This window comes from Heteronotia binoei, chromosome 17 (assembly GCF_032191835.1).
Source record: "Heteronotia binoei isolate CCM8104 ecotype False Entrance Well chromosome 17, APGP_CSIRO_Hbin_v1, whole genome shotgun sequence".
In the NCBI taxonomy this organism is placed as follows: domain Eukaryota; kingdom Metazoa; phylum Chordata; class Lepidosauria; order Squamata; family Gekkonidae; genus Heteronotia; species Heteronotia binoei.
The window spans coordinates 30,603,506-30,725,401 of record NC_083239.1 but is presented as its reverse complement, the minus strand read 5'-3'; the positions used below and the strand labels follow the sequence as shown (position 1 = coordinate 30,725,401).

At 43.8% G+C, this 121,896-nt stretch overlaps 2 protein-coding genes across 2 annotated transcripts; both read right to left on the bottom strand.

Annotated features, from left to right (window-relative positions):
• Positions 1–2,597: 2,597 nt before the first annotated feature.
• On the bottom strand, positions 2,598–69,077 carry LUZP1 (leucine zipper protein 1). The gene is made up of 3 exons (XM_060257963.1): positions 68,962–69,077; positions 11,733–14,986; positions 2,598–2,770 (listed from the first exon to the last, which is right to left on the bottom strand). The coding sequence occupies exons 2-3, from the start codon at positions 14,928–14,930 to the stop codon at positions 2,600–2,602; spliced, it is 3,369 nt and encodes a 1,122-aa protein (XP_060113946.1). The 5' UTR covers positions 14,931–14,986; positions 68,962–69,077; the 3' UTR covers positions 2,598–2,599.
• Positions 69,078–84,449: 15,372 nt separating this feature from the next.
• On the bottom strand, positions 84,450–85,614 carry HTR1D (5-hydroxytryptamine receptor 1D). The gene has a single exon (XM_060258002.1). It carries the CDS (start codon positions 85,612–85,614, stop codon positions 84,520–84,522), a length of 1,095 nt encoding a protein of 364 aa, XP_060113985.1. The 3' UTR covers positions 84,450–84,519.
• Between the last annotated feature and the right edge of the window lie 36,282 nt (positions 85,615–121,896).

Here is a 121,896-nt window from a genome sequence, read left to right as displayed (position 1 = left end):
CGAAGGCCGGGCAGAGAGCAACCGATGTGCACCTGGAGGAGTCTCTGCTGGTCCCTTTGCGCAAGCGAGTGAAGAGTGAGGTAGCCGAAACGAAGGAATGTCTGTCCGTCCCCACAACATGAGGGGCTGAACAAAGGAGACTCCCCCGCAGCACATTGTGCCCGACTGAGGCCTTGGGCTCCGAGTTCAAGTAATGCAATAAAAGCCCCTGGGGAGGGGGGGGGGGTTAGCAAAGCCTTTCTAGAGAAGGGACAAGGGCCTGCTGGGGTGGGGGGTTTTCTTGCTCTTCCTCTTCTAGGGCCTCACGGAGTCCAGCCGCAACAAGCCCCCTCTGGATCCTGTTGGCCTTCCAGGCTCAGCAGCCAAAGCGTGTGGAGCAGCTGATGCTCATATGCGCTAAAGACTCGAGCCATGGGCAAGCCCCGGAGCAAGAGCTGCTGTCTCAGCAACCGAGCTGGGCGAGAAGTACTGCTTGGCTGTGGGGAGTCAGGCAAGAGTTCTTTACGATGGGCCAAGTCCCTGTAGTGTGGGCAGGCAGGCGAGGAGGTGCAGCATCGGTGAAAGCAACAGCCTTCAAGCGTGGTCCCTTGTGCTATGCAACTAGGCCCCTCCCCCTGGCCCCTTCTTGCCAGGAGAAAAGCCATTACCTCTGGAGCTGGCACGTAGGTGCCTTCTTCAGCTGACCCTGCAGGCTGAGGTGGGAGCAGAGTCCATCTGTCCATCTCTGCATTGCCCTTTACTTCTAGCATTGTGCAGATTCTGGGCTTCTCAAGGTCCAACGTGGATTGGCTTTGCTGTCCTTGCTGTTCATGAGAGCTCTGAGTGGAGCCGGTGCTTCTCCGGGGAACGCTGCAGCGGAGTGTGGAGGCTGGGGCCACAAGCAGGCACTGGCCAAGGATTCTCATCGTTCAAGCTCAATAAGATTGTGGAGTGGGGGTTCCCCTGAGCAAAGTCTCTGCAATGTCCCCCCCTCCCTAGCGGGAAAAGGAAAATGCAAAGCTACTGTTTAAAAAAACAAAAACACATCCACCCAAGGCCCAGGACGAAAAAAGCCTTGAGAGCTGAAACCATTAAAAGTCTGTACATGTCCCAGTAATGGGCTGGCTGCACGGAAGGCCAGTGTAGAGAGCGGAGGGAGGTCATGCAGCTGGAGCTGAAAAGACACAAGGAGAAAAGCAAAACACTTAGGAGCGCTCCTGCTAAACCAGCCCCAAGGCCTTTCCAGCCCACCATGCTGTTTCCAACATGGGACAGCCACGCAGACCTAGGAGGCTCTATCTTGCTGTTGAGGCCAAGTGCCATTTGTGGCAACTACAGTCCATGAATTTGTTGGATCCCCTTTTTTCAAGAGCCAGCGCTTGTAGCTCCATCTTGCGGCAGTGAGTTCCACACACAAATGAAGCCCAATGGCCACCTTCTGCATTTTCATCGTTAACTGCTCCACCAAGTAATCAACTGATCAAAGGATCAAGCCCTCCCTTTGCCTGATGGCAGACTAGAAGAGTCTTTAGATCGGGGAAGTCAAACTCATTTGTTATGAGGGCTGGATCTGACATAAATGAGACCATGCTGGGCTGGGCCATGTGTGTATCTACTTAAGATTAGGTAGCAGAGATATAAACTTTTTAAAGAACACAAACACAACTGAAGATTTTTTTAAAAAAACTTAAAATAAAACATGCTTAAAACATCAGCACTTTTGGTCTTAAAGTTGCTTTCTTTGTATTTCTCCCATGGGATCCAGGGAACTGACCAAAGGAAGCTCAGGCTCTTTCCCTCCCTCCCCAGGGTACCAGGAGGGGGAGGAGCCTCAGCCAATGGAGAAAATACAGGTTTTGCTCTGCAGCTTCTGTGCTATTGAGCAAGCCTTGCAAGGCAAGCTGTGATGCAGAAGGAAGCAAAAGAGGGAGAAGGAAGCAGACAAGAGCCAGTTGCTCCGGGGCCTGATAGGAGCTCTCTGGGGGGCTGATTCGGCCCTCAGGCCACATGCTTGACAACCCTGCTTTAGATGCTCTTATGCACAGATGTAGCCATGACACATTTACTGTGTGAACTGTCAGTTGTGGCTGGCTCCACCCATCATCTTTTCCCCCTTTCCTTTCATTGCTGGGAGCAAGGCTGGAGAGAAATGGGTTTACCAAATCAAACTGACAACCAAAGGGGCATGCATTATTTTCCTATTTGTACCTGCACTCTGGTGCCCATCTACACCCACTCTGCACTCTTTCATCATCTCTCACCAGCAACCATCCAGTCGATAAGTGTGGAAGCTGCACTGCATGGCTACCTACTCCCTTCAGTTCTAGCGGTCGTATGCCTCTTCGGAGCAGTGGCTGGGCAAAAGCTGTTGCAGGCTTTCTGTCTGTGAGTTTCCTAGAGACAGCTGGTTGGCCACTACACGGGTGGAATGCTGGACTAGATGAGCCATGGGTCTGACCCAGCAGGACCCTTCTTGTGTTCTTATGCACAATGCAGTGAGCAGTTTCCTGGTGTGGCTTAAGGACTGTGGGCCTGCTCTTTGGGATCTCCAGGAGAGACTCAAACAAGAGCAGCAATTCTGATCAAGGCGACAGAGGCGTACCTACCTGGCCCAGTTGGTTCAGTTGTTTTTAGACCAACGTAGCCGCTCCTCGGTCTTGCTGGCCGGCAGCAGCTGACGGGGCTCCAGCTTGGTTTCTGGCCTCTTCCGTGGCATTTCAGTCCAGGAGAGCTGCTCCGAGGAGCCAAACTGCTTTCTTCGGGAGCTGGGAACAAAACCTTTGTTCTCCTCCTGCACCAAGACCGGGAGAAAGACAGGGTGCTTAATAGGCCAGAAGTCAGCTGGGAAACTCATAGAAACCATTCCGCCCCCACAAGAGACTTCCATGTGACCTGTTAGTTCACTGCAAAAACCACTGATCCTGTCTCCTTCCCATGAGTTTAGAAACAATGCCAACATTCGGTTTCGGAGGACAGCCACGTTGCTTCCCAGTAGAACAGCTAGACTTGAGTCCAGGTGCACCTTAGAGGCCCTGACCAGGATAGCCCAGGCTAGCCCAATCTCATCAGATCTTGGCAGCTGAGAAGGGTCGGCCCTAGTTAGTACTTGGGATGTGAGATCTCCAAGAGAGTCCAGGCAGGCAATGGCACAGTCAGCTCTGACTTGCCTTGAAAACCCCACAGGGCTGCCATTGGTCAGCTCTGACTTCACAGCAAAAAAGGAGGAAGGGTGCCTTCAAGGCGAATGTGATTTTCAGGGTCTGACAAAGAGACCCTTGACTCTGGGAATCCTTAGATCCCCAAATTCTGGTCAGTCTCTAAGGTAATACTGGACTCAAATCTAGTTCAAAGTTAAAATTTAATGGAAGCCGCTAGTCCCGCACTTCCCAAAGAACAGGGATGTCAACCTAATAAAGCGCCTGTACAGGTTCGAGGGCTCTATAGAGTGAGAAGAGACCTCCCCTCTCTGTTGCTTCTGTGTTTAAAAGCAGAGCCATTTCAAGGCACAGTTGCCGCTCAGAACGGATGGTTCTGAAACCAGTTTTGTTTTTAATCTCAGTCTCAAATGTAGGCTTTGCTTCAGAGTAAGCCTCCAAGTGCCCCCACGGGCTCACCCATCAGGACAGCTGTTCCTTAGAACTGAGCATATTCCGCATGGCCAAAGTCAAACCACTCTAGGAGCTCAAAGATGCAGTTTGCTCCTCAGCTTCCAGGCCGTGTGGCTACTTTACAAGCAAGGAGCAGAGACCACACGTCTGAGAGAATCTGGCGAGCGCCAGGCTAAGCACAGTCAATCAGGTTAGACTCATATTCTCTCCCTCCAAAGACACCTGCTCTTGCTTCAATGGTAATGGGATGAATGTTTTTCCCCCTTTCTTTCAAGGCCTATGGTTCAGAGGGGGAGCACCTGGGAGGTAAGCGGAAGCTCGCTGGCCTCTCATCTCAGACAAGAGGTGTTGGGGAGATTCCTTTCTCTACCTGAGTCCCTTGAGAGCTACTGCCAGTCAGAGTGCACAGCCTGGGCTCAGTGAATCAATGATCTGACTCATAAGGTCGATGACTGCATTTACTCTTCCACATCCTTAGGAACCTAAGTGTGCTTTCTCTGTGCCAAATCCAGGTCTAGCCAACTCATGTATAAAAAGAGACTTCAAACGTCCCCAGTGTTTTAGAACAAAAAAAAGGGCAAACGAGTGGAGCTCTAAACCCTCTCCCCAGTCGCAGATTTTCCCCTCCTCATTGGTGCTTTTCTCCTCAGCCAAACGCTGATGCCAAAAATGAACCTGCCTGGGAGAAAAATGTCACGGGAGGAGGTCTCCGTGACTGGGGGACAGCATGGTTTAAACAACTGGCTATCACCACTGAAGCATCCAGCAGGGCCCTATGTCTTCCAAATACCCTCTTATTTGGCTGAGATCTACTAAAGACCTCAAGCTGCCTAAGAAGCCACCTTCCCTCTAAAGTGGCTGTGTTCCTGGCACCACCATCATTAGGGCTTTTTAATGATGAAAAACAAGAGAGAGAGAGAAAAGAGAAGGGGGAAATGACTTTAAAAATGGGTCCCACATTACAGAGTTGGATCCTGAGTTTGAGTTAAGATGGATCCTCAGTTTGAAAAGGCTGACAACCCAACAGGCCCTGCAAAGTAGGGTCATCAAGTATCCCCATTTGGGCGGCTAAGTATGGACTTCCTGCAAAGAAGTTTGCACTTGCATGCTGCCACCAGCAGAGGGAGCTACGCCACTATGCCAGAGTAACTGCAGGAATCCCAGCCCAGCTGAATCCAACCCCCAAAATATTCCAAAAATAATTCCATATGTTTTTGTCAAAATCACAAGATTTAACACTCAGGCACTCTCTCTCTGCTCTTTAATTGCCATCATCTGGTTTCTGTCGGGCTTTAATGTTTGTTTTTCCTCTGCCTTCAGGAAAGCGCATCTTTCAATCCTATCGCTGGATTTTATTATTTTACAAAGGAGGCAGCTTCCCCACCGATCCCTGGTTCCACTTCTAGCATTCCCCTGCTTCACCCAGAGGACAGCTGGAGGGGGGGGGGAGTGCTTTCCTCACATGTGGAGGGTATGCTTCCCTGGAGAGACCACCTCAGCTTTTTAAGCACTCAGACACACCAAGGCCTTTGGCTTTATAGCCAGGTAGCATCCATATGGACATAGCAGCAGTTCTCCAGGGTCTCAGGTAGAAGAAAGCTGTCTTCCTCAGCACCAGCTGCCTGAAATCCTTTTAACAAGTAGAGATGCTAGGGACTGAAGAAGCCCCTCCCTATATGACTAGATGACCCTGGAGGGGGTGGGACTAGATGACCCTGGAGATCCCTTCCAACTCTATCATTCTATACTACAGAGGTCAATTTCCCTGGAGAAAGTGGCTGCTTTGGAGGATGCAATTATATACCATTGAACTTTCTCCCTTCTCCAAATCCTGCCCTTCCCAGGCTCTACCCCCAAATCTCCAGGAATTTTCCAACCCAAAGTTCAAACCCTAACGTCATCCCTTTTAGTGTATGTATGTAGGATGGCATTGGGAGATACCCACAAAGTCAAAAAGTCCCTGCAAATAACGTCAGCGGCCGGGGGGGGGGGGAAGAGTTAAAAACCCTAGCAGGGAATCAAAGGGGCATGGGGGGCATCAGCTGACACTGTGATGTCACTTCTGGGTTTTCCCTCTAGGGAAATGTCATGCCCCTCTAGGTATTGGCTGAAACTCTACAGTAAAATCGATGTTTCCAGAGATTCCTAGAGAGGACTGATGTCACTTCCAGGGAAAACCTCCACCTGCAGTCTGTGTTGCACATTCTCTTCATGTGGGAACCGGGCCTTGCCTCAACGCTGGCCTGATAAATGTGCATTGTAGGTGTGTCATGCTTTTTTGTTGACGATGCTGGTGTATCATGTTGATGTATCATGCTTTTTTGTGACCTCCATATGCTTTTTTGTGGCCAGACGAGGCAAAGCTGATAAACAAGTCCCACTAGGTGGCGCTCAGCCTATGTAACCAAACAGTCTGAGAACACCCTCGCCCTAGAAAAAATGGCCATCTCAGGGCCATTGCAGGTATTATTTAGAAGTTTTAGACTCCTGCAGAACAGAGAAACAGCATTCCAGAGTGAGCTAGATACAATGGGGTAAAGAGGTCCCCACTGCTGTAAAGAAAACGGTTATGTATCAGGCATATGATTATGTCATACACAAGCACTCTGATTAAACGGATTTTGGTCAAATGAGTTTTGGAGAACAATTTTGAGCAGGTCTACTCAGAATCTGACTCAGGTCTATTCCATTGTTACTCCTGAGAAAACATTCTTAGGATTGGTCTGTTAGTGAGTTAATTGACTGAATTTGCATATGTCGTGGTCAATCGACCAGCTAAAACAAGACCACATCAAATGACTGGATAGATCAGGAGTCCCCAACCTTTCTGAGACTGTGGGCACATGTGGAATTCTGATGCAGAATAGTGGGCATAACCACAAAATAGCTGCCACAAGAGGTGGAGCCAACCACAGTCAGGAAAGCCCAAGTGCAGGGGAGAAGAGGGGTAACTAAAAAAAAAATACACTGGACAAGAAGTAATAAAACCAACACTGCAGTGGCAACTGCCACTGAAACAATGTTATTTTAATCTGCAGTCCATCAAATCTCCAGTGGCAGATAGAAGCTCCTATTGGGCAAGAGCTCCAAGGTGCTGGTGGGCGCCCTGGCACATCACACTGAGGCCCATGGGTCAAATGCTGACAAGATTGTTAAAGCCATATTCAAACAATGAAAAAGACGCGTCAATAGAGAGGTCTGACACTTCGAGGACAAAAATTAGTTGAGTGTTATTCTGTAACAATGAAATGCATTTTGGGAGGGGAGAAAATGAACTCTGAAACCAGAGTTGTATGAACTCATCGTTGAACAGCTGCTCTCTGAAAGTTTAAAATTAAAAACAGAAATAAAGCAAAATAACAGCAGTTCTGGAAACAGGCTGTTTTTAAAAGTGGATGTGCTTTTTAATCAGGCCGATTCTTCCCACTTGGACAATTATAGGAAGGGGCCAGTAGATCCTCTGTGCTACTAAGTTTGCCCCCAGAGTGCTGCAGGATCCGGGGCCAACAGCCCTCATCCCTGCCAGTGCTCATAATTAGGGATGAGCACGAGCCAAAATTTGGGCTGAACTTGGGTTGGGTCGGAGATCCAGAATCAATGTTCAGGGAAGATACATTCCCCAACTATTTACTGGACTTTTCAGCCTAACAGCTGAGCAATGCAGGGTCCACCACTTGGCTGCTAAGTTTAAATGGCTGGTAGTCATCTAACCCTTCAGTTTTGTTCCCCACTGTTTCAAAGGTAGGGAGACAATTTGAAGGGTTAAATGATTTGCAGCCATTTAAACCTAACAGCTGAACAGTGGACCTGCTCAGTTGTTAGGTTTTCCAGGCAATCCCTGCCCCCTTTATTCCAGAGAAGCAAGCAGAGGCCAGAAGAAAGAGGAAAAGGGTCCTTTCCCAGATAACACCCCCCCCCTCATTTTCTGCTGGCCAAGGCAAGCTGCGGCCTGGAGAAAGGCGGAAGGGAAGCTTTTCTAGGGGGAACAATCTGGGACTGACATACCTGCGGGACCGCTTTTCCCCATATGTGCCCCAGAGATTGATTGCTTCGCAGCATCTCCTGACTGACCCTGTGGAAATCTGGGCCCTACCTGAATTAATGCCATATCGTAGGGCTTGCAAGACGGAGCTATTCCACCAGGCCTTCAGTTGAGGCAATGGACATCCTTATTTCCAACTGCTTGGCCTCCCTTACTTGTCATGATGCTATTTTATTTTAATCTTATCTTAATTTATTATTCCATCTCTGGGCTTACTGTTGTATTGATATACATAACGTGCCCAACTGGAAACTGCCGCCTGTGACATATATGTTGCTTGTTCTATTGTATCCTATGGTTTTAGCTTGTAGTTTTTAATTGTTTTAACTTTTGTTGTTATCTGCCCTGAGCCCACTCATGGGAAAGGGCAGAATATAAATTAACAAAAATAAATAAAATTAAAATTAAACAACTTGCCAGGAGTAGTTTGGTTCATATGGGGCCAGCTCAGCTCAGGGTTCAGTTTGTGGGCCACCTGGACTTCAAACCACTTTTTAAAAGGTTCATGTCCATCTCTACTCACAGTTGACAGCAGCATAAGAGGCACACTGCCATCTTGCCACTGTGGAATATCTGATGATAGTCACCCAATGGATCGAGGGTCGATCCTAAGCTGCATATAAGGAAAGCTCAAAAAGCACAATCTCTTCGAGATGATGCACGCGCACTATGCAATAGGCATTGTCTTAGAAGAGACATTCCCTTCATCTGTCACACACAAGGGACTGCCTCTTCTAAGGCAGCACTGGCCATCTGCAATCTTATTCAATAATTGCACTGAAATAATTTTTAAAATCTGCTGCTGCATTTGGAGGGGTACCCTTTTGAAGCTCATCACCATACATATAACAGCAATATAAAATAAATAAGTGCAGGGGCCACAAGATTTGTGGGGGAGGGTACTCTCCTCTCCTTCCCATCACCGAGCCTGGCAGGGTTTCAGGCCCCACCGCTCTGAGTCTGGAGTGACTCCTGGCATCTGCTGTCGCCAGCTCTGAAGAAGAAAGAGGCTTCTGAGAGATAATTTAAGCCCTCTGATGTGTTTTTTAAAGATTTCAGATTTTTCTGCAAATGGGGGGTCCCCCAAGTTTGCATCAGCGTGGCCCCAATCTGAGGATCGGGTATGTGCAGATGGGGCCACATGTCACTATTAGATTTGCAAGGAGAAGGGAAGATGACTCCCCCTATGTCCTTGCATGGTCTCTGTGGCTCCTGCTCAAAAACGGCTTTTCTCCTGTTTCTTGTACATCCTTAAGACTCTGAATGAGCTCCCTCCTTCTCCAAGACCGATTTCCCACTCACCTTACGCCGCTCTCACACTCCTCAGCGGGGCTTCTGTCTGATTTGACACTATCTGCTCCGGGGCTGCAACTAGCTTTGCCTTTTTCGCACAGCAAATAGAAACCTCTAAAAACCAGCTTCTGTTTGCTGCGCAAAAAAGGCGAAGCTAGTTGCAGCCCTGGGGCAGATAGTATGAAATCGGATAGAAGCCCCACTGAGAAGAGAAGCGTGAGAGCAGCATAAGGCAAATGGGAAATCAGTCCAAGTCTCCCACTTGGAGCAGGGGACTTCAGAAGAAACTGAGTATATGTACTCCAGATTAGAATTAGATTGTTTACACAGATTTAATCTGGACAGGTGCTAACAAGGGTGGTTATAGCTGTTGTCCACCTCTAGATCCACATTCCTAAGGGTGCAAAGAGAGAGATAACAGAACATAGTTATGTCCATTTTTAGAGTATGTAACTGGCAGCGTACCTGACTGAACATGCTGGAATACTGCAAGCACACATCCGGGCTCCAGTAATTTTATACTATTTAACAGTGTCTGACATGTACACAAATATGTGTCTCACAAGGAATTACTACTATGGCAGCTTTGTTCAGTCCACAATGTTTACTTGCCCACAAGGAAAACGTTACCAGCCAACCAGATGACACACTGTTTGCAGTGCATCAGCTGAAGAAAGGGGGCAGGAAGGAGATTATAGAAGCTTCCTTGCCTAGCTTGCCTCGAAGCAATTAACATCTGCCCCAGATGAACATGCTGGGGGCTATTTATAGGCCAGCACCACTGGGAGGGACAGAATACACTGGAAATCCTCACTGGAAGTGTAAGCCTACGAGTGCCTGGAAGAGGCTATCAGCACAAGCCCAGTCAACATCCTGTTCCTAACTGGCATCCTGTAGTTAACTTGGATTAAGTCTCTGCAGTTGCTGCTGACATTATTGAGTTGATACTGAACTGGATGGTCCAGGCTACTGCCACCTTGTCAGATCTCAGAAACTAAGCAGGGTCGGCTCTGGTTAGTAATTGGAGGGGAGACTGCCAAGAAAGTCCCAGGGTCAACGGGAAACCATCTTTGTTCACCCTCTTCACTTGAAAACCCTAAAGGGTTGCCTTAAGTCAATTGCGACTTGGTGGTACTTTCCACCATCTCTTCTGTTTTGGTGGTCACGCTGGTGCCAAAGGGATATTGTGGTTATGCCCCTCCTCTGAGGCCAACCTCGCCACATGCCATCACTTGCCCACAATCTCATATGCGGCAGCTGTACTGCTTGGTACAAAAAGGCCAATGATAGAAAGTAACTTCTCATTGCTGCTTGTTCCCCACCAACAAGAAAGCATTTTGAGTTGCCATGTGAAGGCATTGCTCGAAGGAAATAAGCTTCCTGCATGCGATGCTATTTGCGCAATGGAAAGAACCGTCTAGGACAGTCGCTGGATATTTATAGTGCTAGGTAGATGTCAGAGCTGGTCTGAGAAAAATACGCATATCCTGCCTCACTGCATTGTAGATGTAAGGTGTTAAATATAGGAAAGGTACATTTCTGCCAGGCAGGCTTACAAACAGGTCTCTGTGCCTCTTGAGTCATCTCAACAACACAAGCTAACTCTCATTAGATTACAGTGAGTCAACGTGGCATAGCACTTAGAGAACAGGACGAGGATTGGGGAGACCTAGTTCGAATTCCTAGTTTACCATGGAAGTTTGCTGGGTGACCCTGGGCCAGTCCCATTGTCTCAGTCTAGCCTACCTCACAGCACAGTTGTGTGGATAAAATGGGAGAAAAGTGGGGTATAAATATACAAATAAAACACACTGCTACTCAGAATTTAGCAGTGCAACATGGGCAGTTATTGATAACTGACGAGGTCAACTCATTATTGTTTCAATGCACTATTGCAAATACAGCAACTGGGCAAAACAGGGGGCTGGAGAATTCAGGTACCTTCCAGTCACACCAGCAAACAGACCACTCTCGCCTATGGTGAATTAAGAACTGCTTCTAGCTGACCAAGCATGGAAGTGATACAAAAGCATATTCTTTCTGAATGTTCTTGAAATTCATACATTTTCTTACAATTCTTACTTTGCTGAGCTGCATCCCAAATTTCCTAATTACCTGAATTAGCCCCCTCCTCTCTTTGCCCACCAACTACAGATCTCCTGACTTAGGCGCCACATGTGAGTGTAGAGAGCAAAAAAAGCCACATGCACGTAAAACTCAATGTGGATCATATTCCATGCTTTATGTAGGATGGCAATGCGCAATCCAGATGTATATTTTATGTGTGTCCATCTATTTTAATATTACACCCACATTTGGTCTTCTGATGGTAATGTGGATGGATCAGGTGCGTTGAATGCGCCAACAGGAATGCAACCTGGGTGGGGAATAATCTGATACAATCGTAGTACTGACAGGAGATGAGAAATAGCTTTCCTAATGCCCTCTTTTCTTTATTTATATCGGTGGGGGCACTGCCATCAGGTTGCAGCTAACTCATGGATACTCCCGGTGGGGTTTTCAAGGCAAAATAAAAAGAGAAGTGGTTTGCCGTTGCCCACCTCTACATAGTAACCCTGGACTTCCTTGACTATCTTCCATCTTAGCACTACCCAGGGCTCACTCTGCTTATCTTCTGTGATCTGACAAGATCAGGCCAGCTTGGGCCATCCAGCTCAGGGCTATTTGTATTAGAGGTGATTCAAAAAACAAAGGTTCCTCCCACCCACCCCTTCCCATCTGATTTTAAAAAAATCAACCTTTTTCTAAGAGCTCCTGCTTTAAAATAAAAGAGCATTGAGCATACTTACTGGTAACACTGTGCAATTCCAAGAAGATGCTGCCGTGGTGTCATTGACGCAGCTCCCCTGGCTAAGCATCTCAGATGCACTTAAGCTACTTTTGGTCCTTCTGGAGTCTAATTCTGGAGTGTTCCAAGAATTTATAGTGGCACTGGCTCTTCTGGAATTCTGCTCAATTGCATATATGCGTGCACTAGTCCCTTCAGGCTTGGGAAAGTCCGTAGATGACCTATATGGGTTCCTAGACGTTGCATTTTCAACTGCTTTGGGCACCGAGTCTTCAGAAGACTGCAAACCTCGCCTCGTTCTCCATCCGCTTCTCACCGTGACATGTCTTGTCTCTAGTGAGTTGGTTTCAGAAGAGCCATGGCTCTTCCAGCCGATTGTCTCCCCAGGCGATTCACTGTTCTTTTCGGCAGATTCGGACGGCTTTATCAAGATGCTGCTTTTTGAAATGACCGTTTCAACCCCACTACGCAAAGCAGAGTCCCCGTTTTTGTCAGCCTCCAATAACTTCAGAGTGATATTGCTCTTGTTAATGGATATCTCGTAAGGAGAGCTGGCTGCATTTGCACCCGATGAGAGATCATTCGACGTAACTCTGATATGCTGAGGTTCCTTCATGGCTTCATTGGTGCTGGCCCTTTGAGAAACTGGCTCAGATGGGTAAATGGTGATACTGCTGGTCATTTTTTGGGACACGGTTTTAACGGCGGGTGGTTGTTTTTCAGGGTTCCCTTCTGTCCCTGGCCCCACCCCGCCCATGATTTCTTTCACATCCTTCTCCACAATCACAGGCTTGATGACAGCTTTGGACCTCAGAGCTTCCCTTGGGCTGAATGGCCTCCTGGAGTTTAATCCCATGATGGCAGCTGCAGAAGAGGTTCTGGGTGACGTTCTGCCAAGTTCCTCATGACAAGGATTTTTGTCATTTTCAAAGGGCAATGTTTGAACAGCTCCCCCGGAGCTTGAGAACTCTCTGGAAATGGGGTCCCTTTTTACCCCTAAAACAGAAGTTGCAGCACTGGTTGAGTTTTTCCCTGTCTCTTCATCTGTGCAGAATTTTTCATGACCACGGGATCTGATAGCTTTGGCTTTCGCAGAAGTGGGTTTCAGGCCAACATTGTTAGAATCTTCTACTGAATTAGTGGTCTGGTTGATTTCTTCCTTAGGCGGAGGTGGCGCAGACTGCAAGAGATCTTCCTGACTTCTTGAGACGAGCCAAGACTTTGATAAAGGCAAGGGCTTTGCATTTTCATGCGGAGGGTCTGTCAACTGTCTTTCTTGGGAGTTAACACCCTTTATGGAGCTTTCTTCCAAAAGCTGCCTCCGAGATGAGACCAAGGTTGGCGCCTCTGTCCTAGGGCTGGTGGGTTCAGCAGCTAGTGTTTCTGAAGACAGGGGGCGTCTGTAGGACGAACTGGCTCCACTGGATGGCCCATGATTTGTTTTTGAGATGCGCACTTCTGCTGACTCTGTGAGACTGGTCTTAATTCCCTTTTCTGATGGAGATACAGCAGTTTCTGCTTTCCTTTGCTTTTCTTCAAGTGCACTGGACCGGCACTGATGAGCATCATTAAACGGCTGGGTTGCTCTTTCGCCTTTACTTCTCAACACTCCCTCATTCTTGGGCTTCGAGGAGGCCTTCCAGGATTTGTGCTCCTGTGCTGCAGGAGGGTAACGGCTAAGCACAGATGGCTGCTCTCTTGATTTCTTCACTTCTACTGGTGGGGCACTGTTATCTTTTGATGAGGAGACATGCACACCCACAGACAATTTGTCTTGCTTTGCATCGGTTGCTAAAGCATCCAGTAATGCTGATGTACTAGCAGCCTTGGCTGTTCTCCTGCTGTTCAGATTTGGACTTGGAATCCGCTTGGTACTTTGAGCACCACTTTCGCTATTGAGCGAAAATTCTCTGTTTCGTATTCTCTCCCGCCTGTGCTGAGGGGAAAGCTCTCGAGACTTATGCTTTGAAATGGCTGACTCAGCTGTGACTGCCCGGTGTTTCGGTCTGTCGTGTTTCACTCGATTAGATAAGTTAATTTCCTCGGCTTCTGCTTCACCATTCTCCAGTTCCTTTTGCTTTTTCATCTGCATTTTTATTTCTTCTAGCTGACCAGTGAGGAGTTTGTTTTTATTCTGTTCGCTCAGGTAGCTGTCTTGTAAATCATTGTTTTTTGCTCTCAAGGTTTTAAGTTCTTCTTCCAAAGTCTCAAAATGTTTGATTTGAGTTTTCAGCTTCTCAATCTCTTGGTTGAGGTCCTTCACTTTGTTGTCTTCTTGGTTTTTATTCTTCTGATTTTCCGATTTGTTTCGTGTTTCGTTTTCCACAAGTTTGAGGTAATCCAAACTCCCCTTTCTTCTTGTTTCTTTCGAAGACAATGCAGAAGTTGTCAAGTCAGCATCAATCCTCAGGTCATTCCTCTCAAGAATACTGTTGGACGACCTTTCCAGCAAGTTCGATGTGTTTCGGGTTTGATCTGCCCTGTTCAATTTATTATTTTGCTCTAGCTTTTGGGTTAGCTCTTGTATTATTCTTTCATTTTGTTTCTCCCTTTCGCTGAAGTGTTTCTTTTCACTAACAAAGATAAGAGCTAATGATTTCAGTTTTTCAAGTTCACTCACTAAACTCTGCTCAGTTTTATCTAGCTGGTCTTCAGATTGTTCCAGCTCTTTTACTTTCCCCCGAAGAACTTCCAGTTCTGTTGAAATTTTCTTGGTCAGGTTCTTTTCCTCATTGAGACTGAGGCACAGCTGGGTACAGTCATTTTTGCTCCGGCTGAAGGCCTCCTCCAGTTTCTCCAGCTCTGCCATTCGTTTCTGAAGCCGCTCAATTTCAGATTTCAGCTCTCGAGTGAGGCTCTCCTCCTCCTCAAGTTTCTCCTTCATCAGCCGGCAAAGCTCTTCTGCTTTTCTGATTTCCTCATCCTTGCCTTCAATTTTCAGGACTCTTTTCCGCAGGGCTTCCACATCAGCCAGCATGCTTGAGTTGCTGCCCTCTGCCTGAATGACTTTGTCCTGCAGGTCAAGAAGCTCATCTTCGGCTTTCTGGAGGTTTTTGGTCGCTTCCTCCAGCTCATCTAGGCGACGGCTGAGACTTTGCAACTTGAAACGTAAATGGCGATTTGAGGTCTCCTTATAAGCCGAATAGTCTGCCATAGTGGTGCTTGGTTGTTTTTTCCCAGACGGAAGTGAGGCAATCATTTAAACTCTTATCTTCCTCCTTGCTTCATGAAGCTGCTTGGTAAAACAGCTGGCACCTGAAAAGAGAAAGCAGAAAGTGAGCATGACAGAAAGAGAAGGCTTCTCTCCTATTACCTTTTCTTTTTGTAAGCTGAAATTTAAATTGCTCTACCTGGAAGCATAAAGCAATCTTGTTAGAAACATCCAAAACCTTCTCTTGCTAAGAAGATCTTACAACAGGTGGGAAAGTATGACTTTTCATTCAGCAGAAATTACAACCCTAACAAGTCAGGAAGGGAACAGCCTTGCAGCAAAGGTCAGCGGAGGGAACACTCGGAAGTCATTCTGTGTCCCAAGAAATAAACAGAAAGAAAAGTGTGGTGTGGTAGTTAGAGTAACACACTAGGCCTAGAAAGACCTGAATTCAAAACCCTGCTCAGTCATGAAACTCACTATATGGCTTTGGTCAAGTCAGACTTTCTCAATCTAAGCTACCACAGACGGGAAATGCAGGAAGGAAGCACCATGCACAATGCCCTGAGCTCTCTGGAGGATAAAAACGTAATGCAGTAGACAAAGAGAGAGTGTCAAATATTTGGCTTATGTGCCAGTTTAAGTATTTTAAAGTTGCGTTCAACCTCAAATACGTTCAGAGCCACCAAAAATTTCCAGACTGTACTCTTTGACCTGACAAAAGCTCACCAGGCTCAGTCTACCCAGATTTGTCCTGGCCACATCCCCCTTAACCAACTCTGGTTTGGCCGCTAACCAGGTACTTAAATGTATGTGTTGCTTTCTGACTGGCTTTAGCATATTTTTAAAGCACAGAACATATATGAGTGGGGGGGACGGGATGGAGGAGAAAGGTGGTGTGGAGGAGAAAACAAGGGAATCCTGCTGCTCTCAATGCGGCACAAAAAAGGAATAAGTAATAAGGGGAATAGGTAAGGTCAGCAGACACAAAATAGGTGGAAGTATGTGTGAGTTTTTTGCGGGCAGACCTTTCGCTTCATCTTCAGCAAAATGTGTGTCAAAAATTATATCTACAGAGGATCAGATATCTTTAATATCTCTAGGCTCTGCTGCTGCAATTGCTCTCCCTTCTAGTTTGTTCAGGCAACCTCCAAGCCAGCAAGTGAGATGCACCAGTCAGAATGTCAGACTGGGAACTGGGAGGCCCCAATTCCAATCCCACTCTGCCAAGGAAGCTTACTGGGTAATCTTGGGCCAGTCACTTGCTTCCAGCCTAACCTAGCTCACAGGGCCACTAGAAGGATAAAAGAAGGGGAGAATGTTATATACTGCTTTGGGTCCTCACTGGGGAGAGAAGGGGGGTACTTATGAAGCTGATAAATAAATCAAAACACTCTTCATGGGACTGTTAATCAACTTTTCTCCCAAAATACTACAACTCCAGGGAGTCCAATGAAGCTGGTGGGCAGGACAGGCAAAAAGAAATACTTCTTTACACAGTGTGAGATTAAAAGGTAGAATTTGTTGCCAGAGGATGTAGGCATAGACAGCTTTAAAAATGGTTAGACCAATTCATGGAGGAGAGAACTATCAGTGGCTACTAACCATGGTGACTGAAGGGAATCTTCACGTTCAGAGGCAGTAAACCTGAATACCAGAGCAACATCAGGGGAAGGCCTCTCTACCCTGTTGTTGGACCTCCAGAGGGATTGGTCAGCCACTGTGTGAGACAGGATGCTGGACTAGCTGGCCCACTGATCTGGTCCAGCAGGGTTCTTCTTATGTTCTCAAATAGTCTCTTTTTATAAAGTTTCATACATTCTCAAGGACAGACAGGGAGAAGGTGATGGCTGATCACTTGGACAAAAGGCCCCCAAACCTTGCTCACAGATTTCCTCATCAGAATCAACACAGAAGAACCAGTGCCTAGGAGGGCACCCTCTGTGGAATAAGTGGGAACAGAAGGACACAGGAAAGTGCACAGAGGATCTAGTAGCCTTGCTATGAAGCCCAACTGGAAATGACTCACTTCCCCATGGCAGAAGGTCATTCAGTCACAACACGGCCACCTGCAGCCTCCAAGCAAGTTCCTTCCTTGAAGAGCTGTCTATGGCCAAATTTTCAAGCAACTGGCAGCCCACAGATGGAAAGGGAGGTGGAGACATGTTGAAGGCAACAGTTTTGAAAGAAAACAAAATGTTCTCAGCTTTGTTCATAATGATCCCCCTTCTGCATCAAAGGGAGGGAAAACTGCGCAAGCCCACACAGGAGGAGACAATGACAAAAACAGCATTTTCTTCTTTTGAGTACATTATAGTGCTGTATCCTCTTTCATTTGTCAGTATGTGTTTCCAATCTTATCCCAATGCCATCTGTTGGCAAAAGCCAAAGTTCTTTGCTGTAATCCCATATCTGCCCTGATCTGGATGGCCCAGAGTGGCCTGATCTCATCAGATCTGGAAAGCTAAGAAGGGCTGGCCTTGGTTAGTACTTGGAGGAGAGACCACTGAGGAAGTCCAGGGTTGTTATGCAGAGGCAGGCAATGGCAAACCATCTCTCTATTTGTCTCTTGCCTTGAAACCCATATAGGGACACCACAAGATGGTTGTGACTTGATGGCCCTTTGCACCATCAGTCCCCTATTTAAAATGAGAATTGCATACAGGGGTACAAAGCAAGTCCCTGCTTACCAAAGGATCACCTCTGCTCTTCTACAAAGATGGGCTGAGTAACATGGAACCACCCAGCCTACTGTAGTAAGGACGTAGTTAGTGATGAGATTATTTTGGATTTTGGGTCCCAAAACTGGGACAAGGAGTATACAGTTTACCTAACATTGGAGGGGAGACCCACGTTCAAAGCTCTACCTCTGTCACAAATCTTTGTATGGTGCTTGTGAGCAAAACATGGGAGTGAAGAACAGCACAGAACTTGAGCTTCCTGAAAGAAAGGTGGCATAAAATGTAACAGACAAGGTTTGCATTCAGGGGCTTCATTCTGCCCACCTCATGTCTGCTGGAGATGACAAGAACTTAAACTTCTCCTCATCGAAGTAGTTCTATATGGCTCTGCTTCAGTTTTAGTTCCAGTGCTAGCAGTTCCAGTTTTAGTTCCAGTGCTGTGGAAAAGATCTTAATTCTGGAAATATGAAGGGATCTGGTGGGGATGTATGATGTATGCTAAGCAGACCTCTGTCTCTCACTTAAGAACATTCATCATAGGATAATGGTCTTTCAGAGTCTCAGTTAAATAAATTGAGAAATCATTATATTTCCCCAGACCAACTGGTTTTATCAAGTCTCAAACAATTCCAATTAAAAGGATTGTTAATGTAATAGCTAAAATGAATAGGGGAGCAACACCTCCCCACACAGCAGCTACTACTGCTGAATGGTCAAAAAGCTTTCAACTGTTTAGAAAGGGGTTTCTTATTTAACATCTTGAGAAGGCTTGCTGTAAACTGGGGGTGGGAGGAGCATTACCTAAATTAAAGGCTGTTTTTGTCAAGACTGATGATAATTGGGCAATAATCAAATAGATAAATCTGATTATTAGACTAACAGAGGTACCTCAGACTGGGTTGTATATTTCCCATTATTTTAATTTGTTCAGAACATTCAGAGACCTGCTCAAGGTGGCTCACAAGACAAAAACAATACAATAATCAAATCAATAAAAGTATTAATAGTCAATGTGTCAGCTCATCATTTCAGCTAAGATGTTGGAATTGTCTATGCAGATGACTGAATCCCAGATGCTTTTCCACTGGAGCAAGAGCCTTTTTGACCTCTAAAAAAGGCTACACCAGGGGCTGAGGGACCCATGGGAGCTACAGTGAGGGGAGAGATCAGGGCCAGATCAACAGGGGAAAGCCCATGCAAAAGGGGAGTGCAAAAGGGGAGCTATTTCTTGATATATTTCAACAGTCCAAACTGACTCTCCACCAGCAACCTCAATTACTTTCTGTTGTTTCTCATTCCTTTACTGTTGGTCAGGACTTTTCATATCAATATTAACCCCAGGAGCATAACTGCTTTAACACATTCCGTTAACAATTTGCATGTCTAAACGAGAGGTCTCCAACCTTTTCTTTAATGAGAACTACTTCTGAGTAATGAAAAATATCCCCAGCCACTCCCCCGTTCCCTGGCGCATCACCAAGTTTTGTTCTGTCCTAGAACAAGAACATGGACGAGAAAGAACACCAGAAATGACTAAGCAGCTCAGAGAAATGTCCTATAAAATAAAAGGTTAAAAAAGGCCTAGAGCAGATTTTTACCACCTTTTCCTGAGTCTTCTAGAGGTCTTCTACTCAACAGTAACCAATAAGCTACACCAGTAGCTATTAGAGACCACTAGTCTAAAAGAAAATATTATATACAAGGATTCTCTTTAACTTTGGGACAGTACCGTGTCTTTTAACATATTACATCTATACCTAATATTTTTTAAAAGTTAACAAAAATATTTTATGAGAGAATCTTTTACAATTGCCCACAGAGCCAGCGTGGTGTAGGGGTCAGAGTGTCATATTAAGAGACTTAGCTGTGAATCCCTACACTCTGCTATGGATACTCTGCTGGGTGGCCTTGAGACCATCACTCATTCTCAGCCCTACCTACCTCACAAGGTTGTTGTGAGGAAAAAAACAGAGAAGAGGAGAACAATGGAAGCTGCTTTGGGTCTTAATCGAAGCAAAAGTCATGGTATAAATAAAGTTAGTCAATAATGATTTTTCCCCCCACATTTCATTATTTTTTCTCCTTTGTGAATAATATTGTGAGCAATGTACACACACCTGGGCCTGGGTCTCTTCAGAATCCCGGGGGTGGGGGGGGGATGAGTATTTATTAAGAATATTTATATCTTACCTTTCTATTTAAGATAAGTCTTTGGTAGCTTAAAAATAGTTTCTAAAGCCACAAAAAAAGGTCGGTATACAACAAATAACCAACAATATCCACTTTAAAAAATCCAAAAAATAGAGAAATTTTAATTTTTAAAAGCCTTCCAGAACAAATGCCACTGCACAGTATCTAAGGAAGGAACAGCCACTGAGAAAGCCATGTTGGTCCTCACACATCAGATCTCCCTGACTGGGGATTTCCATAGTAAAGCTTCCTAGGCCAATCTAAAAAGAGTCTAGCAGGATTAAAATGTTCCTCTAAGTAAAACACACCTCCATGCCCATGGAAATCTAGCACATCAAGGGAAAAATTCCAGACTGCCTTGTCCTTGATATGCTAGTATGACATATAGGGATTTCTGTTTTTACATGAGGAAGCATTCAAATACCAGTCACCTACATTATGAACACAGGGTGATGGAACCCTAGGTAGTATTCAGTGCAGAACATAAAGGCTCAAAGGGGCTTTGAATTGTTTTAGTGAAATTAACTATAAAACATCTTTCCCTGAATAAATGAAGAACATCAGATTTACCCAGTATGGAGTCTGCTTTTGCAAGACCCAAATAGCTGAAGACTCTGATGACAAAGTCAACCAAAGTCTTTAGCCACAGCTATTTTCTCTCTTTCTCTTACACCCTTGATGGGATTCGCAGGAGAAAACAGTCTTCTCCCAAGAAATCAGAGAACACGTCCTTCCCTAGCACTGCTATTCTCAACACACATTAAGCAATGTTTTAAAACCCCAAGAGTTAAGTCCCTATATAACACTAAAATGCATTTCCACTATCACAGCTCAAGGCACAGTGGAGAATCAGCTGGGAAGTCGACAACAGAATGGCAGCCTCACAAATCTGGGGCTTCTTCCTGCTCTTCCTCTTTACAAAGATCAGACAGGAAATTAGTGGGAGACTAGCAAAGGGTACTCAGACATGGAGAATGGGCGATGACTCAGTGTTAGAACACATGTTTGTCATGCTGAAGGTCCCAGGTTCAATCCCCAGCATTTCCAATTAAAAGGACCAGGCAGCAGATGATGAGAAAAACCTCAGCCCGAGACCCTGGAGAGTTGCTGCCAGTCTGAGTAGACAATACTGACTTTGATGGACTGATGCTCTGATTCAGTATAAAGCAGCTTCATGTGTTCATTTTGAAAATCCTGGAACACCTTTCTAGAGATTTTCCACAGAAGATTCTAATGCTGATCCACAGGCAACTGCAAACAGGAGACAGCACAGAGGCTACAGAAAACAGTTCTCTACCTCTTTATTCGACGGCTTCAAATCCAACACAAGAGCCATGTGTAGCATTCAGAGTGTCAGACCAAGATCTGGGAGATCCAGATTCAAACCCTCACTCTGCCATAGAAACTCCCAGGGTGACCTTGGGACAGTGACTCTTTCTGAGGGTGGTTGTGAGGATACAACGGAGAGAGGACCACAGTATCTTGGAGGGAGAGATAAAAATGTCCTAAATTTAGACAAGTCAGATAGATGAAGGGAGAGAATGCAGAACATAGGCCTTGACCTCTGGAGGACATAATGCCATAAAATAAAAACAAAGGCTTTTCCATTCTGAGTTGCTTCTGCCCCTCCAATGTTTCAACCACACAGATATTGACTTTCTGCTCAATTTACAGTTGTCCACAGAAAACTCCTCAAAATCTCACTCAACTCCTTCTTCTGGCATCATTTTTTAAATTATTGACTCTATTTATAAGCTGCCTTTCAGCCACACTGACTCTCAAGGTGAATTCTTTTATTGCAAAATCAAAATTCAGGTCCAAATAGCAATCTAAAAACTGACAGCAAGAAACCTATCCAAACAACAACAGGACAGTGTATAAAAGCAATCCAAATGAGGAAAGCAATCAAATTGTAACATAATTAGTACCTTGCTTAATGGCAAGTGCTCAAAGGCACAGTGGAAAAGGCATATTTTCATTCCCTGTGGAAGGGCAGAAGAGGTTGTGCCTGCCAAACCTCCAGTGGCAAGGAGTTCCATATAACTGGAAGCTTTCACAGAGAATGCCCTTGTTGTGAACAGTGGACAGTACCCAAAGAAGGGCTCCATTAGCAGATCTTAAAAGCTTGGAGATGCTCCTGAGATACTCAGGCCCCAGATCATTAAAAGGTCAAGCCTTACACCTTAAATGGGCATAAAAGCAGGTGGAGGTTTTTCCCATTTAACTGGAGATGCAAGGGATTGAACCTAGGACCTGCTCCATGCCACGCCAATGTTCGACCACTAAGCCATCCCCCCACAGAGCTCTGATTGTCATGGTGTTGTTTTCTGTCATTGCACAACTGAGGACTCAAATCCCTGATAAATGTGGGTTGCTTTTTCTGTAAAGGAGCAGTAAACTCTAGCAACATTCATTCCTAGGAATCTCGAGAGAGCAGCAGCAATGACTAGAATGAAGAACAACACAGAATTTGCTATCGTGAGAACTGCTGCCCCCAATTCAATCCAACTTTCTACCTTGCTGTTCCCCCAGCAGCTCCTGCAAACACAGGGTTAACACATCAGCCAACTGAGACTGGAGCAAGCAAAGGTTTCCTGCTGATTTGCTGACCTTCTAAGGAGGAAAAAAACCCTCACAAGTTTCTTCAGCTATGCACACTGCTGTAGCTATGGCTGGCTGCAGGAAGCACTCATCCAGGTGGACAAGAGAGTGTTGAGAAAGAAGAGCTGGAGTTTCATGGGACCTAGCTGAGAGATATTAATCTAATGAAAGTAAACAGAGGTGTCTCGTCGTGGCTTCTCATGATAGCAACATTTTCCCCTTGCTTAAATTCATTTCTTAGGAAGACTGATGCTCAAATAATGATGACTAGAGCTTTGATTGCACAACCAGCTGTCCTGTGATAACCTCTTGGCCCACTTCAACTTTCAACAGACTTAGAAGGGCACAAAAGGCTATTTCAGTTCAACCCCACATACCAAGATGGGTTGTCTCATACCTCTCAAAAGTAACCCAGGGAGGACAGAGAAGCCATGTTGGATCAAGCCCATCCAGTCCAGCACTGTCTCACACAGTGGCCAAAAAAACCAGATGCCATCAAGAGGTCCATCAGTGGGGTCAGGAACTAGAGGCCCTCCCACTGTGCCCCCCCACAAGCACCAAGAATACAGAGTATCACTGCCCCAGATAGAGAGTTCTATCTATACCCCGTGGCTAATAGCCACTGACGGACCTCTACTCCATATGTTTATCCAATCCCATCTTGAAGCTGTCTATGCCTCCAGCCACCACCACCTCCTGTGGCAGTGAATTCCACATGTTAATCACCCTTTGGGTGAAGAAGATTGCAGCATGACACACACACAAAGCGACCAGAGTGGTGCAGTCACAGTGAATTGCTTAGGATACCTCCAGCCAAAGCCACATCAAATCAAAGCCACACACAGAGAAGATTGTCTACCCAAATCCTTTGTACCTAACCCCACCCAGCAACTGAACATACATTTGGACGCTCCCCTAGTCTGATTCAGATGCAAACACTTCCTTGATCCAAAATTTTATTTATTGTTGCCTCACCTTTCTTCCCAATGAGGACCCAAAGTGGCTTACATCATTAAACTCTCCTCCATGTTATCCTCCCACCAATGGTGATGAGGTAGGTTAGGTTGAGAGAATGTGATGGACACAAGGGCACCCAGAAAGCCTGGCATGGAGGCGGGCAATGGCAAGCCACCTCTGAAGGCCTCTTGCCTTGAAAGCCCCATGGGGTTGCAATAAGTCACCTGTGACTTGACAGAGGAAAAAATGTATTTGTCGTGTGTGTTTGTAGATGATTTAAAAACTTGAACAAGCATAGCAGAAGCGATCACACACTAAACGGCTGGTGTGAAAGTACAAACTAAAAATGCAAGAGTGTAGATGTAGTTGTATAACTTTACAGGACTTCAAGAGAAAGAGAAAGCCAATGAGCCTGTTCCACTAACATGCCTATTCAGTGATCACAGTTCTTAGTTAACTACTTTAGCAACCAATAAGTAGAGTATGTAAAATGTGTCCTGGATGACCATTTGGCTGTATTAGGCACCCAGCTCTGACAAATGACATCTGGAAAGGGCCATATATATCTAGAACACAGGGAGCCACAAAGGTGGGCAGGCAAACTGGAAAGTCCGAAGACAGAGAAGAACACCCTCATCTGCTGCACTCAAAAATCACTTGATTTCTAAGTTTTGTAAAATGGACGGGGGAAAACAGGGATTTTGAGTGTCCTGATTTTACATAGTCCTATCCTTGCAGCAATGAAGCCTATGTGACATGAACTGTCCATGCTCATGTGATGAACAGAATGTTCACAAACATTCCAGACTCAAAAATGATGGACAGAACATTTGCAGTCCTGCTTCTCCAAGGGAAGAAACAGCTATCAGATTGGATGGGAATAAACCCCCATAAATTGCATTCAAGAGATCTCAACCAGTTGTAGATTCTATTGCTGGATCCCATCTAGATCTAGATTCTACTGCTGTTACAGCACTGTGACCTTGTGACCCTGCAAAGAGGGGCAATGAAAGCTGAGAAGAAGAGGGCAAGGCTGTAATTCACACACTGGAGGTGAACAAACCAGCCAACTCCTTGTTCGTGGGCTGCTAGCTTAAAAAAGTTCTCAGTCAGGTTCTAGAACAGGTGAACATTTCAACTATCCTTAACATAAAAACTCAAAAGAAAAAAAATTAAAATGGTTTATAAATCCTAAAACACGTGGTGACAGGAATGTGTCATTTAATTTAAGCTCAGTCTTTCACACCCACCATTGCATAAATCCATCATGGCTTTGGCAGCACAAGACTCAAAAAGTGTATTTTCCCTTGCCTCTCCTCTAAGCCCCCCAGCTTACATTTTTGATGGAACACTGATTTGTATCAAATTACTTCTCCCAAGCTGCCAAAACCAAGATAGTTGTTATGGCACCACTGCCAAACTAATACACAGTGAATTATATTTGTCCAGGCCACCAATGTTCAGGCTGTCTCCTAGATCCAACAGTTTTATATTCATTTGTTTTATGGTGTAATCCATGACATTTTGGCATCATTCAGAATGGAAGTAGTTTCAGAGCTTAGCCATGTTGGTCTGCAGTAGAACAGCTAGATCTGAGTCCAGTAGTAGCACCTTAAGAGTCCAACAAGAGTTTAAAAACATAAGCTTTTGAGAGCTTTCCCGGGAGCTATGACTCTGATCTAACTATTCAGACTGTAAAGCTGCAATCACACACACTAAATAATGCACTTTTAATCCACTTTCAATGCACTTTCTAACTGGATTTTAATGCATGAACTGGCAAAATCCAGATGGAAAGTGCATTATTTAGTGTGTGTGATTGCAGCCTAAGTGTCTCAAACAGGTGCAGGGCAAGGGGAAGAGACTCAGGGGTGGTTGCCACATGCACATTTGTCACAATGGATGCATGTATGAGTGGACTGTCCACAGACATAAGTGCAGACTCACTTAAGAGGGGCTACAGATGTGGCTGAGTGATACAGCATATAATGTGCACGGAGACAGTCTGAAATTCAATCCCAGGCACCTCCATTTAAAAGAATTTCATGCAGCAGAAACTGGGCAGGACCTTTCTCTGCAAGAGACCTTGGAGAGCTGCTGCCAGTCAGAGGAAACAACATGCAGCTCAGTGGTTCACTGGACTAAGGGCAGCTTTGTAGAGTCATCATTCATGCCACTTCACGCTTTTATTTAATGAACTTATTTTTTTTTTCTGTCAAGGCCACTAAGACTTTCAGCTGCCAACTGTCAAATATAGAAAAATCAATTTCAACATAAAAGCAAGAGCTAGATCTGAGTCCAGTAGCAATTTAGAGACAAATACAATTCTGGGGACAAACATTTTCAAGAGTCAAAGCTCCTCTGAAGTATGAATTATATGTTTATCTATATATCTAATTGTGACATGTGGTCCCAATCTGTGGATCGGGGCCACACTGACACTAAACAGATTCCCCTGAAAACTTGGGAGATCCACTAGATTTGCAGAAAAATCTGAGATCTTACAAAAGTACATTGGGGGGTTAAATTCATTCCAAAATTAAAAAAAAAAATAATTCTATGTACCTATGTCCGGCACAGTTGTTGGTGACTGCGGTGGGCCCAGCAAGAAACTTTGGGGGTGGGGAGGAGATGAGATTCCCCCCTGCAAGTCTTGCAGGCTCACACTTGTACAATTATATTTTTCTGTTATCCAACATTTCTTCATACTGTGAGTTCAGGTGATATTTTCAATTTGTCCTTTACAATACACCCTTGCTTTTGATATATCACCTTATACTTGTGTACTTGGTTTCTGTATTTCTTGAGGGTGCTCCTTTTTGTCTTCTCTTCTCAAAAGATTAATTTCATGCAAGTGTCAACGAACTTCCTTCCTTTCTACCCATCAGAAATACTTGATTCTCTACAAATAAGTTCAACCACACTTTCTTGTTTGTACAAGCCCCATCTGCATGATATGCACATAAGAGATTAAGGGCTGCCAAAGCTTCTAAAATAGGAAGCAGAACAAACATTGTCTGTTGCCCACGTCCCTGAGAGGAACTGTAAAGAGTTAACCCAGCCAGCACCAACAAAATCCGGAGGAAGAAGCTTGTCCGCATGAGACACCTTAAACCCCAGACTTTGATTTGTTTAGATTACATCATCATCGCTACAGAACAGTACCTCCACTGGTAGTACTGCTCATTTGCTGAAGGCTAAAAGCCAATTCTGTCATTTCATTTCCCTAACCACAAATATACTCCCACAGAGGGAAAGGCACATACTGTAGAAGAGCATGTACTTATTCAAGGGACGTACCCACTCAACAATCTCTGTCACTGACCTGTGCACACCATGGTGCAGTGGTTATGTCAGAGGAGGGTTTGAGAGACCCAGGTTCGAATGCTCTCTCTACCATAGAAGTTTGCTGGGTGACCTTCAGCCAGCTGCTCTCTCTCAGCCAAGCCTATCTCACAGGGCTGTTGCCAGAATGAAATGCAGAACAATGTTGTAAGCCACTTTGGAACTCCACTGGGGATAAAAGTGGGGTATAAATAACTAAATAAAGACAATCTGGGCATAAGAGAGTCAGGACAGACACACAACTCATTTGTATGTACAGTACACTGAAAGGTGGAGAACATACCATGGAGAAATGGTCTGCAGACATGCCTTGCCTGCTATTGTTATCAATCCCTGCTCAGACCTTCAAAATCCCAAGCACCTGCTCTTTTGAAGTGCAGACAGATTCTAGGGAGAAGCAAAAACTTATTGCTTTTTAAATACTGCTTCAATGTTCAAATCCTTTCATGTTCACCAGCTTGGGGACCCTAATTGGGAGGAAGATGGATAAAAATTGTTTTACATAAATTAATTGTATTTCAGGGTGCTTGAATGCCACCCCAAGAATCATAGGTGGGGACGTGGGGCATAAATGCTTCAATAAAATAACTATGTGCATGTATTTGCTTTAAATCCATTTCAATGGAAACTTGCTGTTTAAAAAAATCAGTTTCTTTCTTCCTTTTCCTTCCTTCTTGAGTGTGTTGCTACTTTGATTAAGAGCCTTCTGGGAGTCGCACTATGAGCCGTTTACGTGCACAGGGGAAAGGGTCGAGTGGCACCCCCGTTCCAGGCCTCCTTTCCCCTCTTGGCCTCTTTGTTCAACCTCCTGGCTTGCTACACCCAGAGACTGGTTGACTCTGGAGCTCAGGACAGGCACAAGGCACAGACAAGTTACGATTGTGTGTCAGGAAACCCTGCCTGTGAGTTAATCAGAAATGACAGATTCCCCACCCGTTTAAGCCAGACATTGACTCACAGCTATGTGCAGCTCGCTTAGGTGAATAGCCGCACATCTGATTTCATTAGAATTGTATTCCAGAAAGGTGGCAGGCCTGAACTATGAGACATCGCAAGGCAGAGGAAACAGCTAGGTCCTCAACACTCACTTGTACAAACTTTCCAGAACTTGATCATTTGCTTCCCAAACGCTACAAACTCTTGATTATTGTCCTTGCGGCATTAGAATTCACTGTCTGGAAAGCAGGACTAGGGTTCTTGCATTTCTGCTTCAGAACGTGCAAGTCCACACTGCAAGTCCACGACAACCGCAACAACAAAGATCTAGGCTACTTTGACACCATTGTTGCTGGGGCCACGTGATAAGAGTGGCAACAAGGCATGTTATCAATGGAGTGGCTCTTTGCTGATGCCACATTGCCAGGGCTTGTGTTCCTTCTGTCTGTTCCTGAGCCAACCAAAACATCTGCAGAACTTGGTATCTGGTATAAGAATTATCTGGAGAAACTCAACCTTGTTTTTGAAGGGGGGGGATTAAAAAATGGGCTGCCAGCCAGGTTTGCAACTACTAATGGCAGGCTCCCAATTTTGTAGCCCCATGCAATATGAACTGGCATGAGTTAAGAATGTTTATAGCCCTCGGAAGGATACAGCTGCTAAAATTCAAGTTATCAGTATTAGTTTCTTTCTTCTCCCTGCCAGCAAGCTGAATGTACTTTACCATGTAAGGTCGAGTATACAGGGCCAATGCAAAGATGCAACAGTGCCACCTTTCCTGGTTCCGCTGCCCTCATTACATCTCTGAACAAATGCGCATTTTATCCAGCTTACTGAAAATTTGTTTCATTAAGCCCCTAGTGAAAGGGAAATGTTCTGTAATTTAATTGTTTTTCAAACTGTCGATGCATCAGAACGAAGTGGGAGTCCAGCAGCATCTTGTGAGCTTTCATGTGCATTCACACTTCCTCAGATATAGTGAAATGAAACTTACCAGTCCAAATATATAAGGCAGAGGTTGAACAGGAAATTAGCATACAATATAATGAGATGTTTTAACAGATGCAAACAGGAATAGCAAGCTAAGTTTCTAAGGTTAACATTGTTTCAATGCAATTCCAGGGGAAAACAGTGAGTCAAATAAATGCGTCACAAATGGACTCCCACTTTGCTCTACTGCTTCAGACCAACACAACTGCCCACTTGGATCTGTCAATGCCTTAATCACACAACTGTTGATGCCCATGTTGTTTCACTGTCCTGGTCTAGGCTGGAGCTGCCATCCCAACAACCATTGAGCCAAAAAGAGCTCCATCCTAGCAAGGCCTAGAATTGAGCAATGAAACTGTTTGTGGACTGTACTACTTAAGGCTGCAGGAGGAGAAGCTGTGTGTTTTTATGCTGTTCCATGCAGTGGGAGAAGAATCCTTACATATGAGAAACTGGTGTGTCAAGGAGACTAGTTCAAATTAACCTCTTTCCTGGTTTTCTTCCTCTATGCAGAAAGTTCTCCCCCACAATGGGGAAGAACACGTCCCCATCTCTAGCATGACGTTACAGTCCAAGACTGTGTTACAGTTTGTGCTAGAGCAAAAGGTTTGGCTGTGTGAGCCACTAGTGCAAACCCCTATTCAGCTATGAGGCTCAACTGGGTAGCCTTCGCCAAATCACTCGCTTTCTCTCTCTTGGCTTAGCCTACCTTACTGGGTCATTGTGAAGATCAAAACAATGAGATAGCTCATGTACACTTCCCTAAACTCTGGAGAGGATTTAAAATATGACTCAAGAATCAAGAGGTGGAGACCAAGAGGCGTATCTCTAATAACCCTGTGACACCTAGTAAATTAAAACACTTATGGCCTACTTTATCTGGGTTTCTCAGCCTTGACTAATCAGGATGGAAGCAAGCGGGGAAGAACAGAAACTTGGGTCTGATGTAGGGCTCCATTCAGTCACCTAAGCAAGTCACTAATGTTTATTAGTCTAGGTTCATTCACAGTACCCATAAGTGAAGTCTCATAAATCAAGGCATTCTTCATATAATCTATGGGAGAGACGGAAGTTCATAATCATCAAGTGTCGTCAGTGAAACTGCTGAAGAAAGGTATTCAGAACAATATTTCCTGATGTCTATTACAAGGTTTGCATGTTTTGCTAAAGCTAAAGCATGAAAACAGTTAGGACCTAGCCATTCAGGCATACTTGAAAACACAGGGCCATGAGATTTTCTTTCTCTTGGGGGGAGGGGAGGAGGTGGCATTGCAAATGACAGGTATATCTACCTCCAGTTGAGTACTGATTTATCTGCCTTCCTTTAAAAAAAATATGAATACACTTATATTCAGCACTTCATCTAAAATGCACTCTCTTTTTATAATGAAAAGCTTATCTGGAGGAAAGGGGGAAACAGGGAGTCATGGAGTCACAGATGCTAGCCTATCAGTACTATGCTCAGCTGGCGCTGGCTTCTGCAGCAGCCTGATAGCACCAGCTATCTCAATTCCGAAGAGAGTAAATCTGTACAAAAAAGTGCACTTCCATAATAGTCCCACTGTTCAAAATATTTGTGCCTGCATGCACAGTGAATTAATCAATATCACTGTGATGTTTACACTGCTCCTTGGGCATGAGTTCTGAAAGAATATTTGATCCGTGGTCTATAGCTAGTGGCGCATCACTTGCAGCACAATTGTTTATGTATTTTATTTTATGTATTTAATCTAATTTACACCTGATCTTCCTCCTCAGTGGTGACCCAAAGTGACTTATGTTATTCTCCTCTCCTCCATTCTATCCTCACAACAACCCTGCAAGGTAATTTAGGGTTTAGAGGCTGTAACAAGCCCAAGGTAATGCAGTGAGCTTCCAAGGCATGAGTGGGAATTCGAACCCAGGCTTCCAAGATACTAGCCTGACACTCTTTACCTACACCACACTGGCTCTCAATTATGGATGAGCCATCGACATTGATCTTAAGGAACTTTGTGGAAATATTTTTTATTTGTGGACTCATACAGGAAAGCTGTTTTGCATAAAGATCAAGAATGATTCTGCTCTGCATTTCCATCTTCCAATTATCCCTTCAGCAAGTACAAGCACATCATCGTGTGTTGAAAGAGAATGTGGACCAAAACTAGAGAGCTGTCACTCTACATTTCAACTGAAGACAGCCTCCAACTGCATAAGAACATAAGAGAAGCCATGTTGGATCAAGCCAATGGCCCATCCAGTCCAACACTCTGTGTCACACAGTAGCCAAAAAAACAGGTGCCATCAGGAGGTCCATCAGTGGGGTCAGGACACGAGAAGCCCTCCCACTGTGCCCCCTCCCCAAGCACCAAAAGCATGATTTGAAACACACCATGAGATTGACAGGGGAAAAGACGATGGACCATTGAACACTTACCAAGAAGGGTCCTTCTCCTCTGAGGAAAAGAGGACATCTGGGTGGGTAATTCCCACCATCCACTCAGAGAAGCAGGAACAACTCCCCCCTCTTTCCTGTCTCTGGTGTGAGAGTCACCCACCCTTCAGTTCTGGCAACTCCAAAAGCAGTTAAGCTACTCTATACTCTACTATTGGATAGAACAGATAACATATAACATTAATGTAAGACAAGAACAGTTAAGTGTAAAACAGCTAAGTCAGGAAGGAATCCTGCAGATAATTGGTTGACTGATTGACTGACTGATTGGCAATGACTTGGGAGGAACAAAATCTCCTCCTTTCCTCAGAGAAGAAGGACACTTCACAGTAAGCATCCAATAGTCCATTCTGAGGTGAAGGACATCTTGGTTGGACCTCCCATAGCAGTGTCCTCATATCTTGTGTGGGTCATCGTCTTCTGTGTCTAGGATATGTGGAAGCACTCTTCTGCCGAAGTCAGCATCAGCCAAATTGTGAGTATTTATCTTGATGCCTTATAAGCGTAGAGATGGATGACCATGATGCCACCTTGCACGCTTCTTCCACTGTGGTATGTCTAGCAAATGCTGCATTGGTTGCCACACTCCTCACTGAATGAGTCATAATTCCATGTGGCATGTTCAACTTGTGGAGCTTGTATGCTTCAGTGATACAAGCCTTGAGAGACCTGCCGAAAGCTGACTTAGACATTTTATTCCCCATGTTCAGTGGGGAAACAGAAATGAACAGGGCATCTGTTTTCCCGATGCGTTCTGTTCTGCATATGAACACCTTCAGGGCTCTCCAGACATACAATGTGTGCCATGTCTTTTCCCTCGGGTGGCTGGAGTTCAGACAGAAAGATGAAAGATTGATTTGTTGAGCTCTATGGAAGGTAGAATTTAAAGGTAAAGATAGTCCCCTGTAAAACTACCAGTCGTTTCTGACTCTGGGGTGACATCGCCTTCAGTCAAAAGGCCAGATCAATTCTCAATGTCATCTTATTCTCATGGAAGATACAGAGCCACAGGAACAGAGTTTTCATTCTCAGCCACTTCAATAGAATCTCTCTGCCTCAAAAGGCAGTTTGGTGAAGGATGAAAGTACAGTATGTAATTTCCAGTTTGGAAATCTATGCATCCATGGAGGATCTTTTAGAGTTGCTCCCTTGATTAAGTGACATATGCGGGGTTGCCTTGACAGACTGATGCCTTCAACTCGGGGTAACACTGTAGATGGAACTGCAGCTTACCATCTAAGCGTTGCAGCTCTCAAACCTCTGTTGATGCCTTCCTGAAGGAAGTTTACAAGTGACTTGAGTTGTGGGTTTAGAGTGTCAACTCTCTTCCTCCTACACCATCAAACGAATGCCCTCCAAGTAGTGTTATATATTCTGCGGGTCGATTGCCTCCTAGAGGCAAGAAGAGTATTTACAACTTCTATGCTGTAACCCAGTCAGAGGAAGTTATCCCATTCAATCTCCAAGCAGTCAAATTTAACTACTCCTGATGTGGGTGCCAGATTGGTCACTATTGCAGCATCTCCATGGATACTGGGAGATCAATCTGTCAACATTTGAAATAGGACCAAGAACCACAGGCAATAAGGCCAAAAGGGAGCCAACTAGGATGATCTCTGCTTGTTGTTACTTGGTATTTTGAATCAGTCTTAGTAGTACTGGGACCAGTGGGAAGGCATATAGTAGACCTTTCAGTCAAGCTTGATGTTAAGGCATCTGTTGGCCTGAGGATGCTGGAACCTGGTGAAGAATCAATCTGTTTGACAGTTCATTCAGGATGCAAAGAGAACCACCAGTGGGGGGCCAAAGTGGATCAAAATTTGGCTGAACAGTTCCTTCTTGAGGGACCATTCTCCCTCTTGGATTGCTTGCCTGCTGAGCCAGTCTGCTTCGGTATTTGCCATTCCCTTGATGTATTCTACCTTAACAGAGGACAGGTTCTTCTCTGTCCAAGTGCTGTGGACCTGGATCCCCAATTTGTTGAGTTACGTTTTTGCAGCTATATTGTCTGTTCTTATCAAAATGTGGGACTAAGCTATTTGATTCCAAAATGGAGAAGAGCTAGACAGATGACTCGAGACTCTACCAGGATGATTGGTAGGATTCCTTCTTTCTTGCTCTACCAACCATGTACTTGTTCCTCATCCAGTGTCTCTCCCCATCCGAACAGATTGGTGTCTATGAATATCTGTTTTACTTCTGGGATCCAATATTTCTTGCCCTGTAGAAGGTTGTCCACCAGGTGAGACTGGACCTCACTCTTAGTTGAATGTGGATTGATTAGTCTTCTTTCCTTAAGAGCTAAACTTGGAAAGGTCTCAAAAGCTGCTGTACATGCCTGGAATGAAATCTTCCCCAATATATTGCATATTTATTTATTTGATTTATATCTCGCCCTCCCCACCGAGGCGGGCTCAGGGCGGCTTACAACATAAAAATATAGAACAATAAAATTAATGAATATTAAAATGCATATTCAATAATTTACAGTAGTTAAAACAATTAAGACAGAAGAAACAGAGACAGTCTATTAATTTGGTGTTAATCTGATGGTGACGGGCTTCCTCCGAAGTTCTTAAATGCCAGTCAGTTGTATGCTAACCAGAAGAGGACAGTCTTGCAGGCCTTGCGGAACTGCCCAAGGTTCCGCAAGGCCCTCACTTCATCCAGTAACTGGTTCCACCAGCAGGGGGCTGTGATTGAAAAAGCCCTATCTCTGGTCGATTTCAGTCGGGCCTCCTTCGGCCCAGGGATTACTTGCAGATTTTGTGATCCAGATCTAAGTACTCTCTGGGGGACATGTGGGGAGAGACAGTCCCTAAGGTAGATAGGTCCTAGGCCATATAGGGCCATATGAGAAACTGATAGACCCATCAATGCTGTGAGGGTGATTAGCAATGAGGATCTGCTCTTTTATTACTGATGCAGCCATATCTTTTGTTTGCTTCACCTTTTCTGTCTGTGAGAAAGTTAGATATGGTGTCTAGGAGAACACCAAGGTGTTCCAACCCGTGTCAGTTCTAGGAAGCTCCTGTAAGGTTCACAAGGAATCCGTGGGCTTGTAAGCACTGGATGGTTTTCTCCATGTCCTCCCTTGACTTGTATCAAGAACTGGACCTGATTAGCAGGTTATCTAGTAAGGGTGGATATGAACTCTATGTTCTCCCCAACAAAGAAGCGCAGAAATTTCTGTTGACCTTGAAAGATTGGTAAGTGAATGTAAGCCTCTGTCAGTTCTAGCAATGTGAGGTACTCTTCCAGTTGAAAGGACCTGGTGATTGACAGTAGGGTCTCCATAGTGAAATGCCTCAATTTCAAAAAATCTATTGAGGTATTTCAGATTGAGAATTGCTCTCCAGCTCCCATTGTTTTTGGGGACCATACAGAAAATAAAGTACACTTCATGCCCCCTTTCTGAGTGAGAGAGAGGCTCTATGGCTTCAATGCTGAGAAGATGTTTGATTGTTTTGATGGTTCTGAGCAGGTTCCTGTGGGCAGGGGATATTATGAATCACTCCAATGGGTATCTTTTGAATTCTATGGTGTATCTCCAGGAGCTACCCTCAGGAGCAGTAACTGCTTGGTCTCTAGTTTAAGGCACAAGACTTTAACAAAACAAAGAGCTAAATCCTTCAGCAGAGGGGCAGGCAGGTTTCCACTGCTGGCTTACCATGCCTCTAAAGGCTCACCAATGCATTGCACAGGAGATCCTGGATTAGATAACATTTTTTTAAAAACCTCTTCAAAATGCAGCTGGTGAGCAAGGGTTAATTCCACCCTAATTTCCCTAGTAATCAACTCCCTTCCAGCTGCTATTAGTGGTGAAAGAGGTGCCATTTTTATATTTACTACATTATTTATAGCCCACCTCGCTCATTTGGATTCCAGGCGGATTACACAAAGCATGTAAATACAATAAACAAATAGGACATTCAATAAACAAGACTGTAGAACAGTGAACATCCTGCATGTAGAACCAACCAGAAGGAGAACTGAAGCAAAGCATAAGTATCAACATGACACATTAAATGAGGCAAAAATAACATAGTAGGATCCAACATACAGAAAATTATACACAGTAGTATAGACCACAGTCCCTAATGATTTGGCCAATTAACTTTGTAACCATTTAGCACAGTGCACCTCTACTGCCTGTGTAGAAAAGTCCTCCTGAATAATTCAGTTTTGCATAGTTCGCAGAAAGCCAGGAGAGCGGAAGCCTTCCTGACCTCCTGTCTTTATTTCCCCTCTTGGGTAAAGGAAACTCAGCAGGGGATTTCTGCCAAGAAAGTGGTGCAGCGAGAGAGACAACGAAAGCCTTAAACATACTGTAGTAAAACTTATCATCTGGTTCTCCATTTCATCAGCCAGCTCCCTCCAGAACACTGCGAGGGGTGGAAGGGAATCTTTTGTGTCATACTTGGTCACTGCTAAAGCGAAGCATTTCTCCCAAAAGATACTAAGACGCTTAAAATCAAAAGCTTACCATGTTATGGATTGGGGTGAGTTCACACATGTGTTCCTGGACTGCAGCTTCAAGCAATAATTGGCACATGTCCAATAGCCATCAAAGACAAAAGGCTGCTCACTTTGCTGCAGACATAATTGGTTTTTTTTCAATGAAGACAGTTGGAATTTCTGGCTGCAATCATCCCCTGATAAGACATTGACAGATGTACACAGAGGTATGAATCAGCCCTTAATTACCAACAATTCAAGCAGTTATTATACGCCAACCATATGGGTGGGTGGAAACTATTCCGGGATTTATGCACAAGTGGTACCTTCCTGCCTCATCTCTGGCCAAGCCGGGCAGGGAAGCAGATCAGGATGTTGAAAGAAATCTGTAGGGGAGGGGCACGCCCATGTGTGATTTGTATAGACAGCTTGTATTTCAGGAGATGGGCCAAGAATACATACCTTATGGACAGAGTTCATTCATGCGTCTTGGTTGCCATTTTTCCTGTGATACCCTACTGGCCAACAATGCAATTCTGGATCAGTGATGAATCACAGAAGTACCATTCACTGCTACAAGTGAATTAACCAATATGCCCTCCATCAATATAGCACAATTCATATCATCATCTACTCAGGCCACATGGGACTATAATCACCAGCAGGCGCTGGTGTTTTCCAAGGACGCATCTATTCTTCCAGGGCCCCCTTGAAAGGGCAGCTCTATGTGGAGGTCAGCTAAAGACTTCCAAAGGAGACTTCTGCAGCTTTATCAGAATACAATTCCCTAGATTCTTTAGGGGATGCCACAACAGTCAACATAAAGTTTACCTGAGGCTACACTGGCCCTGTTCACATGTTACAGTCAACATCCTGCATGTATTTACATAATCTGTTTGCAAGGAAGAACCAATTTAGTGACTGAAGTCAGGAACCAGTACCGAAATAAATGGGGGGTTTCTATTATACTATACTTGTGTTGAATGTAACATGAGAATGAGTCAATGCACAAGTTTAAAAATCAAGGATACATAGCACATAGCCCCAACCTGGATAGCCCAGCCTAGCCTGATCTCACCAGATCTCAGAAGCTAAGCAGAGCCGGCCCTGGTTTATACTTGGATGGAAAACCACTGTGGAAGTCCAGGTTGTTACACAGATGCAGACAACAGCAAATCACCTCTGAATGTTCAAGGCAAAAGATGTATGGGTTCGCCATAAGGCGGCTGCAACCTGACAGTACTTTGCATAGATTTGGTACATGGATTGTACATGAGTTCGCTGTCCAATGTAATGTGAACAAGGCTACTGATGAACAAGCCTTTTGATGAATACATGATGCTGTCCAATACTGAGTCAGACTAATGGTCTTTTCTTGTCAGTTCTGTCTGATCAGCAGCAGCTCTCCAGTTTCTCAAGCAGAGGTCTTCCACATCAGTCCTTGACATAACCTGGGACCTTCTGCACACAACGTAGATGCTCTACCACCGAGTCACAGCCCCTACCCTTTTCCCCACAGGCACAATGAATGATTAGACTGTCCAATTGTTGAGAAGTTCAAGTGTGGCAAAATTTTAACGGCATAAACAAACAAGTCTCAAGAACAGGACCAGCTGCATGCACAGACGTATAATTATTTCAACACACAACTGTAAAGGAAAACACACAAACTCTCCAAACTATTATGGATTCCGCACACACACAGTCAGTTGCCACACCAGAAAATGGTCCCATTATGAAATACAAGAGTTATTTATGTAGATGTTTAATGCCCTACTTTTGGGAATTCCCCAAAACAACCTGCAAAATTTGAGAAATTTTATAGGTCCCATTAAAAGAAATTCAAAACACATTTCAGCTTCCCAAATGGAAACAAAAAAAACCCCAGATGGACTGGAGAGAAGAAACTGGGAGGGGTCAAGAGGAGAACAGATTGGAAACAGGATTTTATGGTATGAACTGAATTAGTCTATGCATCATGACTGATGTGAAGTTGCAACTTTAAACAGCCTCCACACATGAAGGACCAGGGCCCTCACCATTCTCCCATTATGATGACAATTCTAGAACTCAAGGGCATCCAATGAAGCTGACAGGCAGTAGATGCAGGACAGACAAAAGGAAATACTCCTTTACAGAGTGAGGGATTAAAATGTGAAATTCACTGCCAGAGGATATAGTGATGACCACAAGCATAGACAGTGTTAAAAGGGGATTAGACAGATTGACGGAGGAAAGGTCTATCAGTGGTGACTAGAGGGAACTGTCACATTCCGAGGCAGTAAATCTCTGAATACCAGAGCCAAGAGGCACCATCTGGAGAAGGCCTTAGCTTCTATATCCCACCTGTTGGCTCTCCATGGCAAGTGGTTGGCCTGGATAAAACAGGATGCTGGAATAGATGGACCACTGGTCTGATCTAGCAGGGCTCTTCTTATGCTCTTAACCTCCATGCCACTGCCAAGCAGCTCAAGGTCTCTCTGTGTAATGGGACAACCCCAGTGCTGTTTAGCTCTGCTTATGATGACTACCCATGATGAACTGGAATTTTTTTAGCAATCTCACAATGCACTATCTATTGACTTCAAAGGATACCTATCTGCTTAGGATGACATGAAAGAACAGATTTACGACATAGTACCTTTAACATATAGAGTTGTACATAAATATTCTCAATGGCCTCTCCTTAACTGGGGAACTCTCCACTACTACTTTTTTTTAAAGCTATTAGGTAAGAGCTACAATTTAAAAAAAAAAAATCTGGGTCAGAGCATACTGCACAGGTTTTACCAATCACAGCAAGGGTGAGGGGTCTACTACATCCTTTTTTGTCTCTAGCCAATTTAAAATTGAAAATAATATAAGTGTTAATTTCAGTTTGCTCATCCTCTGCACAATAAGCCAGAAAATGGACTGCTCGCTTCTACAATCCAGCGGCCCCCTCATCAAGAATTCCCTTTGTCCACACCAAGGATTCAAGACCCCCCACACAAACACCTTGAGACTGTATTTAACAGGACGATTTTGCAAAACAAAGCACAATTATTGTTCCAACACAAATCATTATTCTCTGGAATGGTAAAAAAGGTCCATAGGTGCTTTCATTTTGTTCTACATTGGTATGTTTCGCTAAGATATCACATGTAACAACAAGTTCACCAAAAATGTCATCAGGTAATCCCCCCCCCCACACACACACACCTTTCAAGATTGCTTTGCACGCTGGCACATGAAGGGGTGGGACCACAAAGAAAGGAGCCAGCAGCTGAAACTGCTGCAGTGGAATCAGGTGACCAAGTTCAGTCTCTGCAGTCACCTCTGCTTAGAAAGTCTCTCTCGCCTCCTCTGATGACACAAGCAGGATGCATTGCTGTTCTCTGGCTTTGGAAATCCAAGGGGTATTAAAAAGCAATGAATGCCACCCATAGTTAGAAAGGAATAAAACCCAGGATGGATCTCATTGTAACATGCAAATTGCAGGCCGCATACACTGCAGCTATGTCTGCTGTCCAGAATGCAAAGTTACAGTACTAGGAATAAGAAAATACTAACCAGGAGAGATGCGCTTTGTGTCCCAAGCCCCTGGCTACAGGCCAGCTGGCATTCTGCCATCCCCTGACTCTGTGTATGTCTGCATGCATTTAAAAATGCATTGGTACATTCATGAGTAAAATAAGAATAAATCCCCAGTGAGAATGGAAAACAGAGCATAGTGTTTATTTATTTACTTAGTTACTTCATACACCAGTTTTCTCCCCAATAGGGATCCAAAGAGGTTTACAACATTCTCCATTTTAAAATGTGGTTTTATTATGTATGTTTAAATTTGTTAGCTGCTTTATGAGGGCCAAAAGGCAGGATGTAAATTTTGTTAAATAAATAAAACTGATCCTTACAACAGCTCTGCAAGGAAAGTTAAGGCCAAGCATGTGTGACAGGCCCAAGCTCACTCAGAAAGTGGGAGGATCTGAACTCGGGTCTCCCAGGCCATAATCTGTCATTCTAACCACTCCATCATGCTGGTTCTGATTAGTGGTTACAATATTGGATCAGGACTGAGGAGACCCAGGTTCCAGTTTATCACTCATCCATAAAAATCCCTGAGAAATCTTAGCCCAAGTCATTCTCAGTGTAACTTGCCTCACAGGATTGTTGTGAAGATGAAACAGAAGTGTAAATAAGCATGTACAAGGCCCTGAGCTCTTTGGATAAGGATAGATGGAACTCAAAAGATGAGCTATGGTGGATAAACGTTTCATAAAACTCCATTTGTTCAAGACGTAGCTGCATCACGAACTGAAGCCAGCTCAGTTTGGCTATCTTGGCTCGCAGTTTTGGAAGTCTGAATCATTACTGTTCTATCAGGGCTCTTAAAAGAGGCCCCAGCACCCTTCCAAGGCCACAGTTGCTAGAATCCTTTGAAGGATGCTGTAACAGGCCTACACCTAATTCGTAGCATGGGTATACCTGAGGGTAAAATAGATCAGTCCAAAAGATGGGAAGAATTGTGTGTGTGTTCTCCATTCTGATATTACATTCAGAACCATTCTTTTGATGGAGGGGCTCAAAAAGAAATTGTCCCAGGTGTATTTGTTTTATGGCTGAGAACATCTCTCCAAGAAAAGATGCCACTGGTCACCTGCAAATATTGCATTCTTCTGCCACTGCTTTGCCTCACTGAGGCAGCTCAAGCCTGCGTGAACCGTGATCATCATTGGAAAGTCAGTTCGTTGCAAACTGGACTTCAAACACTATCTCAGGCTAAAGATCCATGCACAAATGTACATCATTACTTGATGTGGCTTGCAACCCACCTTCTGAGGTGTTACACTTTAATGCAACAATGAGGGAACAGAGAAACCTCTGTAGTCTGTGGTACTTTATTTGTGTAAACTAAGAAAATAGGGAGAGCTTTGCTGGACCAATCTAAAGGTGCACTTTGTCCAGCATCCTGTTTGGCAATAGTTCTCCCCTGAAATTCACCCTCAGCAGCAATGGATACGTTGCTTCCAAACATGGAGGTTCCCTTTAGCCATCATGTCTTAACAGATGGCAGATTGTTGAAGCTGTCCATGCATTTATCTAATTACTTTTAAAAGGCACCTGAGCAATCACCATATTCACCAAGAACCAACATGGTGTAATTGTTAGGGGGTTGGATCTGAGAGACCCAGGTTCGAATCTCCACTCTGCCATGGACACCAACTGGGTGACTTTGGGCCAGTCACATCCTCTCAACCTAACCTACCTCACAGCATTGTTATGCAGATAAAATGGAGGAGACTTATATAAACCAGCTTGGGTCCCTATTCTGTGGAAGTACATTCACTATGCTTTATGCAAAGGAAGAACTTTCGTTTGTCTTCTGCAAATTTTGTGCAAGTCTTCACTTCATGCAGCTGTTGCCAAATGATAGGCACATGTGATTTTTCTGTAGAGTTTGCTGAAGAATTAACTCAACTGCAGTTCCCTAATCTGCAAAAAACAACAGAGAGAGAGGAAACTGTGGTCTCCTTCACAAGGTTGCTGTGAGGATGGATAAGGTGAACACTTTGGATGACACGGTCTAAACGAATCATAGAATCCCTTCAGGCAACACTGGGAACATTGTGTTCTCTGCAGAGTTCTCACAAAGTAACTACTCCCCCACCACCACCACACAAACAGTTGACTGCAGAGGAGTAGTATTTTCAGCAAGCATGTCCAAAGTAGGGAGTTTCTTGCCTGGGTGCGCAGAGCTTTAAACTTGCAGTGAACAATGCAGCCCCCCCACCCCCCCCAAAAAAACTTTACAACAGCAGTGTTTCACCCTACACCAACTTCAGGCAATTCAAGTTAGCATAAGATATATCTAACCTGGCAGCAGGCAGCTCAAAGGACAAAAGACAACTGCTCATCACATACAAAGCTACTTTGTACAAAGTCAAGATTATTTATCCTTCTGGCTCAGTCTGTACTTACTAGACGTGGCTATCAGGGTCCCAGGCAGTCTTTCTCCAACACCTGCTACTTGAGGGCCACACTACACATCATGACTCCCATGCCAGATGCAGGGTCACCATGGGAATTCTATTTAGGTATGTCAAGTGGCCCAATTCAGGCTGGAACTGCAGCACAGGGGGAAGAAGCGCTGCTGCCTTTCTCCTCATACCACTTTCCTAATCCAAAATGACATTATTTGATCCATCGGGGGGGGGGGAGGGGGGCTGACAAGGCAAATATGACAAGGCTCCCTGACAAGGCAAATATGCTACCTCCGGTGCTGTTTTGGGTCAGAAAAAGAGTAGAAGGGTTTAAGAAGAAGACACCCCACACACTCCACAGTCCCAAACAGAACTAGCCTTGTGGGCAGTTCTTGCAATACTCCCTGCTAAGCAATGGAGTCTTGTGAGCAAAAATTCTGCTTTGTGAGCTACTGCATAAATTCGTTTGCTCAGGGGCTATTTTTCCTGAGCTAAGACAAAAATGTGTGAGCTGGAGGCTTAAAAAACTGTGAGGTAGACAAACAATGTGAGCTAGATAAATAATGGAAAATAAAAGGACATTGGACAATTTTTTAATGATTAAGTATTAGAAAAAAGAAGAACATGAATCTAGGCTTATAAGGTTCATATGGTTTAAGGGTACCTTTAAGTGTTAACATTTTAAGTTTATAACATCGGCGGGAGTCAAGTAACGGGGGGAGGGGGATTTAGAAACTAGTATATGGGGAAAATTAAAAAAAGTCATTAATGGGTAATGTTACCATATGTTATTAATAAAATTCTTTAAACAAAAAACAACTGAGCTAGCTCACACTAACTCAGCTTAGAGGGAACACTGGTTCTAAGTAGAGTTTCCCATGGGGAACAGGCAGCTGGGGCCCTGCTGCGAGTCTCCGTGGCAAATGTAACATCTACTTTGGCCCTGAGAGCCTTTTAAGTGGAGGTGCCGGAGACTGTCCCACTTGAGACTTATTGCATTTGCTCTATCACTGCACCACAGACCAAAAGACAGACAGTATTCTGGGGAACCTGTATGCAGAACTATGGTGAATTAACTCAAAGCAACTGCATTATACCTGGTTTGTCATCAGACATCCTGACTCTTCGTAGCTGTTTGCTGGTAAAAACCCCACTTCAACTAAGCAAACAGTGATTTAGTTTGGACAGATGATGCTGAGTAGCTTCAGAAAGTAGGCTAGAGCCAAACAGAAACAGGGTGGAGGCACCCCAGATCATGGAGAGGACTGACTGGCAATCTCCCTTTGACTCCTTTTTCTCATTCAGGCGCTAACATTCTTGTTACCCTAGTTTTTTGACTGAACACCACTGCTGGTTGCCTTCTGTGGCTTACAAGGCCTTACTGTGGCTTATGAGCAGCAAGGAAAGGTGAGATAAGTGTCTTAAGCCAAATTAAGACTCAACTGTTATCAGCATGTTCACCCGTGCTTCAACACAGAAAACCCCCATAAAAGAATCAGAACACTGAAAGAAAAAAACCCAAACCATTTATTTCAGGCACTACTTTCAACTTGCACATAATACCTCACCTGCCATCTCTGCCAGACACACATCACAAAATATGTCCCTAAATTCTAGCAGACCAATGAACATAATACACAAACACAACAAGCCGGCATATACTGAGAATCAGCCCATTGGTCCATCAAGGTCAGTATCATGTACTGACGCAGCAGCTCTCCAAGGTCTCAGGCAGAGGTTTTTCACATCACCTACTAACTGGTCCTTTTAATTGGAGATGTGGGAGATTGAACCTGGGATCTTCTGTATGGAAAGCAGAGACTCTTCTACTGAACTTCAGCCCTGCCCCAAAGATTGTGCCTAATAGGTACATGCCCCCCAAGCCCTCCTTGAGACTTTCCTTCACACAATGGTTAAAAGTCTCAAAGCATCAGAGAGATATCTTTAACCTTTCACCAATCCAGATTTGGTTCACCACTGCCTTCCTCATCCAGTGTAAAATCCCAGGCATCTGTTGGGCAACCCATTCAGATTGATGGGGCTGGGGATCAACAGAGCAATATGTCTCCTCCCTGGTATTCCCATACTGTAGACTTTAGAGCAAGGCATGAGTTACTGGTAGCTCTCCTTCTCCTTTCTTCCATTCCCTGCTCTGGCACAAGACCAAGCTCTGCTAATTAATTCCATTTTATTTTTAGTCATTATGATTTTGCTTAGTTAAACTCCAAATAGCCTGGATCATTACAGGGCACAGGGAATTATGACAGCTATTAACAGCACAATCCTAAATGGAGTTACACCCTTCTAAATCCATTGAACTTAATGGGCTTAGAAGGGTGTAACTCTGCTTGGGACTCTACCGTAAAGCCTAGAGCCTGTCATCTTTAAATGTTGTCTGACTAGACTGTGGGTTGATGGACTGTCATGGTTTGGGCTGACCACTCCTTGGATTTTATACCCTTAAGAATGCATGCAATTATTCCAGAACTCATTTGTGCTATAGGTATGGTCAATTTATATCACCCCTATTTTGAGGGAGCTGTACTGGCTCCCAATTAGAACAAAGTCTGAGTCCAGTAGCACCTTTAAGACCAACAAAGTTTAATTCTAGGTATAAGCTTTCGTGTGCATGCACACTTCTTCAGTTTAGTCTCTGACGTCAATTTAAGGTGTTGGGGTTGTTTTTTGGGGTATTTTTGAATTGTGTGTGAGTGTGTGCACCTGGAAGTCATGGAAACCTCTAGTGACTGACTTCTACTGGGGGCCTGGAGGATACTCAGAAGGTGGCTGAATAAAGCTTGCCCCACCTCTCACATCTGGTATTCCAAGGAGGTCTCCCATCCAAGAACTTGCCAAAGTCAACCCTGCTTGGCTTTCGAGATATGACAAGATCAGGCTTGCCTTGGCTATCTGTACCAGTGCTATAACCTAGTATTTCTGTTACATGAAAAAACTACCATTTTTATTTTTATTTACATTATTTATAGCCCACCTTTCTCACTTGGAAAGTAGCAGGTGTTTCTGGTTTCATCCTGACTTTTTTTTTTGTCACAGCTTAGCTTTCAAGATCTGACAAGATCGAGCTTGTCTGGGTTATCCAGGTCAGGGCAAGGTGTTGGTTTTAACCTATAAAGCCCTTAACGGTCTGGGGCCTTCAAAACACCTCTCCTGGTTAAACCCTCTACATCTCCTCCAGTCAGCAATTCAGGGCATCTTGCAGGCGCCTGACCCGTGGATTGCCCATTTATCTTCCATCAGGGCTGGGGCCTTCTCAGTTGTTGCTTCTGCCTTTGGAACCAGCACCCTGATGAGGCCAGTGCTCTGCCGAATCTTCTTGTGTTCTACAGAGCGTGTATGGCTGCTCTGTTTTGTCAGGCCCCTGGCAAAATTTTGTGGAGTTGTCCATTGTCTATATCTGGTAATTGTTGACTGGATTACTTCTTAGGAATCTGTTCTTACATTACTGTAATTGTACTGTTAGCTGGTTCTACTTTAATGTTTAGATGTATTTTATTTCCAAATGTTATATACTGCTTACCACTGCTTTCGTGCCAATAAAGGTATGAAACTGAAACTACCGCATATACTGCTTCAAGGCCACACAGGAGAGAGGCTACAGTATAAAAATGTAATAAACACATAAATAGGTAACAAAACTGCATGTTCATTTCCATAGATACCTCCATTCATCCCAAAGGATGCAACCTCAAACTTTCTCCACTGTGCAGTAGACAACAAAACTGTTCCATGTGTAAGCAGCTTGAAGACCCAAATCAAGGCACTTGTGAGGGAGTTGAGAAATATTTTGTTTCTGCTGGAGAGAGGGGGGGAAATGCAAGTCTGCCTATAAGAGAGGTGTAGTTCCAAGTGGATAATTAAACTAAAATTTAAACAGATTAATTTAGTGCCAGATTACATTAAAGCGTAACCCTGAAATAGCCTATTAAAATAAGATATATTCAACAGCAAAACTTACTGACTCATATCCTCCATCCAACTTTGAAGAAATCAGGGAGCCCTACCCATGTTAAGTGGCACAATTCAAGCTGCATAAGGCTATGACCTGTCCACTATGGTGCACCTTCAGTAGAGGGAAATTCCTCCTGCAATTAGTGCGAACAGGAACACAGTAAGAATAATACTTAGTGTGAAGAAATGCATTTTTTTCCTTCAGAGATTTACAATGAGCAAACCCTTCACTACGAACTTAAGAGCTTTTTCCCTCTTAAGAGCTTTTTCCCTCTGGGCAGAGAACAGGCAGGAGGAGAAAGTCAGTCAAAGGCTTTCCAGGCTCACCTCTGCTACCTCTTAAGAAATGTTAATAGGTCTAGCTAGAGACAGTAGAAAGGTCCAGTCTCCCCCCCACCCCACTCAAGGAACAGAGATTTGAAGGAACTAAATACTAAAGAGGAAAACATGTCTAGAATTTCCAGGAAAAGCCTCTTTGACCCAGCCTGACCTGGTCAGTGGGTGGGGAAAAGAAAGGCGATACAACTCAAGGGATGAAGGAGGAAACTCTTTCTTTGGTGCTGAGTCCAGGAGAACACAGAGGACTCTTAACTGAGGCAGCCACTGACCATGTGCTTGCCAAACTGAAGAGCTGGAGAGAGCTCCAAGGTAATGCTCACTCTGTTGACATTTTGAAGAACCTATATGTCCTATATTTTGACATCTTATAGGGCATGTGTGAAGAGCCCCATGGCACAGAGTGGTAAAGCTACAGTACCGCAGTCCAAGCTCTCTGCTCATGACCTGAGTTCAATCCCGACGGAAGCTGGGTTCAGGTAGCCAGCTCAAGGTTGACTCAGCCTTCCATTGTTCCGAGGTCAGGAAAATGAGTACCCAGCTTGTTGGAGGGAAAGTGTAGATGACTGGGGAAGACAATGGCAAACCACCCCATAAAAAAATCTACCATGAAAACGTCGTGATGCGACATTACCCCAGAGTCAGAAACGTAAACCTTTACCTTTAGGGCATGTGTAGAGAGAGGGATAGAGGAATTGTGTTTTACCCATCTCTGTTGAATCCCTTGCTCCATCTGGAGCTGTGCTAAAAGTATGCTTGTAGCATTTTCTTTTTAAATAATGACACTTTTGATGCTGGTAGTGGTTCTCTGTGCCACATAGACCTCCACCATCTTGGACATGCTATTTTAAGAGGGGCACCAGGGGAAGGCAGGCAGTTGGCAAGCAGCTATTCCTCCATGGGCACACAAGGCAGTAAACTCTCCCCATGGTAACCAGACCATTTCAGAACATGGAAGTGAAGCTGGAAGTCCTAATTCTCCCAGCAGGCAGTTCCTACAAACAGTAGTTGGTGGTGGTTGGTTACCAAAAAGAGAGAGAAAGGTGGGTATTTGGGTGGTAGGAGAAAGGTGGGTATTTGGCAGGTGTTTCGTCTCCTTAGAGTGCCTTTTTCAGCTGTGACTGATTCATCCAAATTCACCTTCTCCCAGAAAAGAGGGACTTTGTGATTGTTGAATCTTCCTGTACCTTCTACTGTCTTTTTAATCTTTCCATAAGTCTTGCTGTGTTTCTAAGTTGGGAGAAAATAAACAAGAGACTGGTGACACCTGATATATTAAGAAGATTTTTATTGCAGCATCCATTTTTGTGGCCCAGAACACATTTTTTCAGACACATCTGATGGTAATGCCTCCAGTCTATTAATATTTATGCTGGAATTAAAATCTTGTTAGCCTTTTAGGTGCCATTATACCCCCTTTTTTTTTTTAACTATCTTTATAGTATCTTGTAGGAATGCTATTTTGAAGACTGATATTTTGTCATTTCAGTGTAGCGTTTTATTATTTATTTTAAATATTTATACCTTACCCTGCCCTCCAAGGCTTTTGCAACCCATAGAGAGGCTTTCCTCAACCCTGAACTTGTAAAGCCAATTCCAGAACTTTACAATCCAAGGCCCTCATGAGCAGTGAAATTTATCCCGTCGTTACACATTTTATTTACGGTATGTATGTATGTATGTTACCAATAGTCTGCCTTTCTCACTGAGATTCAAGGTGGATTACGCAATGTAAGTCAAAGCAATCAATACAATGATACATCTAATAAGCAATGTAATAGGACTAGGAATCACATGAGAGTGGCTCCAAGCGACCTACAGCAGCTGAGTGATGGGAAACTGGAAAACAGAAAAAAATAACCACTGGTCCTGTCAAATCGGACTTTGGTTTTGGGAGATGACAGCTGGAAATGAGAAGAAGGGGATTTGAAGGGTTAGTTTATCCGGTGTGTGGATAAGTGTAAAAAAAGAACAATATTTGGAAGGTTTATCAAGTGTGTGGATGAGTGTAAAAAAGAACAAGCAAAGTTTCCTTGATCTAGTGTGTAAACTAACAGTGCAATTCTCAACAGAGTTACCCCGTTTTAAGCCCACAGACTGAGAAGTGTTATGGTTCTCTACTTAGGATGGGGCAAACTGCTGCATTTATATGTAATAAATCTGACTAGGGAAGGTTTTTTATTCCTTTCCTTAGCATACACAGTTTAAAATACCACATCTTAGTGATTGTTAATATTTACTTCAGTTCTTTTAAATAAACTTGTTCTCCTTTATTTGAAAAGTAAACCACCTTGCCCCAGTGAATTCAACTCATACTTCAGTTATCAAGCAGGCATGAGTTGGTTTATATTCAGGCCCAGATTCTATCCCTTCAAAACTTATTTCCCACTGAAAATTCCCTAGATAAAGTAGAAAAGGTTGAAACTGTGCCAGAAAATCCTCCAGTGGTATCCAGCACCAGTAAACTGTCATAGTCCTGTATGACATATTGCAGTTATAGCAACAACTGCCAATCAGCCTCCCATCAGTAACTTGAGCAATGAATTAAATTTTCTTCTTCTACCAAAATTAGTTTGCTTTAGTTTAAAAGTTTCTGCTTCTGATTTCCCCAAGACATGCTCTATTATATCATCATCACCTTCCGAAGACATTACACAACACATACCAGGAATATTGTGTTACTCACATTACTATAGTTAGGACTGAAAAGGAATAAACTGAAAAGGGGAAGATCGGGTATCAGAATCAGGGTGAAGTGGAATTTTAAAAAAAAAAATACAGGGCCCAGTCCCTCAGAAATGTCTCCTGCAGAGCTCTCCCTCCAAAACAGATGAAACTAATACAAGAACACAGATCTGTTCTAAAGTGCAAGCTGCAAAGAAGAGCACACAATTTTTATGTTTCACTGGCTGCATTCATGCATCAGGGTAAACATCATTAAACCCCCCATTAGTTGGACAGATGCAGATGGTACCAAACTCTTGCAATCAGTCCTCAGAAAAGGAAAAAACAAATTGTGGCTGTTTGAGTGGAAACACTGGGGATGACAGATTTGGTAGCATCCCTAGTTTTAAGAGAGTCAAGGATAATTTTAACTATGCAGGTGGTTGCCACGGGGGCCTTAATTAAGGGCTTGGTAGCTAAGGGAAGCCATCTCTGAATAGCAGAATTGACAAACTGCTGGTGTACAATAAGTAAGCTGTACTTATTACATTATATCTTTTACAGAGCAAAGTGAATCCTGGTAAAATAGCAGAAACAGAAAACTTGCACAGCTGGTAAGACGCTATGCAGGAAAACCAGAATTAATGGGAAAGGGATACTTTCAGCAGCACAACAAAAAGTTATGAAATAAAGAATGACAAGATGGCTAAGACAGGATTAGTATACACAAAGAAGGAGAGAAGAGATTCCACTGAGGTCATATCTGGAGTTGCAGGGCCAATGCTAGGCTTTCTGGTACCCTAGACGAATAACTCACTAGCACACACACACACACACACATTTTAAAAAAATATAGGAAAAATGAAGAGCGTCAAACTTGAAACTTTTCACATTTTTAATTTACTGATTTTTAATTTTTTAAAAAAATATGTTATTAAAAAATTGTGAGAATAAGCGCTTGCCAGCCACGCCAGGAAGGAGGGTGGTGGGATAGGATGAGGTGGGAGAAAAAGTTGCACATCAGGGAGAGGGGTGTGGCTTGGCTTTGTTGAGGGCAGCTTGATGATGGGAGAAGACAAGATGACAGAGATCTGAGAGGAGCGGAACAGAGCACAGCAGCTCTCATAGCTGAGACAGCTGGAGAAGTTGCTGAGAATTTGAGTTTTGAAAGACTTCATTCTGAGGTTTGTGGGACTGCCTAAAATTCTGAGTTGTGATAGCTGGGGAACTGCTCTTTGTTTGGTTGAGTGGGCTAAAGGTGAAAGAGATTGAGAGTGATTGCTGCTGATTGCTTATGAGTGCCTCTGCTCCACCCTCTTTGCATTTTAAGCTGCGCCTTGCCAAAGGCGCGAGCCTAAGGGCAAGAGCTAAAGGGCACTTGGCCTGTGGCTCTTCGCCTAGGGGCTCTCTAAGGACCAGGAACCCAGATCCCTGATTTCCTTGTTCTCCCAATAAGGTAAGTTGACCCTCTAGAAGGGGAGCCACTTAAACAAACAGCATTTAAAGAGGACTGTATATTTTAATAGATAGAATGCCAGCAGGGGGGTGGGGGCTTTCCAGAGTTTTGCACTGAGTGTCACATGTACGACTATCTGCCCAAAGGACAGAAGTCTTGGGTGTGTGCTCGATGCAAGGAGCTCCTGGTCCTCAGGGAACGAGTTCGTACCCTAGAGGCCGAGGTGACTGCCCTGGGGAAGCAGAGACGGTCAGTTAAGCACTTGGGAAAGACTCTCAGGGGTGTATTAGATGAGCCCCGCTCTGAACGTAGCAGCCCCATTGCTGCCAGAGAGCAAGAGGGTCAAGAGGGAACAGGGCACCGTGCTGAGGATAAGGGGAATGCGCCCTCAGAAGGGACCTCTTCTTCGGTTGGTGAGCGGGAATCCTTTCGCGCCAAGGAACCATCCCTGGGCAGGGGGAGAGGGGGGGGTTGGTAGTTGGTGGTTCGATCCTTAGGCAAGTAAACAGGTGGTGGCGAAACCACGTACTGACCATATGGTGACTTGCCTGCCTGGTGCAAAGGTAGTGGACATTACATGTGTAGTAGATAGGCTGATAGACAGTGCTGGGGAGGAGCCTGTGGTCGTGGTGCATGTTGGCACCAACGATGTGGGGAAATGCAGTCGTGAGGTCCTGGAGGAAAAATTTAGGCTGCTAGGTGGGAGACTTAAGGCCAAGACCTCCAAGGTAGCCTTCTCGGAAGTCCTACCTGTTCCACATGCAGGGCAGGAGAGACAGGCAAAAATTAGAAGTCTCAATGTGTGGATGAGATGATGGTGTAGGGAGGAAGGGTTTAAGTTTGTTAGGCACTGGGATGCTTTCTGGAACAAGCGGGAACTGTACAAAAGAGACGGTCTCCACTTGTCCCCGGATGGAACCAGGCTGCTGGCACTTAAAATCAAAAAGGGGGCAGAGCAGTTTTTAAACTAAATCTTGGGGGAAAGCCGACAGGAGATGAAATGTCTCTGGTTCGGGAGGACTCGTCTCAAAGAGATGAAGGGTTGGCTGCTATTTTTCTACCGGGTAACGGATCAGAGTTGTCCACTGTGATGGTGATAAGCAGTATGGACTGTCTGCCAGAGTCCCGAGGTGGAAGGGGGAAGGTGGTGGGCCTAGCTTGCCTGGGAAATTATAGATGTTTGTATGCAAATGCTAGAAGTGTTCGAAGTAAAATTGGTGAATTGGAATGTTTAGTGTTGGGAGAAAACATAGACATTGTGGGAATTTCAGAAACTTGGTGGAATGAGGAGAATCAGTGGGACACGGTGATTCCTGGATATAAGTTATATCGGAAGGATAGGGAGGGAAGGGTTGAAGGTGGGGTGGCTCTGTATGTCAGAGAGGATATACAATCCTGTAAGACTGAGGTCAGAGAATTAGATTCCCTTTTAGAAATGCTTTGGGTTGAAATAGAGGGCCCAAAAGGAAATTTAACTATGGGAGTTTGTTATCGCCCACCAAATCAAAGGAGAGAGGATGTTTATAATATGATGGAAGGCTTAAAGATAGAGGCTAAACGTAAAAACTGTGTTGTAATAGGTGATTTTAACTACCCGCAGATTGATTGGGTCAATATATGTTCTGGTCGAGAGAAAGAGATTGAGTTTCTTGATGCTCTCAATGACTGTGCTATGGAGCAGATGGTCTCAGAACCTACCAGGGGTGGGGCGATCCTGGATTTGGTCCTAAGTAATGCCCAAGACTTGGTGAGAGATGTAAAAGTGATTGCGCCACTTGGGAGCAGTGACCATAATGTTATTGATTTCACCGTTTGTATAAATAGGGAGTTGTCCAAAAAGACCGCCACAATCACGTTTAACTTTAAAAGGGGTAAATACACTGAGATGAGGAGGCATGTGAGGAGGAAACTGAAAGGAAATATTTATTTATTTATTATTTATTACATTTGACTTATATCCCGCCCTCTCCGCAAGCGGACTCAGGGCGGCTCACAGTATCATTTACACAGTTAAACTAATAAAATATATAAAACCATAATTTACAATTCACAGTTTAAAAACATATTACAATTTTAAAACCATTATATAGTGCTGAATCCATACATTATAAGCGGCATTAAAATTCCAAACAGTGATCACCGGCAATCTGTGTGATGTCCGGTGGCAGCCATCTTTCTATCAAGCATCGAAGGCCTGCTTGAACAACTCGGTCTTACAGGCCCTGCGGAACGCAGACAGATCTCGCAGGGCCCATGCGGCTTCTGGAAGGGCATTTCAAAGCTCTGGTGCTGCCACCGAAAAGGCCCTAGATCTTGTCACGCATAGCCTAGCTTCTTTTGATCTGGGGAAAGGTACATACGGTCAAAACCCTTGGGGAAGCTTGGACGCTATTTAAAACTATAGTCCTAGAAGCTCAGATAAAATACATACCACAAGTTAGGAAAGGCACAAACAGGCATAAGAAAAGGCCTGCATGGTTAACAAACAAAGTAATGGAAGCTGTAAAAGGTAAGAAGGACGCCTTTAAGCGGTGGAAAACCAGTCCAAGTGAGATTAGTCAAAGGGAACACAGTCTGTGGCAAATCAAATGCAAGACTGTGATCAGGCAGGCAAAAAGGGACTATGAGGAGCATATTGCAAAAAACATAAAGACCAACAATAAAAATTTCTTCAAATATATTAGAAGTAGGAAACCAGCCAGGGAGGCAGTGGGGCCCTTGGATGACCATGGGGTAAAAGGATTACTGAAGGAGGATAGGGAAATGGCTGAGAAGCTAACTGAATTTTTTGCCTCCGTCTTCACTGTGGAAGACGAGAACTTTTTGCCTGCCCCAGAACCACTAATTTTGGAAGAGGTGTTGAAAGACCTGAGTCAGATTGAGGTGACAAAAGAGGAGGTCCTACAACTGATAGACAAATTAAAAACTAATAAGTCACCGGGTCCGGATGGCATACATCCGAGAGTTCTGAAAGAACTCAAAGTTGAACTTGTGGATCTTCTAACAAAAATCTGTAATCTTTCATTGAAATCTGCCTCTGTTCCTGAGGACTGGAAGGTGGCAAATGTCACCCCCATCTTTAAAAAGGGTTCCAGAGGAGATCTGCGGGGTGACATGATAGAGGTTTACAAGATAATGCATGGGATGGAGAAAGTAGAGAAAGAAGTACTTTTCTCCCTTTCTCACAATACAAGAACTCGTGGGCATTCGATGAAATTGCTGAGCAGACAGGTTAAAAGGGATAAAAGGAAGTACTTCTTCACCCAAAGGGTGATTAACATGTGGAATTCACTACCACAGGAGGTGGTGGCGGCCACAAGTATAGCCACCTTTAAGAGGGGTTTAGATAAAAATATGGAGCACAGGTCCATCAGTGGCTATTAGCCACAGTGTGTGTGTATATATAAAAATTTTTGCCACTGTGTGACATAGAGTGTTGGACTGGATGGGCCGTTGGCCTGATCCAACATGGCTTCTCTTATGTTCTTCTTATGTTCTTACTTTTCTCCCTTTCTCACAATACAAGAACTCGTGGGCATTCGATGAAATTGCTGAGCAGACAGGTTAAAACGGATAAAAGGAAGTACTTCTTCACCCAAAGGGTGATTAACATGTGGAATTCACTGCCACAGGAGGTGGTGGCGGCCACAAGCATGGCTACCTTTGAGAGGGGGTTAGATAAAAATATGGAGCAGAGGTCCATCAGTGGCTATTAGCCACAGTGTGTGTGTGTGTGTGTGTGTGTGTGTGTGTGTGTGTGTATATATATATATATATATATATATATATATATATATATATATATATATATATATATATATATATATATATATATATATATATATATATATATATATATATATATATATATATATATATATATAAATTTTGGTCACTGTGTGACACAGAGTGTTGGACTGGATGGGCCATTGGCCTGATCCAACATGGCTTCTCTTATGTTCTTATGACAGTGGTCAGGAGCCAGAGTCATGCATCTGGGAGGGGGCACCCAGTGGTGCCCCCAGGCCAGGTGGCACCCTAGGCTACTGCCTACTTTGCCTACTCCCACACACCAGCCCCGTTTGCTGTAGACCTTCAGGCTCCAAATTTGAGATGGGAAAGAGGACAAATGGATAAAATGCTAGGCCAGATTTCAGTTGCCTTAACAAGGAATAAGAACATAAGAGAAGCCATGTTGGATCAGGCCAACGGCCCATCCAGTCCAACACTCTGTGTCACACAGTGGCAAATTTTTTTATATATATATACACACACACTGTGGCTAATAGCCATTGATGGACCTGTGCTCCATATTTTTATCTAAACCCCTCTTGAAGGTGGCTATACTTGTGGCCGCCGCCACCTCCTATGGCAGTGAATTCCACATGTTAATCACCCTTTGGGTGAAGAAGTACTTCCTTTTATCCATTTTAACCTGTCTGCTCAGCAATTTCATCGAATGCCCACGAGTTCTTGTAAGAAAGGGAGAAAAGTACTTCTTTCTCTACTTTCTCCATCCCATGCATTATCTTGTAAACCTCCATCATGTCACCCTGCAGTCGACGTTTCTCCAAGCTAAAGAGTCCCAAGCGTTTCAACCTTTCTTCATAGGGAAAGTGCTCCAGCCCTTTAATAACTCTGCACTGCCTGGAGCAGCGCAACCTAACTATCCTTGGGTGAGTTGAAGAATGAGTTAACTTCAAGGTATCAATTATAGGGCCCGTTTTATTCCAAGGTTTTTATTCCTGACCCTGTCAAGCAATGGAGGAGGTTACAGAAAGTCACAGATGACGCCAAGTTTGCAGGTGTTGTTAACACAGAAAAGGATCAGGAAGGAGTTATACATAACAAACCAGGCAACCTGACAAATGTCACAGGAATGGAATGGAGTGTAAGGTCATGCACTTGGGGATGAATGGCAGATGTTTGCAGGCTGCAGTGAGAAAATAATAGAGGACAACTACAGGACAATTCACACCAAGCCCCTGCGTATATTGTTTACATCTAGGAGAGAACCATGGGTTCACATCTTTCCCTGCAGTCAAAAAGCATAAGATCTAATGTGAGATCCACACATATCTAGTATGTTTATATGTTCACAAGGGCAAATCATCTATCTCCTCCCCTTTTGCAGAGGGATGGATTACAACAGTGGAGCCAACCAGTGTATGTATCCAAGCCTCACATTGTTACATTCTTATGTACAGAATGTGCATAGCCCACAATTCACCATGCCTAAGACACCAGGGCTTTGCCAGAACCAGCCCCATGAGCCACCAATGTGATGTGACTGCAAAAAAGGCAAATGTCATTTCTACAGGCAGCCACCCGCACACTGGTTGAGATTGGCTGCTGAGGCCTCACACTCTGTGCCCTCAGCTGCAGAAGTACCAGAGACTGGGCCTGTTTTGGTTGTAACACCTCAGTTACAGAATTCCCTCCCAACAACATTCAGGCACCAAACAGAAACATTTTGGTTTTGGCATTTTCCCTTGATTCTGTCGCTTTCTCTCCTTGTTCCCCAGGTACGATTATGATGAGCCCAAAATGGAATGCTGCTTCCTCCATCCCACATGGTTTTAACAACTGGCTTTATGCTGGTCTGTGGTTTCTGTCCTCATTTTGGCATATGGTTTTGACAGGCTGTTTGTATGCTAAGGGTTTGTGGGTTTTTTATGCCTAACTACTCGGAAGCATTGCAAAGAAATCAGAGTAGAAACATTTTAAATAATAAAGTTAAAAATCATTGTTTGGGTAGAACATTTTTAGCAGGAATAGGAAAATATTAATACTGTTCAGCATAACCATGAGTAAGAAAATTGGGATGCTGTGTCCAAGTGTGGTCATATGCAACAAAAAAGCCCAACAATGAACAAAATAGAAACACACACCAAAAACAACTGTAACTGCAAAAATGAAGAGTCTGTTTTAGAAGGTACAGATGCTGTTGAAATTTCGCAGTCCTACAGTTTCTGGCACTAAACTCTCCTTCATTTCTGCTTCTGCCTTGAGCAAACTGCCCACGAATCTTCAATTTCATCCAATTTTCCACCCCTACACACCAACCATTTCCCATTAAATGTGCGTCATTTTCTAATGTCACTTTTGAGTCAATGGCACCAAAGAAAGTACCAAATCAGGAATACTGGCAACGACGACAAAGGGAATGAAAGAAAAAATGGTCAGGATGGTAACAGGTCAGAACAAGGAAAAAGAAATTAAATGGGAGATCTTCTTTTGTTCGTATAATAACGCAGATTTAAAGGACTTGACCTATTTGGAAAGAAAAGAAGAAAAGAAAGGAAATAGGATTGTCTGCCTACCAATGCATCCCAGACATAACATAGCATGAGATGAAAAACTATTCAGATTAAAGAGAAACAGGAACACTAGGTACAAGAACTAATGACCATATGTGATTCATTAAGACTGAAGACAATCTTATATTCAGGGGGGGGGGGGCTCACTCATTTCAATTCATTTTGTACATTTAAGAGGTCCTTCCCTCATCCACCCAATCAACTCCAGAGCATCATGAACTGAACCATGAAATTATGATGTTGGAATGATGATTGCAGACTACCCCCTGCTGTGCAGGCCTAGCCTCCAAGAGAAATTATTTTAACCTTCATCAGCATCAACCTGAAAAACGTGCATTTTTCTTAATGCCCAGAGACATTTGTTCATATATTTTACATTATACCCTATCATTTATATCCATTGAGGACCCAAAGAAACTTACATTGTCATTTACATTTATCGTAACCGCAACCCCATGAAGTATGTTGGGCCGAAAATTTGTGAGTGGCTTAAGGTCGCCCAGCAAGCTTCCTTGGAAGAGTGGGGATCTGAACTCAGGTCTCCCATATCTTAGTCCCGCACATAAACACCTCTATTTCTTTCTAAATATTTAATTTATACCCCATCTTCCTCCACGATAGGGATCCAAGGCAGTTTACATAATTCTTCTTTCCTCCATTTTATTCTCACAACAACCCAGTGAAGTAGGTTAGGCTAAGAGTGCGTGACTGGCTCAAGGTCACCCAGCAAACTTCCATGGCAGATTGGGGGATCTGAACTCAGGTATCCCAGATTCTAGTGCTGCACGTACTATTTTTCCTCTGAATATTTATCTATTTAATTTATTTGTGCCCTATCTTTCACACCAATGGGACCCAAAGCAGCTTACATCATTCTTTCATCCATTTTACCTCTATAACAACCCTGTAAGGCAGGCCAGGCTGACAGAGTATGTCCAAGGTCACCCAGCAAGCTTCCATGGCATGAGTGGGAATTCGAACTTGGACCTTCCAGATACTAACTGAACACTTTTAACCACTACATCACTCCTGCTACCCTATCTAGCCTGAAGAGTTCTGAGGATCTGAAAACTTCGCTCACATGCATTTGAATATTTCAGATAATCCTAATAAAGGATATGGCATTACATCTACTTTTGGATTTCTTTCAAGTGAACCAAGCTTGGCTACCTGAAGATTTTCGGCTTGAAAAGCACAATGCTAAAAGCAGTAAAGTATCTAGCAACAACAGCACATGCAGAAAAAACATGCCCAAACAAGCCACAGTGCTTTTCAGCTCTCACCATTCCAAATACCATATGGAGAATGTCTTTAAAAACCATCTCACTGGTTTTCACCTTTGAAGATATTCCCAAAAAAGAATACTGCAGAATAAATGGAATGCACCTGGCCAACACTGCAGTTAAAAGTTCACAACACTCCATAAATTAAGATGGGAGGCCCTGAGTGTGTTACCTCAATAGCTATCGAAATGCCTACCGTTCATTAACTTGTCTACCACCTTATTATTATTACTTCTAATTTGATTACTCTGTTGGTACAGCAGCCAACCTTATACAACCCTCTTAACAGGACTTACCTCCACCTACATGTGCTCAGGACCATGGCCTAAGGGCACGATCCCCAACTTTCCCCTTGCAGATCTACCAGCCGCACCTTTCCAACTCCTAGCCACTCCAGAAAAAGGCAGCCAAGTCCCAGCAATTCCCAGGCATACCTGGGAGCCAGAGAGACTGCAGTAGCTGAACCGCTCCTGGCATTTCTCCATTCCTGGCTGAGAGTGTTTTGCAACTGGTCAGACCAGTCTCAGAACACCTCTAGCCAGGGGACGGAATGCCGTGCTCTCCTGGCCACTGAAGGTCACTGGCCTTCAGATCCCAGGGAGAGCTAGAGCAAGATTCCAGTCCAGTAGCACTTGGAAGACTAGCAAGATTTCCAGGGCATGCACCCTCAAGAATCAGAGCTCCCTTTATCAGCTAACTAACAGGAGAGGAGAGGCCATCTTCACCATAAAGTGCAAGAGTTGGAGTTTGTGCCCCAACACATCATCTGGGAACCCTGTCACTTCACTGATCCTTCCAGACTTACTAACAGATCTCCAAATGTCAGCCATCAAAGAACCTTATACACACCTTTAAAGAGAATCTCCTCTGCTGCTCCCCTCTCTCCTCAGCCAAAACCTTCCATTTATTTAAACCTTCTTCTTCCTAACCCTCCCTTCAGTTTTCAACCCTTTTTTACAGACAACTGTAATTAATTTGCAGTGTTTCACACTATGGTCTTGTGAGCACAAAAAAACCATCATTTAGGCCTTCCATATAAGATGGAGAACAAAGCAAAGTCTACCACCATGGGCAGGGGATAAAAAGAGGGTTTTTAAAGGGGAGTATACAAAACTTATTTTAAAGCGCTTATGTTACAAATGTTGTATTCACCTATTCAAACAAGCAACCTGAAGAGCCCTGCCTAGGTCAGCCTTGTCAGAGCTTGGAAGCTAAGCAGAGTCTGCCATGGTTAGCATTCGGATGGGGGACCACCAAGGAAGACCAAGTTTGTTATGCAGAGAAAGGCATAACAATCCTTGACAATCCTCTGTTCTTAAATTGGCTGTGACTTAATGGTATACAATCATCATCGTAATCCTCCAAATAATGTAGATTAATTGTATCCCAATAAAAAAAACTACTTTAGAGGTGACTTGTTTCAAAAGACTAGTATTCAAATATTTTAGGAGAAAAATCTCAGGTACCTAAGAAACTTTTTAGGGGTTCCTTTCTTCTTCCTGGAAGCAAGCTTGCTTCTCCCAACTAAACTTCTCCCAAAGTCTGTGGATGGTGGAGATCATATTGGATGTGTTAGTATGGTACGGCCTAACATGCCTGGTTAACATCGTCTAAGTATTCTGAGCCTGAGTCCTAAAACATGCCCCAGAATCCTCTGCAACACACAGGCAGATGCCTTAATGTGGAAAAGTACCCCTACAAGGTGGAAAGTTTGCCTGTTATAGGGAAATGATGCTCATTCTGCCTCAAGCCAACTGTCCACACTTCCTTAGGCAGACCCAGTGCATACATTAAGAACAATGCAAATGGCATGCAGCACACATTTTAAAAAGTCCTTGCACCACAACTGCTCTACTTGCATGTGCTGCAGTTCAATATTTGATCAATATTTGATTGGCTCTGAAAAGAGACAGTGAAGGTAACTGGCCAATCAAAATCAAAACCCTGAGCAACCAGACAGCCTTGTCAGGAAAACATCATCTGGGTTTCTTTAAAACTGGCCTAATTTGATTCAGAAGTTTTCACCGGCATCACGCTTATAAACTCTAACTGAAAGCAGAGAGACTAAATATGGACACTTTTCTAATTAGAAGTGCCCAAAGATTTTAGTGTATGCAGAGAGCTTATTAATTGTAAAACTATTTTGAAATATTAAAAAAGTCAGAGCCATACCACAACTTGGGGTCCCCCTCTCACAACTATATAACAAGTATAAAATGCCATTTCAGAACATTTGCGCATGTGTCACTAGACCACACAGATTCTCACACATGAACCTCTACAACAGGGGTGGGGAACCTCTGTCCCGAGGTCACTTGGTGTGGCCCTCAGGAATTGCTGGGCCGAACCAAGCCATGTGGCAGCCTTTCTGGGGCCTGGCTGGCCAGCGAGGATTATGGGGCCCAGCCGTGCTGTGCAGCAGCCTCCCCAGGGCCAGGCAGGGATCACAAGGCCCAGATATACTGTGGGGCAGCCTCCCTGGGGCCTGGCTGGCCAGCCAGGATTGCTGCAGGGTCTGGAAAAGTTAGTGTCACAGTTCAGTTTGCACTTGATCATCCCAGATGGTGTGGCCTAATATGCTAATGAGTGTGTGACTTAATATGCTAATATTAGGGGATGTGGTCTAATATACTACGGATTCCTGCTGGGCTTTTTCTACAAAAAAGCTCTGGACCTATGCATTTGCCTAGGGCAGCGGGCCGGGTGTGTGTGTGTGTGCGCCAGATTAGGCTCTCCCAACATGACTTCAAATAGAAAAACAATTATTTGCATTAATTTTGCTGGTCTGAATCATTCTCCCTCTGCAGAGCACTGTTTTTTAAGTTGATAATTTTTTATGGCCCGCGAATGATGTTATAAATATCCATATGGCCCTTGGCAGAAAACAGGTTCCCTACCCCTGTCTACAATATCTGAAGTCTTCTAACAATGTTGTGCATCAATTTCTACCTTTCATAGAGACAAGACTAGCCTGCAGTAGAAGAAGTGTCTTTTCAATTGTGGTCACAGAGTTATAGAGCATTCTGTGGTGATTCTGTTGCCTCCATCCCTGGTTCCACACACCCCACAAAAAAAAAAAAAATCAACACTTTTTTTTGTTTCAGAATGCTTCTGCTATTGAATAAGGTTCTATTCTGTCACTTTTTCTGATTGCATTTCTCTTTTAATTGAGTTCTGTATGCCATTTTGTGAATTTTCTTTAAACCAGGGACATAAGTGCTGCAATTCATTTTATTTAATATGGCAGAGAACTCTGAGAAAAACATCCTCCCATGCTAATGGTGAACAACTCATTCAAGTGAACCGAAAAGCCATCTGGTACAGTCTTCCCAGAATTAAACAATTTTAGAAACAGATTGTGGGGTGTGTGAGGAGAACAGCTTCATGTTGGAATCCCTTCCTATTTTAAAGCATCAACTTGTAAACTAAGAAGATCTGGAATAAGAATTCCCAGTTTAACCTTCGCTCTGGTATTTTAAGCTGACTAAGCAACTGACATTCAAAGACACAAAACTCTACCTGTGATCAGAAGAGATCAAGAAAGATTTGAAGTTGCCCATTTAAATATACTGTAATAGTAGAAAGATGATAGTAGATAGATGATAGTAGGGCGAGTGGACAGACAGAGTATTGTCTACCCTGAGAAGATGCTGGTCTTCCGCAGAGAAAGGTCTTTTTCCAGTAAGTAAAACCTCACAATTTGCTTTACTTGCCAGGGAATTAACCTGTAGCTTTCCACACACAAAGCAGATGATCTGCCACTGAGTCATTGCTATATACCAAGGTCAGATCATCCATCTAGCTCAGTTCTGGCTATTCTGACCAGCAGTGACTCTCAGGGTCTCAAAAACATGTCCTCTGGCATTTCGCCACAGCCCATCCCAAACAACTGTACTGTGTACCTTTTATGAACATTTGAGCTGCCATTTAAATAGAACTCATTGTGTACTTCCATCTCATAAAATTTACACACAAGAGCTATGAAAATGGAGAAAGCACAGGGTACAGCTGTCCTGGTTGACAAGCATTTGCTGAAAATCTGGGAGCAAGGGTGGTGTAGTGGTTAAAGTGCTGGACCAAATCCCCACTCTTCCGTGGAAGCTTGCTGGATGACCTTAGGGCAGTCACACTCACAGTCCAAACTACTTCACAGGGCTGTTGCAAGGATAAAATGGAGAGGAGGAGAATGACAGAATTCACTTTGGATCCCCATTGTGGAGAAAGGCAAGGTATAAATAAATAAAACGAATAATTGTTGTTTAAACAAATAATGCCAATTTTAAGACTCATAATAGAATGGCTTTTGTTATGAAATCATTGTTACACTGTAGTAGTCACAAGGGTACTACTTTTACTTGTCATCTTCTAAACCCATCTCCTAATTTTTAGGTGCTAAATGGGACCTTTTTTGAGCATCTGAGAGCAACAGTATCTGGGACCTTTCCTCCTGCAGCAAGCAAGATGGGACTTGTCCACTATATCCATGCAAATTGCTAATTATATGAGAATAAAACATGGTGGCTTAGGATGAGTTTCTAATGTGCTTGAACAAGTTGTTTGCTCTTGATGCAAAGATTTATTAAAGAAACAGACTTGCAAATAGCGTGACCATTCACCCCTTAGGTTAGAATGACTAGGATGGCAATTATAAGTGGCAAATGACCAAGGAAGTTCCAAAGAAATATTTGCAGCTTGAGTTGTGATCCCATTACAGATCTATACTTAACCCCTTTGAAACTTCGGTTTGGGGAGAAGGGTATATGTGGGGGGGGGGGACAGATTAGGGGGAAACAAATATATGTAATGCTTGTTTTCTCACAGATTCTAAACTCATTTCACTACTTTAAGAACATAACATGCATCATTTAGAACTTAGCATATGAAAGTTTACTGTTTAGCATATTTATGAGATGCAAATGTATGAAGGCCTTTGTTTTCTACAAGCAAAATTGCAATTTCATCAAACTCAAAAGATTGACACCTGCAAACTGTTGCACCCTATGCTTCCTTAAGCAACTGTATCTTAGTTTTAGCCAACAGAGACATGGGCGGAGATGAAGGTGAAAATCTTGAAAACATGATTTTTTTTTTTAAGTAAGCAAAGGGTTGGATCAAGAATAAACCTTCCACTAATGGGAAGGTCACTGAAACAGATGTTTTGGAGATCATTAATTTAAGGGCAGTCATTTATAGGTGTATTTATAATTTATAGGTGTAATTTCTGCCAACTACCCCTCTCTGCTGAAGACCCCAAGCATCTCCCACATCATTCCTGTTCCCCAGGAGCAGCATTTTAGGAAGACCAATGGGCCGCAGGAGGAAAGAGGAAGAAAAGTTTCGTTCTGCTGATGGAAGAGCGTTCTTAGTGAAAAATTCAGTTTGGGCCTGACCAAAGAAAATTATAGGATTTTGACAGGAAGTCTCATACAGTCACAATAAAACCAGCAGCATATTTGGATACTGCCATTGTCACCCATGCATCTACGAAACTTTGTCCTCCTCCACACACCTCAAAAACCACTTCAAAACATGTCAGATTCATGGCCAGAGTTACACTACTCTTAAAAGACTGCTTTAAGTAAATTTTCCCAGATACATGGTGACTTGGAGAGCACCAAGTATGCTTCCCTGAACTCCCACAGATAACCTTCCTGAAGAAAACTGCTCTTAGACCAGTCTTTCTCCTTTTATGCATGTATCCTAGATGGCCGTACTAACTCCCTCCCACTTCCATCCATATATAGCTACACCTATCCTAGCTTTACACTTCACAGGTATCAACAGAAAAACTAAGTTTCCCCTTCTACAGTCCTTAAATCATGTACTGGTCTCATTAGCATATTTTTTTTCCACTGAACCATCAAGTCCTCACTGAAGGGAACTGGCTCATTTTTGGCATTCTTAATTTCTTTCTTGCCCAAATCTTTGACTTGGGAGAGGCTCACTGTGTGAAAGTTTGAGCACCCAAGCTGTTGTCATATTGACCTCAAAGAACAAAAGACTCCAAACAGGTTCAGTAACCACTAGGATGTAAATTTCTTTTATTAAAACAACTACTTAAATGACCCAAATTTTAATTGTTTAAACATTAACAAGCCAGCACTCTGTCTAATCCACGTGCATGTGCTCACTTATTGCCAGCTCTGCTACAGATTTTTGGTCAAGAAAAAAATTAACACGTCTGTGTGTTCTGCTGTCAGTCTTGCACGTAGACCATTAACAGTAAAGCAACCCTGGAAAACATACATCCTGATAACAGAGATCACCCTGGCATGGCACGAGTAACCCTTGGCCAGTTTCCCAAGCTTTGTAAGGTGTTTAAATGTTTACAACAATGTATAAACTGTAAACAAATCCTTACAGTTTAAACATTTAATGTTTTACATCCCTAACAGAATATCTTGGAACCATAAGATCTGCTGTTACACAGAGCTCTTCACTGTTTTGCCTAGCAAAGAGATCTGTTACTCAAAATGGTACAAATGGGGCACACAGAGGTTCAACCAAGAACTTTCCAGCTGGTTCCAATCCCAAGGGAACTGTACTCCTTCCTTCCTGGGTTCATCAACAACAGAGGCTTTGGGTGAACACCTCATCTTTTTATGCATCTTATCCACTTGCTTCTGCCACCCTTATTTTAATCATGTACAGGAGTGAGCAGAGAAAGAGGAGGCCTTTGCCAGAGTCTCGTGGCTGTCCATGCTGAGAGTGAGGGAGGTTACAGAGCCTTTTGCCTGCGTCTCCACTTATAAGGAAAGGAGTCAGCAAATGCAGCCAATGCAAAGGGATCACATGCTCAAAATGAAACCAATACCAGCATTTCAAGTTCTCTATTGAACATGTGAAGCAATCAAGGCAAAGAAATAGGACAAGGCATCTTAGGCATCTGACAGCAGACAGCTTCCACCATTCTGCGTATGGCAAAGTTCAAGGGGGAAAGCCAAATGACAGTCTTGCTCATCATGCTGGGAGCCAACATAATAGATAGTTTGGGGCTAGGATCTGGGAGATCCAGTTTTGAATCCCCACACTCTACCATGGAAACTTGCTGGGTGGCCTTGGGCCAGTCATACACTCTCAGGCTAACCTACCTCACAGGGCTGTTATGAGGACAAAATGGAGATGGGGAGAATGTTGTAAGTCACTTTGGATCTTCACTGGGGAAACCAGTAGAGTATAAATGAAGTAAATAATTTTTAAATTATTAAAATGTTTAAATTATTTTTTAAAAATTGTCCCACCACAAGCCATTGTTTCAGTCTCTGCTCAGTAAAACAAAAACCACTTGTTAAATATTATTGATTTTTTAACCTCACTTTTACTTCAAAGGAGCTTAACGCAGTGAACATTTTATCCTCATAACAGCCTTGTGGGGTAGATTAGGCCAAGAGACAATGTCCTTAAAGACAGTGTCATGTAGTGGTTAGAATGCTGGACCAGAAACTGGGGGATTCTGGTTCAAATCTTTGTCATGGAAACTTGCTGGGTGTCCTTGGGCAAGTCACACACTCTCAGTCTAACCTAATTCACCAGGTTGTTGTTGTTTTGGGTGCACGTTGGCGAGAAAGGTAGGGTATAAATGAAGTAATGAAGTAAATGAATAAATGAATAACCTGCACATCTCAAGATATTTCCATGAAAGAGTAGGAATTTGAACTAGTCCTAGTCTAGTACTCTAATTACTACATCATACTGGCTCTCCATTAGTTACTGGCCCATATACACAGCATGCACCCAAGAATGCATACATTATCCAGTACCTACTCCATCAGATATGTGGTGAAGCAGCTAGAGTAAGAACAAAAAGTCTGGTTGTTGTGAAGATAAAGCAGAGGGATAAATTCAAATAACTAATTAGCAAATGCTGCTCTTTTCAGAGATTCACTATTCTGGCCCAAGTAAAAAAATCTTAGGGAATTAATAATTAAGGAAAGCAGGAACCCTTGGCCTGCTTTCTCACAAACAATAGCCTGGCTACAGCCAAAGTGCTAAATTCCATAGTGAAAACAAATAAATGTTTCATGAGAAGGTACGCATTGGCTTCTTCTAGTTCCTTCTCAAGATATTCTTGCTAAGTAGTCAGACCCTAAATGAACAAAAATGGACTTCACATGCACACCTGCATGGCAATAATCAAGCATGCCTACGTTCACACCCCAAGCTGCCTCTGTGAGCAAGAAGGATGGTTTCGTTTAGAAAAGCTGGAAAAAAATTCCTCAGAGTAAATTGAGCAAAAGCATCTCTATCCTGGGGGTAAAACCTAATTAAAATAAGTCTGACGTGGAAAAATTCTCTGCTGGTTACTACATTTTAACAGATTCCCTGCCCAACCTGCATGTAACTGCTTTACTCGTGCATTAACCCCATGTGCCTTCTTCCTTTTTTTTTTCCTTTACAAAGTCCCCCACCAGCCCAAATCAACACAGAAGACTGACATATTTAAGGCTGTCAAGAACCACAGTGTCTTGCACAAGCAATAAAAGCACTAGCATTAAATGCAATAAATATTCTTCAAAGCAAAGGCATTTCCCCCCCCTCCACCCACTGCTCCTGCCTGCTCCAAAATAACCTCCTATCAAGTAGCCTAGCTTCTATATTGCAAACATTTGTTCTATTTGAGGTCATCAGGAACTATGTACCTGATAACGCCAAAAGCCCTAATAATGCCAACCTTTATTTATTCTTTCTATTTATTTTACATTTGCAGCAATGGGGGAAGTCGGCTGGGGTAAGTATGGAGTACTAAAGTTGCAATGTGACAACTCTCCAGGCTGAATCTTGCCTCTGCAGTGCATTCAACTAGATCAGGAGTCTTCAGACACCAAACCCACCTTTTATCCCTGCTAAGCATGTGTGACAGCAAATTGGGTGATTTAAGAATCATGCAACAGATCCTTCAAAAAAACTCACAAACCATCAAGAGGAACTCTGTGACCCATCTGAGGGTTGAAGAAACCCAGCTGATGTCAACTATAGTAAGTGACCTTAATCGAATTTCTCTTAGCCTGTCTCTTTCCTGCAATATGAGGATAATAATACTGACCTATCTTACAGGGTTGTTGTAGAATTACAACAAAGAAAATGCATTTGAAGTGCTCTGAAAACTCCAAAAGCACCACACTGAATGTTAAGTGTTGCGATTAGGGCTTGGTTGTCAGTGGCTTCTCCTCCAGAAGAGCCAGTTTCTCCTCTGTCCTTTTCAAAATTTGCAGGCAGAAATGTCTCTGCTCAACTCAAGACAGGCAAGGGTAGAGCTTGCAGGGGCCAGTGTCTTTACCATGCCCAACGATGGCCTGCAGAAAGGAAAGATATTTTTTGTATATACCCCCCCACACACATCATTAGTTGGTCAAGATGGAGCATCCGCTGCTGCTGAGTCTGTCTCCGAAACATTTAAATAGTCAATATGTCCAGCTTGAGCCCAAGTCCATATAACACTCAGTCTCCAGAATCAAGACAGTACCATTTTGTGCCCTTCTCAGAAGTCATGTACCCTATTCAAAGTTTTCCTCAAAATTTGAACCCACTCTAAATCCCAATCTTTTCGTTTTAAAATATCATTTCTGGCAGGTCTTCTAGGGCTTTCAACAACTGGCATGCATTCAAAGGCTGTTATTGGCCTGATGATGCAACCTCCAGGAAAGCCACACCTGCTGAATTCCTACCTGTCACATAGCTGAAGCAACAACAGAACCAAGTACTAGCCACATTGTCCTCCCTCTCCCATAAGGCTCATCACGCAAGCATCATTTTCTTCCCTTGCACATATTCATTTTCAAAACTGGAAAATCAAAATCTGTCCAAGCTTACAAGGCTACTCAGTAAACCAAGAATAAAACCACAATTTGAAGAGCGCCTTGATGACATTTGTCTTTCCAGGAAGTGATGCTCCTATAGATGCTTCCGTAGGATTACTTCCTTTGGATGACAATCACCCTTGACTCCCAAACCAATACATGTTGGAATGCAGTCTCTGAGTCCAGTTATCCAAAGTGAATCTGAGGCTCAGTGAGCCTCCCAAGTAAAGTATTTATAGGACCATGGCCTCCCAAGTCCAATCTTCTGAACATTTACCTGGAACTAAATTCCAAATTCATAAGGCCTTACTCCCCAGTCCATTGGTGCAAAATGTCAGTCTCACCTGCCTGCATGTTTACTCAAGAGCAGTGTTCCCTCTAAGCTGAGTTAGCGTGAGCTAGCTCACAGATTTTTAGCCTCTAGCTCACATATTTTTGTCTTAGCTCAGGAAAAATGGTTCCAGAGCACAATAATTTATGCAGTAGCTAACAACTTTAATGCCTGTAGCTCACAAGGTAGAATTTTTGCTCACAAGACTCTGCAGCTTAGAGGGAACATTGCTCAAGAGCAAAGTTCACCGAGACTTATTCCCAATTCAAATATTTGTAGGACTGCAGTCTTCAAAGCCATTCAATCTTCCACACATTCAATTGGGTGTCAGCAGCACCATCATACCTCAAATGTGGCTTATTTCAAAAGCCAACATATTCAGGATTGGCATTGCAGTGAGTTTCACTGGGGGCTTCCTTCCTAGTATAACTGCCAACCAATAATTTCCAGAAGGCCATTCCATTCCTAAAGGTGCTGGAAAACCGCCTCTCTCGGAGGTGCAGCCCTATGCACACTCACCTGGGGAAATATACTCTGCATCTGACGAAATGAGCCGTGACTCACCCAAGATCATGCTACAAGAAACTGTGTTAGGGTTTGAAGGCACGCCACCGGCCTCCCTGCTCCATAACGCGAGCCGCAGAAATGCCCTCTCTCTAGATTTATAAACCCCTGGGGTGCAAGAGCCCCTGAACACCGAGATGCATTGCTTTCTGAGTGAGACTCGCCCTGGCTGTACCAGCTCTCCCCTCCTACCGCTGCACTATTTCCCAAAAGCCAGGCGGGAGAGCAAGCTTCCTCCGAGGCATTTCCTCTGCAGGAAAGGGCCGGGCCCCGCTCCTCCTGGAGAGGCGAAAACTTCCAAGTTCCGTAGGAGGAGGAGGAGGCTCTCCAAAGCCCCCAGCTCCAGAAGTCCAGGATTTCAGTAGAAAAAAAAGAGAGAGTGGGGGGGGGGGAGTGTTTTTATTTTAATGCCTCCCCAGCTCTCTCTCTCTCTCTCACACACACACCCCTCAACAAAATCCCTAATTAATGGCTTTTCTTTTTTTTCTTCTTCGAGGGGTCTGTCTATACAGACACACCACACACACACACACACAGTGGCAACTTGAACAAAGCGGATGCCTCGAATTCCTTCCCAGCCCCAGCTTGGTTTTTTTGGCAGCCAGAATGAGCCCGAAGGAGGCGGCACTCACACACACACCTAGAGCAAGGCAAGGGCGACCAGGCGACGAGCCCCTCGCCCGCCCCGCTGGGAGGCGACCTGCGGAGGCCCCCGAAGCCGACCCGATTCACCTCCCCCCCCCACACACAAAACCAGACTCCCAAATCCGCCGCCTTATGGGGGCTGCTGAGGAACTCACTCACCGGCCAGGAAAGTCTGCAAGTTTCCGCCGCCGCAGTCGCAGCGCCTCAAGTCCACCCCTGCCGGGGGGCTAAGCGGGGCGGCGGCGGCCGTGGCCCGCTCGGATGGGTGTCCGACCCGAGCGCTGCTATGCTGGGGCTCCTCCTGACAATGAGAGGCGGGGAAGAGCCCCTGGCTGGCGGCTTGACGTCAGGGAAGAAGGGAGGGAAAGGAGGAGGAGGAGGCCGCGCTCTAGGCTCTCCGCTGGCCCGCCTCAGTCAGAGGAGTCCCCGAGCCCAGGCCGCCCTCAGGAGTCGTCGCGCCAAAGAAGGGGCGGCCGGGGTTGGGCCTGGCTGAGGCGAAGGTGGCCACACACACCGGGCTAGGCTGGGAAAGCCCCGCGCGCTCGAGCCTGCCTGAGGGAGGCGCCTCCTCCTTTGGCGGTTGAGCGGTGGAAATGGGGGCTGCGGGGGGGGGGATTCTTATGCCACCGCTTGAATCCAGTTCGAGGCAACGAACGCTACTGTGCGATGAGCAACGTTCCCTCTAAGCTGAGTTAGCGTCAGTTAGCTCACACATTTTTAGCCTGCAGCTCACACATTTTTTTGCCATAGCTCAGGAAGGATGATCCCAGAGCACGTTGATTTGTGCAGTAGCTCGCAACTTTTATGCCAGTAGCTCACAAAGTAGAATTATTGCTCGCAAGACTCTGCAGCTTAGAGGGGGAACATTGGTGATGAGATGTACCACCCCCTACCCACATAAATTTTCTAAAGCAGGGGTGTCGAATGCATTTGTTATGAGGGCCGGATCTGACATCAATGAGACCTTGTTGGGCCGGGCCGTGTGTGTACCTATTTAAGATTAGGTAGCAGAGATGTAAACTTTATAAAGGACACAAACAAATATTTTTTTTCAAACAAAAAAACCCACCTTGAAATAAAACATGCTTAAAACATTAGCATTCGTTGGTATTAAAGGTGCTTTCTTTGTATCTCTCTCATGCGATCCAGGCAACAGGGCAAAGGAAGCTCTGGCTGGGGGGGTGGGGAGATTTGGCAGCACTTGAAGGCAAGGGGGGCAGGTAGGAGAGATGAGTTGTCCAGAAATTCAGCTCCAGAGGGGGTCATATGTAGAAGCAGGATAAAATGGGAGTCGACAGGGCCAACTTAGGCATCCTAAATCCATTGAAATCAATGGGTTCAGAAAGGTCAAAGAGTTCTGCTCAGGATAGTAAATCAGGAATCCAATAAGGTCAAACGGTGTCTTCCTAAAGAGTTTGCATCCTACTAAAAAAGTTGAAGTCAATGGGTTCAAAAGGGTAAGATTCTGCTCAGGATAATAAATCAAGTCCAGTAATGTCAAACTGTGTCATCTTAAAGTAGTTGCATCCTCTCAAATCCATCAAAGTCAATGCGTCCAGGAGGAAACAAAATTTGAGTCTACTGGCACCTTTAAGACCAGCAAAGTTTATTCAGGAGGTAAGGTTCAGGAGGGTAAGATCAGGGCTTTTTTGTAGAAAAAGTCCAACAGGAATTCATTTGCATATTAGGCCACACCTCTGACTTGTTTTACATAGGACTTTTGTAGAAAGAGCCCAGCAGAAACTTATTTGCATGTTAGGCCACACCCCCTGACACAAAGCAAGTGGGTACTGCATTCCTGTGTGTTCCTGCTCAACAAAAGTCCTGGGTAAGATTACTGTGCAGCAGAGTGGTAAAGCTGCAGTACTGCAGTCCTAAACTCTGCTCATGACCTGAGTTCAATCCCAACAGAAGCTGGGTTCAGGTGGCTGGCTCAAGGTTGAGTTAGCCTTCCATCCTTCTGAGGTTGGTAAAATGAGTACCCAGCTTGTTGGGGGGAAAGTGTAGATGACTGGGGAAGGCAATGGCAAACCACCCTGTAAAAAGTCTGCCATGAAAACGTGAAAGCAACATCACCCCAGAGTCGGAAATTACTGGTGCTTGCACAGGGGACTACCTTTACCTTTAAGAGTATGCCTAGGGTTATCAGAAGTCCTCTTTTTAGAGTATATATCCTCTTTTCTTGTGTGTATGTGTCCATCCTTTTATGGGATCTTTTTTTTTTTAATGAGGAAAATGCCCTCTTTTTTGGGTTGGAAGGTTAATATTTCTAGTTAGTAGTAATTATCACAATTTAAATTGTAGGAGTATTTAAAATGAGTTGTGATAGTGATCATTTGTTTGAAGTAATTGGGAAATATATCCTTTCTATACACCTATGCGTCTGAGGAAGTGAGCTTAGTTAGGGGATTCTTATGCTACCACTTCCTAAAGTGTGCTGTTTGAGGCAACAAACACTATTGTGTGATGAGATGTACCAGTTCAGTGGTAGAGAATCCACTGGTAGTAGAGAATATGCATATTAGGCCACACCCCATGACATCACCATTTTACACAGGATTTTTTTTGTAGAAAAAGCCCAGCAAGGACTCAAACCACACCCCCTGACACCAAGCCAGCCAGAACTGTGTTCCGGTGCATAAATACAACAGCCCTGAAACAAGGGTTCAAAAGTGTAAGGTGACGTATGAAGAGAGAAAGAAGTGTCCCTGAGCACTGAACAGAGTTCACTTTCAGGACTTTTATTTAATTTCAAATGTTTTAATTCAAATATTTATGACATGCAGTATAGTTCATCATTGTTCTGAATAAGCAAAAGAAATTAGGTCCAAATTCAGCGAGCTAAATCAGCATTTGAATATGGTATTTTAAAAATTCTTCTTCCAATACTTTTGAATTGCAGCTTAGAGAAATGCCTTTTTAAAAATCTGGCTCATGGAAAGGGAGGCGCAATCTCCCATGGGAGTGTGAATGCAACGTTGCACAATGCACAAGTGCTGCTTCTCACATATTTGCAGAAGTGTGCAGCTGATTAATAGCCAGAATTAACTTTTAAGACCTGGATCTGGAACATTTTATGAATACATTACACAAGGCATGATTCACGCCCTGATTCGAAACCCTTTCTGTCAAACAGTCCTACGCAACCTGTGTAGCGCGATTGCTACTTTCTCATGGTTAGTATCCCACATCACCCTGATAACTTTTGAAGCAGAGAGGGCATGTGGAACAAACAGATTATATGATTGTTTCCATGCTGGCACTGATATTCAGCTATGAGACGGTGCTCTGAAGGGGGGAATGTTACCATGACATGCAGTCTCCCAATTTCAAAATCACCAGTGCATTGGTTTTTAAAAAATTATTTACCGTACTTTATTTATACTCTGCCTTTCTTTCCAGTGGGGACCCAGAGTGGCTTATGACATTCACCTTTCCTCTATTTCATCTCACAACATTGATATGTATGCTTTCATTCTGAACATCTAATTCCTACTCCCCATATGACAATTCTAAGAATTTTGGTATATACTCACTAAATCCTTAGATCCAGAACTGCAATAAGAAAACTGGTAAAGACACTGGATGGTATATTCCAGTATACTCCATGGGCTGTTATAAAATTTCTATTACATACACACAGCTGGTTAGCATGAACCTTTCCTTTGTGAAACAAGCGATAGTTCTGCATGAAATTTTTTTACAACCAAGATCTAATGAGCTATTTTACCTATGCTCAAGAACTTAGGCATTTTGTGGGATTTTCTTTTTCACTAGTTTTTCCTCCAAACACAAACTCCAATTCTCTATCACAGGATGCTTTCACAAACATCCTCCACCCAACCCCAAAATAATTTTTCTGTGGCACATCTAAGATAGAAGTTTAAAGGCTCCTTGGGTAGGCATAGCTAATTTTAGAGTTCTTTGGATCCTAGTACACTCACACATATTCCGTTCCCCACTCTGTTTAAATAATGTCAGCTCAAGGGAAACATAATCAAACCTATTACTCAGCCGTCTATTTTTTATTTGATCTTAAAGATGTCCCCACTGCCATTCTCTAAAACCAAAAAGAAGCCCTTATATACCTGACAATGTCAAACAATCCCTTCTTTTGCAGATGAGTTTGCAAGGTATGAAACTTAGCATCAAATAATGCTTAGATCACTGGACCAGGAAGACCTTTCAAATCCTTATTCTGGACAACTTTGGGCCTTTACTATATCTCAGTTCAACCTACTTCACAGGGTTGTTGTGATGACAGAATGAGAGCGGACATAATAATGCATATGAGCTCCTTGTAATAGATTTGCCAATCTCCAAGTTGTGGCTGGAGATCATCTCCCACTATTACAACTGATCTCCAGGCAACAGAGATAAGTTCACCTGGAGAAAATGGCTGCCTCAGAAGGTAGACTCTATGGCAGGGGTGGCCAACGGTAGCTCTCCAGATGTTTTTTGCCTACAACTGCCATCAGCCCCAGCCAGGCCAATGGCTGGGGCTGATGGCAGTTGTAGGCAAAAAACATCTGGAGAGCTACCGTTGGCCACCCCTGCTGATGGCATTGAAGTCCCTCCCCTCCTCAAACCCCACCCTCCTCAGTCTCCATTCCCAGAGTCTCCAGGTATTTCCCAAACTGGTTGGCAACCCTGCCTTGCAAGCATGGGATCTTATTACATTATTTTCTGCAAAGAAACGAACCTTTTAAGAGGAGAAACACATTCTGAAGTTGCCAAGTAACAATTACGGGCAGCTTAGAACTCTCAATGGAAGTTTCAACTAGCTGATATCCATTCAAAAAGAAATTTCAGGGGAAAATTTTTTTATATTGATCTGAGGCTGCATTTTGCTGAGAGTTTTGAGGTGGATTAGGCCTCGCTGATGCTGGCCCACCTCCTTAGCCCTGGAGAACTTTTTCCTGTTTTGTTCCCCCTTCTTTTATTTGAAAAGGCCTATTTATTCACACACTTCCCGTGTATTCCCTTTCCTTCTTCCATTGGCTTTGATCAGTCAGTGGCTTTTTTTTTCTCACACAGCAGTGGGCAAGAGGGGGGGAGAGCAGGTCACAGAGAAAGAGGTTAGACTTGCAAAGCACTGGCACAGTGGATTTATTTGGCCCCAAACAGAAGGACATTAATGCTTGTCTCGACGCTTCGTTGTGGTTTTACTGATAAATCAATAATCAGTTAATAACCAAAGAAAGGTCTAAAGGGAGTCTCCATTTTCAAGGCGTGCTTTTTACTATCCCCATTGTCTTATTAATGCCATGAATTAATAGGTGGTTTAAGTGACATAAACGTTATCAGAGAAAGGGGGACTTTAATCCCCCCCCTCCAGTGCACTCTAATTTTTAATATGACAATATAAACAAAATGTCAGTTCTGTGCCCAAGGTAAGGCAGGGCAATTGCACATATTTTGCATTCAAATGCTGGCAAATTTCAGACCTGCCATGTGGACGTTTTCTCAGTTTGCTGCTATGAGGCATGTGAATCTATTCTTGCTAGCTCAGCATTCCTCCCCCCCCCTCCCTGTCTTTCCCATTCTGGCATAACCCACCTATAGAGGTTTCTTGGCTGCCATCTTCAGCATTACACACCCCCATTCTTAAATATTCTTTGTAAAGTAAAACACATCAGACCGGAGTCTTTTACCGATGTATCAAGGTTATCCTGGCGGGTACGGCACTTCAGCGTCATTATAGATTTTGTAGTGGTTCCCTCTCCCCCGCCCCCCCCCCCCGGCCATATGATATCATGCATTTTCAAATTTTGAAAATCACCTTGCCGAGCTTGTGCAGGGTTATTTAAGGCCAACTTTTACTCTAGAGTAAACTCGGAGGGCTGTGAACTGAATCCTGCAACCTTCACTAACTACATTGGGTTTACGGAGCTGCGCCTATGGGTGCAGTTATATGGAAATTTACCTAGAAGTAAGTCTCATTCAAATCAGTGCGATTTACTCCCCCATAAATCCTGGGAGTGTGTGCAATGTTGTATTAAATATATGCATAGTGCAATGCCAGGACCAGATCTACATGTTTTTGAGGGGGAGGGGGGCGCAAAATTAAAAAATGATGTCCCCTTATGGGCCCATTCTATCTTATGGGCCCACAGAATACAATGGACTCCAAACCCAATTGGGCACCCCCCCCTGCATCAGCGCCCAGGGCAAGAATCCCCCTCTGTCCCCCCCAAATCCGGCCCTGTGCAATACAGATCCATTGAGAGACTGCCCAGCGAGGCTGAAGGTTACGCTCTTCCACTCTTAAAAAATGTATATTTACTTGCAAGTAAGTCCCATTAAATTTACTTCCAAATAAGTGTGTTGAGCCCCTGAGAACTCTAAACAGATCTGACTCCAATGTCCTGATGAGATTTTTCATGACCCTCACGCTGCCGTAACACAATGCAGTAGCATAAACCTGAACAGAGAGAAATCAGCAGATTTTTTTTTTTTTTACAAGTCAAAGCACATTGAAACTTGACAATAGGAAAAGGAATGAGACAAAAAAAAACCTCAAGAAGAATACCTGGTAGGAAGGAGGGTATAAGAGCCGCGGCTTCAGTCATGCTGGGGCAGGCGGCTGCCTTTGTGAAATGCAGCATTGCACAATTAGCCCGGAATGGAGGCGCTGTGCACACACACTGCAGTGCCAAATCCTGCCAGCAACGATGTGGTTAAATTCTCCTTGGCTGGCTGGATGGTGCTTCTAAAGACTCAGCATAATTTCTGACAGGAGAAAGACAGTCCCTTGGCAGTTCTGCCAGCACTCGGAATCTAGATCTTCTTCCGAATGGACAGGTTAGGGGTGTTAAGTGGGAAAGGCGGGGCTGTTCAACTCATGGATCTCTTCCTAAAGCATCACTGACTACGCTGAAAGGAGCGGGGAGGGGGGGGGGAAGGTAGCTGATGCAAGATGGATGGCTTGCACCATTGCTGAACCGATGCATCACACACACACACACAAATACTTGAATAACAACAGAGGAGTTTGTGATGAGATACGGTTTTGTAGATATTGCCTGCATCCCACGGCCTCTGAGCAGGAAAAACTGATCCCTAGGCAATCATACAGCACTCCCAAAGGAAGGGGAGGGGAAGGGATCGACAAACATCCTCTGTGCTTATTTCATGCCACTGCAGTAAGTCAATTTAGGTAGAATCCACAAACCCGTTGAGCTAGCAGACTGGACTGTAATGCTGTTGGATTTCAGTGGGTAGATTTATACATGTTTCTCACATGGTTTCCCCTCAATATGCACCAACAAGTATGTGGTATAGCACCAGGAATGGGTGGTAACGCTCCATTATAACTCACTGTCAGTGATTCGCATAGCTTTTTGCTGTTGGTGAAGGCCACATAGTCGTGCAAACAGACATGGATTTCAGGGCATGGAATCAAGTCGCATCAAGAAAGAAAAGAGAGTTTTGCAGGTTAAAGCTTTATGGGTTTTGGCTTGTTATATGTCATGCAGATTCCTGAATTGACTAAAATCTGGTATTGTGGGTCAAACGAACCACCACCCATCTTTTTCAGAGAAAAAATGTTCATAGAATCTCAACAACATCATTAACATCCTATAAATACCTCAGTGTGAACAATATAGAACCATCCTCTTAAAAAGAGAGCCAGTTTGGTGTGGAGAGCCAGTTTGGTGTAGTGGTTAAGTGTGCGGACTCTTATCTGGGAGAACCGGGTTTGATTCCCCACTCCTCCACTTGCACCTGCTGGCATGACCTTGGGTCAGCCATAGCTCTGGCAGAGGTTGTCCTTGAAAGGGCAGCTGCTGTGAGAGCCCTCTCCAGCCCCACCCACCTCACAGGGTGTCTGTTGTGGGGGAGGAAGGTAAAGGAGATTGTGAGCCGCTCTGAGACTCTTCAGAGTGGAGGGCGGGATATAAATCCAATATCTTCATCTTCTTCTTAAAAAAAACCCCTATACAATCAAAAGTTAAGGTGACAATCTTGGGCACATTTGATTAGGAGCAAGTCCCATTGAATTCATTGGGATTTCCTTCCAAGTAAGTACACACAGGCTTGGCCTGGGTCTTTCTTAAAATCAAAATTCTTGTTCATTTCCATGGCTTGAATGGTGGAGGATATATATGGGGTCAGGAAAATTGATTGAAATCAAAAGAAGACCCATATCAGCAGCATGTAAATAACAGATATCTGGCAAAATTCACATTGAACTTGTGTATTACAAAAATGCAAGTTTCCTAGAAAGCCTACAGCTGTCTCCTTTCTTGAGTTTTAAGGTGGCAGCTGCAGGGGGAAACACATTTTTTCCCATCAGAGATGAATACAGACATCCTGTTTAACACATTCCTTTGCCGCCCGCTCATTCTAGTGCTAAGTTTGGAAATAACTGGGTGTAAGTTTGCTTTTCTTTGGACATGTGTAACTACACATTGCTAACATGCCCATTTTCCAGCAGAGATGCAGATTCTCTGGAGTTGCTTCAGGGCCATGTGGGGGCTTGCAGTCTAGAAATAGACATATCTTTAGTCAAAAATTCCTCTTTGGCTCTGGCATGCAAGTAAGGCACAGGGATTGTGAAGCCACTTCCTTAAAAAAACCTACAGGCAGAATGGTCTGTAAGTCTCTTTTGATGCGATCTCAATTCCCCGCCCCCCCTTCAGTCAAGTTGATTGGTTTAATCCCCCCCTCTTTTCTTTTGGTAATTGTTCTTGCATTCTTGGTAACATTCTTCCCACACAATTTGTTGAAGAATCGATCTACAAAATTAATGTAGACAGCACCATCTATTGACACATAACCATTATTACATGCATGAACGTTGCCAGCTATTGAATATGCATTTTGGTTTAAATTTGAAGGTGTTCACCCGCATCCAGGGGACCACACCTGTTTTCAGCAGAACTGTCCAAGGCAAAGGAAGATAAAACGGATGTGCATTGAACAGTTAATCTGAAGAAACGAATTGGGGCAGGGATTTCTTTGGTTCCTCCTACATGCTCTTTTTTGTTGTTCAGTCGCACAGTCAAGTCCGACTCTTTGCGACCCCATGGACAAAGTCACACCAGGCCCTCCTGTCTTCCACCATCCTCCAGAGTCTGTTCAAATTCGTGTTTGTTACATCAGTAACGCTGTCCAGCCATCTCATCTTTTGCCATCCCTTCTTCTTTTGCCTATTTTTTCCAGCATCAGGATCTTCTCCAGTGATGCTCTTAACATTTATTAAATATACAGGAGCCACAGATCTCTGGGATATATGTACTGCACTACATATTCTGGTCCCTAATGCATATAAGGTAAGGAAGAGAGCGTGTGTGCCTGTCAGATGTTTGTTGCACCATGTAGGAGAGAATGCTCTGTTCACACACTGCCATGCTGCTGCATCTCTAGACAAAGTCTAATAGCAGGAGTGGCCAAACTGTGGCTCAGGAGTCACATGCAGCTCTTTCACACACATTGCGTGGCTCCCAAAGGTTGAGGAAGAACATAATGCAGTCTTACTCTCGAGGAAGTGGGCTTAGCATCAGGACTTCAGTCAGCTTCTGAGCACTGACCCATAGGTAGGAAACTATTTCCACCATGTGTGAAGTGGGGGAGGGGGAAATAGGCAGACTTGCAAGCTCTTCTTTTCTACCACAGAGGTAACCTGGAGACTTACAGCAGGGAAAGAGAGCACAAGAGCTGAGGGAACCACTGGAAGGAGGGATGGAATTAAAGAGGGTGGTGTAGGGTTCCCCTTAGTTTCATAGCTCTTGTAGGAGCTGTATTTCTAACCTTGGCATGAATACAAAGAGAGATGCATAATGATGCAAACAGTGATTTATATGGTACATGTGTGTTTCCTTCTCCCACTGGTGCCTAAAAATAATTCCCTAACCTTTCCCTATGCTGGTTTTATATGTACTGTTATTCCCAGTATTCTAAAAAGTCTCCTTGTAGCATGGTTGTGTTGTAAAGTGCATACATATGTATTTTAACTTTCTGTGCAAATAAAGTATTAAGAGTTTTAATAAAGACATGTGTGAAATATTTGTTCATGTCTTGTGGCTCTCAAACATCTGACATTTATTCTTCGTGGCTCTTACGTTAAGCAAGTTTGGCCACCCCTTTCCTATAACAATGGTTGCAAACAGAAGGGCCTTATACTTAAATCTGGTGGCTGGTTGGCTGGCTAAGGGTGTCAGAGGTAGGAATAAACAGAGGCTGTCTATGGCCTCTGCTATTGTATTTGCAGATCTTTGGAGTAATTTGGAGGTACAAAAAATGTCAACAGTGGTAGCATAACCAACTCAACCGTTTTCAGCTACCTGTGCAACTCACAAGAGCCATTCATGCATTTCCCATTGAGTGGGTGGGTGGAGACAAACCTCCATCCCATAACCAAAAGACCAGCAGATCTTGCTCACTCTTGGCTGAGAACAAATGAATTAAGCAATCCTTTGTATAATCCATAATGGAATGTTGTTGTTAAAAAACCACACCTCTGTTTTGCGCTAAGTACTGTGCTAATTTTGCCTAAAGAATTCTGTGCAATGTAACTCCAACACTCAGACCATCTCTAAACTATTGTTTGCTGCCATACCAAATATAATCTAATGCCTTCTGTATTTCAGTGGAACTCAGATGACTGAACTGTGGCACCGCTGAACAATAAATCCTTTCCTGTTACTTGCTCAGGCACTATGAGAGAAGAATTTCCTCTACTGATTAATCCTGCCTTCCACTTTTCCTTTCCATATCAGATAAGGGAAACTGGGTCCAATTTGATTTATATTTATTCAAATATTTATACCTTGCTTTTCTCCCCAACAAGGGCCCAAAATGGCTTACATCAGCATTCTCCCCTCCATTTTATTCTCAGGAAAAGAGAAAGTGAACAGCCCAAAGTCACCCAGTGTGAACTTCCATGGCAGACTGGTAAATCAAAGCTAGGTCTCCCAGATCCTAGTCTGATATAACACTGATCACTAAACCCACACTGACTCTTAAACCCTTCTAGAATAACCAAAGGACACCTGACCAGTTTACCACAGCTAAAAGGGTGAGAGGGGATGTAACTGAATTCTCAAAACACTAAAACCAGGGCTTTTTTTGAATAGGAACGCAGTTCCAGCTGGCTTAGTGTCAGGGTGTGTGGCCCAATATGTAAATGAGTCCCTGCTGGGCTTTTTCTACCAAAAACCCCCACACAAAACAATATCAGGGGAATGCCCTAATATGCAAATGAGTTCCTGCTGGACTTTTTCTACCAAAAAAGCCCTGACTAAAACTGAGAGTTGTTTAGCTTAAAAGGGGAAGATGAGACAACAGAAACATATTTCAAACATGTGCATGTGTTCTGCTTTTGTCCTGTGGAAGTGGAGAAATATGTGCTTGATACAGAATTTAGCATCTCAAAAATCTTAGGGTTCTTTTTAAAAAGTTTCTAGCCCTCAAGGCTCTGAAGAAAGCCGTGGCTTATAGAGGACCGAATAAGACTTCCAAAAGAAAGGGTTTCAGAACCTGCAAATATTTTTTTCGTTTCCTAGGACTGGCAGAAGCAGAGAATATGTAAAATAAGCAATTATATATTTTCAGATTTTTGCTCTTGATATTGTTTCCCCTCGATTTTAGTAGAACTTGTTTTAAAGTAACTATTTATGGACTTAGTCTGTAATATTTGTGAGTAGGTTTGCCAGCTTGGGGTTGAGAACCACCCAGCGATTTGAAGGGTGGACAGAGTTGCCAGGTGTGTGTTGGAAAAATACCTGGGAACTTTGGGGGTGGAGCCAGGAGAGGGTGGGGTTTGAGGAGGGGAGGCGCCTCAGCATGGTACAATGCCATAGACTCCACCCTCCAAAGCAGCCATTTTCTGCAGGGGTGAGACAAAAATCAACTGTTCCAAAAAGAACAAAAACCAAGCCTTAGAAAATTTACAAATTTATCAAAAGTTCTCAATACATGCAATAAAAATCATTACAAAGGAAATCCCATACAGTCCACAAAAATCCATTCTGATATGTCAACTCCTGAAGAAATTCGCAACTCCCAATGGGTCAAAAAACCTCCTTCTTCCTTACAACACACAAGGAGTCCAACCAACAACATCAGCTTCTAAGGTAAAAATCACTTCACGTGATTGCTAGCTTGAACCACGTTCCACTATAGATAGCTTTTTTGAAAGCCAAATGATAAACCTGAAAGACACAATATGACAGCAAACAACAACAATTTGTAGGGAGTGTTCAAAAATGTATATTGGATGTTCACGTGAAAACAAGGGTCTTGGAACATATTTCCAGGGTCTGTCATCAAATTTCTGGTGTTCCTCTTTTTCACCATTATGTTGAGACAGGCCATGATACAGAAACATTGAAATTTTTTGTAATTCAGAAAATAGAGTGTTCTGTATAAAGGTGGTAATATTCAACAAACTTTACTCCAGTGTGAAGCTAGGTGGATCCGTCGTTTGAATACAATTGTACCATTTGGTTTAAATCAGTGCAATGAATTGTCATGTTTTATTTAAAAACCATTTAAATACCTGTTGGTTCTGATACTGAAATTATGTATGTTTAGTGGAGGTCCCCTTTAAGTTGTTTGATGGGCAACAGCTGTCATTTGCCTTTTTATAGCAGAAGGTAGGATGCTTTGGTAAGCCGTCTTTAAGAAGAATGGGTGTTGATAAGAGTGCAATAGAATGATACGTTAAGGTATTTGTTTTATCTCATGTATTTTGTTAGAAGGGGTGTTGTTTGTATGTTGTTTGCTGTTTGCTGTCATATTGTGTCTTTCAGATTTATCATTTGGCTTTCAAAAAAGCTATCTATAGCGGAATGTGGTTCAAGCTGGCAATCACGTGAGGTGATTTTTACCTTAGAAGCCGACGTCGTTGGTTGGACTCCTTGTGTGTTGTAAGGAAGAAGGAGGTTTTTTGACCCATTGGGAGTTGCGAATTCCTTCAGGAGTCGACATATCAGAATGGATTTTTGTGGACTGTATGGGATTTCCTTTGTAATGGTTTTTATTGCATGTATTGAGAACTTTTGATAAATTTGTAAATATCCTAAGACTTGGTTTTTGTTTTTTGGCACAGTTGATTTTTGTCTCATTCTCTAACTGTGCAACCACTGCTAGACTTTACCCTTTTTTATTTTCTGCAGGGGAGCTGACCTCTGCCACCTGGAGATCAGTTGTAAAAGCAGGAGATCTCCAGGCCCTACCTGGAGGCTGGCAACCCTAACCTGGGGAGGATGGAGTTTTGGGTGGGGAGTGATCTCAGCAAGGTATAATACCACAGAGTCCACCCTCCAAAGCAGCCGTTTTCTCCAGGGGAACTGATCTCTGCCTTCTGGAGATCAGCTGTAATAGCGGGAGATCTCCAGGTGTCACCTAGCGATTGGCAACCCCATCTATGAGACTAGCCCAGAGTCATTCAAAACACAGCAGCGGCAGAAAGCACTCCCCCTCCATTCTCCCTCAAAATAAATTTTGACAAAGATTTTATTCCTCTGACCTTAGTCATCATTATGAGGGGGGAAAACACAAATCAGAAGCACTTATTTAAAATAATTTCTCATGCTCTTTTATTTTGCTGAGACAGAGTATATGATTTAGATCCGACATGAGAAAACATAGAAAAATAATTCAAAGTGATGCCTTTCTTTGATAAGAAAATCCACAAAATACAGCTCAAGAGAATGTAAAATATTCTTGAGAAATATATGACAGCCTTTTTCACCATCCACCTATACATGGATTTCAGATTTCCTAGGAATAGATTCCGCATGAACTTTTTTTGGATGAGGAACCTGTAGGCCTCTGCTTTGCAACCCCTGCTTTTCACAAAGAATTCCAGTCTGTGTTCTAGGGCAGTGGTCCCCAACCTTTTTGGCATCAGGGACCAGTTTTGTGGAAAACAGTTTTTCCATGGACCAGTGTGGGGGGCGATGGTTTCGGAATGATACAATTGTGCACTTTATTTCTATTATTACATTGCAATATATAATGAAATAATTATACAACTCATGGCCTGGTTGCTAACAGGCCATGGACCAGTACTGGTCCATGGCCCGGGGTTTGGGGACCCCTATTCTAGGGTGACAGGTTGGACCAGGTTCTCGTCCCTCAAAGATGTCTGAGAAAGAGGCTTTATGTGCTGTATTCATTTCAAGGGAAGATAACATTACAACAGACAAGCTACTTTTCTGACACCTGGTTCACCATGATGGATCTTTTAATCAAGTGAACCCCTCAAAAGCTTCCTTATGGTTCTTATTTATTACTTTACAGTAATACAGTAGATTTAAATTAAATTAAATTAAATTATTAATTTAATTTAATTGATTGATTGATTTTAAACTTGTCAGAATTTGAATGCTGGATATAACGTTGTTTTTATATAATGCTGTTAGCCGCCCTGAGCCTGCTCTGGCGGGGAGGGCGGGATACAAATAAAATTATCTAATCTAATCTAAATTATCTAATCTAATCTTACATTCCACATTTGGGTCAAATTATCTCTAAGGTGGTTTACAATATTACAAGATACACAGCTTGAGGTGACTCTTGGCTCCTATCTGATCTCTTAGGGGTTGAGTTGCTAAGAGAGACACTGGAGGGGTGATAAACACCTCCTTCCAAGGGTTGCCGACTCTGGGTGGGGAAATACCTGGAGATTTAGGGGGTGGAACCTGGGGAGGGCAGGATTTGGGGGAGAGAGGGACCTCAGCAGGGTACAATGCCATAAAGTTCACACTCCAAAGCAGCCATTTTCTCCATGGGAACTGATGTCTGTTGACTGGAGATCAGTTGTAATAGCAGGAGATCTCGAGGCCCCATCTGGCAAACTGACTCCCCCCAGCCCTCTGGTTTTAAAGCCAGCACTGCTGCTGTCCATGTAAGCCCCACTGTAAACTCAGAGAAACTAGTTTCTCCAGAAAGCATGTGGCGTTAACCAATCTTAGACCTTTTAGAAAATCATTTCACAGTACAGTTGCAGAATGTGACAATAGTGGAAATTGTCTGGAAATACTTCTGCAAAAAATATATATTGTGCTTAAGGTAAAGACCCTTTCCCTTCATGGCAACCTTTATAAGAACAAACATTTCTTTGTTCAAATAAACTTAGTATTTACACTGCATTTTTCCTACATGTTCAAAATGTCCCACGAAAACCTCGAGAGGCAAACTGATATTACTGTCTCCATGTTATAAGATAGGATACATTAAATAAATTATGTAGAATTAATTGAGGTGTTGCTACTCTCTAACGTACAGTAAAGCAAGAATGGAGAAATTGTGTCATATTGGCATGGAAAATGTCATTCAGGTCACAGCTGACTTATGATGATCCTGAAGGGTTTTCAAGGCAAGAGATGTTCAGAGGTGGTTTGCCATTGCCTGCCTCCGTGTAGTGACCCTGGATTTCCTCAGAGGCCTCCCATCCAAATAATAACCAGGGCCAACACTGACTACCTTCCAAAAGCTGACCAGTTCAAGCTAGCCTAAAAAATCAGGTTCTTTGTTATTTTTCCCCCAATTCCCTTAAATCCTCTCTGGTTTTGTTGATATATGTCAGCGTACAGACTAAAAGTTAGAATGACAACAAAAAACCCCAAGTACAGTGGAAAATGAGAGATTCTTGGCCACAGGTACAATGAGACAACGATTTAGCTCCCACCCTGTAGAAAATTCTGTGTGCAGGGTAGGTCAAAGGTTATGTATCAGCAAGTGGGTCAAAGCCAGACAAGGAGCCTAGGAGCACTTTTTGAATTTTATCATTTTCTGGAAAGCCTGTTTGAATTCATCATTGAAAGCTGTGTATATAACAGGATTGATTAAAGAGTTCAGGTAGCCTAGCCAGGTGGAAAAGTCGAACAGGATGGGGGGAAACCAGCAGGCATCATGACAGAGAGGATGGACCAAAGTCATCACAAAGAATGGCAGCCAGCAGACTATGAATGCCCCTAAAATAATCCCCAGAGTTTTGGTGGCTTTCCTTTCTCTGGCAGCCGAAATCCGTTTCCTCTCTAAGACGCTGTCAGCGACTTTGGTCTTCACATGGTTAATAAACACAGGAGAGCCACTGGAATGGGAATGTCCTTCATGAAGGTTTGAGCTAAGGGAACAGAGGGACGATCCTGCTGATCCAGTGATGAGCTGGGCAGTGGTGAAGCGCTTCCCATAGAGAGATGGAGGCTTGAGGATTCGGGATCGGGCGGCGACATAAATCCTACCATACAGTATAATAAGCAACACTGTTGGGATGTAGAAGGCGCCACAGGTAGAGTAGATTGTGTAGGAAATCTGATCAGTGTTCACGAAGCAAGTGCCGATTTCTTCGTGGGCTTTGGCTTGCCTCCAGAAAAGCGGCGGCATGGAGATGCAAATGGAAATAACCCAAACGATGGCTATCATGAGGGCGGCCCTCCCCGCAGTCCGGCGCTTGGTGTATTCAAGAGCATCCGTGATGGCCCAGTACCTGTCCAAAGCGATCACACAAAGGTGCAAAATGGAAGCGGTGCAGCAGGTGATGTCAGTGAATATCCAGATGTCACACATGATCTGGCCCAAAGTCCATACATGGCTGATGGTATAGGGGATGCTGATTGGCATTACGAGGATAGACACCAAGAGGTCTGTGGCGGCCAAAGAGCCGATGAGATAATTGGCAGGGGTGTGGAGTTTCCTCGTAAGGATAATCGTGATGATGACAAACATATTGGAAAGCATTGTTGCCAGAGTTATCACAGCCAAAATCACAGCCAGCGAAACTTGTAGGCCAAGCTTTTCCCGTTCCTCTGATAGTATGCTGGAATTCAGAGATGTGTTTGATGAACCCAAGGCCATTCTCTGCTGTGTGGAGTTTTCCCTTTCAACTTTACATGCTTTTTGAGAGGGTATCTGAATCTTTACCAAAGCCAGGACTTCTGGGATACAAGCTTGGCAAAGACAGCATTCTTACTGTTAAACAGAAGCCAAGAACAAAAGCATTAAATTAGCATTAACCATGATGCATGTAATAAACTCTAAATTATAATCTGCAAGTATGTATTCACAGACAACATAAACTAATGGGGGACAAGAAAGGTCTACCACCTTTTAACGTCACAATCTAAGAAATATTGACATTTATTTTACCTATGCAAGTGCCATCAAGTTGCAAATGATGCACGGTGATCCCAACAAGGGGCTTTCAGGGTTAAGGGAGAAGCAGAGGTGGTTTGCCATTGTCTTCCTGGTTCCCCATCTAAGTACTGGCTCTGCTTAGCTTCTGAGGTCAGATGAGATCAGGCTATACCATACCATTCCACATATCCCCAACATTTATTTCACTGAATACCAACTGTGGCCTTCAGCTCAGCTGCTGTAAATGCAGGAGGAATTCCTACATTCAGACTACAGAAAAGCTGGAAATGATCTTCTGCCAAAGAAACTTCTGAAATGGCCAATGCTTGAGTAGTCTTCCCATATTAGGCTAACCCGTTGTCACCAATGCATAAAATGGTTTTTAGAGCAAGGAATGCTTTCACTGCACATCCAATTACCATTTCCAGTTTGCAATTAACCACAGCTGATTGTACTTCTGGGTTAATTTGTGCACAGACGGTTTCCTTTCTGTGTCACTTACATACACCACCTTGGTGACTGAACTTCTCCTTCTTTGACTCCTCACAGTGGAACCCTTTTATCCTCCCCAAAGCTGATGGCTTTTCCATATTCTATTGCAGGGCTTTTGACACGAAGATGGACACTCTAAAAGTCAATGCTTTTTTATTTTATTTTCTGGGCATGCATTGTCTTATCAACAAACAAGATCTTCAGATATTAAGCGCTGCCCATGTTATGAATGTGTGCATATCCTAATTCAATAATGAGAAGGGGAAACCCGCACCAACCCAACAGAAGTGATTTATCTGCCTAGTGGTTTAACAAACTATCCCTCCTCCATCCCTTGGGATTCCAGGTTTCAGAGACCAAACAGTAGAGCTTTCCAAGAAAGAAGGACAGTTACAAATGTCACTCAGTCTAGCCAAATATGTCTCCCCAGGCTGACAAAAAGCACAGCTCCCTAGCACAGAAGGGCGTTTGTACAGAAATTTAATAAAAATTCCAAAACAACAAAGTCAAGAAAGGAATGTGGTTTTGCAAAAACATTAAATCGTTTTAAGAACATGCTATTTTCCGTTGCTCGGTATCATAAAACTGTAAGCCCTTCAGGGATGGGGATAAATATTGTTCTTTCTGATATATAATTGTGCAAGTCAAATGTAACCTTCCCAAAGCCCTTGTAACACAGTGGGAATAAATAAATGGGCTGATAAATCCACAGTAAAAAGCTCACACAAACACAGCTTCTCAGGTTGCAGAACACAAAACAACTGCTATCTGTTGAGATGGCAGGACCTCTTCTCCCCACTGTTGTGTGTTCACTTTGGAATGGCATCTGAGCCATCACCTACCACTATTGACGGACAAATGTCTTCAAAGCCTCTCTGAATTCAACTTCTGAAAAATCATTCATTGTGATCGAGCCTTAAGATACACTGTCTGTTTCGATGCCAAAGTAATGGAACTCCAAAGAGGAGAAAGACTTGGTCGTCTGACATAGCTCATGATGCTCAGTTGGATCAACAGGAAGAAATGCAGGATGATAGCTCAGAAGTACCTCATGAGGTGTACTGGAATTGCTGGCATCAAGAAAGCCTCTATCACCAAAGCAAGCAGATGGTTTATTTATAACCTAATAAAATGAAGGTCATCGTGGCTAGTTGCTTCGGGTCCCACCTACGCAATGGTGGACTGGCCATTTAATTTACAGGGAAATTTCCCAGTGGGCTTTTGCTAGAAAATTTTTATGGGTGTGGGGGCAAATGAGTATGGTGATGGTCAGCCCATCATTATTTATCTACTTTATTTATAGACCAATATTCTACTTTGAGACTTGAGGTGTAAAACAAAGTAATTAAATAGAATTAGAGATCTAATAAGTACAGTAGAACTAGAATTGCAATATTCACAACGTTTTCACGGCAGACTTTTTATGGGGTGGTTAGCCATTGCCTTCCCCAGTCATCTACACTTCTCCCCCAGCAAGCTGGGTACTCATTTTACCGACCTCGGAAGGATGGAAGGCCGAGTCAACCTGGAGCTGGCTACCTGAACCCAGCTTCCGTGGGGATTGAACTCAGGTCATTTTTATATATATAAAAATGAAAGGAATACTGTGAGACCATGATCGAACGTAAAACAAACAGGTAATATACAGCATACACCAGCGGTGGCCAAACTGCAGCTCAGGAGCCACATGTGGCTCTTCAACGCACATTGTGTGGCTCTTGAAGCCCTCACCGCCACATCAGCTGTCTTAGAGAAGGCATTTGTCTCTTTCAATCATTTCTCCAGGCTAAGCCACCCAGTGACTTGAAGAATGCACTTGAAATTAAAGTTTCCACCTCTCCTTCCTCCTCCCCCTTCTATTTGCCTTCCTCTGCCTCTCAAAAATCTGACTATGTTATGTGGCTCTTACATTAAGCAACTTTGGCCACCCCTGGCATACACTGTGGCACAGACTAGAGTTGCCAGGTCCCCCACCTGGCCACCAGCAGGGGATGGGGGATGGTAGGGCTCCTAGATCCAGATTGGGAAACTCTTGGGCATTTAGAGGTGGAGCCTGAGGAGGACAGGGACCTCAGTGGAGCACAATACAATAGAGCCCACCCTCCAAAGCATCTATATTCCCCAGAGAAGCTGTAGTCTGGACATGAACTGTAATTCTGAGGGATCCCCAGCCCCACCTAGAAGAAAAGTCAGGGTGAAACCATTAACACTTAGTATTCTTACAAAGCATTTATTACAAGAAAATTATAATTAATGTGAAAAACTGTATATATTTACAGGTCTTGTAAATTTTTCATAGGAGCCCACAGCGAGGACCCAATTAACATTCCAAAGCCTCTGTTTCTAAACAGTCTGTAATAGGATTCACAAGAGTGCATCCTGCACTTCTTAAGGGTTAAGAGCCTGCAAATGACTCATTAACAAAAACACTTGAAACAGTCTGTAATAAATCCTTTCACCAAGAGTGCACGCCTGCAATTCATATGGGTTCCCCATGAAATGGCACAAAATCCTCACATCAAACGGATTTCTCAAATCAACAGTTAAGCAAACTCGGCCCTCTAGTATATCAGTGATATGTAAGGATAAAGAATAAGTTCATTCACACAAAGCCAATCCAGGTGAGCTGGTGTCAAACATTTCATTGCCTTTATCAAGACTGGTGGCTTTTGAGTGGAACTGTGGGAAAAAATACACAACATTCAACAATATAAAAAGGTGTGGTTAAAGTTATTTATACACCTTCATAAGTTACATATTACCAGGGCTTTTTTTTTGGCAGAAAAAGCCCAGCAAGAACTCATTTGCATATTAGGCCACACCCCCTGATGTCACCATTGTTTCATAGAGAGCTTTTTTGGTAGAAAAAGCCCAGCAGGAATTCATTTGCAGATCAGGCCACACACCCTGACTTCAAGCCAGCCAGAACTGCATTCCTGTGTGTTCCTGCTAAAAAAACAAAAAAAGCCGTGCATATTACTAATCCTTACATTTCCTCACAATTACATTTCCTCACAAGGCTCTATCTCATTCTTTGTATAGATGGAATGGGTTCTCAAGGGACCATTGTATCTCTCTCTCTATAAAGGTTGCCTTCCTAATTACATTCAGGTGTAGAAATGTACTTACTAAATCTCAGCATATTGACTAAAGATCTGTTTAATGCTTATTTTTTTACAGGGACGATGAAAAGCCCAAACATTGATTCAAACCCAATGGGGAGAAAGTTCTAAGTTTAAAAATAAATCCTGTTTCTTTCTGCAATAACATTTTTGAGACATTTTCCCAACTGTATTGTCTAGTTTCATGTGTATATATCACACAAAATTTCATGTCATCTGCAGTGTGTCCACAACTGGGGCATCTTTGATTACAAACATGTGATTGGTGTTCTAGCATCTGTGTTCGTATTGCACGTGTGGAAATTCCTGTGAACAGGAAACCACAGGAGCAGACCAGCAAACAGACAACTTGTCTGTTATCAACTTTGTAGTGGTTAAGTGTGCAAACTCTTATCTGGGAGAACCGGGTTTGATTCCCCACTCCTCCACTTGCACCTGCTAGCATGGTCTTGGGTCAGCCATAGCTCTGGCAGAGGTTGTCCTTGAAAGGGCAGCTGCTTTGAGAGCCCTCTCCAGCCCCACCCACCTCATAGGGTGTCTGTTGTGGGGGAGGAAGGTAAAGGAGATTGTGAGCCGCTCTGAGACTCTTCGGAGTGGAGGGTGGGATATAAATCCACTATCTTCTTCTTCTTCTTTGTTGCACATGTGGCTAAAGAAGAAAATATTAGATTTATGCCTTTAGCTGGATCTGTGAAACTGCCATCCTCTAGAATGAATTTACATGCTTTGCAGTGTCCACATCTGATGTTACCTTTGACACCTATTATTGTTATATTTAAAAATTTACTCAGTCATTAATAATTCCCATATTGAGTGTCTCAGTTATTGTAATCTTAATAAGCCCCTGAATGTGTCTAGTTGGATCTTGTGTGAGAGGGATGCAATGATTAGTATTATTAAGTAAAGTCCAGACGATGCTATAATAATCTTGGATATTTAGAACCACTATGCCTTCTTCCTTATCAGCCTCAATAATAGTGGTCTCATCCTGGGCCAGTGCTTGTATGGCTTGTCTCTAGTCCCAAGAAATATTTTGCTTGCAAAATTGTATTTTGGATTCTGAGTTTTCAATATCCCTGGTAACAAGACATTCAAATACCTGAATAGAAGCATCGTGGATTGGAGGTATAAAGGTAGATTTTGGCTGGAAAGATAGTATGTCTTCATCTCTATTTTGTCAAAGTTTGGTTTCAGTTGATGACAAAGAAAAAAAAAATCTTTTCTAGTTTCAAAGGGATCATACTTATTGGTGGCAACAAAACTGAAACCCATGTCGAGGACCTTTTATTCAACTTCTGTCATAACTCCAGAAGACAGATTAACAACTAGATCTACCTCATTTTGATTGGTGATTTTTTTTTGCCCTGATCTCATGCTTATAATTGATAGCCTTTTTTAAAAAAAGGTTTAGAACAACTCTTTCTTTCATCATCTGAATCTCTAGATAAGCCCTCTCCTCCTGAGGAATCCTGTTGTGAACCTGAAAAGCTCTGGTCAGACCAGGAGACCTGCTTCTTGCATTAATTAAATCCTTTGAAGTTCCAATTATATATTCTTCCATTATTATAATCATCAGTTGTCTCTGTCAGTTTTTAAAAGTTTTGTCCCTTTAATTTTCTCCTCTAAGTCTTTAATGCATGTTTGTATCTCTTGAATTTTTAATCAAATATTTCTGTATTTTCCTTAAGGTGTTTCTCTAATTTTTCCGTTTCAGCTTCTGGGTTAAGTGTGGCTATAATCTCTGTAGATTCTTCTACTAACAATAACATGAGATCTAGTGAACTCTTGTTTAATATTGCACTCCATTTCTTCTTGAAGTCTTCTGATTCTAAAAATAATGCTGGCGGCTTTTGTATCCTCAGACTTCTTGGAATTCTAGCTACCTTTAAATATTCATTTAAAGCCTTAGCATGCAAATTAACAGTAAATACAGCCTTCTTTTCTCTGTAAATCTTCTACAAGGAAACCGAAAGCTCTGTCTCTCAAAACAGAGCTTCCAAACCAAGAATGCCTATCATACCTTCTGCAGCTAAAACTCCGCTCATTGTTCTTATTTTATTTGGCGTAAACAAGCTGAGGTTCTGGCTTTCTGTACCTTGGACTGGAGGACAAATTGGCTAACTTGTCTAAAAATTCTTAGGCCTATTATGCAAAGGTGTTTTCCCTCGCTTTCACTCTGCATGTCCATTGGGTGTTCTGCATTGATTTCCCTCCCTTCAGCACGCGGTTTGCTTTCTGATCACTGTTTCCTTGGGGTGTTTGTTGTTAGAGTGCTTTTGTACCGGTTTCCCCCCCCTTGTTTTACTTCCAAGTCGAAGTAATTCAAAAGCATAGATTCACTCGGATTTCCTGCCTGCCCCTTTGCTGCCCTTCAAAGGTCACTCCCTACCCACACCAAGGCCATTCCCACCCACTCTGCACCTTCTGCCATCCTCCCCCATTCATCAGTGTGCAAGTTCCATTTCCCCCTCATTTTTAAATTTTATTTTTTGTTACAAATTGCATGAATCTAGCAATCCAAGACTATCACTAGTTTTGGATTGCTGAATTTAAAAAAATTTAAAAGATGGGGTTTTTTAAAAGGAGCTCTGCAAGGTTTAGTTCCCTGTTGACAGGGCTTTTTTTTTAGCAGGAACGCACAGGAACTCAAGTCTGGCTGGCTTGGCACCAAGGGTGTGGCCTAAATGAGTTCCTGTTGGGCTTTCCCCACAAAAAGTCCTGTGTGGAACAATGTTGTCAGGGTGTGGCCTAATATGCAAATGAGTTCCTACTGGGCTGCTCCTACAAAAAAAGCCGGGTGTGGAACAATGGTGATGTCAGGGGTGTGCCCTAATATGCAAATGAGATCCTGCTGGGCTTTTTCTTCCAAACAAGCCTTGCCTGTTGGTATTGACTTGGAAGGGGGATTGGAGAGGAGGCAAATGACAGCATCTCCAATGCAGGGGTGGGGGAAGGATTTCAGTGCTGCATGCAAACAAAATAAGGGGGGAGGGGTCATCAGCATGAAATGAACTTGACATGAGTTGTAGAAGGAGAGAGACACTGGGATGGGAAGCCTAAAGCTTTGGAAATTTCCCCCCTTTAATGCTTTAGTGAACAAAATTTGGGACCGTTTTGGCAGTCTCTGGAAGCCTACCATTAAAATGGTAGCTGAGTCACATGGACCTTCTGTGAACCGCCAAACTTAAGGATCGCTTGAGATTGATTCATTTAGAGAAAAGAGTACAATCGGCACAAGAGAGGCTCCAAAAAAACTGCCAAGATTGCAACCAATGTGTGGGATCAAATTAGATAATCACAAAGAGAAAACCACACAAATTTGCATGGGAGTAAATTAGCATTACTGTGCAGCTTCACCAGGGCATCGGTGAAAATTTTTCAGTTTAGTGGCACAAAACGAAAAAAGCTCTCCAGAGCTTCTGCCAGAGGACTCCTCTCCCGTACAAATTGCAGCTCCGTGCAAAGCATGGTGGAGTTGCCGTCAACTTTGCACAAGCAAGTGCACACATGCATGTTGCCAGTGATCACAGCCTGCAATGACATTTTGTAATTAACCACACATTCTGTACACTCTTGACATGTTTCCTCATATTATGAGATTGTGTGACTCCCATTTTTCACAGTGGCTGATCACAGCAGAGAATCCCCTAGTGTTCTGCAAGGGGGCATTACAGCAGCTTGTCAGTTTCAAAAAAAGTTTTGTCAATCTCCACATCAGTTTCCACCTTTTGATTGTGTTCTTTTTTGATCCCTTTCACTCAACAAACTAAGCTAAAATGCATGTGCAAACCCTGAGGATTTAAATAGAAGGTACTTGCTGGATGCTGCTGTGTAGCCGTAATAGGGCAATTGCATAATCTTGTTTTTAAAAACTTTGGACATCACCCCCATGTCACAAGTAATGTTCCACCCCAATTTAGAAAAGTGAATTTTTAGAATTTTAGCCGCAGAGTAAACACACTGGAAGAAAAGAGCCCTGTAAGCTCTTGGAGGACTGGCTACATCAAGGGTGTATGGCCTAATATGCAAAGGAGTTCCTGCTACAAAAAAAAGTCCTAGTTCTATGCATAAAATTTAGCACTTTCAGGGTTCTAGATATGAACCTATCCATTGCCCTACAAAATTAAGTTATTAAACTGATGCCAAATGAGAATCGCAATATACAAATCACAATTGTAAAAGCTATCTCAACATGATTTACAAATTGAACGCAGAACTAAATCACTAGCTGAAGGCTTCTAATGGTGCAAGCATATTAATGGGTAAATCAGCAACTGCCCCTACGTGTGCATTTTTTATTGGAGCTTCCATGTTGTGGAATGGTGTTTCTGTCATTCTGAAAAGAATGCTTCAAGATGGTGTTTTCATAAAGATAACGAGGCCACAGGATAAAGGAATGGTTTAGGAAGAAGCTTTTATAGAAGGAACAAGACTGTGGACTATATCTGTGTATGCTATCCTGAATTATTATCCTACTCCTACTGCACTGGTTTCTGCCTTTGTAATGCCATTTCTGCATTGTTTCAACATCTCATGTCTAATAATTTTTGCTCTGTTTCAAATTGTTGTAATAGACATTGCTTGTTATCGCATCCAACTGACTGTGTGTGTTGACTTACGTGGTGTAATCCATTTTGAGTCTCAGTGAGAAAGATGGATTAGAAACAAAGTAAATATAATAAATAAATTAAATGCATAGGATCAGGCTGTGAGAAGGATTCTTTTTCAAGTGAACACACATACAGTCAAGCGACAGCAGCACGATCCCTGACATGCTCACAGCTAAGGGGTCCTTTGCTGACACTTTTCCATCTTCAGAGCAAACACCACAACTCTCCCCTGTGAATGTGATTCTTGTGGGGTAACATATACAAGCTCTCACTTACCTCTGGGCCTAAATCTCTTATTATTTGTCTTTTGCCCTGTCGGAAATAATTTCCCCAGCAGTAAGAATTCTACGGGACTATTGTGAAATACTGTTGTATTCTGTCTTTTTTCTTTTATTTGTTTTGAATCTGCTATGGCTTGATTACCCCTTAATTCGTTAACTCTCTCTCTCTGCTTTACTCCAACATGATTTTACTCCCCACTCAGTTTTTAAAATCAGTACTCTTCAGCCCTGCTAACTGTTAATTCTGTTCTAGCCAATTGCATAGAGACTTAACACTTGGAAGATTTATGACAGGATTCACACTTTTTTTTATCTTCGCACCTCTTTATCTCAATTGTTTTTCCTTTACATTGAGAATTGAAACATTCTAGCCTTGCCTAGGATGCCAGACAGCCTAGGGTCATGACAGATTTCTCACCAACCCCTTGTGCTGATTGGAGAGGCATGACAATTGTTCGATGGGGCCCTGCCCCTTTTTGCACCATCGTGTCTACAAGCCTGGCTGCGGTCCTAGAAAGCAATTGGTAGCCAGGTGCAGGCCAAACCATGCCGTAGTAACTCTGCCAACACTTCAGGAGTGACTTGGGTCTGTCCCTTCAGAAGTAATCATAATTAGTGTCAGTCTGCCAACTGTCTCCTCCTGCACACCCTCCAATACAGGGTCCCTGTCCCTGACCTTTCTAAGCCCATAAGCACCTTTGGGATTCTAACACAACCACAAAATGGCTTCCTCAACAGGTAGAGGTAACCAGGACTCTTTTTTGTAGCAAGAGCTCCTTTGCATATTAGGCCACCCCTCCATGATATAGCCAAACCTCCAAGAGCTTACAGGGCTTACTGCAAGCTCCAGGAGGATTGGCTACATCAGGGGTGTGTGGCCTAATATGCAAAGGAGTTCCTGCTATTAAAAAAGCCCTGGAGGTAACCATACAAAGGAAGCCCAAGTGCAGGGGAGAGGAAAGGTCATTTTAAAAATACCCTAGGGAAAAGAATTAAGACAATAAAACCAACACTGCAGTGACAGCTGCCACTGAAACAACATTATCTAATCTGAACAGTCAATTGGACCTCCAGTGACCAATCAGAAGCCCTGCTGGACAACAGCCCAGCTGGTTCGGACCACTTTCTAGAAAGCACTTGGTGGACACCAGGAAAAGTGTTAACGAGCAGCATGGTGCCATGGACACCACATTGGGGGGCCCTGGCAAGCAATGGGAGAGCTAATGGCTCTCATGAATGCTGCTGAACTAAGTTGGCCCTGCAGTATAAGTTTAAGTACTGCAGGGACTGCTGTGCTTGGCTTGCTCCTATGGATGCCAGCTCTGGGTCTGGGAAATACTTGGAGATTTTGGGGGTGGAGCCTGAGGACAGTGCAGTTTGGGGAGGGGAGGGACTTCAGTGGGTTATAATAATGACATAGAGCCCACCTTCCGAAGCTACCATTTTATCAAGGTGAGTTGATCTCTGTCACCTGGAGATGAGTTGTAATCCTAGGAGATCTCCCACTGCCTCCTAGAGGTTGGGAACCCTACTTGCTCCAGAGCCATTTTTTTTAACTCCCCAGGCTGTTCTTGTACCTATGATTTCAGAGGGGAGATTAGTGCTTGTATTCCTGCCCTCCCCCTCATAAAAGATTTTGGGTGTAGGGAATTTTTATTAGGAAAATAGCATGTGGTAAAAGAGCTAGATAGCTCTTGTCTTCCATCCTGATCTCTCTCTTTAAATAGCAGGCTCTGTCACTGCATTTTGTTGGGGGGGGGGGAATCACACTCAGGAAAAATAATCACATAACTTAATGTAACATTTAGTTCCAGTCTGAAAACTAGGCCAAAGCTGGCTAGAAAGAGCTTAGGAAACTAAGGCTGAGTTCAGAGCCTTAACATTTCCTGCATCTTAAGCATTCAGCTTCTGTCCCTGTCAGTGAAGAGTCCAACTACAGCAAAATTAAATTTTAAGGGCAACAGTCCAAGTAGCAAGGATGGCCCTGAACATGTTATCTTCAGTTAAAATGATAATATTCTTAACAGCCCCAAGAGGGCTTCATCGACAGTGTTCCCTATGTCCACCCATTCACTCAATCACACACAAGCACATTTACCTGCCATCTGAGCTGCTGACATATGTCAAACTTTTTCTGGGGAAACAAAATACATTAATTAGAAGCATAACTCAAACTCAGCGGTATACTAAATCCAGATTCCTAATTATGGGGAAATTTTGAACATCAGCACCCATTTTTAGTGCCAAAGGGAGAAGTTTCAATACAATGAAATTATCACTGATTTATAAATTGCAGTCCATGATGAAAATAATAAATTTAAAAAAAAAAATCTTTCTAGCGACAAGGGTGACCAAGGCCAAATTAAAACTCAGCCTCCCACACAGCAGGAATTCTTTCCAGCTGTACCTGGTTATCAGTAGGGTTGTCTGGTCTTACCTGGCTGCCAGCAGGGGGCTTTTTTGTGTGTGCATGGTGCAATGACATCACCAGGAAGTGACATCATCATCCTGGGCACATCACGTGAGGGATGCTGTAGCAAATGGGTAAAAACTCTATGACCCAGAGAGTTTTTTTACCCAAATGCTAGAGTGTACCCCACACAATGTGCCCAATGTGATGACATCACTTCCAGGTGTAGGGCTGTTGGGAGGATAAAATGGAGGAAGGAAGAAATATATATATCCTAACTAGAGTTGCCAACCTCCAGGTGATGGCTGGATATCTCCTGGGATTACACTTGATCTCCAGGCAACAGAGATCACCTGGAGAAGTGGCCACTTTGGAAGGTGGACTTTATTGAATTATACCCCACTGAATTCCCTCCCGAAATCCCACCCTCCCCAGGCTCCACCCTGGAGCTGGCAAGCCTAATCCTGTCCTGAATTCCTTGGAGGAAGGGTGAAATATCCTTTTAATCCTTCTTTAAAGGATATTTTTGTCATCCGATATCATGCTTCTCATCACTTGCATTCTTTTCAACTTGTTTCATGCACACATTTTTTAGATTATACGTATATTTATATATGTATGAGAGAAAGTCTTATCTTAGCTTTCCCAGGGTCAAAAGCCTCCAGTTATTTTTTTCCCCAGGCCTCTGGAAACAGGACAGAAGTGGATTGTCCTATTTTGCACAGATGTTCTTGAATATTGCCAAAATTATCGAGAGTCTTGAAAGGTAAAGTGGGGTAACAGAGAGAAGAACAGTCTTGGGTAGTTATTATTAATGAAAGTGAAATCTATCCTCAGTTCCATTTTCGCTGATATCCAGCACGAAGCACTGAGTATATTGTATAATATTCTCAGCTCCAGAGTCTACAAAAACATTCATCATTCAAATTCCAAACGAATGATCAGAAAGGAAATTGCACAGACAAGCTCTCAAACACTACCCTGATGCTCTGGGAAATAATTTCCTCTCTTCTGGACTATACATTTTTGTGACAGGCCAGACCTCCCAACTCCATAAAAGAGCAATTGGGTCATATGCCGCACAGTTATAAACTTTCTATTGAAATCAAACATAAGTTACACGTGTTTTAAGACTGGATCCTGCTCCAACACCTTTCTTCCCTGCCAAAGCCATTTATCCAATTATTTCACAAATCATGTGTTAAAATATTGGGTAAATTTTTGTTTTGCCCTGACCTGGGTATCCCAGGCTAGCTAGCGCTTGATGGTAGGGTTCCCAGCCTCTTGCTGAGGGCAAGGGTTCCCCCTATTTTGGGAGCCCCAACCCACCTCACCTTTAAAGAGCACTAGCGTGCTGCCATATGCCCGGTGTGATGACATCACCCGGAAGTGATGTTATTGCACCAGACAGATCTCTAGGGGGACACTCTATCATTTGGGAAAAACCTCTATGACAACCATATGAAAACCATAGATGTTTTTCCCAAGCGATAGAGCATCCCCCTGGTAATGTGCCTGGAATGATAATGTCACTTCCAGGTGCCATCATTACACTGTGCACGCAAGACGGATCCCCAGCTGGGAGCCAATAAGGACCTGGCAACCCTACTTGCTGGATCTCATTTTATTTGTTTGTTTGTTTAACTTATATCTTGCCCTACCTCACAAGTAGGCTCAGGGCGACTCACAACATAATAAGATAACAATAAAACCAAACATTTAAACCATTCAAATAAGGTAGCACTAGTAACCCAAATCTCCATAAACAGTTAACAGTCAATAAATAGTGGCCTGAATTGTAACAATTTTTAATCTGATGGCGATGGTACTTTGTTGTACAGCGCTGCCCCATAAATAACAGTATCTTGGCATTGGACAGGTACCAAAAGGCAGGGAAGGCTGAGATGGTTTAACATCCCTGCCTCACCCAAAGGCCTGGTGGAATAGCTCTGTCTTACGAGCCCTGTGGAACTGTAGGGCCCTGATCTCAAGTGGGAGCATGGGGTGAGAACCACTAATGCCCTTTGGAGAAACTGACTAACTGCACTTATACTGCTGTGAGCATTGGTTCCAGATAATATGAAGTGAATGATCAGATGAAGGCTGACACCGAAACATGGCTTTGTAAACCTAGGGGACGTGTTATCAGCTGCACTTCGTATCAGCTACGTATAAAGACATTGCCTTAATTTTCTGCAAAGTAACCTTTACTTCGTTGGCAACATCTTTACTGATTTGGAGAGGCTTTTTTGCATCTATTGGGACTTTGCACCTTTTGGAGTCTTTGTTCTGAGCGGACTCTTTCATTAAATTGTAAATTGGCAATTGCCTTTATGTAAATATATTGTAAACTGCAAGAATGTTGTATATTATAAACTATGTAGTGCTAAGCACTGAAGATAATGAGACATCCTGCATTTATTGCATCTAATTTTCAGAAGTATATTCTGCAAAGGGTTTCAGCATTGTTCAGAAACAACTTCACATAACTACTTTATTCTTTAGTAGAACACAGTTCTCTCCTGTTCCTAATCTCACAGTGTTCGTCCCTCTTGGTTTGCCCACCTGGGGATTGGCAGCCCTACCTCTGAATTTCTCTTCCCTTGAAAGCTTTATGAGATCGCCATAAGTCAGATGTAACTTGTTGGCAAAGGAGGAGGAGGCCCACTGGAGACCCAAAGTGGCTTATATTGTTATTCTCTCCTCCATTTTATCTTCACAGCAACCCTGTGAGGTAGGTTAGGCTGAGCATGGGTGATTGGCTAAAAGTCACCCAGCAAGCTTCCATAGCAGAATGGGGCTTCGCATCTGGGTCTCCCAGATCCTTGTTCTAGACACTACACCACACTGGGATACAGGTTCAAAACAAGATCAAGAAAAAACAGAGAGGGGAAAGAAACTTAACCCAAAAACTGGAGTAAGAAACTTAAAAGGTTAATATGCAATTAAAGGGTCAAAAGTTAAAAGCAAACTGTATAATAAATCATAAGCAAACATACAAGTATTTATTATAGAAAGCTAAAACCATTTTGGGGCCCATCATTAGCCTCTATCCTTTGTACAATCATAAAACCACAATGGGAAACCACTTAACTTGACCTGATGCATTTCGACCTAGACTGCTCTTCTTCAGAGGTCAGAAAAGTAAGTACACATATTGGCTCATAATACAGAATACAATAAAACAATAGAACAATGCTGGACCTCAAGGAAATTTAATGAAGTGACAAAGACTTAAAGATGCCTCTAATTCTACAGCCTTATGAGGCCTCTTATTCCACAGTCTTATGTCCTAATCAAGGACGTACATATTGCATCCAGTGTCTTATTGTATGCCTCACCACATGGTCCAGAATTGATCAAGGTAGGTGCGCATGGACTCTGACCTTACAACTACTTTGATCAATTCTAGCTGTAGAATAAGAGGCCTCAAGAATATCTTTAAGCCTTTATGATTGTACAGAGGATAGAGGCTGATGATGGGCCTCTGAATGTTCACTTATGATTTATTATACAGTTTGCTTTTAATGTTTGGCCCTTTAATTGCATATTAACCTTTTAGGTTTCTTACTCAAAACAAGATCTAATCAAAAAGTGCTTTTGAGATGGATGAAAGCCCTGGATGAGAAAATGATGACAGCTGGAATTCCAATTGATGATAATTTTGAGAAGGCCAAAACCAAAGCATATTCTCTGATCAAAAAGCAAGACCTCAAAATCAACCATACTAGTTTGAACCTGAGAGCTCGCAGCGTATGCTCACCTCCTTTTTTTCTGTCCCCCCCCCCCCCCTATATGTACTATCTTACTATCCCAGAGCTCAGGGCTTTTTGGGCAGAAAAAGTCCGGCAGGAACTCATATGCATATTAGTCTATACCCCCTGGCACCAAGCCAGCTGGAACTGCATTCCTGCTCAAAAAAAGCCCTGGCAGAGCTTTTTTGTTTGCAAGACTGAAGAACATTATACCTTCAATGAACATTATACTTACAATGGTTTTGCAGGGGATATTTTTGAATGGCCCCTACACTGATAGAATCTGGTCTTGTGGCCTTAACAGGATTGATGCATCTTTTAATGCTCGGCTGGACTGCAGATTTTTTGAGATGAGGGATTATTATATTAAGCCTTTGTTCAGCCAGTCATCTCTTTATGCTCTGGAAACCCTGGCTCTTTTGCTCAGTGATAAAGATTCTAAGATCACTCTAGCAATTGCGAAATTTGTCTCAGTCTTTTTAGCCCTTGCATCAAAAAATAAGTTCAGGCACACAGTGAAGATCCCTGTGCTGCAGCAAAAGCAATGTTTTTAAATATCTGGACAATCAATCAATCAATCAATCAAATCTCCAGTAGCCAGTCAGAAGCCTTGCTGGATAAAAGCCTCACCTGGCCCCATCATAAGAGAACATAAGAACCTAAGAGAAGCCATGTTGGATCAGGCCAATGGCCCATCCAGTCCAACACTCCATGTCACACAGTGACCAAAAAACCCAGGTGTCATCAGGAGGTCGACTGCAGGGTGACATGATAGAGGTTTACAAGATAATGCATGGGATGGAGAAAGTAGAGAAAGAAGTACTTTTCTCCCTTTCTCACAATACAAGAACTCGTGGGCATTCGATGAAATTGCTGAGCAGACAGGTTAAAACAGATAAAAGGAAGTACTTCTTCACCCAAAGGGTGATTAACATGTGGAATTCACTGCCACAGGAGGTGGTGGCGGCCACAAGTATAGCCACCTTCAAGAGGGGTTTAGATAAAAATATGGAGCACAGGTCCATCAGTGGCTATTAGCCACAGTGTGTGTGTATATATAAAAATTTTTGCCACTGTGTGACACAGAGTGTTGGACTGGATGGGCCATTGGCCTGATCCAACATGGCTTCTCTTACGTTACTTCCCCCCCACAAGCACCAAGAATACAAAGCATCACTGCCCCAGACAGAGGGTTCCAGTGATAAACTGTGGCTAATAGCCACTGATGGACCTCTGCTCCATATGCTTATCCAGTCCCCTCTTGAAGCTGGCTATGCTTGCAGCCGCCGCCACCTCCTGTAGTGTGTTAATCATCCTTTGGGTGAAGAAGTACTTTCTTTTATCAGTTCTAACCCAACTGCTCAGCAATTTCATTGAATGTCCACGAGTTCTCGTATTGTGAGAAAGGGAGAAAAGTACTTCTTTCTCTACCTTCTCTATCCCATGTGTAATCTATCATGTCACCCCACAGTTGATGTTTCTCCAAGCTAAAGAGCCCCAAGTGTTTTAACCTTTCTTCATAGGGAAAGTGTTCCAACCCTTTAATCATTCTAGTTGCCCTTTTCTGCACTTTTTCCAATGCTATATTTTTTGAGGTGCGGTGACCAGAATTGTACACAGTACTCCAAATGAGGCCGCACCATCGATTTATACAGGGGCATTATGATACTTGCTGGTTTGTTTTCATCACTTTCTCAAAACACTTGTTGGGCACCAGAAAAGGTGTTGGTAGGCCCTTGGCACCCACAGGCACCCTGTTGGGGATCCCTGTTCTAACTTGCATGAAAGTGATGTAAAGGGTCATCTGGTGTAACTGACTGGCAGCAGAATTCAGGATTGACTTTTTAAAAAAGGACTCCTTGCAATTTAACAGGGACTGGCATCTTACTGCTACGTTCTTCATGCTCGCATCACCATTCTTTTATGTCACAACCCAATTCCATTCTGGGAATTCTTCTTTTAATTTATTTTTTCTTTTCTTTTGCAGCTGATCAGATTGCTTCCCACACTGGCCTCTAACTTGCAGAAGATGAAAGAATAAGAGCGGGAGATTTGTGATCCTTTGTCATCCATCATTTTTTGAGGTCATCCATCATTTTGTCATCCATCATTTTTTGCAAAGAGGCAGGTCTCATTTTGGGGAGGAGCTCACAGGAGCGGAGCTCTGGAACCTCTAAATTTTAGTGTGCTCTTTCTTTCTTAACCCCCACCCACCCAAATAGTTGCTTCTGGGCTCCACTGTTCAAACCCCCTGTGAACTCTTTGCTGAACTCTTAGATTTGACAAACCTTCAAATATCACCCCCCCCCCGGCCCAAAAAATGGAGAAATAACCAAAACATATAAAGCAGACAGATGGAAACCTTCCTCATGCCACTGTGGCCACATAGGAGAAAGTAATTTTAAAAGTATAAGAACATAAGAGAAGCCATGTTAGATCAGGCCAATGGCCCATCCAGTCCAACACTCTGTGTCACACAGTGGCCAAAGTATGACGGGAGTAAGGTTTTATTATGACAATTATAACTCAAGAAATATTTTAAGGTAGATGCTGAGCTGTGGTAATTTAGTACACCTTCTGGTGATGTCAGAAGTGTGTGGCATATGCAAATAAGACATGCAAATGAGTTCTGCTAATGAGTTCCAGCACCTCTTTTTCTACAAAATGATCCTTGCAGAGAGGACAGAGTTTAGCATTTGCGGTCTTTCTCCTCTCCCTATTCCCACAGAATGACAACCAACCCTGTTAAAAGCAGGGCAACTCTGCCATCCTTATTGACAGAATATAAAATAAGGCGTTTGAAAGTCTTCACTCTGATTTGCGAGATTGCAGTCTGGTCTTCATAAAAAGGTATGACATGAACATTTGCATTTATACAAAATATGTGGTAATGGAACATGGGCTCAATGCTGCTAATAGTGCTGGGGTCTGCAAAGATTGTCCTCTGTTAATACGTGCCCCCCCCCATTCCATCCCAATTTGGTACCTAGATCTGGCTGGCATTTAACATTAGGGGGCAGTCTTATCCTTTGGTTTGGCTTCCAATACTGGAAGAATTTCAAGGGGGAAAGCTGAACTCCTAAATGCTGTACATCGATTCTAGCTACATTTTGCCGCTGTGTTGGAATATTGCTGAAAACTTTAACACTGACTGAAAAATGCCCCCCAGTGATGTTGGAGGGGAGTGAGTCTTGCAAGATCCGCATGCAGAAAACTACATTTCTGTTCGTTCATTGATCTGTCCTGCAAAATTGTGCATTCCAGCATAACTTCTCCATATGTATTCCCCTATGTAAGGGATCTGGGTGCCAAGCTCGTATTTTTCTTGATCAAAGCCAAGGTGGGGCTGTAGATCAGAGGCTGAGCACCAGCTTTGCATGCAGAAAGTCCCAGATTCAATCCCTGGCATCTCCAGTTAAAGGGCAGAGCATGTAAAGAGCTTTACTCAAGCCCCTGGGGTTAAAAAGGGATTCTAGGCTCAGTAGATGCATTCAACGCATAAAAGAATTCTTCTGCCTAATACATTTCTAGGATCTGAATAGCTTCCATCGCTCAATAATGGGGGACATGGCTTAGACCAGTGGTGGTTCTCAAACTGTGCTTTGCAGCTCAGACAGGATTGCCAGCCCCCACGTGGGGTCTGGAGATCTCCCAGAAATACAACAGGGGTGGAATTCTAGTAGGAGCTCCTTTGCATATTAGGCCACACACCCCTGATATAGCCAATTCTCCAAGACGTTACAAAAAAAGAGCCTTGTAAGCTCTTGGAGGATTGGCTACATCAGGGGTGTGTGGTCTAATATGCAAAGGAGCTCCTGCTAGAATTCCATCCCTGAATTTACAAATGACCTCTGAACTACAGAGATTGGTTAACCTGGAGCAAATAGCTGCTTTGGAAGGCGGGTTCTATAGCATTATGCAATGCTAAGGTCCCTCCCTTCCTCGTACTCTGCCCTTCCTAGGATCCACCCTCAAATCTTGAGGAATGCAACCCTAAGCTCAGAGACCAAGAGAAACGTGGTTAAATTGGAGGAAAGGAGACAACTTTTGATTCTTCTTTGCAAACAAACAAACAAAAAAAGAGCCAGGGAGTGCAGTCTGTTACTCATAAATGCTTGTCAGTGCTAAACATTATAAATGAATGATTTCATTTTTAATTGACGTGCGATACCTGCTGCATTTAATGTTGGGGTGGGGGAAAGTAGCATGGAGTTACTCAGCAAGCTGGCCCCGAGAACAACAAAGGTGCTACTGGACTCCAGCTTTGTTCTGTTGCTTCAGACTAACACAGCTGCCCACCTGGTCCCAAGAAGCATGATAAGTTTCAAAGCACGATCATTAGGCTGTGAGGCATGACCATCACACGAGGCCCCAAAGTCGGCATATTAATCATTTGCGCCGTGAAAGAACCAATCAATTCAAAAATTCTCCCTGCTCCGAGAAGTGGCGTAAGAAGCGAAGTGCGAAATCACTTCCTCCAGCACCATAGTGACAGTTGCCAACTGTGAGATGAAAAATTCCTGGAGATTTGGGGTTGGAGCCTAGGGAGAATGTGTTTAGGGTAGGGAGAGAACTCAGTGGGGTATAATAACAGGGACTCCACCCTCCAAAGCAGCGTTTTGTTCATGGAAGCTGGTCGCTGTTGTCTGGAGCTCAGCTGTGATTCTGGGAGATCTCCAGGCCTTACTAGGAGGCTGGCAACTCTGTAACTCAGATCTGGAGGGGGACTTATTGTTAATGGGAAATTACACATCTGGCATTTCAGGAGCACAAGCAGCACAGGTAATTTGGGCCTTGATGCCTTGTTCTGTGTGTACCCGATCACTTAGGTGTGGTGAGTGAAGGGTTGCCAACTCTGGGTTGGAAAATAACAGGAGATTATGGGACTGAAGCCTGGGGAAGTTGCGGTTTGGAGAGGTGAGGGACCTCAGCAGGGTATAATGCCATAGAGTCCACTATCTAAAGCAGCCATTTTCTCCAGGGAAACTGATCTCGATTACCTGGAAATAAACTAATAGCAGGAGATCTCTAGGTATCACCTGGAGGTTGGCAACTAGAAATGGAGCCATGATCTGCAGGGCCTTTTTCAAACTGGCACCACCCATATCTGCTTCTTCTGACCAACTGAGAAACTGTCTCCTTGCTGCTATTAGCCTGGTCCCATCTCAGTGTATGCTGGGAGAAAAATATTTCTGTTTCCTCAGGCATTTGGGGATGAGCTGTTTTTCCTTTTCCCAACTGTCCATTTTTACAGCCTTTTTTACAGGTTGATCTCTAATTTCAGAGGGTAGCCATGTTGGCTTTGGGTAAGTATCTGCCCCCGAGCATTTCCCCTCTGCTCTAATCAAGCTGATTACAACAATATACATTGTCCTTTTGCATTCATTAAAAGCACTCTTTATGACACCCTTCCCCACCTTCTGACTGGGATAAAAGGATTCCAATATCTGCTTCTAAGAGCCCCGTGGAGCAGAGTGTTAAAGCTGCAGTACTGCAGTCCTAAGCTCTGCTCACGACCTGAGTTCGATCCCTGGCTGAAGCTGGGTTTTCAGGTAGCCAGCTCAAAGTTGACTCAGCCTTCCATTCTTCCGAGGCTGGTAAAATGACTACCCAGCTTGCTGGGGGGAAAGTGTAGATGACTGGGGAAGGCAATGGCAAACCACCCTGTGAAAAGTCTGCTGTGAAAACGTGAAAGCAACGTCATCCCAGAGTCGGAAACAACTGGTGCTTGCTGGGGGGAAAGTGTAGATGACTGGGGAAGGCAATGGCAAACCACCCTGTGAAAAGTCTGCTGTGACCTTTCCTTTTCCTTTTTCCTATCTGCTTCTATTCTACTGTGTCTAATGAAGGGAGCTTTGGAGCTTTGACACTCAAAAAAATATACTCTGAAACGTTTGTTGGTCTCTAAGGTACTACTAGGCTCAGATCTAATCTCTGTTTTATGGTTCTTTTCACTGGCTGCAATGGTCTCTTAATTTGTCCTACTTCTCCACCTTTTAACAGGATCGATTTTCTAAGCCGTTTTATCCCTTGCTCCTTAGATCAGGGGTCCCCAACCACTGGGCTGTGGACCTGTACTGGTCCATGGCCTGTTAGCAACCGGGCTGTGAGTTGTATAATTTCATTATATATCACAATGTAATAATAATAAGACAACGACACTGGATTTATATCCTGCCCTCCGAATGTCAGAGTCTCAGAGCGGCTTACAATTGCCTTTACCTTCCTCCCCCACAACAGACACCCTGTGAGGTAGGTGGGGCTGAGAGAGCTCTCACAGAAGCTGTCCTTTCAAGGACAACTCTGCAAGAGCTATGGCTGGCCCAAGGCCATTCCAGCAGCTGCAAGTGGAGGAATGGGGAAACAAACCCGGTTCTCCCAGATAAGAGTCCACACACTTAATCACAACACCAAACTAATAGAAATAAAGTGCACAGCTGTATCATCCCGAAACCATTCCCCTTCCCCCATTCAGGGAAAAATTGTCTTCCACACAACTGGTCCCTGGTGCCAAATAGTTGGGGACTGCTGGGTTAGATCATTTGTCATTTACACTGTTCTCTAATTTTGTAATTATGATCCTATTGCATTGTTGATTGGTTGTATCATGCTGTCTGATTATACTATTTTATGTCGCTGAACAACTCAGATTAGCCCAAGCTCGTCAAAGCTCAGAAACTAAGCAGGATCAGCCCTTGGAGGGGAAGCCACTAAGGAATACCAGGGTCATGACACAAAGGCAGGCAATGGCAAACTACCTCTGAACATCTCTTGCCTTGAAAATCCTATGACTCACCATAAGTCAGCTTGACCTCATGGCACTTGGTTATTCATTAGGATATCCCACCTTCAGTCGCAGTGAGAATGGCAGACTATGAATAAATCATATTAAAATAAAGTACGAGCATTTCCTCACCACCTAGCAGGCTAATGGGCAGTGTTCTGCTTTTTATTTTTTAAGAAGCAACCTGGAATGATTTAAATAAGTAAATAAATACCGGATGAAGACAGCTGAGGGGCACAGAGAAAGTGATCTTCCTGTAATGATCTAATACCCAAAAACAACTGGAGTGATATCAAAAAATGCTGTGAATAATTTACTATGATGTCTTCCTTTTTGTTTTGTTTGGTTAACCCCCGGGGCATGTTCAAACTGTAGTCGTACCTCAAAGGTACCGCAACGTCAAAATAAGTAGACCCATTATAATGGGATCAATAACTCCTATTGCTAGCTTACAATATGTATACATGGCAGAATATAATTTAAAACTTTTTCAAAGGCAAGGTGATGACAATCATCTTCTTCAGATTGCCTGACAAAACATTCTGTCCCCTTCCCCCCTATATTTTAAAAGCTTGTTACCTTCAAGATTGGAACAAGGGATCTTGTTACCTTCAAGATCAGAGGAAAGACATAATTTAATACTTGGCACATGGGATTAGTATGGTGGTAGAATGGGATCAAGGACACCCAGGTATTCTACTTACCCATAATGCCCTGCAGCTCACTGATGAACTTGGGACAGTTACCGTCTCTTTATCTAACCTACCTTTCAAGTTTGTCAGGAGAAAACTGGGAGAAAAGAACCATGTTCGCTGCCCTGCCCTGCGTTCCTTGGAGGGAGTGTGGAATACATCTGAAATTGCCTTTTCCTGAGTCACACCACTGATCTATCAAGGTCAGTATTGTCTCTCCCTAACTGGCAGAACAGTCCAGGGTCTCAGACAGGGGTCTTCCACATCAACTATTACCTGATTCTTTTAACTGAAGATGCTGGGGATTGAACCTGCGACCTTCTGCATGCAATGTAAAACAAAACAATAATAACCCTAATCCGGAATAGAAATAACAGAATAGGTCTGCAATCTTGTATTGTAGTCTAATAGCACCTTGGAAACCAACAAAATTTTCAGGGTATACATTTATTAGCCCACACCCCCTGGCTTCACCATTGTTTCACACAGGGCTTTCTTTGTAGAAAAAACCCAGCAGGTACTTCTTTGCATACTAGACCACACCGCTTGATGCCAAGCCAGCTAGAACTGCATTCCTGTGTGTTCCTGCTCAAAAAAAGCCATTGCTGTTGTTATATTTCTATACCACCCATAGCAGAAGCTCTCCAGGAAGTTTACAACAATTTTTGTTGTTCAGTCGCACAGTTGAGTTCGACTCTTTGCGACACTAAAATATAATAAATAGAAACTAATGTAAAACATTAAAAACAGCAAGAACAGTTAATAGGAACACCTAACTTTGAGAGTCAAAGTTCTATTTGTCAAAAACCCTCTGAAACTATTTTGCATTGTAGGTAAAAAGGTAAAGGTAGTCCCCTGTGCAAGCACCAGTCGTTTCCGACTCTGGGGTGACAGCGCATCATGACGTTTTCACGGCAGACTTTTTACGGGGTGGTTTGCTATTGCCTTCCCCAGCCATCTACATTTCCCCCCAGCAAGCTGGGTACTCATTTTACTGACCTTGGAAGCGTGGAAGGCTGAGGCAACCTTAAGCCAGCTACCTGAACCCAGCTTCCACCAGGATCGAACTCAGGTTGTGAGCAGAGCTTTGGACTGCAGTACTGCAGCTTTACCACTCTGCGCCACAGGGTATTGTAGGTATCGGCTTGCTTTTATGGCATTGTTTTCTACCTTTGCAATTCCACTCTCTGCATTGTTTATCATACACCATGCCTTGGACAATTTGTTCTTTGCATTTCCTAACTCTGTAATCCTAATCCTATTGCATTGTTCATTGTCTGTTTTATGGTGTCTGACTGCATCCTTTCATATTCTGCAATCTACCTTGAGTCTTAGTGAGAAAGGTGAGAAAATAAAAAACAAAAAGGCGAGAGACTTTTAAAAAATGCATGAAATTTTAAAACCAATGAGCCAACTATATGCAGTGTGAGCTTTCATAATTAAGAAACAGCCAGATGCATCATCAGGTGAATCATGACTGGGCAAATAAGGCAGTGGAAATTTACAGAATGCCCCATTCAGAAGGATCAATGTGGATGATAGCTTGCATAAGCATATAAAACAGGTCTCTGCCTGGAGGAGCTTACAGTCTGCAATCCAACCCCAAAAGAAGGCCAAGGAGGAAGATGGGGTGTGTGCGGTTTGATGAGTATGGGATGGAGTTCAAGGCATATGGGGAGAAAGCTGGGGTGTAAATAAAGCAAAGGAGAAGGGGCAGCAAAGAGAGGACAGTCATTTATGAGAGCAGGAAACCCCCTGACAGCAGCAGAGAGGTCATGGTTGAGGGACTATTGAGATAAGAAGGTACAGAGATATGGGGGGGCACACACACCTACATGCCTACACATGTGGAGCAGGAGTCTCCAGTTTAAAATCCAAATCAAAGAGACACATCACAATAGGACAAAATGCATCCCCCATCCAACTGAAGTCAGTGGGAAGGCTCAAATCCCTTGGAGCCTAATGAAATCAGTGGGATTTCATTAGGCAGCAGCAGCCCCCATAGGATGACGCTCAGCGGGCATTTGCTGAACAATGAGTAGGTAGCAGAACTGATCCTAATTCTTTTCCATGACCCTGCAGCCAAGCAAGCGAATAGCATCCTTGAACATGCAGCAAGGGACCAATGAGTAATAAACAGGCAGGGGGCGATTCTCGAATCTTTATTTCCCCCTGTGTACCACAGAATTATAACTTTCTAAATCCACATACCTCAATGGATTCAGAAGGCTGTTAACTCTGCCCCATGGCACAGAGTGGTAAAGCTGCAGTACTGCAGCCTTAGCTTTGCTCACGACCTGAGTTCGATCCCAGCGGAAGCTGGGTTCAGGTAGCAGGCTTAAGGTTGACTCAGCCTTCCACCCTTCTGAGGTCAGTAAAATGAGTACCCAGCTTGCTGGGGGAAAGTGTAAAAGACTGGGGAAGGCAATGGCAAACCGCCCCATAAAAAGTCTGCCATGAAAACGTTGTGAAAGCAACGTCACCCCAAAGTTGGAAACGACTGGTGTTTGCACAGGGGATTACCTTTTTAAAATTCTGCTTCGGACCACACCTAGGCACTTGAGAAACCTTCACTGTTCCCTAAGCAGCCCTTATTTACGCCATTTATATCTTGCCTTTCTCTCCACTTTGGATCCAAAGCAGCACACGTCTTCCTCCTCCATTTAAAACCTCACCACAACCCTGTGAGGTAGGTTTGGTGGAGAGTGACTGGTCTAGGGTTACCCCATGCCAGAGGGGGGATTAAAACCTCAGTCGCCCAGATATTAGGCAGACACTCTGGCCACACCATCAAATAGTTTTTAAACATTTTTAAATTGTATTAATGTTTTATAGATTTTATTGACTTATTGTTCTTAATTTGTGTAAATGAATGTTGTAAGCCGCCCTGAGTCCGCTTGCAGAGAGGGCGAGACAGAAGTTTAATGTAATAAATAAATAAACTGCACCCCACGGGCCTTTGCTTCTGTTCAGTTCACGCAGGTTTAAGAAACAAATTGGGCTCAGCATGCTCTGCAGACAGGAGAGGAGAGACAGTAACTCTTCAGTTACAGAGAACTGGGGGAGGGAAGTACAGTGGGGATTAATGGAGCAAGACGGAGACTTGGAAGTGAGAAAAGCCTGTCTTCCTGATTCATTCTGGGCAGCTGGATCAGAGGAAGGGGTCAGCTCGCAGCCTCACCCTTCCCTTCCCCAAGACAAATCTTTAGTGTCTCCAAGGCACCCACTGCAGATCTGGAACCAAACAGCTGGGAAGGGTGGGGGGACAGAAAGGACCCCACAACATACAGTCTCTTGTCTTCCCACATTTATTTTGTGGAAGCTCTGCATTCCACAAACACAACTTCTTCTGTAGGCACTGTTCCTTCACACTACCCACAACTAGGATGCATGCTTTCTTTTGTGTAGTTTCAGTTCCCAGGCGTGTGTGTGTGTGCGCACGTAATGTAACTGTGTGTTTGTGTAACTGTGAATATGCCTCTCTTCTTTCCCTCAGTGTCTACAGGGGGAAGGAGTTATCCATGCACATCTCTCCTCATCCTCAACCTCCTTCTCACCTCTGGTCAAGCCCTTTCTCTTAGGCTAAATGAACTACCTCGCAGGGTTGTTGTGAGGTTAGTGCGGGAGGGGCCCATCTGAAATGCTCCGAGAACAGAAGGGGAAATCACATCACTGGCCCAGGGATAGTCCTTCTTCCCACCGCCAGGGCTCCGGGATCCTTTGTATCAACCTGTCCGAAGGTCCAGAGCTGGGATCTAAAGCCCAGCGCGTCTTAACGGAGGGACAGAAAATGCAACTAGTTTCAGGTCTGGGAGTCCCCCTTTGCCCAGCTCTCAAGCCAGTGCAACATTCATGCCGATCGAATGCAGAGAACTTCCAAGGCGAACCAAATCTGGCATCTCCTTCTAGAAGAGAACGCACATCTCGCTGTCCGACAAAAATCTCTCTCCAGCACACACACCATAACCCCCGGGACCCTTGTCCGTTGCGCCTGTCCCCGTTGGAGAGAGTCTCCCCCCACAAGCCCCTTCTCCCTCCCAGCGGCCACCCCACACCCGATCGGGTAAGAGCCGGACCTCGACTTACGGTCGATCAGGAGCAAGAGTGTCCATGGCGGAAGATTTGAGAGCGCAGCGGCGATCCGCATCCACACTGCCCAAGCCGGTCCTTCTTCAGCTCAGCCGGGAAAAGAGACTCGAAGCTGGGGCTGGCGATTGGGTTCCTGCCTTGCCCCACTGGCGGAGGGTGAGCTCGCGCTTGCCCTGTCCTCGCTGCTCCGCTTGCAAAGCTCTCTCCTCTAAGCTGCACTTCTCACGGCCACCCGATAGGGCAGAGCGATTCCCTTCTGGAAGGTCCCAACAGGAGCGAAGGAGCGTCCGAGCGCAGTTGGGGAAACGCCTGCCGGGTTCTCCGCCCAGTCGGCTGCAGTTTCTTCCCAGAAAGTGGCGGCGGAGAAGGAGATGCGCCGGGAGCTAGAAAGGGAAAGGGAGGCGGCAGTTTTCCAACTAGCCTCTAGCCTCTCAGGACACAGAAGGCGGGGGGGGGGGGGGAGGGAGGAACAGGAGAAAGTGAGTCTCTTGTTTGATGCGGCAGGACTTGGCTTTGCTTTCCCCTTCTTGCCAACTGCTAACTGGGGCAGGGGAGACGAGAGAAGATGATGATGATATTGGATTTATATCCCGCCCTATCCTCTGAGTCTCAGAGCAGTCACAATCTCCTTTACCTCCCCCCCTACACACAACAGACACCCTGTGAGGCAGGTGGGGCTGAGAGAGCTCTTACAGCAGCTGCCCTTTCAAGGACAACTTCAGCAGCTGCAAGTGAAGGAGTGGGGAACCTGGTTCTCCCAGATAAGAGTCCGCACACTTAACCACTACACCAAACTGGCTCTTTGAGACCTGCTTAAGAGGCAGAGAGCATGCCCAGTTGCAAAAAAATGCATCTTTCAAAGGCAACGAAGATGTAAAATGACATTATTCCCCCTCGGCCCTCACTTGCTTTATCCGGTCATGTCATTTAAAAACAAACAAACCCAAACACAGCCAAAGGCCTCAATTTCTATTGGGATAGAAAGTTTCTTGTTCTCAAGTCCAAGTGCCCAAGAGTCCATTCCTTACCTAAATAGGAAAGAAATTATTCTTTTGGACAGGTGATACATATACACACCTCTTTAATTTTTTTATTAATTTGTTTTAATGATTGGAAAGTTAGAGAGGACATACAGGTGGAGATTGGTGAGGGGGAAAGGTATGCGTTATATACCAAAACATAGAAGGCTGCATTAAAAGGAATGAAAGCCCAAGATCAAAGTAGCCTGAACTTGTCATAGCTGGAAAGCTAAGCAGGGTTGGATATTGTTAGTACCCAGATAGGGGACCGCCACGAAAATTCAGGAGTGCTATGCACAGGAAGGCAATAGCAATTTGCCTCTGCTTACCGCTTCGCTTGATGGCTTCATCAGGCCATTGCAACTACTTCACTCCTCCCTATTCCATCTTACAAATGCTGTTTCTCACCTAAGTCCCAAATGCCTGTTCCATCATCAGGCATACACACAATAGCTCCTGGGAATTTTGTGGATTTGTTCAGCTATCTTGTTCTGCTATGTTAAATTATTGGGGGGGGGGTGTTAGTCGATCATTGTTTTACTATTTTAAATGTTTTATTGTTGATCTTGTTGTAAGCCGCCCTGAGCCTGCTTGCAGGGTAGGGCAGGATATAAATGTAATAGATATCATCACCATCACCATCACCATCACCATCACCATCACCATCACCACCATCACCATCACCATCACCATCACCATCACCACCACCATCACCATCACCATCACCATCATCACCATCATCATCATCATCATCATCATCATCATCATCATCATAATCTTCTACTGCTGAATGTTCCACTGCAGGAGTTTCACTTCTTTTGGGATTTGCCTTTGCAGCATCTGGTTTAGTGGTTCTTTGGAAAAAATACTCAAACCTTATTCATACCGCAACACTGTTGTCACGTGTTAGTGGTGCAAAGTGTCATCATGTTGCAGCCGATTTATGTCAACTCCAGAGGGTGTTCAAGGCAAGAGACATTCACAGGTGGTTTGCCATTGTCTGCCTTTGTGTAATGACCCTGGGCTTCCTTGCAGGGTAGCTCAGTGAAGTGGTTAAGAACAGCAGACTCTAATCTGGAAAAATGGGTTTGATTTCCCACTCCTCTGCATGAAGCCAGCTGGGTGACCTCGTGTCAGTCACAGTTCTCTCAGAGCTCTCTTGGCCCAGTCTATTTCACAGGGTGTCTGTTGTGGGGAGAGGAAGGGAAGAAGACTATAGGCTGCTCTCCTTCAGATACTGAAGGGCAGGGTATAACTCCTCCTCTTCTCTTCTCTTCTCCTCTTTTCTTTTTCTTCTTCTTCATCTTCTTCCCCCTCCTCTTCTCTCTTCTTCTTCTTCCTCCTCCTCTTCCCCTTCCCTTCCCCACCTCTTCTTTTCCTTCTCGTCTTCTTTCGTTCTTTCGATTTATATCCCGCCCATTCTTGAACAGGCTCTGAGTGGGTAAAAACAATCAATAATACAGAGTTAAAAACAGATTCATATCATAAAACAATATAACAATCTAAAAACAAACCCTAATTCTGCAGTTGGTGGTATCAGTTGCCTCCACTCCTTCCATACATCCTCCTCCTCCCCCTCCCTTGTCTCCCATCCTAGTTCTAACAAGGGCCAACCTTTCAGCTTCCCAGAGCTGATAACATCAAGCTAGCCAGGGACGTCCATCTCAGGGCTTTTTCAGCTGGTGCCACCAAGTCTCTGCCGACTTGTGGTGACTCCATAGGCTTTGCAAGGCAAGAGACTAACAGAGGGGGTTTGCCATCGCCTGCCTCTGTGTGGGACCCCTTCGCTTCCCATCCTAGTTCTAACCATAGCTGGTCCTCCTTAGGTTCAGTGCTCTGCTGAGATCAGGATGTTAAGAAGTCCTTAAGTGCTACAGCGCCCCTTTCCCACCAAAAGGGATGTGAAAACAGGGCCAGTTAAGTGAATTTTAATTTCCTCCCTTGTTTACACCTCTTCTCCAAGACGTGTTCAACAAGGTGAAGGAGACAAAACGTCACTTGCCTGATTAAAGCGCCGTCAAGCACATTCCAAAACACAGGGGAGTTTTTAGCCCAAAGATGAAGCTCCTGATAGAACGGCAACACGTACAGAAGAGATGTTAACCCCGCCGGTTTTAATTTCCTCATTACGGAGGGGGACCATAGAAAAAGATTTTGTAGATGAGAAAGCAGAAGCTCTGCAGGAAATTCGGAGCAAGGGAGTGAAGTTATGAATGCGAGAGAACGACAGGATCTTTTGCAAAGCCGATGAGTCATTGCCTGTAATCATTCCGTAAACTGAAAGACCAGACAAATACTTCAAGAATCCCTCCCCACCTCCAATCAGCAGATTATTTCTTAGTGACAGATTTGTTATTAAAAACTGAACTTTAAAACACACAGAGGGAGAGTAAGAAAAGAGGAATCTTGGCAAAGAAAGCAGAAACTATTATTAATGTTGATTTCTTACTCCCCACTTTCCCAAGTGGCAGGATGTTCCCAGGTCCGCTGCTAGAGAAAGTACAGTGGGGACTTAATGTGATTCGCGCTCTAATCTGAACAGTCATCCATGCTGTGATCACATCACACCCAGGTTAATTTCCTGCAAGGAACTCTGCTGTCCTGATCTGGATAGACCAGCCTAGCTCCATCTCATCAGGCCCCAGAAGCTAAGCAGGGTCAGCCCTGGTTAGTACTTGGATGGGAGACCACAAAAAAACACCCCGGGTTGCTATGTGGAAGTAGGCCATGGTAAACCACCTCTGAATGGTTCTTGCCTTGAAAACTCTATCCTTAAAAGATTAGCACTCTACAAAAGAAATGTGCTGGACACATACTCAGTGGCTTGCTGTTATTCCTCATCTAAATAGCTCACATTGCTTTCCTACTGAGAAAGACTGGATCATGAAGGTATGAATACAGTTAAAAGGGGGATGCAAGCCCAGTTGCACCCAACAAAGCTCTGGCATAATGAGCCAATGACTCTCTCTCTCTCTTTCTTTCTCTGTAGCAAGACAAAAAGCTCATACCTTGAATAAAACTTTATTGGCCTTAGGTGCTTTGTATTTATTGTAATTGAGGAAACTGGGCAAAGGAAGCTCTGGCTTTTCCCCTCCCTCCCCAGGGGACAAGAAGGAGAAGGAGCCTCAGCCAATAGAAAGAAGAGAGGCTTGGCTCAGTAGTTCTGCTGTGTGACTGCTCTCCCCCCAATGGAAGAGCTTCAGCCAATGGAGAAAATAGAGGCTTTGCTCTCTAGCTCCTGTGCAATTGAGCAAGTCTGGCAAAGCAAGCTGTGATGCAGAAAGAAATGAGAGGATGAAAAGAGCAGACTCACTCGTAGGCCTTATAGAAGCCCTCCAGTGGTCTGATCTGGCTCCCAGGCCACATGTTTGACACGCCTGCCCCATGGGGTCACCATAAGCAGATGTGACTTGATGGCAAAAAAGATGCTCTGTTGCCTTTGAAGACAGTCAAGCTGAAATTGTCAGAACTTGTATCTGTCATGTATGCTGAGCTTGGTGATATTAGCCTAACCGACTCCATATTGTAACTGCCTACTAATCCTATGTCCTTGTAGCCAGGCCTACTAACCAAATGCTTTGCATTTCAAACAAACTGTAACCACTGAAGGGTGACAGATAGCCTCTGGAAAACATCTGCAGGTGTCCTTTGAAGCTAGCCTGCCAGAGCATCACAGCAGGGCTCCTTCATGGAGATAAGGGACCCTGGGAACAGACAACTGTCTCCCAGAGTGTGAGAAATGGTTTTATTGTTTCTGTTACAACTGCATAAAGAATGTATCGATAGCTGAACCCGTTATCAGAGTCAACTTGTGCTTTCCCTGAACACAGTTCTCAATAAATGTCTTATACTTTTGAACCAAAGTAATGAGTTTCGTTTGAAGTTCTTCAAGTTCTGACAGAAATGCTGTAGCAGGAGTTATGGATAATCAGGCGCTTTCCTAAACAGTAGTTAGAGAACTGCAGTGCCTACCAATTCATTTCTAGGCCTCACTCAACTGCTGGTTTTTTAAAGCTCCGCATGACCTGAAAATAGGGTATCTTAAGGACTGCTTGCCCTGACCATGATACCCCACACTAGCCCAATCTCATCAGATCTCAGAAGCTAAGCAGGGTCAGTGGCAGCCCTGGTTGGTACTTGGAAGGGAGATCACCAAGGGAGCCCAGGGTTGCTAAGCAGAGGCAAGTGGTGACAAAACAACTGTGTTCATAAGAACATAAGAGAAGCCATGTTGGATCAGTCCAACGGCCCATCCAGTCCAACACTCTCTGTCACACAGTGGCCAAAAAAACCAAGTGCCATCAGGAGGTCCACCAGGGGGGCTAGAAGCCCTCCCACTGTGCCCCTCCCCACAAGAAGAAGATATTGGATTTATACCCTGCCCTCCACTCCAAATCTCAGAGAGGCTCACAATCTCCTTTATCTTCCTCCCCCACAAAAACACACTGTGAGGTGGATGGGACTGAGAGGACTCTCACAGCAACTGCCCTTTCAAGGACAACCTCTGCCAGAGCTATGGCTAACCCAAGCACATTCCCAAGCACCAAGCACCATAACTCAAGCACCAAGAATACAGAGCATTGCTGCCCCGAACAGAGAATTCCAACAATACGCTGTGGCTAATAGCCACTGATGGACCTCTGCTCCATATGCTTATCCAATCCCCTCTTGAAGCTGTCTATGCTTGTAGCCACCACCACCTCCTGTGGCAGTGAATTCCACGTGTTAATCACCCTTTGGGTAAAGAAGTACCTCCTTTTATCAGTTCTAACTTGACAGCTCAGCAATTTAATTGAATGTCCACGAGTTCTCGTATTGTGAGTAAGGGAGAAAAGTACTTCTTTCTCTACCTTCTCTATCCCATGCATAATCTTGCAAACCTCTATCATGTCACCCTGCAGTTGACGTTTGCTCCAAGCTAAAACTCGTCTTGCAAATTCATCGAGGTTGCCGTGAGTTGGCTGCAACTTGATGGCAGTTTCCTCCACCAAGGACTGCTTACTGCCACAAAAACCTGCCTAGCAGTTTGGATATACTTTAGAGCAGATGTTTCAGACTTCAGCTCCATCAGTCTGTGTGAGAGTGCACATATATGAAAAGCTGATGGCTCCTTTCGGCATTCTTAGGAAGGAATACAGTGAAGCAGCCTGCCACACACCTGAAAACAGGTCAACAAACTGACAAACTGCCTGTCAAAACACTCGCTCCCTCTTGGTGACTGGAGAACAGGATGTGAGTTGAAGCAGCAGATGTTCAAGCACCCCTGTTATGAATGCACACATAATTCCTTGTAACGCGTGGATTAGCATCCATGTATGTCAATTCTTCTGCCATACTGTCATCAATTGCTCTTGAAAGCCAGTTTGATGTAGTGGTTAAGAGTGGCAGACTCTAATCTGGAGAACCAGGTTTGATTCCCCAGTCCTCTACTTGAAGCCAGCTGGATGACCTTGGGACAGTCGCTGTTCTCTCAGAGCTCTGTCACGGCCTCACCTCCCTCACAGGGTGTCTGTTGTGGGGAGAGAAAGGAAAGGTGATTGAAAGCCACTCAGAGACTCCTTTGGGTAGTGAAGGGCAGGGTATAAAACTAATTCTTCTCCTCCTCCTCCTCCTATCTTGCTACATAAATTGTGTGCAATGCAATAAAACTTGTTATTGTTTATTTATGTTTATCCCTCTTTTCTCCCTCATGGAACTCGAAAGCAGCTTATCACTCAGATCTCCCTTCCTCCACTTCATCTACATGACAACCCTGTGAGGCAGGAAAGGCTCAGCAACTGTGACAGGTTCAAGGTCACTCGGCACACTGTCATGGCAGAGTGGGATTTTAATCTAGTTATCTCAGATCTTATCCTGATGCTCTAACCTGGGGTCCCCAACATGGTGCCCATGAGCACCTTGGGATCTACTAACACCTTTTCTGGTGCCATAATGGGCAGGCCCAGGTGGGTCTTTTGGCCAGCAAGGCTTCTCACTGACCATTGAGATTGGACTGGCTATGCAGATTTTTAAATTAAATTAAATTTTATTTTATTACATTCAATTTCAATCCCGCCCTCTCCACAAGTGGACTCAGGGCAGCTAACAATCAGTACTATAATACAATTTAAACCCAATGAAATACAATTGAAAAAATGTTGTGGTGCTGTACAACTTTGGTATGGCGGGATCTTTCTTTTTGCTGTTAGTGAGCCTATGATGTTCGTAACTTCTCAGCAATGTGAGGTGGCAGTTCTCTCCCGGTTAGGTGTTAAAGGCCTGTCGGAACAATTCAGTTTTGCAGGCCCTGTGGAATTGAGAAAGATCCCGCAGGGCCCTTATGGCCTCTAGGAGGGCATTCCACATTTCTGGAGCTACCACCAAAAAGGCCCTAGCCTGTGTGGAACACAGCCTGGCTTCCTTTGCTTTGGGCATGGACAATTAGGTTTTGTGTCCCTAAATGCAGTGCTGTCTGGGCAACATGCGGAGAAAGGTGATCCTGTAGATAGGCAGGCCCCCAACCATAAAACTTACTTCAGCAGCAGCTGCCACTACAACACAAGAATCCTCACTGTGTGAATGAAGGTAAGCTGTGGGCAGCCAGCCATTGTGCCAAAATGGTGTTCAAAAAGGTTAAAAACATTAGGGACACCCCTTCTAGCCACTATGTCACGCCATCTCTTAGGTTTCTGAAACAGTACTGAGGATATCTGAATGCTGCTTGACCTTTGGTTTGACACCTCTGACCCCTGCACTACACCCCCTTGCAATTTGCCACTTCTGAAAATGGTGTTGTTAAGTACGAAAACAAAAGGGGAGTCCCAGCTACTCCTCTGACATAGAAACAGAGAATCATAGAGTTGGAAGGGGCCATACAGGCCATCTAGTCCAACCCCCTGCTCAATGCAGGATCAGCAAGGGGTTGGGCAATGGCCTGCATAGCCCCTTCCAACTCTATGATTCTATGTTAAGTGTGAGCCTGGCATCCAAAAAATGATCTGCCTTTTATAAACTTCCATATTTTAGCTGCTGAGCTTTTGTTCAGAAAAGTCAGCTCCCTCCGTTGCGCCTTTCTAAAGATAGATCAGATGAAGGATGCGGGATGGGTTTCTCTCGGAAGGCTTTTGATAGGCCAAAGGAGGCCTGCGCCAGACTTGCAATTAGACTTCACTTGGAGTTTGAGAAGGCCTTTGTCATTTGAACAGATCCTTCAGATCCTGCAACAGGAGCAGTTCTGAAATAGCAGGATGGGGGAAGTCTTGTAAAAGGGCATCCAGAGACCTAGTTCAATAAAGACGGAAAGGAAACCAAAGACAACTCAGATAAGAAGGCTTGTGAGATGCTCCAGTGTTTTCACAGACCTGTGATCACCAAAAGAACGGCACAGGAATGGGAACCGTTGCGAAAACGGATGGGATTCAAAAACGAGCAGTTAAAAATTACTAGGATGAACAGAAGTAGGGGGAAAACAGCATGTAGCCCTTAATTATAATTTCCTACCTGATGCATCTTGTCAGTGGCTGATTTGTCTTGCTGTGATCTTGAATCCCCAATCAAAATAGGAGCTTCCAATGCTGACACTGCTCATTGTGTCCTTAGTATGAAGACTGATTTAGCTGTTCAATGGAAGAAGCTGCCCAGGTTAGCCCTTGCACAGATTACTAAATTGTGCTTAGTAGATATAAAGCTATAAATGTCAGTTATTAGATTGCTGCCTTTTCTAATTAGTTCTGGATCGCACCAAGAATGGGATAAAAGCACTGCTGTTTCTGGTGTCTCCGTCTCAAGATAATTTTCCTTGATGAAAGACTCACCAGTTATAAGCTATTGCTTTCATCCCTATAAAGGGATAAGAAAGCTTAGACTCAACGTGTAGCAGTTGAGTAGGGGGAAGAGAAAATTGTGATCACATGCAGTTGCCTTCTACTTTGTCAGATTGTTGGTAGTGTACCTGGTGTGCTGCGGCATGCTTGATGCAATGACATCACCCGTTATCTATGATAATCATGGAGTTCTTACCCCTAACGTAGCCAATCCTCCAAAAGCTTACAGGCCTCTTAATTGCAGGGCCTACTGTAAACTCCAGGGGACTGGCTACCTCAGGGGTGTGTGGCCTAATATGCAAAAGAGTTCCTGCTACAAAAAAGCCCTGGTCCCACCTCTCTCCAATCCCTAACTTCTCCAGGCTCCACCCTCAAATCTCCAAGAATTTTCCAACATGGATTTGGTAAGCCTAAATAATATTGTTGTTATGTATGTGATAAGAGCCCTGTGGCACAGAGTGTTAAAGCTGCAGTCCTAAGCTCTGCTCACGACCTGAGTTCGATCCCAGCGAAAGCTGGTTCAGGTAGCTGGCTCCAGGTTGACTCAGCCTTCCATCCTTCTGAGGTTGGTAAAATGAGTACCCAGCTTGCGAGGGGGAAAGCGTAGATGGCTGGGGAAGGCAATGGCAAACCACCCTGTAAAAAGTCTGCTGTGAAAATGTTGTGAAAGCAACGTCACCCCAGAGTCAGAAACAACTGGTGCTTGCATAGGGGACCTTTTCTTTTGCTATGTATGTGGACTCAAGGGAAGACTTTGGGTGTTCCTGCCTGGCTCATTGGAGCCATATGGACTGAGTTTGGGAACTTGGGAACAATGGGCTGCAGGATACAAAACTCTGCAGCCCTGGACCAATCACAAACCCCGACAGTCTGAATGACCCAATAACGTGCTTGCGCAGGAACCCAGGGATGTATATAAGTTTGGCCCCATTGGCCTAGTTCTCACT

What these genes read in the sequence shown, in the direction of transcription:
- LUZP1 (XM_060257963.1), bottom strand. Translation starts at nt 14,930, where the DNA reads ATGATTGCCTCACTTCCGTCTGGGAAAAAACAACCAAGCACCACTATG. An exon ending in GGAATTGCACAGTGTTACCA is followed by an intron (nt 2,771 to 11,732) that starts GTAAGTATGCTC and finishes GTCTTGGTGCAG; the next exon opens with GAGGAGAACAAAGGTTTTGT.
- HTR1D (XM_060258002.1), bottom strand. Translation starts at nt 85,614, where the DNA reads ATGGCCTTGGGTTCATCAAACACATCTCTGAATTCCAGCATACTATCA.